General features: G+C 35.8%; 5 protein-coding genes and 2 non-coding genes across 7 annotated transcripts; 3 read left to right on the top strand and 4 right to left on the bottom strand.

Moving 5' to 3' along the window:
* Positions 1–1227: 1227 nt before the first annotated feature.
* LOC133872241 (uncharacterized) lies at positions 1228–4070 on the bottom strand. The gene is made up of 6 exons (XM_062309697.1): positions 3841–4070; positions 3657–3707; positions 3136–3187; positions 3004–3062; positions 2814–2859; positions 1228–1620 (listed from the first exon to the last, which is right to left on the bottom strand). The coding sequence occupies exons 1-6, from the start codon at positions 3964–3966 to the stop codon at positions 1478–1480; spliced, it is 477 nt and encodes a 158-aa protein (XP_062165681.1). The 5' UTR covers positions 3967–4070; the 3' UTR covers positions 1228–1477.
* A 33911-nt stretch (positions 4071–37981) lies between these two features.
* On the bottom strand, positions 37982–38779 carry LOC133873132 (dirigent protein 22-like). The gene has a single exon (XM_062310856.1). It carries the CDS (start codon positions 38705–38707, stop codon positions 38135–38137), a length of 573 nt encoding a protein of 190 aa, XP_062166840.1. The 5' UTR covers positions 38708–38779; the 3' UTR covers positions 37982–38134.
* Positions 38780–48009: 9230 nt separating this feature from the next.
* Positions 48010–48091, top strand: TRNAS-GCU (transfer RNA serine (anticodon GCU)). The gene has a single exon. It is a non-coding gene; the product is annotated as a tRNA-Ser (tRNA).
* A 2437-nt stretch (positions 48092–50528) lies between these two features.
* Positions 50529–51270, bottom strand: LOC133873851 (dirigent protein 22-like). The gene has a single exon (XM_062311633.1). The coding sequence runs from the start codon at positions 51224–51226 to the stop codon at positions 50648–50650; it is 579 nt and encodes a 192-aa protein (XP_062167617.1). The 5' UTR covers positions 51227–51270; the 3' UTR covers positions 50529–50647.
* Positions 51271–77342: 26072 nt separating this feature from the next.
* On the bottom strand, positions 77343–78126 carry LOC133873545 (dirigent protein 22-like). The gene has a single exon (XM_062311263.1). It carries the CDS (start codon positions 78016–78018, stop codon positions 77440–77442), a length of 579 nt encoding a protein of 192 aa, XP_062167247.1. The 5' UTR covers positions 78019–78126; the 3' UTR covers positions 77343–77439.
* Positions 78127–79898: 1772 nt separating this feature from the next.
* LOC133873924 (dirigent protein 22-like) lies at positions 79899–80668 on the top strand. The gene has a single exon (XM_062311728.1). It carries the CDS (start codon positions 80001–80003, stop codon positions 80577–80579), a length of 579 nt encoding a protein of 192 aa, XP_062167712.1. The 5' UTR covers positions 79899–80000; the 3' UTR covers positions 80580–80668.
* Positions 80669–98036: 17368 nt separating this feature from the next.
* LOC133874412 (small nucleolar RNA R71) lies at positions 98037–98142 on the top strand. Its single transcript, XR_009901274.1, has one exon. It is a non-coding gene; the product is annotated as a small nucleolar RNA R71 (small nucleolar RNA).
* The last annotated feature ends 27872 nt before the right edge of the window (positions 98143–126014 follow it).

Raw genomic sequence — 126014 nt, forward strand, 5'->3', positions numbered from 1 at the left:
ATTGTCACCGTTGTCTCTAGCATCACCGCCCACTTGAAAAGAAAGAAAAGTATTAGACTATTCACTGCATTTTCTTTTCTTAAATCAATTCGCACCAATCAAAATGTGATTTATAAACAAGAAAATAAACCAAAAATTACATTCTGATAGTTACAAATTGTTTTTTAACAAAATGCAGTGAATACTCTATACTTTTCTTCTTGTTTTCGAGTACGAAAACAAAGAAGGATTAAAGGGGGTTTGTGAATTAATTGTGAATGTTGCCACTAATCTTTGGTTTTAGTGGCTTTTCGGGTCTGGGCTTTTCAAGTTTAATAAAAAAAAAGTAAGATATCTCACAGAGGTTATGATGAAAGGGAGGGAATTAGTAGATATTTGACGATTTTCTTGTCGGGTTTCTTAAAATGGAAAAGTCAGGATTTTTTACCTTGACTTCCAGATGAGAAGAGGGTTTTGGTCCCCTACGTTCTTATGGATTTTCTTTGTAAACTGCTCCCTTAAACGAGAAGTTTTATTAAATACTAAAAATTGCAACCTTGGAAATATCAAGCTCTAAATTAATCGCCCAATATTTATATCTACTTGGAAGGGGAAACTAATAACACCAAATGTTTACGCATTTACATAAATTTTGCTGAATGTTCAGTATAATATGTTAATATAAACACCAAAACAAAAGGGGCAAAGAATCGAAGCAGTTCCTTATAAATCATTAAAATCTTGACAGCCATAGCTGAATCTCACTGCAATTCCTTTTACTCTTAACAAAAACAATAAGAGTACATAATTGATATAATATTCTTAAGAAACCTCCACAAATATGCACAATGCAATTCATGGGAAATTGAGTTGGCTTCCTCTTACAGTAGCCATATTAGATTTTAGGATCTACTTGGTTAACCCGCCCTGACCCCTGTAGATTTTCTAAGTAACCGCTTTATCATAAGAACAAAAAGTTACCTCTAGTCACTCTTTTGCTTGTGTCTTAATACATTTTCCTTGCACAAACCGTGTTGTCCTAGGTTTTAATATTATACATCAAATAGTAGTGCTGGTGGCATCTATTGTCTCATTATTGTTTATAAGACATCAAGAGACATACTAGAATCAGTTTTTCCATAATTGATGCATAGAGCACGGATTGAACAGTTCAGCATGTTATGTGATGTAATCAGAAGAAGTTATCTTCAACCTACATCACCCACCTCAAGACAACGTATCCAACTATTCAACCAATTGTAAGTTAAAGTTTATAAAATCATCTTGATAAAATTATCATCATTTTTATTCTAACATGGATTCCACCAAAGCCAAGCAATACTTTATGAAAAAAAAAAAAAAGAAGGTAAAAATAAAGAGTCAAACAAGAAAAGAACAACGTTCACCATCTACGAGTTCATGCATGTATAACCACAAACATATTATTGCTTACAAAATTGGATAAAGCAGACTTCTTAATATGTGCACCTGCAAGAAATCATCGAAGCCTTTCTTGCCGAGTCTGGGTAGCATTGGCCTCTTCAATATGACGGGTGAGAAGTGATACCCCATAATGAGAGGCACTTGAGGCGGCATAATAGGATGTCACTGTGAGTTGAGTAAACTTTGGAAGCGCATAACCTACAATAGCAGAAGAGTCAAACATAACACCTTGTATCCTTTATCTTCAAATATATTTTAACTTATTCATATTTTCTCTGATAAGTTATTTTTAGCTGCCTTGCATTGACAGCAGAATTTTCCATAACAAGAGGTCTCATGCCTGCTAAGAGCTCCACCTTCTCACTCCCTGTGCATAACCCTCATTCACCGGCCAGAGCCTCCACTTGGAGATGAGAAATGCTAGAAATGCACCCCTCATCCCCCCTTTGTCTCCCCCTTTTCCTTAAAAAAATTGATTTTAAGGAAAAAGTTGTCTCTGATGTCACATCAGAGACAACTTTTTCCTTAAAACCAATTTTTTTATTATAAAGGGAGGATGAGAGGGGGATGAGGGATGCATGTGTAGCATGGTTCCTTGGAGATATGTTCAAACATACTTCCTTTTGAACTCACATTCTTTTTTCTTTTTTTAAGTTAATGAAATATCATTTAAAGCGCAAAAACCGTAACTCAAGTACACAAAAAGTATACAGGAGAAACATCTAGCTAGAAATAGAGAACAAGTCAAGACCTTTTGAACTCACATTCTAAAACCATATATTACCCAAAGGCTAACCAGGGGGTACTGATCACAAATATCAGCAACCCACCCCGCTAGGATACAGCTAACAACAGCTTGGGCTAGCTTCTTTTAAGTAAAAGTATCCCTAAACCATCACTTTTCACGGTTTGATTGCAGCTTAACCATATGAATGAGTAGTACTCGTGGGAAATCAGCTTTTAAGAGACTATGACAATATTCCTAGAAACAACATTTGCAATACAGAGAGTGAAAGAGATTGTATTATGCATCAAACTCGAGGCAAATTTGAGAACCCATTTAAGAATGGAACTGAAATCATAATTAATCGCCCCCAGCTAACAAGCTCCTTCCAGCTTGGGCTAGCTTCTTTTAAGTAAAAGTATCCCTAAACCATCACTTTTCACAGTTTGATTGCAGCTTAACGATATGAATGAGTAGTACTCGTGGGAAATCAGCCTTTAAGAGACTATGACAATATTCCTAGAAACAACATTTGCAATACAGAGAGTGAAAGAGATTGTATTATGCATCAAACTCGAGGCAAATTTGAGAACCCATTTAAGAATGGAACTGAAATCATAATTAATCGCCCCCATTTGAACCTTAGTAAAGAAGGGAACATCCTTACCTCCAAATGCAGCACTGGCGCCAGAAAAGAGTAGCAGCGGAGGAAGCTGTGAACAAAGAAAGACAATGAAGCAAAGTGAGCTAAAACATATTTACATGCAAGTTAACAGACAGATCTTCTACAAAAAGTGGAAGAATAACTGATAAGTCATCTTTTAAATTAGAAAAACAAACAAGTAAATGAGATCTACCCCAACTAGAAAAGGAAGCCACTTTGGTCCCTTCACACGATTTTGAAGGTATGGGATACCTGAAATCAAAGAAAACTAAGCAATTTGTATACATAAGTCAAACTTCGTAAATAGGAAAGAACACAAATATACCTGTATTGAAACCATGAACTGCACTAAGCATCGCACCAATACCTGTTCCAGCCTAGTTAACAGAAAACAACACAAAGAGTTAAGCAGTAAAATTACTCATACAACTACACACGTTTGCACTATCACATATACCCATCACATTAACCACTAGACTCCACTCGTGATTTTAGTCCATACACTACTAAGCTAGCAGGAACACACCGTTTCCTGCCAAGTTTATCGGTGCTCAAATCATTTAACATGCAAGAACATTAACTCAACCGCAGAATTACTCCAGAAAGTTACATAGGCAATTATATGAAGACAGATTATTCAAAAAATTTAGAAGCAACGATACCACTGGGACAAACAAAAATCTCATAACTTTAAAAACCCGATTCATATTTAGTAATTCATACTTTTTTACTCGGGAACATGAAGTCCATTCCACAAGAATTCATCCAAAAGGCACTTCTCAATCAAACATAAACCAATAAAACTGTTGAAGAAAATCAACCGAGAGGAGAAGAGAATAAACTGACCACAGCAGTGGCGTCGTGTAGGACTGAAGTGATGGTCCATTCACCCTTTACCTGAATCATCAAACCAAAACAAAAAAAAAAAAACAAGAAAATTTACGTAAGAGTAAAATCATCAAACAGGTCATAGGCATTGTACTCGGAAAACAAAGGGGACAAACGTGAGAGAGAGCGTGTGAGGGCGTACGGAATTAGGGATTACGAGGGAGAGACAGCGAGGGCAGCGAGGCGAGCCAAGGCCGGGGTTGATGGTAGGGTCGTGGTAGAGATTGCCGCTCCTTAGCTTCTCTTCGTACACCTCTCTCGTCCCCATAATGTTTATCCCAACTCTTCCCAATTACGCGCACGCATGTACTCTCAGAGAGAAGCCTAGCCGAGACTCAAAAGACTCAAGAGTGGAGGTCAATATACACGTGGCCGGACATCGAACTGCATATTTGTAATATAAACGAAAATTCTTTTAGATCTCAATCCTTAATTTTTAAATTAAATAATTAAAAATTTATCATATTAAAGGTATGGACATGGACAATGAGAATACATTATATAAGGATGGACGGTAAATCTCCCGTTTTACAGAAACCAATTATAAGTGAACAAGTCATCAAAAACCAAAAAATACAATAAATATGAAAACACAAAATATCTTTAAAACAATTAAATAATGACAATTTATAGACATTTCACTGGAATACGGTGGCTTTGGGTGGTGGTCTTCGACAGATTCCGGCGGTGGCTTTTGGCGGATTCCGACGGCTGGGTGGTTGTCTTTTTCCATTGATTTTTTCTTTTCTTAGTTTTCTTGGTAGATCTGGTGAGGTGATGGGGTCTTTGCAAGTAAGAAAAACTCAAAAATTGCTCTTTTGTCCATTGATTTTGTTTTCTTGACAGATCCAGCCAAACGCCAACACCGGAATCCACGGAGTCACTATCGGAATACACTAAAGTCCACAGCCGTAATCCGCTAGCCTTTTGGAGCTTGTTCTTGTCAAGGAGTGTTGATAGGTAGTTGAGAATCTCAAATTTGGAGTTGGAAAAGATTGTGAATGATTAATTCCTATGAGTTTTTGAGTTTGGGAGGGTGAGGGAGAACATGGGTTTGACTGTTTTGGAAAAGAGCTTGTGAAGATCATTGATGGTAGTGGTGCGGAGCTAAGAGGAATGAAGATTGAAGAATGGAAGATAGACGAGCACATAGTCGTGGTGGCAGTAATATTTGACTGGTTTGGATGGCTGGTTTGGCGGAAAGATCCCGTGTTTTCATCTTATTATTTTGTTAAAGTATTTTTTTGATGTGTCAAATTTCTACTAGAGGCTGTAAAAGCAATGTTTTACAACCAATCTTTATAGAAGGGGCTCTCTAGTCAAATTCTATTCTATTAAAGATGCTCTAACATATTGAAATGCACATGCAAATCATCATTATATATATATTGAAGAATTACTGAATTATACCACGACAAAGGTGCTTTGAGGCACCTTCCAATAATATTGGGTTAATTTCTCTCTACAATCGGCTTCCCAACTCGGTTAACGGTGTACATGTTATTACGTGATTAAAATTTTAAATAACAGCAGTGTTATATATATATATATATATGCACTTCAGCTTCATTCCACCTCTATTTTACTGTTGTTGCAGTATTTATCAATCTATGTTTTTTTTTTTAAAAAAAATCTCTAAAGACTAATGGCACGATAAGATGGAAGTGGAATTGGGTGTAATATTTAGCATTTTTCTTTAAATAATGTAGTAATATATATATATATATATATATATATATATATATATATATCAAATAAAGTGAAAAGGTACCGTTGATGATTGAACACAAACGGGCCGCAGTTGAAGAAAGCCTCGAGGCATGGATATTATGGGCTCTCTCTGTGATAAATATTTCTTGGGAAAGACCGATTTCCAAAAATTATCCAAAAGCAAAACGAAAAGAAGAAATAAAGGGTTTTGGTTTGCTTGCTGCTCATCAGAAGTTGGCTGCATGGGGGTGCCCTTTGCACGCTGCCCATTAACATGAGTCAGGAGATCAACTTTTAATATTCAATACTAACTCTGAATTTGATCAGACGATTCAGACCTCCTCCGGCCTCTTCTCTTTAATCTGTGGGCTTGAAGCTGTAACCAATTATGGCTTTATAAATTTTCTGGATCGAGTTAGCCCGAAAATTAAAGCTCCAACATGAAAAAGGTTTATGGTTGTGGGCGAGCGTTGACAACGTTTCCAAACGGGTCGGTTTGTTTCGATGGATGATCCATCCAGTACGTCATACGTGCTACTGCACGTACTACTGTCTTCGATCTCCTTTGGTTTCACAGAAAGTGCATGCTTTTCGATCCCTTTATGCGGTCGGTCCAAATAGAATATTAATATTGCTTTTGTGCTCTATATATAATGATTATCAGCAGTAATATATACTCCACAGAGGAGATACTACTAGCTATTGCAAGTATTTCTTAATTATATGACCCTCTAATTTCGAATTACCATCCCCTACAATGTAATTTGGACATTCTGCCTAGAAAGTTATAGAGCCTATCTGTTCTTCTAAACGCGCACTTTGGGTAGGAATGGAATTTGAATTTTTAATTGAGAGAGGGGGCCGGGGATGGGAGCAAAATATGAATGAATGGTTAAGCTTAGTTTCTAAGCCTATATATATATATATATATATAATATTCAAATTGCAGGTCCAAATTAAGGTGAGCAATGGAGGTCCAATATTCGGATTCAGATCTCCAAGTAGGTCCAAAGGTTGGTTGGATTGATTGCAGGAGATCTTACTTGTTTTATTTTTGGAGAAATGATCCTTACAATCATTTCTCACAACAGCCCTACAACAAGTTGACGTGGCTGGTAATATTTTTTTATTTTTTTTGTTTTGTTTTGTTTTCTTTTTGTAAAAAAAATAAAATATTACCAATCACGTTAGCTTGTTGTGGGGCTGTTGTGAGAAATGAGTCTTATTTTTGGACCTTGGAGATCTCTTTGATTTGCCACAATTACTTACAGGTGTCAACATGTTATTGGAGCAATCACCAGCACAAAAGATTGGTGCTTACAACTTTTGTTTTTGTTTTTTTTTTTTTGAAACTCTTCCAGCACAACCACTCACATCGGTGGTACTTCTTCCAATCCCTTTTTATTTTGGTCATTGAATAGTTCTTCCGAAACTCAGGCTACAATATTTTGGGCTGAAAAAAAGCCCATACAATTTCAAGCCCAATAAGGATCGTGGGACCTCATCAATAATTCTACAGACAAGCACGTACGTACTGCCAAGCCAACCCGACACCGTTTTAAACGGTTAGGTTGCCATCATTGCTTCAGATTTTGGTTGTCTATAATTATTTATTTAAATTTAAGAGAATTTAAACAGGTGATTATGAGAATTCAAGCAGTTTAGCCCTTAAAATTATGCGCTTTTTAAAAAGCACCAATTACTTGCAATTTGAAAAAATAATTTATTTATTATTATTTTTTTCTACATTTCAAATTGTAATTTTTTAAAAATGCAATACTAAACAATCAACTTTCTGTGATTTGGTTTAAAATCGCACTTTTAGTCTGTAAAATTACAATGTCAAACACATTCTTCGTATACTGTTATACGACCGTCATACAACTCAAATAATGTGATAGTGAGAATCACTTTTTGTTTTACAAGTGCTAATCAAATTGCTCGTTTTCACTACCACGTCATTAACTTGTACAACAATCTAATAACATTCTAGTAAATAACATTACTCATTAATAATATACTTTTATTATTATTATCTTTTGGTTTGAAACACATGGTTTTCTATGTCTACTATGTTTACAAATTGATTTTTTATTGAACATTAAGTACATGATACTTTAACAAATAAACATGCTGGGCCAAAATAGTCGAATATTTTACCATTTTGAATCTTGTAATAATAAAGAAATAAGGGTAGCTATAAGCTAATTACTCCTTAAACTATCACCTAATTTGTAATGTTTTTTATAAATTAAAAAAAAATTGTAATTTAACCTACCCATCTCAAACCCTTTCATAATTTCATTTAACCCCTAACGTGCAAAATGTTTGTTATACCCTCATAAAATTTATGAAATATAACAACGCCCTTAGATTAAAAAATAAAACAAGATGCGGTTCATTTTTTTGTTTGTTTGTTTGTTATTTTTTTTTTTTTTTTTTTTTTATGAATGAATATTTTGGACACTTTTACTTTATTCATTATGATTTAATAGAAAATGGAGACACTACAAAAAAAAAAAAAAAAAACATTTTCTTGACGGTTTTTTTCTAGACCGTTTTCAAAACCGTCTAGAATTATAGTTTTACGGACGAATTTACAGAAGGTTTTATAAAACCCTCTGAAAATTAATTTCCAGATATATTTTAATTTCCAAACGATTTTATTGTAGCCTTTTGTAAATTTACTAACAGTTTTAATAAAACCGTTTAGAAATTAATATTCAGATAAATTTAGAGATGGTTTTTTTGAAACCTTCTGTAACATTTTGTTTTTCTTCCTTTTCTGTTTTCTTTTTATGTTTTCCTGTTTCTTTCTTTTTAAAACAAAACCATTGTTCTTCTTCCTCTCTTTGAAAAAAAACCATCTCTCTCTTAGAGCTTTTTATCATTCTTCTTCTTCTCCCGCCGGCGATTGAAGACGGACGTCGACGGGATCTGGATGGTTGGCGGGAACGGGACGCGCGACAGGATCTAGACGGTCGGCGGGAACGGGACGCACGATGGTTTTCAGCTGGATTTGTCAAAAGCTTGGGTTTGACAGATTCGACCAAAATTGTCAAACCTACACTAGTGTACGTGTTTGGGTTTGATAGATCCGGTCGAAACCCACGCTCGGCCGAATCTGTGGCTGGCATACAGAGAGAGATCCGGCTGGAATATGTGGATTTCCGGCCGATTCTCTCTTCCTCTCTCTTTCTCTCCCGTCTTCGGCCTCCTCGTCAGCACTATTTTCCAAACCACCGATCAGATCTTTGTTTTTTTTTTTTTTTGGTTTGGATTGTGTTTGTTTTGGGTTTGGAATTAATATTTGATGGGTAGTGCGAGAGCATGGGTGCGGTGGAGAAGAAGTTGATGGAGATGAAGATCGCATACGTGCGACTGTGACAACCTTCTGGTGGTCCCTTTAGCCGGCGAGATGGCTATGGAAGAAAATGTAACGAAGCTTTGATCACTGGACAAAAATAATAATAATTATTATTATATTAAAACATAATAATGATTATAATTAAAAATATATATATATTAAAAAAAAATGTTTTGGACGGTTTGGGCCAAACCGGTCTGGAATTGCGGACAGTTTGGCCCAAACCGTCCATAATCCGGATTAGTGACATATTTTCCTAGACGGTTTCAAACCGTCTAGAAAAAACTGTCTGAACTTTTTTCTAGACGGTTTTTTGCAATTTCTGGATGGTTTGAAACCGTCCAGAATTCTTGAAAATTTTGTAGTGAGAGGGGGTAACTGAAAGGGCTTGTTAGATTGATAGGATACATTGCAATTTTTTGAAGTTTAAGAAATATCGTAAATTGTGTAGTAATTTGAGGGGATAAGTATAATTTCCCCAAAAATTAATATCTTAACCATTATGAATAATCTCTTGATATAAGAAGGATATCATTCAAATAATAACTATTCTACAAATTAGGCTTCACAATAAAATCGAAGATAAGTTTCTGATTGATTTTTAATGTTGTAGATTGAAAGAAAAATTGTTGGAAAATTTCCTTATATATCATAAGCCAAAACTCATGAAATATTAGACTCTTTTTTTTTTTCAAAAAATAAAAATAAAAAAAATCTACCTTGATAAGATTTTCCTCATTTTTCTTCTTTTTGTTTGATGAAACAATTCAAGAACAACCCTCATTTAAAAATAAAATAAAAAAATAATTGAAAACTAGGCTTGAAATCCAGCGTCTATATAAAGCATTTTCCAATTTTCCCCCCAAATCTTTTCCTCCCTCTCTCCATCTCCTCCCTCAACCCCACTGTGGAATCAACCACGAGCCCGCCACCGGTACGTCCAGCTCCGTCTCTGGATCTCCAGCCAAAAGTCACCGTGCGTTTTCCATCTTCGATTTGGCTCCGACGACCCAACCACTGTAAGGTTTTCTTAGTGTCTTTTTTTTTTTTTTTTTTTTTTTTTTTTTATTTTTTATCTTTCATTTTGATTTTCTCTCCAGATCCCCTTTTTTTTAGTTGTTTTTGGGTGAGATTTGGCTGGGATTTGGGCCCTTCTCGGCTCTCGTCTGCTTTACCCTCGCATGTGCTCTGTTGGACTACTCAACTAGAGATTTGCATTTTTTGAAAGTTTGAATGACAAGTTCTTTTTGATTTGAAATCTTGGTTTGCTTTAAGTGGTGTATCAGAATTTGGTATGGTTTTTTCCAGCTGCCATTAAGAAAAATGTGAAGCTGTGTGGTACAAGTAATCATGGAGTTGGAGATTCATACAAATATAAAGGACTTCTTCTTATGCTATTCTTGGGTATTTTATGGTCATCTCACTTTTGGATTAAGCCTATAGGCTGTTGCCTTGCAGCCAGTTTTAGTGCTTTTATATAAAACATAAGACATTTTCATCTTTCTTGCATTTTTATTGGTTAGGCTATCATAGGCATATACAAATAGATAGTGCGCTTTGTGATTTTGACACAATGAGTTATAAGAAAGAGGAGATGCGCATTGTTTCCTGCTTTTGTAACACCTAGCGCAGATAATATGATAAGATTAAGAAAAATGATTGTGTTCCTGCTTTCTTAAGATTTTTTTTTTTTTTTAATTTGCCATGTCTTACTCTTATGCCTTTCGAGAATCAGAGGGAGGGTTGATTGCTTTTGTAATGCCTTTTTTATTTGGTCGTTTGTTTGTGGATGAAAACTGTGAAAAAGAAATTTATTTGTTTGTTCTTTGTGAAAACCTTGTGGTTGATACGCTTTGATGTTTCTTGTGAAAGATTGATGAGAACCTTGTTTTTTGCAAAGAGACTAAGAGTGAGGCTCACAATGGAGGGATTGAAGGTATCAGATGCCAATTTGATAGTCTACGTGAACCCATCAAAGAGTACCAAGGTTTTCCAAGCAGTCCTCTGCAAGCTTAGCTCCATTATGCTTTTTAAGTACTATTACTTAAACCCCTCTTTTGATTTTATTTTTTAAGTTTTTAAGTTTTTTTTTTTATTTTAATTATCAATGATTTTGAACTTTTTCTATTGTTGTTATTATTGCGATATTGGAGTGGATGAATGAGCTTATTATTTGTGATAGATTGATTACACACTGAGTTTTATAGTCGGATGGGTGTTGATATGTTTTTGTTTGGTAGCAGAGAAAACTTGGAAAAATAACTGGGAAACTTTGAATGTATTGGTGAATATGTCCAGTGTGACATGTAAAGATTCAATGGAGCTTTCTTTCAAATGGGTTTTGCTTTGAGTAACCAATAGCCTTGCACTTCTTCCTATGTTATACATTGAGTAATTATGGTTTTGTTTGGATGCTATCAACCAAATTGATGAATTGGAATTCTTATGCATTGATAGCAAACTCTACCACCCGACATTGCTTTAGTTCTTGTACTTAGAAGCACAAGCTTTTTGCAGTGTTAGAGATTGTGGTATTAAGAAATCCATTATTTGTTTTGGGGATGGTATAAAGTGCAAAACATTTGTATCTAATTTGAAAATTTTGAATTATGTTTCTCCAAAATTATGTCATAGGTCTCCTTCTGCTGATTTGCTTCTGTGGCAATTGTGTTATTGATTATAAGTTCAATGAAACTTTTGAAGTTGTTGTATTAGCTTATGACGTCAAAATTCAAGATAAACTTGCGAAGATTCTTCCTGCAATTCATCCTTATTTTGGTGTGAGCCTAAAAACAAAGTTATTACTTTTTGCTCCAAAGCCAAATATGCTTTTAGGTAGTTATGCTATGTCCCTTCTCATCATCCATGGGATAGTATACTCCACTTTCCTTTTCTTTTCTTTTTATTTCCTTTCTTCCCTTTTGTTCTTTTTAAATATAATAAAAAGGTTTTTAACAGAGGAACCACATGTACACTCCATTAAGATTTCATGAACACGTGCTGCATGTTCTTGGTATGCTTTTATGTTGTCCATGCTGATTGTTTTCTCATATTGTCATTTCCAAAAGGGAAGGTAGTGAAGCTTACACAAACATCTATTCATGTCATTGTTCTTGGTTTCTCATCTGCTGTCATAACAGATGAAGACGTTCTAAAAGAATTCAAATATAAAACTGTAAGTGGCTCTTCACCATCCACATTTCAAAGTTTACATCCGTTTCCTCTGTATTTTGTACCACGTTACCTCTACGAGAGAGATATTAATTTAATTATATGATATGCTTATTTGTGCTAGAAACATGGTGAGGATCTATATGCTAGCAGATCTCACAAGGCACATGTGATAAAGGTTGGAACCATGATACGCTTTTTAGTCAAGAGGTGACATATTTTTATTAAATCTATTATATATGAATTTGAGTTTGTTGGGGCGTATGTGTATTTTCTTCATTTAATTGAAGTATGACATGCTTTCTCCTCTCCTCTGCTAGCAACTTCTGTACATATCCCTCTATCTCTATCTCTCCCCCCCCCCCTCTCTCTCTCTCTCTCTCTCTCTCTCTCTCTCTCCCTTTAAGGCCTCCCTTACCTCTCAATATAGGTAGTGTAGGTTGCATATAGAATATGAGGATTGGAAAAAAAAATTGTGAAATCTTTATAGTTTTCACTCTCTCAATGAGTCAATACCATAAAAACTATTTTGAATTGGAAAAAAATTAAAATAAATAACCTATGCATTATGGTAAATTGTGTCTTACGTGTCGCTACTGGGTAGTGTGTGAATTACATTTAAAAGGAAACCTGACACATAATCAATTTCAGCAGATAAGATTATGAGAATTGTGATGATGGACTGGTGGGATTTACCAGCTTAGTTGCTTATATTATTGGGGTTCTATATACCTACATTGTGACGTCATACAACAATATTTATGCTTCAACGTCTATTTTCTTTTTTGTTTGTTCTTCTTTCTAATTCATCAACTGTGAAAGGATTGAGGGAACGAGTTACTATTTGTGTTTTAATAAATGTTCATTCCCTTTCAGGATCTTCCTCAGTGAATTGTTTGTTGATAAATTGTCATCTACTTACAAGATATTTGTATTATACAAATTAACATATTTTCCTTTAGTTTAGAAATCATCGCATGTATAAGTACTACTACATATTTTCTAAAATCTTCAACATGTTGATTGCTGAGTTCATCAATTTCATAATTGCTCCATTGTTGAATTTATTAAGCATAGTGTAATGTTTATGTGAGTATCTGAGATTTTTTGCTTATGGTTTTGTAAACTTTGAAGAAAATCAAAATTTTTTAACTGCTATGCATATTATGTTGAATTTTGTGTCCTGTTGCATGTGAAAAACATCCTATGAAGAACATGGATCACATTATTCACATCAGTGATTCTTCATCTTTGTAGTTTTGATGAGGAAATACTGCGCATTTCTAGGTCTCTAGTTCCAACTAACATAAGAAGCATTCGTTGGTTGGCTAAACATATGGAAGATGTTCCACTAATCGACAGGTTTTTAACAGAACTTATGACTTCTAGAACTTGAAATAATTTTTCGTTTAAATTTGATTTTTTTTCTTTTTTCTTTTTAAAGATTTTCTCGTGCATGATAGTAATTTTAAAACACTTTGTATAGGAGTACAAAGAAGAGAGTCGAAAGTGAGGGAGAAACAGTAATTCAAGTGCATTATATTGTACGTGGTGAAGCTTATTCCTGGCACAGTGACCATCAAATCAAGAAGTCAAAGAAATGTAAGATTAAACAGGAGTCTTAATTAAAGACTACCTGTACCCTTATTTCTCATGTAATTGTGAAAGGCTCTGTTTTCATGTAATTGTCAAACCTATATATGGCATTGATGTTTTTAATAATGCCTAGAATTTTTGTTGATTTATACGAGTCTGAAGACTTTTTCTTCACCTCATTAAGCTTATAATATCAAGATTTCATTTTCGTCAATTTGCAAGCTTTTGTACCACTGGATTTTTTTTTGTAGAATGTATATAGTAGCCAAACTTATATAAAGTTAGGATATCTCTTGGATATTGCATTTCTGATAGATATAAGATGGATTTGGATCTCCAGTTAGCAATTTGGGTAGAGCACATGTGAGAGAGCCCATATGGGACTTGCATACCCGAATAAGTGGTCGAAAGGTCCGAAATTTATTTGAGCAGTTGACTTATATGGCCAGTTTCACAATGTGTTGCCCAAATTACTAGGCAGAAAATTGCTAGAGATCTCAATAATTCATCCAAATTCTATCTTTTGGAAGCAAGTAGTCTCATATGCATCTACTCTTTCAAAGTGCAAAATGATTAACCCAGAAATCTTTTCTTTTAATCGTTCGGTTTAAGAGGTCAAAGACCAATTTAGCATCTACGGTAATCTGGAGTTATCCTAGGACCAACTGAACTACAGGGCTAGCTGGGCTCATCTTCAAAGCCCAAAGTTCTGCCTGGCCCAACTTCAGAAATATTTGAAAGTTATTTTGTGTGCTTGATATATATATATATATTTGTCAATTTTTTGTTTGGGCTACTGACAAGACAACAAACGTGAATGGTGTTCAAAATGAAACATTTTTTTGAGACTCTTGTTGGAATGCAAGCATTTGTATGTTATAGCTAGAATGGACAGATGTCAAAAACCCAAGACTCGGTTGGAGATTTTGTCAATCGTATGAGCAAATGAAAAGTTGTTGACACCTAGTGTTGTGTTGGTTCATCAATCAATTTAGAGTGGGATTTGGGGATGCAAAGTACCATTCCATTTAAACCATGTACTTATCATAGCCATAGCAATTCTATATCTGGGTGGGTTGGTAGTCTTAATTAAGAAATTTAAAGACGTTTATATGGAATATTTTTCTCCATCATCATCGGGTATGGGGCTCCTGTCAAAAACACCCCATCACACACACACACACACACACACACACACACACACACACACACACACACACACACACACACATATGTAAAACCAACATTGTCAATACAATCCCTCCAGTGAAAACTGGTACAACATTCCAAATCAAGGAACAAACACCTACACCCGAAAGTCTACTAAAACAAAGAATAGCAAACTGGAACAACAAACCAAAACAAGGAACAAAACCCCTACACCCGAAAACATATTGCACCAAAACAGCAGAACATTACAGCAAATAGAGTAAATTCCATCTATAAACAAGATCTAAGTGCTTATCTAGACTCTTGAAATGGCCTTTAGCCAAAATTCTAGATCTAACTCCCCACTTGATATGAGCCACTATAGCCTCCTCCGTTCTAGGAGTATTACCATGCAAAAGATCATTCATTTGTTTCCAAAGGTGATACACTCATACACAACAGCTCCAAAAACAGAGTCTACCCAAGCAACATTTCAGATTCTTTCCATGTAAGACAACAATACCCCAATCCTCAACACTGTCCCAAGCCAGCGGCATATCAACATAATAACAATCAGCCATGACTTCCTTCCAAATCCTTCGACTAAAGCTGCAAATAAAGAAGAGATGCTCCCTACTCTCCAGCCAGCCATGACAGAACATCCATTGACTCTCTCTTGTGTAGCCCCAACTGCACATCTTCTGCTTGGTTACAATAGCATCATGAAACACCAACCATAAAAGAAAGGAATGTCTAGGGATAGCTAATGAAAACCAAACAAGCTTCCACCAAGTTACAACCGGATTCATACCTCTCAAGCTCTCCTAAGTTTCTGCACAAGAATAGGTTTCACTCCTTGAATTCCAAATTGGCATACTAGCACCTCCTATAACAACTTCTGGAAGTTTGCTTTGTATTTCTACTATTACATCAGATCGAGCACTCAGCCAATACGAATCTCCATCTTGAATAATGGAAGATAGTTTAGACTTAGCAGAGAATCCTGAATCATAAACAGCCCTATAACCAAACTTATCAAGCAGATACCCTGCAGGATGCCAATGATCATGTGATAAGTCTTGAATTATTCGATTCAAGACCCCTTAATTTGCATTTGTTAGATCTAGTTTGTGTTGTATATATAACGTTTTGTTGTAGTTTTGTTTTATGTCTTATTTTCAGGTCTTAGTAGAAATCTAATTCAAAACACTAGAATTAGACTTGAAAAAACATCAAGGGCAATTTGGTCATTTCCAAAATTCGAGGCTGATCCTGAAAAGATGAAAAATTGACCAAGGCAAATCGATCGATCGATCACATCATCAGTCGATCGATCGATTATTTATGCAGTCGCGAAGTCGATTGATCGAACCTGGATATTTTTCGAGAAAATCTTAGGATGTCGACATCTTTGTGTGGATGAAATTAATCCAATTTGGGCGGTTCACAGAGGATGTCGACACTATTTTGTGAGGCAAAAAATTGTTCTTTGATGTCCCCTTTGTAAATTAAATCTCTATATATATATGAGATTAGGGTTTTAGGTTAAATTATGCATCTTTTAGGGTTTTCAGATTTTCTCAGGTGTATCAATTCATTTCTTAAGTAATTTCTAGTGCTTTTCATTTCCTTTAATGCATGTTTTTTGGGCTTAGTTCCAGAGAGCAACTTCTTCTTCTTTTTCCTCTTTGTTCTTCAAGTTTTAGTTTAGTTTTTATTTTCTTTTGTAATCCGAATTTTATGATTTTAATCTGGTTGTTTTTAGTTCATTTTCTTCTTGTTTCTTTACTGTTTCCCTTAGATTTCATGCATAATTTAGTTTATTTCATGTCTGGCTAAATTAGTTCTTAGGGTTTAATCAAAATCCTCTCCAAAAAACCATGAAGTGTTCTTGAGGTTCTTAGGATTTTCTTGAGATGTTTGATGATTGTTAAGGGCTAGAGGATATCAAAACTCATGCTAAAAGGTTTTGCTATCAATATTCCAATCTAATTATTCATGAAAAAGGGATTTGCTTGTCTATAAGTTTTCTTGGATTCTTGAGTAAAACCAACGTTCTTGGAAACAAGAACGATGTCTTTTGCAATGGTTCCTAATTGACATGATATATGTTTACCTATTATAGTCACCTTATAGGGTATACTAGGAAATACCGGTCGTTTCACACCTTTGGTAGTTTAAACCGTTTTTCAATCATAGTGTAACTTTTACGTGATGCGATCGGTGTGAACTTAGATATCTTATCATTGTGGCCTAATTAGGGTTTTCACGTATTGTGTATACTTATTAGGATGTGTTATAGAGTAGTAAGCTAGGGAGCATTAATCACCCTACACCTTTGGTAGTGTAAACGTTTTTCAATTATAGATTAATCTTTACGTGGGGTTGTTTAATGTGAAACTAGGTGCTTTATGATTACGTCTTAACTAAAGTATTTTCATGTCGAGATCGTCGTAATGGTTGACGCCCATTACGCGCTCATATCATGCATGTTAGGAAGATTCATATAGACTTTAAGTATTTCATTGGTTGAGGATTGGATAAGATCAATACCCTAAGTTTCCTTTAAGTTTGTTTTCAATTTCCGCTTTTCTTTACTTTACTCGTTGTAGCTTCAATTCTACAACCTTTACTTTGTTTTTATTTTTAAGTTAAGTTAAATACATTTCCTCGAATATCCTGTTACACAAAACAACCATAAATCTCTGTGGTTCAATAACCCTTACTATAGTACAATTGATTTGTACTATTGCGAGTGGTAAAACATATAAATTTAAAATTCACGTAGTCGAGTCGACTACCATCATGCCAAAGAAAAATTATGCTACCATCACCAACTTTAAACCGGATGAAACTCTTAGAAACCTCTCGAAGTTTCAAGAGCTTCTTCCAGCTCCAAGAACAAGACTTCAGGATAGAAATCTGCCACAAACTCTTTCCCTTCAACCAATTAGCTTCAACCTAAGCCACCCGAAGAGAATCGGCTTTTGTGAACAAATTCCAAATATGATTTAGAATTGAAGCTTGATTCCACACATCAATTTTCTTAATACCTAATCCTCATTCCTTCTTGGGAACACAAAGCTTTTCCCAAGCAACTTTCGCCTTAACCTTAGAATCACTTCCACACCATAGAAACTTGTTGAAATTTTGCTCTAACAGGCGAATAACCTTTTTAGGCAAAATGAAAACTTTAGCCCAAAAAATCTGCAAGCTACGGAGAACAGAGGACAAAAGTTGGAGCCTTCCTACAAAGGAGAATTTCTTAATTAGCCAAGAATCAATCCTGGAAGAAATCTTGGCTAAATCAATCCTGGCAGAAATCTTGGCTAACATACTCTCACAATTAGCAACAGACAGCACAACTCCGGCATTTGCATCAAGTGTAAAATATTATGCTTCACATCTTGAGGCAAACCAGCAAGGAAAACAGAACTTTAGAAGGATTTGCCTTCAACCCTGAGAGAGCTTCAAAATTAAGAAGGACATCATGGATAGCGTTAACAGAATTAAGAGAAGCAGCAGAAAAATCAAGAGGTCATCCCCAAAGCAAAGATGGTTTAGCTTAATCAAACTACATTTTGGGTGAAAACCAAAATGAGGATTCAAACTAGCTACATTATCCAGCAAAAGAGAAAGCCCCTCCATTATAGTGCCCCTGATTTTAAGACATAAAATATAACGTCTTAAATAGAAATTTAAGACTGAATAATAAGGCAAAATGATATATATGAATATTTTATGAGAATAAATATTCATTGGTTTTTAACCTCACTATATGAATATTTAATATGAATATTTATAGGATTAAATATTCATTAAAATTTGAGACACATTTATAGCTCTAATTAATTAAATAAGTCAATCGGACATTAAACTATAGAATGTTGGATTTAAGATCAAAACACGAAGACGATCGATCCCCATAAATGGGAGATCGATCGACCCCCACAAACTGACGCTCAATCGACATGCCGCTCGATTGCCATTTCCTGCCGCTCGATCAACATCGTTCTGTAGAATGCATATTCACGCACTAGCTGTCTCGGATATTTTAGAAATTCATGATTACTCTTATGACTCATCTCCTTCAGCGCATCAACCATCAACTTACTGACCATGTATGCATCCCCAGCCGTTGGATCAGAATTTACCCAAATTGATCTCACTCGCTCAATACTTCTATAAATAGAAGGCACTCCCTTCACATTTAGCACAACTCTCCTTCTTTGTTACATAAATTCTCTCGCCTTCTCTCTTCTTCTTCTCTGTATCTCTTTTGGTAGGTTGCAGAAGCTCTGGGTATTTTTCCCAGAAGCTCATGTCCTCCTTAGCAGAGAAGCAAACTCTTAAATCCTCCCTTTCTCTCTTGGGTCTTTATAACAGAAACACTCTCCTCTTTCTCTGTTTCTCCTTCCTCTCAGCCCATACATGAAAAACAGGAAAGAAATCAAACTCATTCTCTTTGTTTTTCTGTCTCGGGCAGTAACTCTTGAGAGAAAAACAAACACTACAAAAATTGAAGTAATTTGTGACCAATGTTTAGTGGCCTTTCAGGGTGCCTGAAAGGCCACTAAACATTAGTGACATATGATTAGTGGCCTTTTTAGAAGGCCACAAATCAGTTAGTCAGTATTTCTGACTTTGTGGCATGTCATTGGCTGACACGCCACTAATTATGGTATTTTTTTTTAAAAAAAAAACATAAAAATCCTGCAATCCAAAACCTGTAATCCGAAATTTTGTATTGGTTTACTACAATTTTATCAATCCATAACCAACACAATTGCAACAATTTGAATTTTTATCAACAATCACAACTACAAAAAAAAATTATTCCAAAAGTTTCACTAAACATATATATATATGACATAGATTCATAATACTAAAACTAAAACTTACAACAAACAAAATATACAATATTATCAATCTTTGTCCTAAATTAATACCAAAACGTCATTCCAAAAGTTTCAATAAAAATATGTCATATATTCATAACAATCAAAACAAAGGTTTCAATAAACAAAATATATGATCAATCTTTGTCATAGATTGATAACAAAACCGGAACAAAAAAAGGCAAGTACATATTTGCCAACTAAAATAAACCTTAATGTTACCCAATATCAATCGTCAGCAAGATTTTCATGATCGGGTAACTGCATAGCATTTTCTGTAGGATCTGCGAATGATAAAACAAATATAGTATGTTAGCAAACAATATGATCAAATTATATAAAGTCCTAAGCATTTAAAAAAGTGTGAATTTAAATAGACGTAATCATACCACAAAAAAATCCATTAATTATTACCTGATCTGCTATCAACAGATGACACATTCATATGATGTGAAGAATTTTTGTCTAGCACTATGTTATCATGAGAGACTCCAGGCACGGATACTGATTTGCGCCACAATGACTCCATTTGGCTAAAACGGGACATAATCTGAGATTGTGCTGCCAACACCTCATCCATTTGTAACTTGTGTCGTGCCCACTCACCCTCAAGTACTCTCTCGATCTCAGAAGCTTGTCTTGCCCGCTCAGCCTCGAGTGCTCTCTCCATCTCAGAAGCGTGTCGTGCCCGCTCAACCTCGAGTGCTCTCTCCATCTCAGAAGCAAACATTTCTTGCGGAAAGATGGCGTGCCTTTGATTTTGTGAATGCAACTGTGATGGTGTATGGTAAGAGCGTATGGACCCTCGCACAGGCCAAATATTTGGCCCAACCTGCCTAACTCTGCCGGCGTATTCCAGTTTGTTGCCAAGCGCCTGGGCATACGCATCGTCATGTCTCCAACGTACCGTTCCTTGTGTTACGCTTGACGAATCGGTAGAGTCGGTTGGCATTAACATCACTATCCTTTCCTGTATGTAGTATTAAATGTTGGTGCGTCAAACTAATGTGCATCGTAAATAAATAATCACACATATAAGTAAAACAATATATGAAAGGTGAATAACATACACATCTCTCTTTTACTATATCATTTGGATAGCTTCCATCCTTCTTCGTGTGAGTTTTTATGTACGCTTGTGCTCGCGTAGGAGGAGTGCCATCCTTGACAGTCTGCCAAAAGAATAAAACATTATAACACATGTTTATATATATAAAATGTTTACATTTATATGTATGGAATAAATTGGTGCACATACTTCTTCGTGTGACAACCTCGCATAGCTTTTGGTCCCCGTGCAATGAGGCGTATTTTGCAATGCTCGTAATTGCTTCATATGGTCAGCATACTCCTACACAATTAACATTCTTATTATGTAAACACTAACACAACTAAATGAAATTAATGAAACTACACAAAATAGTAATATAATTTATGACTAACCTGATACTCTTCGTCACACCATTTATTCAACAACGCATCCACGTCCTCGGGGCGGTAGTTGGAGAGTCTGTCTCAGGAGTATCGCCCCGTTGAATGCCTAATTTAACTTTTGTGTTGTGTCTCCAATTCTTGAGCTTTACACCCATATCCCGAAACGTATCTCGTTTTACTTTTTGTAAATCATAACTTGGTGGGATGTAAAAGTCCACCTACACAAGTTGGAAGTTGATAAATAAAAATTAAAAAAAAAAAAAAAAAAAGTTTGACAGTACGTAAAAGTCCACTTACCATCAGGGTTTCCCATATATCCTCCTTTGTACGAGCCGGTACATGCGCCCAATCGTCCCGTAAATGCACATAGTTTCCGCTCCTTATTAGCTTCCCAGTTTGTCGTCTAAATTTATTGGCGCTAAATCCTACTGGTTGCCAGCCTGAATTATAATTCATCACGACCCTCTTTCCCGCGAGGATCTCTCATGCCTTGTGCGGGTCCGTAATGGTCAAAACTTCAAAATAAGTGCTGCCATCCGGATTAGTACCTATAACATTAATAGATGTTGATGTTAATTATTTTGAAATGAATATAAAATGCAAAACAATAAATACGTATATATCCTTTAAATTTATAAAAATATGTACTTACTTATCGTCCGGATCTGATTCACGGCCAGCACTTGTGTAGCAAGCTCATCCTCAAGATGTGCATCATGTAGGCCCTCCGCGGGCTATGCATTATGCAGGCCCTCTGGAGCTTGTGTCTCACTATAGTCTGAAAGATGTGTCTCGATATCATGAGAACTCGACATGCTGTAGTCGAATAGCCGTGCCACGTGACCAGGGGAACATGCCTCTAACTGGCTCACCGTCTGTTGCATATGAGGTAGATGATCAAATGTATTATCTTGGATGTTGTATTGGTATCCTGAGTGATTATCTGCGAATACTGGTCTATACCCTGCCTCTGTGTGCGTAGGGTCGCTAGATCTCGATCCTTGGCCCTTATTCCGCTTCATAACACTTGGGATTCTATAACTCATTGTACCCTGCAAAATACATCACTTATTTATACATTATATATCAACCATATGCACCACAATATTTAAATGAGTCACATATTTAACAATCACCAATCAATGTAGAAATAAATATTTTAAAATTTAAAATAGATTTTTTTTTTGACACATACACTGGGATCGGATCTAAGTCAGGTCGGATGTGATCGAAGTCATCTAGTAGATCATGGTCATTATTACTGGTCAATAGGAGCGGCTCGCACTCGTGGTAGTTTTGCACATGCATCATCATGCCCTTCATCACCAACATCGTATACGTTCCTAGGATTAGTTCTTACAGCGCAAGCCCAACCTGGGTCCCGTTCATCTTCAACGTAAAAAAGACACGCCAGTAAAATACTGGCGTGCCAGTCAAACACGCCACAATTTTGTGGCGTGTCAGTCAGACACGCCAGTATTTTACTGGCGTGCTGAATCCAACACGCCACTAATAATTTTAGTGAGATGTTATGATTCAACACGCCACTAATTAGTGAAGTGTCAAAAAATAATTTACTGTAGACACGCCATTAAATGTCATGTTTTTTGTAGTGAAAAGATAATAGAAAATGAACTTTCCTCTCTTTCTCTCGGAGCAGCAGAAAAGAAAAAAAAATCGCTATCTTAGAACTCTCTGTTTCTCCTTCTAACGGCAAAAAGTAGACAATAAACCCTCTTCTTCTCTTTTTAGCTTCGGTCAGTAGCTCTAGATAGAAAAGAAAAATAGAAACTCCTTTTCTCCTTAAGCAAACACTCTCTACAATTCTCTCCTCAGTCTCGGTCTGTAACAGTGAGTTCAACCACTTCTTCTTTCCTAACAAAGAAAGAAGAAGGCCCCCAATCCAGCTCCTTTCTTCTCTCTCTCGGCAAAACAAGAAAAGAAAAGGAAAGAAAGAAAAAGTTCTCTCACCCACTCTCCCTCTCTCGGCTGATTACTATGTTAAATATTTTTCTAAGATATTTTGGAAGCTATTGGTAAGTCACTAATTAAGCTTGATTTATATTATTATGACTTATAAGTGATTAGTTATCTAATATTTGATGTTGAGTTTAAACAGAATTTTCAAAATATCTTATTTAATTAACAAAATACGCTATTATAATGCCCAAATAGAAATCCAATATTTTTATAAAGCGCTATTATTCTACCTGCTTTTATGAAAGAATAAAAAAGGAATTATTTTATGATGATGTCATTATGCTGCTCACATGTTTTATAAGATACAATGACTATTAATTATATTAAGGATAAAAATTTCTTACAAATCAGTTTGTAGGAAATTTTCTACAATCCACATACAAGAGTGATATGTGTCCTTTAAGCATGTAAGAAGAACATATTTTTTTTATTAATGTGATTAAAAAAGCATGTGAGAAGCACATGTTATTAAAATAACATGTGCTTCTCACATGACAAGGGACCCATGCCAATCTTATATATGGTTTGTATAAGATTTCATACAAACCAGTTTGTAGAAAATTCCTGTAAATATATTAAATCATTATGTCTATTTTTGTAAAAAATATATTATACTTTTAAACATATTAGTGTTATTATAATGTTTGTTTTGATTTATAGATATTTAAGGCATTAATTTAATGCTGTATAATGCCCACATAAAAATATGTGGTCATGCAACCGGCCTATTTTATATGCCGATATAATACCTAAGCAATATTAGAAAATTATGTTAAGTAATTTAGAAGTCAAAAGCGATAAAAGTGTTAAAAGTAGGTTCTTAGCAATTTTGTACTAATACACTATCGCATGTACCAAACTATATTGCAGTGATCACTTGTGTGTGAATACTGTTTGAAACAGGAAAGAACTGTAAGTATAAATACTTACTGAGAGTGATGCTAATTTCCATAATATTATGATTGCATATTTATTTAATTATATGTGTGTATGAATGGAATTTTGCATATTTTACTGTTATGACTAATGAATTTATTAAAAAAAGAATTGGGAGTGACATCTACCAACGGACCAGGGAGTGACGTCTGCCAGTGCCAAAAACAAATAAGCTTTATAGTTAAAAGAGCACAAGGCTCCAAGGCAACACGTTAAATAGGAGTTACATCTCCTAGAACTCGTTAAACAATAATTACGTCTCCTAGAACCCGTTAACTAGAGTTATGTCTCTAAATGAATGGTATCGGAAAGTTAGAAGATATGTATGACAAGGAGTTACGTCTCTATAGGAAAAGAATGCAATAAGAAAATAAATAAGATTCTACATATAAATATGTCATTATATCATATCATTGCATTGTGTACTTTTAAATAAATTAGGAACCATTTTATTATTGAAACAGTTGACTCACTCAACTATAGTATGAGATTGTGATAATAACCACAATCACATAAAAGATTGTGTAGAAACTGAGGATGAGGAATACCAAAATTACCAGGATCCCTAAGCTAACCCTGATGAGTGTGGATGAGGCTAACTATCGCTTCTTTTGTGTATTGGACTACTTTGTTTAGTCCATCCTTTTTTATGTCTTTAGTAGAACCTATCTTTATGCATTTTCTTTGGTATGTAAAATTGATTACACAATGGTTGGTATTTAGTATATAGTAATAGTGTCATATGTGACATCTATGTTACTAATTTAGTATACATTTATTATGTGAGAAAATCAAGTTAAATTATTTAAAGGTATTTCAGTCAGCTCTGATGTGTCATTGGTTCCTATGTTCTATATATATATATTCCGCTGCCAGATCTCTTCTATGATGATGTCGTAATGTCATGTGGAAATTAGAAAATTTTCACTTACGCATTTTTATAAAAAGTAGGACGTTACATCCATGGCCAGCACAACCAGGTAATGGGAAATGGGATCCCCTTATCTAAGGTCTTTCCTCCCTTAAAAATAACCCACCAATGTACCATTGAGGGCAATTGAATAACTCAGGTTGGTAATGCATTCTCTAATCCATGCAACATGTTTAGAAGGAGCACCAATATATATATATTAGTAAATCAATAAATATAAATTCATACCACAAAATAAATCTAAGTTTAAAATGGAGTGTACCTTGACCCCTTGAAGGGGGCAGGTTGTTCCAAGTCAACCCTAGAGAGAATTTAATTGCACAAGCTAGTGGACCATCTCGTAAAGCAAAGGCCATTTATTTTTCTTAGCAAACCATTTTCCACCGTTGCTCCTTTAATTCTGGAAGCAAAAAGCCTGCCTTTTAAAACTAAATCATGCAGTGGACAAGCCAGCAAAAGCCCAAGCCCAACCGCATCCACTAAAACGATGTCGTTTTGGTAAATTTGTTTATATATATAAGGGTAAATGATATCAGCATATGTAGTTAGTGACTTTTGCTAACTACATTCGCATGCGATTACATACATACATGTTAGCGAATAACGGTGATTTGCGGTTAGCAATTAATTGTTAATAACACCGTTCGCTTGTATAGTCCTAAATATATATAAGCTATAGTTTCGAAATGTTATTTTATTTTATTTTTCTCTAAAGGACTGTATTCCTTCCACGTGCCCACTCAATATTATTGGACCGCATTCACGTCGATATAGCATCCTGAGTTCTAAATTCGACCCTTCAAATACACAACCATAGCCAAAGCAATCACTTCAACTAAAAATGTTCCATCATACTCCTTTGTCAATATACATAGCATCTATATATATTAATCGCCAATATATACATAAAAAATTGGACCTCTAGAAGTAGCTAGGTCCTATCTTTGTCAATATATAGTCATTCGACCCCTGCCCTTGCCAAAGTCTTTGATTCAAAAACGACACCCTTCTTTACAAAATCGGCTGTTTACTTTTAGCAACTCAGTGTTTTGTCTGTTATTTATCTAATTTGTCTATATTTAAGTATAATAAATAATTAAATGATTTGGTTTTTTATCTTTAATTTGATTTTTCGGCTCAAAACATGCAAATTAAAATAAGAATATGTTTGAAACTACATTTTTATTTTATAATTATTTTTATAATATTGATGTGGCAGTCTTAACGACCAACGTAACCATTGAATCAATTTTTATTAAATGAAAAATAAAAATTTAAAGATTGGTTGAAACTGCACGTCAACATTGTAAAATAAATATGAGATAAAAATATGATAATATATGATTACTTTAAAACAAAAACATTAAAAAAAAAAAAAAAAAAAAAGGGTCCTCAAAACACTATAAAATCCAAAAATAATTTTCACATTTACATCACATCATAATATTATTTTCAAATAAAAAACAAAAAAATACTTCTAAAGAGATTTGATTAAATCTACTGGATAGAGTATATATTTAGAAATCTTATAGGATCTTGAACACATTGATTCTCTACAAACAATATTTTCCAAGAAACCGAAGCAATTGGGCAACATGAAATGTTAGATATTTAAAGGAGAGTCGACTTCAGGCCGTCCGGGATTCCCAATATAAATACAAAGGATTGAGGAAGCAGATTCATCATCATTAAGCAGATATACTTTAGGAAAAATGCATGCGGATATATATGCCGATTCTAATGGTGGTTGCAACTCTCACATCACTTCTCTCAGTCGTTGCATATGCTCATCAAGGGACAGCCACCTTCTATAATCCCCCTTATCTTCGTGAGTATATATATATATATATATCCATTTAGTTTACTACAAACCAAACTAGTTTAGAAAAAGGTTGTGTAAATTGAATAAACTACGTTGTTTTCACTCAGCTTTTGTTTTGTTTTTATGTAAACTATAGTACAAACACTTTTGCCAAACCCTAGAAATTATAAAAGTTTATCTTTTTCCTTACACGTGATCATTAACGTACGTACACGATAGAGCACTAGTATTAACTTCCTTATAACATATTTCTTTTCTTAAATATAAGAAAATTTTCCAAAAAAAATTAAAACCACAAAAGTCACATGTAACAACTTCCTTATTACTTTCATACACATTGGGAATGCTAGCACTTTAGCTTCTCTATAGCTACCTTCATTTCTCCTCTCTCATCTTTTTGTCTTTCATTAAAAGTTGTGTTGCGATTTTCGATTTTGTAAAACATGTAAGAATAAGTAGATAACTTGTATTTTATAAAGAAATAATATTTTAATGGTATAGAAAAATATAAGAAGATATTGTGAATTGTAATTTTTATTTCCTAATTTTTAAAAAAAAAAAGAAAAAAGAAAAAAAGAAACGGCTGCAACGTACGTGCATGGGTCATGTTGACAACAAAATCATTTCATTTTCCTCTTTTTCTGTTTTTTATATTTTATTTATTTTTAATTAATGGGTTGAACAGTATGATGATAAGTACAAATTTAAACTGGAATAATTAATTGTGATTGTTTTTTGGCAGCCTCTGCATGTTATGGGTACGAAGAATTACCAGGTGTCCTGGTAGCTGCGGCAAGCAACGCCATGTAGAACAAGAGTGAAGTATGCGGGAAAAAATTCTCGGTAATATGCGTTGGGGCCACGAACCTTGCGCCAAATCCATGTACCTCGTCAGTCGTTGACGTTATAATCGTTGATTATTGCCCACGATGTCGTTCAACCATCAATCTTTCTCGGGACGCTTTCAACAGCATTGCCGATCCAAAAGCTGGGAGAATCAAGATCGAGTATGACGAATGTGTGTTATGAAAATTACATTGTTGATGGGTTTTTCCTTTTTGCGTTCCTTATATATATATATATATATATATATATATATATATATATATATATATATATATATATATATATATATATATATATATATATATATATATATATATATATATATATATATATATGGGGGTTATAGTTACGACAATGTTGAACTAAATATGTAGCATCTTTTGGGGGAGTTTATGTTTCACAGATGATGTAATTAACTACTGCACGTACGTGTGGAATACATATCGGTTTTACTCTTTAGCTCTAAAAAAGAGTAGTATTCTTGCTCTTTGATTTCGAATCACATCTATTAAGGGAAAGTGTTACAAGCAAACATATATATAAAAGGGTTAAACACCTTTTTGCCTAGGGATGTATTCTAGACCGGTTATAACCGGCTCCGAGTAATCGGAAAACTAAGAAACCGGTTTGGTACGGTACTCGATTATTTATAACCAGGTACTCGAAGCTGGAATCGGTTATTAATTTTCTAAACACCCGGTTATAACCGAGTAACCGGCTCCGGGTGCATTAAATGATGAATAACCACAGTTTAATTTTATGATGGCATGTCTCTGATAATGCTAAAGAATCATCGCTTCCAGATATGAAAAATCGTTCTCATCTCAAAGAAAAGAATGCCCTCCAGAGAAGAAGAATAAATGGAGTGGAATCCCTTTTACCTCTTGAATCTATATCTGTGAAACAACAATTTAGCATCAAGCATGTGGTCTTTTTGTTGGCTGCCTACCTAGCTAGGTGGGGGCACCCTTTGTTACTTCCTCATCAGAAATCAGATCAAGGGTCAAAAAACAAATGGGATTCTTGATTCCATTTACTTCTGTGTTGTTACAATGACCACAGTAAGATATGGGGACCTTGTACCAGATAGCATACTGGCAAAACTACTTGCATGCAATATTTATGTATTCACAAGCATATATGGCTCTTGTGGGGCTATTTCTCAGTCAAGCAGCGGATTACATGGTAAACGGCATGAAATCCTTGTAGTTAGAGACATTTCCATGAGTGGAAAATCAGTCCAAATGAGATTCTTAAGGAGGTCGAAACCAACAAAGTTAAATACAATTTATTATGGTGGGGGTTCTTGTTCTGGTGCCTATTGTTGTAGGAACTGTCTTTTTGTTTTTAGTTGAAGAATAGAACTTTATGGACGCATTTTATTGTGTTTGTTCAACCATCACCCTAAAATAAGCTCAAAAAATATAAATTTTTTTTAAAAAAATTCACTACCCAGTCCGGTTAACCAGGATACCCGGTTTGGAACCAGTTATTGAAATTTAATAACCACGAACCCAAGAGCCGGTTCCCGGTTATTGGCCAATAATCGGGAACTGGCTCCGGGTTTACACCCCTATTTTTGCCCCTTATGGTTTGAAATTTCTATTTTTTACTCCATGTGCTTCAATTTTTATCATACATGATACCTGAGTTATGGGAAAAGACGGTGATGGTACATCTGTCCAAAATTTCCGTCCAAAAACTGACAGTAGTCCACGTGTTTACTCATATATATATATATATATATATATAAAGCTTTACAAATTAAAAAAAAAAATTGAAAATAATAGAACTTTTTTTTTTTTTTTTTTAAAAAAAAAAAGGTACTAAAAACTTTTTTTAAAAAAAAAGAAAAGAAAATAGAAAGAGTCAGGCACCCCTTTGGGCAAAATGGGAGTAGCTCAACAACACCTCATCTTTTTTTTTTTTTCTTTTTTTCTTTTTTTTTTTTAAAAAGTTTTTAATACTTTTAACTTTTTTTAAGTTTTATTATTTTCAATTTTTTATTAATTTTTAAAGCTTTTTTTTTTTAATTTTTTTTAATGCATATGACACGTGTTAACATTTGAGGGTAGACATATGGACTACAGTTAATTTTGGATGGAGGTACTACCTCTATCTTTTCCTATAACTCAGTTACCATCTATGATAAAAATTGAAGCACAGAGGACTAAAAATAAAAAAGTCAAACCATAGGTACCAATTCCCTTATGCTTCAATTTTTATCACAGATAGTACTTGGGCTATAGGAAAAGACAAAGATAGTACCTCCATCCAAATTTTCGTCCAAAAACTAACGGTATTCCACGTGTCTACTTTCAGGTGTTGACGCGTGTCATATGCACTAAAAATAATAATATAAAAAAACTGAAAAAAAAAAGAAGCTTTAAAAATTAAAAATTGAAAATAATAAAAATTAAAAAAAAAAAAAAAAAAAAAAGAAGAAGAAAGAAAGAAAGAAAGAAAGAAAGAAAGAAGAGGAGGCACCCCTTTGGGCAAAATGGGGGTGACCAGCCACTCCCTTGCCTGTTTTGGGGTGGCCGAACCACCCCCATGGCCCGTGGGGGTTGTTCGGTCTCTCTCAAGGGCCAAAGAACAAAAAATAAAAATAAAAAATGAAGGGGGTTTGGCCCTTGGGGGTGGCCGAACCCCTCCTATTCTTTATTTCTTTTTTCTTTACTTTTTTTTTTTTTTTTTTAAGTTTTTAGTACTTTTAATCATTTTTTTATAAGTTTTATTATTTTCAATTTTTTTATTAATTTTTAAAGCTTTTTATTTTTCAGTTTTTTTTTTAATGCATATAACACGTGTCAACACCTGAGAGTAGACACGTGGACTACCGTTAGTTTTTGGATGGAAGTACCATCTTCATCTTTTTATATAATCCAAAGGGATTTGATTCTTGTACAATACCAATACAACAACTGTACAACAACCCCTCACATGAGGGTGGGTCCCAGTAACAACTGTACAACAACCCCTCACATGAGGGTGGGTCCCAGTATTACTGGGACCCACCCTCATGTGAGGGATTGTTGTACAGTTGTTGTATTGGTGTTGTAAATCTAACATTTTCCTAATCCAAATGACATCTGTGATAACAATTAAAGCATAGGAGGTAAAAAATAAAGAAGTCAAACTATGGATACCAATACCCTATTTAACCCTATATAAAATGTGGTGTCGTGTAATGTGTTGAATAAGGAGTACTAACATTTAGGCATTTGACCATTGTTTTTTCGCTTCTATAGTTGGCATTTTCATTAAAAAGTATGCTGCATTCTTTTTTTTTTTTCTTTTTTTCCTCAGGACACGAAAATTAGTTTTGTTCAATTTTCAATTTTAGAGTATCTCAGTAATACTCACTATTTTAATTATCCGACACACATTTCTATCTCGATGGATATCGACCTATCCCTTGTCTTCGGATTCGAGGGTGGTGCTCCTTAGTAAATTTTGTTGAGAATATCTTCCAAAAAATGTGTGATGCCTTTGTGGTTTCTGAAAACCTGAAATCCGAAAGCTGCAAAACCGAAGGTTAAATCCGACCCTCCATGCCTTCTTGTTTTTCCTTAGTTTTTTTTTTTTTCCTATCTTCGAGGATGGCTCATACCTCTTGAAAACCTGCTAACCTGCAAACCGGGAGTTACCTGAAAACCAATGGTCGTCTCCCTTCATCCGAGGCTGGCTCTATGCCTACTGAAAACCTTCTAACTGCAAACCAGGAGTGATGTGGTCTTTTGTTTACCAAAATATATCAATAATAAAAATTATCACTCGTAATAGTACGAATCCTTGTAAGATAAGGCTATATTGAGGGTGTCGAACCTCAAGGACTGCGTAGGTGTTTTTATCAAGCTTTTCGAGATTAAATATAACTTAATTTAAAAGATGTTTGATTTGGTTTTTGTTTTCTAAAAATAAATACATAAAAGTAAAAGACATAAAAATAAAGAGAGTTGTGATGAGAGAAATAATAGAGGATTGATTTCACCACTCACCGCATAACAATGGACAATCATAAATTAACAAGGAAAATTATACTATGCATGATATAGGGCTCGTGTCACTCGAGTAATCAAAAAATAACCACTAAAGAATAAGTATAATCCATCTTCGGTTGGCACGGACCGTCCACCTAACCACTAAGATGCGTCACGACCCATCTTCCCTAGGTATGAATTAGCTACGTCTTTAATAGGATACACACAATCAATGGAATAGTATAACTCATCTTCGTTTGGTACGAACTGTCTACCTAAATTACACTAAACTAGGTTGTAGCACAATCCGTCTTCCCTTGGCATGGCCTATCCAACCCTCTTGATCATATATCAATTAAAACCGTTGTATAACAATCATTCACATAATCATAGAAAATATGAAGGATTGAGTTCAATCAATATAAAATACTTTCTAAGATAAGATAAGAAATCCATAATGATTGAATATAAACATTAAGATCAATTCTCACAGTTATACAACTATCATGCATATAGAAAATCCTAAATTAAAATACAATTAAACCATTTTTACTTGGAAATGGCTACATCAACACCCTAGTGCGAATTTAGCCGCTCATCATGGTGCTGGGATTGCCTCCTGCCATGTTCTTCTCCTCTTCAAATTGTGAAGCCTCCAAGAAGAATTTTCTGTCCAAAGCTAAGCACAAGCACACATTCTCTTGAAGCTTAGGGGTTTATTTATACAGACTAGGAGAGGCCTAAAAGCCTTAGAAATTCAAGAAAAATCGGAACTTAGTCTCTTATTCCAAGTTGGAGATTAAAAATTCAATCCAAGTAGGAAAATGATTCCAAATTCGTCCAGATTTGTGGTCTTTTATTGCAGGACAATTTTGACATAGTAAACTTCTAAATTAGATAGTTCTAACATATTTGTTTCATTTTTTCTTAGCTTTTCAACTCCACTAATTTCAGTACAATCCAATATCTGATCCAAAAGTTATGATCAAAACACTGAGACATGTACAGAATCCAAATTTGAATCCAATCCGATTTTGAGTCTTAGTGGAGAAATTTCGATTTAATCATTCCCTTGATTTGATTAAAATTAACCACATCATATAGGTCTTATAGTATGATTGGTTAAGCTTAAACATATCTTCTAGGTCTTCTCAAAGTGTGTTTTAAGCCCAAAATCAATGGAATTAATTACATATTTATTTACAACCTGAAAACAATAAAACAATACAAAATCAAACAAATAACAATACTAAGGAATTAACATATGCAAGTTAAGGAGCTTGAATGTGCAACATTCAACACTTACCAAGGAGTTACTTGACAACTGAGGGTTGTGTCCCTTCCTTGTTTTCTCTACAGGGTTGTGTCCCTGGATTTCTTATGGTTTTTTCCTATCCTTGTTTTCTCTACAGGATTGTCTCACTGGATTTTCAGTAGGGTTTTCTCCCATCCTTATTTTTTTGCAGGGTTGTCTCCTGGAACCAGTCCCGAGCATTCCCAGAGAGAGTAAGAGGAAAGGCCCGACACGCCACTTCATTGGGTGTCCTATGAAGATCTAGATGAGTTCGAAAATTCTTCAAGTGATAAAGAGGATCCCGTTTCCAACATAACTCAGGATCTGAAGGACCTTGAACTTCTCGGGTAGTTGGTAGTCTGCTACCTGTTTGGTGAAGGATAAGCCAGTACCCAATAAGAGCTTATCCACCACTATGGATTTGCTTTTTTCCTTCATTTTCATCTCCATGTTCGTGAATCTTCTCTTCAACTCAGCAACAATTCTGTTCAGATCTCTTGCATCTTCCCGTCGTTCTCCATGGTGGTTGGCCCTTTCGTTCATTTGTTCCCAGTGATTATCCTCTCGGAAATTATCTTCTTGGTGATCGTCCTCCCGAAGATCGTGGCTGTTGGTATGACTGTTGCACTCTTCTTCTTCATGCTCATCCCAGTTCACCTCAGGATGGGATTGTCCAGAATTCTGAGCAGCAACTCTGCATTCTGCTGTGTTAAGGCTTCTATATGGGCTTCCAATGCTACTATGCGATCCTAATCTCCATCACCCAAGGGAGGGAATGATGGAGGCTGTGGATTGTTTTGAACTCATGGATTCGGGTTGGGCTGAATAATCGGCTTCGGTCGAACTCTGCCCTACCGGTTGATCTAGCTTCCATAACGTGTGTTCATCACCATGACATAATTTTTTTTTTTATGAGACACGAATAATCGTTCTCACAGATGGCGTCAAACTGTTAGGACAGTTTCTGGTACGGTGTGAACTGTACGTTCTTCGATGTTCTTTACGCTCCCACGATCATTACAAAACAAGTAAAATTAAGAGACCTTTTCAGGGGTCTTACTCTGGTGCCTAAATTAGCTTCTAAAAAAAAAGTATGTTCAATGCATAATATAATCACTCTATTATTTATACCTGGGATATGGGCCTCTTTATAGGTAAAGAGGTGTAGTAAACCCTAAATTAGGTTTACTACCCTCACTTAAACTAGGAGTACCTGGAGTTTGATTTGGTCTGTGAGTCCTATCCCCATTCAACTGGGAGTTGAATTGTTGATCAGATTATTCAAAGAGTCCTTATTGAATCCGCATTAGAACTACCACCCCAATTAGATTTGGAGTATAATTATTCCCAACAACCAAGAACCAAAAATAGAACCAACCCAGATCAACCCAAACACACCAACAAATCCCTCCATATAGAATTTGTTTGTTTCTATCATCCATTAACAAAAAAAAAAAAAAAAAAAAAAACTCAACATTTTCCTTAATTTCCTCAACCGAGAATCTTCATCTCCATAAAAACCAATCTTTTCATTTTATCGTTGCATGCCCAGTCACTCGGTGCTACCCAGATTCGTCCACAGCCACTTTGTGGTGCTATGGTTTAGTTGCTCAACTCTACAACTGAACTTACAGAAGCTTGCCCTTAGCGGCATCTGTTGAGATCCAAGTCAAGTGCTACCTGTAGCCGTAGAGAGAAAAAGAAGATGAGAGCGACGAGAGAGAAAGGCAAAGAAAAGATTAAAAACAGTCTTCTAGTAGTGTGATACAGTAAACTTTTTTGTTATTATTATTTGATGCAGTAAACTTTTAAATGTGAATATAAGCTTACAAAGTTATCCACTGTCAATATATTCTGAAAATACTAATTTGTTTTAAGCGTGGCTAGGGTTCCATTTCTTGGAGTTTCGTATCGTATATTCATGCATTTTAATAAGCCATTCCATGAATTTTGAGAATGTTTTATCCTTGTTTTATAGAATTTGATATTGGAGGTGTTACAAAAAAGAAAGGCATTTCAATTGCAAAAACTCGATAAATAGTAGGTTTGGTGATGGAGTGATGGAACTTTTGACGTACACTTGGTTCAGCTTTGGATCTATATGATGATTACAAATTAATCCCTTAGCAGATGCTATATTTAGTCTTGCGAAGAAGTATTGTCCTCTTGATTTTCCATAGCAGAAAAAAATTAATTTGAAATTTTAGTTGAAGCATTTTGAACTTGATGTATTTAATCATTCAAAAAAAGAAAAAGAAAAAAATTATCTTCCATTGTGGAACTATATTGAGAATTGATAGATTGATTTACCTTATTTTGATTCTTTCAGTATCTATGGAGTACGGATCGATACTAAATAACAAGTACTATTTTCAAATATGAAAGTTGTGAAAACAAGACTATGCAATAAAATGGAGGATGATTTTCTTTTCACTAACCATTAATGGAAGTTGGGAAAAGAAGTTTTAACATGAGAAGAATACTCAGATTAACACAAGAAACACGTGCGTATGAATGAAGACAATTAGTTAGTGTAGATGGCAATTAGCTTGTAATTAGTTTTAATTCTGTTTTGTAGAACAAATATTTTGTTATTGTTAACTTACACTGCAAGTATTGGAAGTTAGTATATATATACTGCAAGTAATATACAAATCATTATCTTACTCAATACAAATCAGAGAATCATTTTTCTCCCAAACTTATCTCGCTCTGTTCTTACATATTCAATATGGTATCAAAGCATTGTCTTTAAACTTCCGCATTATCTTCTTATTCTTTCATACCTCTTCAAGCTTTTCTTTCTTCAAAACAATCATCAATGGCGAATTGCAGTTCAATTGAGAATCAATCTCCTCTTCCAGAAATGGATTATTCAAATCCATTTTTTCTTCATCACGGAAATAGCCCTGGAGCTATACTTGTGTCACAGCAGTTAACTGGTGACAATTATGGCATATGGAAGAAAGCGATGATATTGGCTTTAACAGCAAAGAATAAGATAGGCTTCATCAATGGCTCTCTGCCTAAGCCGTCCGATGTTTTTAAATCTGATCCTCTCAGTTTTGCATGGTATCGATGCAATAGCATGGTGCTCTCATGGTTGATAAACTCTGTATCAAAGGAGATAGCTGCTAGCATCATCTACAAAGATTCTGCTCCAGAAATGTGGATGGATCTTTATGATCGGTTTTCTCATCTCAATGGCGCGAGAGTTTTTCAACTCCAGCAGAAAAATGTCTTCTCTTTCTCCAAAGAATGATTCTGTAACTACCTATTTCACTTCTCTAAAAGGATTGTGGGATGAACTTGATCATCAAGAACCACTTCCTTGCTGCACATGTGGTGCTGTGAAGGCTTTACAAGCCAAGCAGCAACGTCAATATGTGTATCAGTTTCTCATGGGATTAAATAAGAGCCTTTCACATATTCAAGGGCAGATTCTTTTATTGGATCCATTGCCGCCAATGAATAAAGTCTTTTCTCTTGTACTCCAAGAAGATAGACAGCATGGACTTTCCATTTCCAGTGGTTCTTTTAACCACAACACTACTGTCTTACTCATGAAGACTGTTGTTTCTTCTCAACCTCGCACCAACAATAAGGCAAATTGCAAGGGCAAGGGTCGTCCTACTTATTCCCATTGTGAAATTTCTGGACATACCATGGAGAAGTGCTACAAGTGAAATTTCTGCAAGAATGCTTCTTCTACAGCAAATCAGGTTTCTGCTGAACCTGATTATCTTCAACTGCCAATCACATATGAGTAATGTCAACAGCTCATGAACATGTTCAAGCCTGCTTCTCTGGAACCACCTATCACTCAAATTGCATCAGTCAATCAAGTGTCCTCTGCCTCTCCTCAAGATTAACTCAATTCTCACATGGCTGGTAAAATTTCAGTTACCTTTCATGTTTCTTCTTTAGATACAAAACACTCGGTTTTTGCATCTTCTTCTTCCTTATTTTAGAAAACTTCTCTTACAAATTCTATTCATGCTCCCTAAATCATTGATACTGGAGCCACATATCATATGATATGCACTATTTCTTTGTTTACCTCCATAACTTCTGTTGTTTCAAGAACAATCAAGTTACCTAATGGTCGATTCGCATCATTTATTCATATTGGAACAGTTCGGATTTCAAAATCTTTTATTTTAACTGATGTTTTGTGTATTCCTTATTTTTCATTCAATCTGATTTCTGTTAGCAAGTTCATTAATCAAAATGATGCATTGTTGTTTCATTTTTTTGTCTTACTTTTGTTTCATTCATTACCTTACAAGATGGATGGCGATTGGAGTGAGTAAAGAAGGAGGCTTGTACTATTTGCTGCAAGATCCGGTTTCAATTTTTCCCTTTCATTCAACTTCCAATAAGGCTTTGATAAACTCTGTTGTATTGCTTTCAAATTCTGTTTTGTTCAATACTGTTGTACCTTCTGTTTTGTCGAATAATGTTGTATCTTCTGAATATCCTACCCAATCTGTAGCTAACAGTATATGGCACTACAGATTAGGTCAATTGTCCAATATTCCTCTTAAGATACTTTCTCATGTAATACCTCATTTTACTCATGAATCAAATAAGTCTTGCAGCATCTGTCCATTGGCAAAACAACATAAATTGTCTTTTCCTTATAGTGAACATATATCTCAGCATCCTTTTTGATTTGATTTACTGTGATCTTTGAGGCCTCTTTTCCACTAAATCTATTAGTGGCTCATCTTATTTCCTAACCATTGTTGATGATCATTCCCGTTTCACATGGATACATTTGCTGCAACATAAATCTCAAACCAGAACCCATATTCATAATTTTTTCACTATGGTTGAAACACAATTCAATAGCAAAATCAAATGTCTTAGGTCAAACAATGGTGTTGAGTTTAACATGGCTGACTTTTACTCATCCAAAGGTATTCTTCGTCAGCTTAGCTGTGTTGAGACACCTCAGTAAAACTCAGTAGTTGAGCATACAAGAAAAAGATATTTTGTTTTAACATGAGAAGAATACTTAGATTAGCATAAGAAACACGTGCGTATAGATGAAGACTGTTAGCGTAGCTGGCAATTAGCTTGTAATTAGTTTTAATTCTATTTTATAGAACATATATTTTGTTATTGTAAACTTACACTACAAGTATTGCAAGTCAATATATATATACTGCAAGAAATGTACATATCATTATCTTACTCAATACAAATTAGAGAATTATTTTTCTCCCAAACTTCTCTCGCTTTGTTCTTACATATTCAATAAGAAGAACTAAATTTATTAACCATGAACAGCCAAGTATAAAGCATGTGAATTGCTCAATAATGGAATGCATAGACATTATACTCCACTACGGCATCCCCAGTTTTGAGATCAAAGGTGTGAGTCCTTGCCTGAGCATATCCACGAGCAAACCGGAAAATTCCACTCCCACCAACGATTGGCATCTCCCTCACGGCCGAGAAGACACTGTTTCTCCCTAACACACTAAGAGTGCTACCACTATACTTTCCTTCTATAAAAGCAAAGTTCAATACCATCAACAACCCCGCTTCATGCTGTGACGCCAACGCATAAATACCTTGTGCTCTTCCCACAAGCTTGGAGCTACTTTCTGGCTCGAGAGTCAACGGATCATCCATCATGACGACGGCTCCAAACCCTGTTGCCGACGTGTTTGTCGTGGCAGCCTCCGCCACTCGCACAGCAGTGGGGTTAGGGCCACTCACAATGTCATGGAAGTAGAAGTGGAGGTGGCTTAGCTTCTCTTGTTTAAGTCCAAGCGATGAAGGAGATAAATTCCGAGAGAAATTGTGTGTTTCTGCAGTGACATAGGTTGAGAAGAAGAAAATGAATAAGATGGGCGTTAGTTTTGAGAGGCTTTTGGCCATGACGTCGAGTTTTGGAGGAGAAAGAAGGGCTCAACGTGTTTAAGATTGTGTATGTATCTTTATATATATGTCATAGCTAGATTGTAGGCCATGCAGAATATATAGAAAAAGAAGAAGCGTGACAAAATTAATTGGTGCGGCAGTTCCAACAACTGAGAGTGATAAAGAAATCCGTGTCCAGCACGTTTATTCCTTTGTGCCAATAAATTTGTGATGCAGAACTGCGGATAGGGAAAGAACTTTGTTGGAATCACCAACCAAACCACATAATAAGGGCAAATTATTGACTTTGTAAAGGATTAGATAACCAGAAGCAAAAGGGTACGAAATTCCCAAGTGGAAGGTGACCTACACCACAATTTAAAGAAAATATAAATAAATGGCCTATGCCACGTGGAAAGTAGAAGTGAAAAGGAAAATCTATTGGCATTAAAAATCTTGAACCTAAAAAGAAGGTAAAATGCCCGCCTTGGATTGCGGTCTGAGGGCCTCGTAGGGATTTGAGATTGCAGGAACAGCAACTTCAAGGATCAAATAAAGTAGTTCGACTGCATTAGGATTTCCATTCATTTTTTGGTTAAATATTTTATTAGTATGTAAGTTTTAAAGGTTTTTAAATATAGTATTTGAGTTTTTATTTATATCATAACTGTTATGTGAGTTAAAAATAAAAACTTATTTGATACCTCTGTTAGATTTTTCGTTCAAATTTTAACGGCTCGTCACGTGTTAACCGCTGAAGTTGACATGTAACACTATCTAAAAAAATAAAAAATAAAATCTTTTAAAAAGTAATTAAAAATTATAAAGAAAATGAAAAAAAGCTAGAAAGAAAAATAAAAAGAAGATGGGTGGCTCTTGGCTCCATTTTGACCAAGAGGGTGGCTCATAAGGTGGCCGAACCACCCCATAGCAGAAAATAAATAAATAAATAAATAAATAAAAATAAAAAATAAAATAAATTATGAATTTTAGTCCCTTGGGGTTGGTCGAACCACTCTTTAGGGCCGAACGCACCCTCGTGGCCCTAGGGAGTAGTTAGGTCACCACCAAAGACCACAACTCATAAAAAAAAAAATTGAAGGTTTGCCCATGGGGTGGCCGAACTACCCTTATAACCGAGTCACATTCAAAGACCAAAACCTATCAAATTTATTATTATTTTTATTATTTTATTATTTATTTTTCCTGCAATGGGGGCAGGAAAAAAGAAAAAAAGGAATGAAAAAATCGAGTTCGACACCAGCTGTATGGCATCATAGCTGCATTTTATAAAGAAAAGGAATGAAAAAAGCGTGTGTCATGATGAAAGGTAATGACGAAATTTGGGCGGCAAGAAATGCATTTTATAAGAAAACTGCAGCCGAAAAATAGTAATGTCATCTTATTAATAACTATATGTCACACTTCTTATGGACAAAAGTAATGATTAAATAATTATATTTATTATTATTATTTTAACAAAGTAATTAATTAGAGCTATCTTACATTAATTTGAGGAGGTTCGAAAGCAAATATAATAAATAGAGGTACAACGACACCTTATACACTAAGCCGGCCAAGAAATCTAATTTTGGTGCTGCCTACAAATAAACAAATATTACAGGGACAGTTATTTGAGCCACTCTTTAACAGTAAAACATTCCTAACAAAGAAAAGAGGGCTGATATAGTTAACAAGCCATAAAAAGACCAGTAATATTTGCAAATTTAACAGACAGACTTTTAAAAACTACTCTAAAAAAATAGAGAAAAAAAAAAAATACAGGAAGCACCCAACACAGAGCCGACATCGGGGGAAAACAACCATCGCCAGAGACGGCGCATGTAGAATACGCGCCATCCCCGAGAAAACCCCCTGCAGCAAGGCGGCCACCAAAAACCCCCGGACACCACCGATCACAACTTCGAAGACGGAGCGTGGCCGGCCCTCATGCATGGCCCAAGGAAAGAAGCTCCCTGACGCGTGTTGGCCATGCGTTGAGCACTGAAGTTCGACGCGGTCGTGGCTTGAGGCGGCAGGATCGGAGGAGGACGGGGAACTCTATTGTGGGGCGCGAGGTTTGCAAGAACTGGCGGAAAAACATAGTTCTGGCTTCAAAAGTAGATGTTGAAGAAGATAGCTCACCTAAGCTTTTGTCGACGATACAGACAGAGATGACGTCTCGTGTTAGTCTTCATGCCTGAAAAAACAAAACAAGATAAAAATAAATAAATAAATAAAAACGTAAAGCTCCATAATCTTAGAAGGATTAGAAGAACAAAAGTTCCACTAAATCTACACCAAGGAGAAGGCAAAATACCTTCATAACCCTAAAGGGACCAGGAGAAAAGCACTACCGGGAGCCTCCGTCCTACTTAACAACAAGCCCTTTCTGCACTCTCTCACTCTCTCATCCTTTCTCGCCTGTGGCGTGAGTTGGAGTACTCTGTTGGTCCACAGTTACCATTATTGCAATGAAATATCATCATTCCACTATAAAACATAAATATTTAAGGAAGCAAATATATTATATATATCGAAGCCGATCGACACGTTCAAATTAACAATATTTTCCTTAATTATAACAAGTTTAGCTTGAATTAGTACTGTCAGCTTGCAAGACGGAACTGAATATATATGAATCAAAGAAAGTCATGACAATTTCTGTTAGTATTCGTAATAATGGATGTAAAAATTAATCTGATAATTAATTAACATTAATTCAGGGATTAAAAATTGTTGGTCGGAAAAAAACAACAGAAGATAAGTTCGGGATTTCATAGCAGCACCACAATCAATGAACCAAATTTATGATCATTCTCAGACATCTGATCCAAAATCCTCTACTTTAATTTCCTTTTGTACGAGTGCTTACTGAACGGCTAAAAAGAAAGTTAAAAATTATGCAAATAATTGATTTATTAACTATAAAAAGCAAAGTGTTTTTTTTTTTTTTTTGAAAACACTACAAAATAAAAAATAAAAAAAAAGCATTTTTGAGCCCTTTTTTTTTGAGTCGTTTTAAGGCCTTAAACGGCTCAAAATGTTTTGTGCCCTTTTTTTTTAGCCGTTTTCAAAATGGCTCAACATATAGCATATTAAAATCTTAGTTTGAGCCGTTTTAGACTAAAACGGCTCTAATTTGAGCCATTTTAATAAAAACGGTTCAAACCTGTTTATACCGCTTTATAAAACAGCTCAAATCAGTTGGAGCCGTTTTTTACCAAAACAATTCTAAATAATTGGAGCCGTTTTAAGAACTTAAAACGGTTCTAAATTTTTTTTAAAAAAAACCATTAATTTCTTTAGAGCCGTTTTACGGACCCTAAAACGACTCTAAATAAAAAATTATAAAAAAAATTAGAGCCGTAAATAAAGAATTTTTCAAAAAATAATAAATTTTTTAGAGTTGTTTTAGGGACTCTAAAACGACTCTAAATAAAAAATTTTACTAAAAATTTTTAGAACCGTTTTAGGCTCTAAATAAAAAATATATATAAAAAATATATTTATATATATCAAAATCCCTTTCATGTAATCAAAATAGCCGATCAAAATAGCCCCAAATCAGTACAGCATCTAAGACCATTAGGTTACTAACATTACCACAACCCACACCTCGCCAGAACACCACATCACCAGAAAATCGTCAAGCATAATCACATTCACGGCTCAGTCCATCAAGAACACCAAAACAGAGAAACATCCAGTTAATATCAAGAATAGTGCGAGCAAATCTGCATTGGTAGCATTATTTATCGCAACTGGGACACCCCTTGTCATCTGCATAATCATAAAAGAGGAAAAAAGAAAAAAAAAAAAAAAAAAAAAAAAAAAAAAGGAAATAGAGATCAAATATGAACTGAGAAATCACAAATAAAGAAACATATTTTACAAAAATCAACCGGAAATCAGGTCACTAGAAATTTCACCGGAAGCCTCCCCTGGTTCTATCATCGTCAACCCCTTGTCCAGTCGCCAGAAATAGCTCCTAATCACCGAAAATCGACTTCTGGCTGGGTGGGTTTCTGGAAACCAAGACGTGGGTCTCTGGAGACCCACGGTTGGGTCTCAAGAGACCCAGAGATGGTGGTCGGGGAGAGAGAGAGAGAGAGAGAGGAAGGAAAAAGGAAGAACAAGAACAAGAAAGAAGAAAGAAAGGGAGAAAGGAAAATATGGGGAGATGAGAATGACGGATCATAGAGAGTGAGGAGATATTTTATGTGTGTGTGAATGGAAAAAGTAAAGTAAAATTCAAAACTTGAATTTTCTTTTTGGCTGCTGTGCGCGAGCGGGACACGAAATTTTCGTGTCCCGCCTAAAAGTTTGAGTCGTTTTAGCAAGAAAACGACTCCAAATAAAAAAAAATTAAAGAAAAAAGAAAAACAAATAAAAAAATAAATTTTTGTTTAAAAAAAATTGAAAATTATAAAAATTAAAATAAACAAATAAACAAATGAAAAAAAAAATTAAAACCAGTATTTTTTTTTTCTATAATTTTTTCTTATTTTATAATTTTTTTATAATTTTAATAATTTTATGAAAATGTATTTTTGTCACTAGGGGGAACATTGCCATTTTTTGGTAGTTTGAAGGGGAGGACATTGACATAATTGGTAGTTTGGGGGGACATTGACAATTAAATGGTAGTTTGAGAGGGATATATAGATCGTGCCATGATCGATCACATAGATCGTACCACGATCCATCACATAGATCGTACCCACGACCGATTACTTAGATCATACCACGATCGATTACACATGATCATACAATCTATGTGATGGATCGTGGTACGATCATGTGTGATCAATCAAGGTACAATCATGTGATCAATCGGGATATGGCTAATGTGATCGATCGTGGTATGATCAATGTGATAGTTTGTGGTACGATCTATGTGATCGATCGTGGTACGATCTATATGCTCGGTCGTGGTATGATTCATATAATGAATCATGATACGATCAATGTGATGGTTCGTGGTACGATCTATATGATCAATCGTGGTACGATCTAGGTGATCAGTCGTGGTACAATCAATGTGATCAGTTGTTGTACGATCGATGTGATCGATCGTGTACAATCTATGTGATTGATTGTGGTACGATCAATGTGATGAATCGTGGTATGATAAATGTGATCGGTCGTGGTACAATCTATGTGATCGATCTTGATACGGCCAATGTGATCGATTGCGGTACGATCTATGTGATCGATCATGGTATGATCAATGTGATGGATCGTGGTACGACCATGTGATTGATCGTTGTTCGGCCAATGTGATTGATCGTAGTACAATTTATGTGATCGGTTATGGTACGATCTATGTGATCGATCGTGGTACGATCTATCTGATCAGTCGTGGTACGATCAATGTGATGAATCGTAGTACGATCTATGTGATCAATCGTGGTATGATCATGTGATCAGTCGATGTACAATTTATGTGAGACTTTTTTTTGTTTAAACTACACTAATTTGAGACATTTTTTTGTTTAAACGGCTGCAATTAGAGCCATTTTGATCAAAATGGCTCTACTTTGAACCGTTTTTCGTTAAGACGGCTTTAATTTAAGCGGCTTTTGTTAAAACGACTCTAACAAAAATGGTTCAAAAAGCCGTTTTTTTTTGTAGTGAAATGGAGATTCTCATTCAAGATAAAGAAACTTGATCATCAAAAATAACATCCGAAATTGGAGGGCATTCCCCCAACCAAACACAATCACACATTTGTTTCGCAGCTAGTTTGGCCAAATAATGGGCTGAGTAATTCTATCCGTCTAACCTAAGTTCAACTTATGTCCAACTCTGCTGACATGACACCACGCCACGTCAGCCCTCATTTAAAGAATAAAAAATAAAAATTTGAAAACCAGCTTTAACAATACGCAGTGGTTTATTTGTTCCCAAAATTTTTTTCCCCCCAAGCTTTCCCTCCATCTCTCCATCTCTTCCCTCAACCCCATCGATCACCGTCGACAACCAGCAACCACCGCCAACGGTACGCCCAACACCATCTCTGGCCGTCTCCATATCCGGTTCGGCTCCAACGAGTCAACCACCGTACTGCCACGAGCAGACCCAGCCGAACCACCACCACCCCCGACGAGCCCATCAATCGTAAGGTTTTCTTAGTCTTTTTTTCGATATTTCCTTTTGATCTTCTCTCCAGATCCCCCTTTTTTAGTTGTTTTTGGGTGAGATTTGGTTGAGATTTGGGCCCTTCCCTCCAGATCCCGGTTTTTTAGTCGTTTCTTTTTTTTTTTTTTCTTTGAAGGTTATTTGACTTCCTGGCCTCCAAGCTAGCAGAAACACCCTAGTACCACAATTTAATTAGCACAAATCAATTTTTTTTTCTTTTTTAACAAAAACTATCAATAATAGAAGTTTTTTGTCTGGAAAAGAAAAGAAAAAATTAAAAACCAGACGACAAAAAACATGGCAATAGTAGGGGCTGCACAACAGCAACACAAATTGTGAAGTTGTGAGAACAAGTAAGAATTATTTTATGAACAACTAAACTTGTGTATATATAAGCCAGCTCCCATTTTTCAACCCACTTCTCTTGTGAATCCCTCAAGGATTCCTAAACATATACGAAATGGGTGTCCTACGACTTACAGGGACACCTATAATTTATTGCATACCTCGGGTAGAAATAGTAGTACTTGTTTTCTGGAGCAGATTTGTGCTTGTCTGTGTATGGCCAGTGGAACACCAGATTTACTCGCAAGTCGCAACACAGAGGCTGTTGTTTCTATGAACTTGCGGCTTCGTCGGGTTTGTCGGAGCAGAACCGGAGATTCAGAGATGGAGCTGGGCATACCGTTGGCGGTGGTAGCTGGTTGTCGACGGTGGTTGGTGGGGTTGACGGAGGAGATCAAGAGACGGAGGGAAAGCTTGGGGGGAAAAAAAATTTTGGGAACAAATAAACCACTGTGTATTGTTAACGCTGGTTTTCAATTTTATTTTATTTTTTTAAATGAGGGCTGACAAGTAAAAATGAACTTCTGAACTAGACATCGACAAGCATATCTTCCAAAAACAGGGAAAACAAAACAGAAAATATAAACTAAGTCAAAGTTGATTTTTTTTTTCCTTTTAACTTTTCCTGCATTTTCTCCGCAGCCAAATGGAAAACCTTCAAAGAAAAAAAAAAAGAAACGACTAAAAAACCGGGATTTGGAGGGAAGAGCCCACATCTCAACCAAATCTCACCCAAAAACAACTAAAAAAAAGGGGATCTGGAGAGAAGATCAAAAGGAAATATCGAAAAAAAACTAAGAAAACCTTACGATTGATGGGCTCGTCGGGGGTGGTGGTGGTTCGGCTGGGTCTGCTCGTGGCGGTACCGTGGTTGACTCGTCGAAGCCGAACCAGATATGGAGACGGCCGGAGATGGAGCTGGGCGTACCGTTGGCGGTGGTTGCTGGTTGTCGACGGTGGTCGGTGGGGTTGAGGGAAGAGATGGAGAGATGGAGGGAAAGCTTGGGGGGAAAAAAAAATTTGGAAACAAATAAACCACTACGTATTGTTAACGCTGGTTTTCAAATTTATTTATTTATTTTTTGAAATGAGGGTTGACGTGGCGTGGTGCCACGTCAGCAGAGTTGGACATAAGTTGGACTTAGGTTAGACGGATAGAATTACTCGTTGCCGTCGGTGGGAGCGGGCTTTTCCGGTTCACACCTGGGTACGCTCATGCCAGGACTCAAACATTTGACACTAGGGAAGCTGTCATTTGAATACAATGTCTATGTCTTCCATTATTAATGTTTGTTACTTTGCTTTTTATGGTTGCCTTTCTTCAGTTCCAGCTACAACATGTGCGAAGGGAAGCAAACCACGCAGTCCAAAAAAGCTTGAACTCGGCTCGACTCGATTCATTTACAGCCCTACCCGTATGCCGTCAATAGACTCGTAGCTGCATCTCGGCTGATGCGCTGACAAAAAGCTCGTCGCAGTCTTGAAAATTCAGGCCAAATAAAATAGTAATTTAATCAAATAAACAATTATATGTGACAGATTACATGGATTCTCCCATCTTCATTTTTCGGGGCCCATCCTCAATCGTGAGCTAAAAGGATTATTTCATTATTATTATTATTATTATTCTAAATCTAGAATGATTATTTAGAGCAAAATGAATTTTTATTCGCTTTCATTTTTTCCTCTCTTTCTTTACGCTTTTCTTCCTTCTTTTTCTCATTTTTGTCGCTCTCCAGTGACAAACATGGTTGGGTTTGTTTTCTCACCTCTTTTATGGGGAAAGCATAAGAAAATTAAAGGAAATGAATTCTTTGTTTTTCTGAATAAATTTCAAATAGATCGACCGGGTATTTTTGGGTAAGTTTGTTAGAAGTTAGCTAGGGTGTACTTATTGAAGTTAGGGTTAAAGACACATTTGATATATGTGGTTTAACAATTTTATTTTTTAGTATTTCAGTTTCATTTCGTTTCACAGATAGTACTTGAATTTTAGGAAAAGACTGACTTGGTACTTCCGTCTATTTTTTTGTCCAAATTTTAAGGGACTGCCACGTGACACAATATAATAAAAAATAAAAATCTTTAAAAATTAATTAAAAATTAAAATTAATAAAACTTTTAAAAAAAAAGTTAAAAATTAAAAAAAGAGGTAATTGAGCCACCCTTTTTGCCGGCCACCCCTATGGCCTTTAGACAATAATAATAATAATAATAATAATAACAAAGGATTTTGGCCCCTTGGCCACCCCTAAGGGCCAAAACCCTCTATTTTTTTTTATATTTTTTTTTCTCCCTAGTTTTGACCTATGGAATGGTTCGGCTACTCCTAAGAACCAAAACCATCCACTTTTTTTTTTTTTTTGGCCTTTTCAGGAGGGGGTGGTTGAGCCTCCCTCTTGGCCAAAATTGGGGTAGCTAACTACTCACCATTTTGCCCAAAGGGATGGTTCAGCATCGTTTTTTTTTTTTTTTAAAAAAAAAAGCTTTTAATTTTATTAATATTAATTTTTAAATATTTTTTTATTTTTATTTTTATTTTTATATTGTGCTACATGTCAACCCTCATTGGTTGACACATCGCAATCCGTTAAAATTTGAACGAAAAAAATAGATGGATGTATAAGTCAATCTTTTTTTCAAAACTCAAGTACCATGTAAAAAGCGAAATGAAATTGAAATACCAAAAAATAAAATTTTTAAATCACATATATCAAATATTTCTTTAACCATCATTTCAATGCATAGTTGCATACCGAATAAAAAAATAAAAAGTAGAAAAATAAAACAAAGGCCATGATGAAAATAATTTGCTCAGACGTGTAAGAAGCGTCGCTTTGGCCGAGTGGTTAAGGCGTGTGCCTGCTAAGTACATGGGGTTTCCCCGCGAGAGTTCGAATCTCTCAGGCGACGGATGCAAAATTTTTATTAATAAAAATAAAATTAAAAAAAGAAAGAAAAGAAAAGAGTTCCACACCAGCCGTATGGCGTCAATAGACTCGTAGCTGCATCTCGGCTGATGCGTTGTCGAAAAACACGTCACAGTCTTGAAACTTCAAGCCAAATAAAATGGTAATTTAATCAAAGAGTTAAATAGCTTATTAGTATTTGAATTTTAGACTTTTTTTTTTAATTTAATATTTGAGTTTTTATTTGATTATAAGTAGTACTTGAATTATGGATAAAAATTCGTTTGGTAATTCTGTTGCATTTCATTTACAAATATTAACGGAACGCCACGTGTTGATACGTGACATTATATAAAAAAAATTAAAATTAAAATTTTTAATTTTTAATTAGAAAAAAAAAAAAAACAAGATGAGCTACCCCATTGGCCGGTCGGGGACGGTTCAATTCGTCTAACCCATGGCAAAAAAAAAAAAAAAGATGGTTTTTGGCCCTTGCATAGACAAACCCTCTAATTTTATTTTATTTTTATAGGTTTTGGCTCTTGGGAGTGGCTGAACCACCCCGGGACCCACTTTGATTAAAATATCCTATGGTACTTGAATTTTAGACTTTTCTAAATTTAATATTTGAGTTTTTATTTATTTCATAAGTGGTACTTGAATTAGGAGTAAAAACTCGTTTAGTACTTCTGTTGCATTTTTCGTCCAAATATTAATGGTACACCAAGTGTTGACATGTGACATTATATATATAAAAAAAAAAAAGTACAAAAGAAAAGAAAAAAAAAAGTGAAAGAGGAGCCACCCCTTGCCCGGTTTGGGGTGGTTCAATTCGGCCACCCCATGGCAAAAAGAAAATAAAAAATGATGGGTTTTGGCCCTTGCATAGGTAAACCCTCTAATTTTTTTTTTTATTTTTTTTTTGATAAGTTTTGGCTCTTGGGGTGCATGGCTGAACCACCCCGTGGCCGTATGAGCAAACATTCTAATTTTTTTTTTTTTTTTTTGTCATGGGTGGCTGAACCACCCCCTATTCCCCAGACCGGCCAAGGGGGTGGCTCAACTATCCCCCCTTTTTTTTTTTTTGTTCGTTTACTTTTTTAAATTTTTTAAATTTTAATTTTTTATATATAGTGTTACGTGTCAACTTCAGCAATTGATACGTGATAAGTCGTTAATATTTGGACGGAAAATATAACAGATGTACCAAATGAAATTTTACCCTTAATTCAAATATCACCTATGAAATAAATACAAATTTAAATATTAAATTTAAAAAGGCTTAAAACTCGTGTATAGTATTTAACCCTTAATCAAATAAATAATTACATGCGATAGATCACATGGATTCTCCGATCTTCACTTTTGGGGCCCCATCCTCGAGAGCTAAAAGGATTATTTTATTATTATTAAGTGAAATGAATTCTTTGATTTTTCTGAATAACCATCTGCTGGGTATTTTTGGGTAAGTTAGTTTGAAGGCTTGAAGCTCTTAATGCCATTTGAAAGCCAATACCTGGATGGGTTTTCAACTTGTCGTCTGTTATGTCTGTTTTCTTGTCATGATTCTTGGTGATAATGTGTTGGTGATTGCAGAGAATGGTGGGTGTGATTACGCGGCTAGAGATGGGTTTAGATAAGATAATGGATAAAAATTGTTAGCTAAACTAACAAAAATGAGTTTTAATTAATTATTTTACATAAATCATTAAAAATACTCTTAATTATCATTATTGCAATGAAACGTCATCATTCTACTGTACAACATCAATATTTAAATAAGCAATATTACCAAAGTTCATCAAACTGGCCGATTGGCACGTGCAACACAGTCTCGTCGGCGGTGAGGGATATAATTAATTGCCATCAAGCACATAAACATTAAACACACCCTCATTTTTAGTCCCATAAAAAAGAAAATCTCACACAATATCAACATTACCAACGTCTTTTAAACACCCTAAAAAAAGTTAAAAATGATGCAAATAATTGAAGTATTAACCGAGGGCCTCGATTCCTACACAACAAGGCCACAACAACTGCACAACACCTCCTCACATGGGGTGAACCCTAAACACTGGGTCTCACCCATGTAAGAGGGTGTTGTACAGTTGTTATAAATTTATCATTTTCCTTAACCATAAATAGTAAGAGGGAGATCATCAATAATTATTGAGTAATGTTTCTTACACAACTCTCAGCTTTTGCACAACTCTAATTACTTTTTGTTATGATTAACCATTGGATTTGTTTTTCAACATGTAGGTCCTAAATATTCAATGGCTGATTTTAAAAGAAAGTTGTTAGAGTTGTGTAAAAGTTGTACAAAAATTGTGTAAGAAACATTACTCATAATTATTTATTTGAATTTTAAAAAATTCGAACAGATAATTATGAGAGATTACTTATAAGATGCACTTGATTAAATAAATAGTTAGACAATCAATTTTTATTGGATCAGATAAATCTCGTGATCTCTCGTAATTATCTATTTAATTTTCTCAAATTCAAATAAATAATTATAATGATTCTAATAAAAAAGCAAAGAAACAAATTAACATCAATAATGGAAGGCATAAACATTGTAGTCCACAACAGCATCCTTAGTTCTCATATCGAAAGTATGAGTCCTAGCTTGAGCATACCCACGTGCGAACCGGAAAAGCCCACTCCCACCGACGATCGGTAACTCCCTCACCGCCGACAAGATAACGTTACGCCCCAATACACTGAGACTGCTACCATTATACTTACCCTCCATGAAAGCAAAGTTCAACACCATTAAGAAACCCACCTCAGTTTGAGAAGCAGATGCATATATTCCTTGCGCTCTTCCCACGAGTTTGGAGCTCAGCTCAGGCCGCACGGTCAACGGGTCATCCATCATAAACACCGCACCAAAACCCGTCAAGGACATGTTCGTCATCGCGGCTTCCGCAACTCTCACGGCCGTTGGGTTTCGCCCGCTGACGATGTCGTGGAAGTAGAAGTGGAGGTGGCTCAGTTTCTCTCGCTTGAGCCCAAGTTTGGCCGGAGATAAGGCTCTTGAGAAGCTGCCGGCGGTGGCGAAGGCTGAGAAGGAGAAGATGGTGAACAGAATGAGAACCGTGGGAGTGACTTTTGGGAGGGTTTTGGCCATGGTTGTAGAGCTCGATCAGGTGAAAGGTTTCTATTTTCTAATGATTTCAGAGGAATAGGTTATTATAAGTGACTCCATTTCACCGGTTAAATTTTGTTTTATTATATTTAATAGTAAATATAATAACACGTTATACATACATAGCTTGCATGTCATATATATATATATATGCTATTAGGTCTTAGTCACGAATCTGTCAAGTTGCATCAAACAATCGTAAATATAAAAATGCCGTCTTGACTTTCATTAATTTATTAAATTTTATAATTAAAATGGGCAGCAAGGAATAAAAGAATTTGCATAAACTTAAGCAAATAAAAAGTTTCGTTAATTTGTCCTCTCCTCTTTTTGTATACCTATTTGCACATCAAAGAGGATTGGATTCTTTCATCTTTCAACTTTTCATAATCATTATTGAATTTGTAGGCCTATTTGTATCCCAATTCTCAAGTATAGCCCTGTACATTCAATAGGAATAAAATTGAAAAAAAGACTATAGGAGAAAATGAATCGTTTCTTTTTGTACATTGATTCCAATTCTAATTTCATAGTCTTGACTTAGTCATCTACATCCACATTATCAAACACCTCTTCTTGGGTCTGAGAATCAAATTAAGATCCAGTCTTATAAACTTTGAATGAAATATAAATCTTTTCCTTGATAATTTACACAATGATGTACACTCCATTATATACGGTTGGAGTTATGGATCCGGCTTCTATGCGGTACTAAAAATTACCGCATAGATGCTGTAGTATAAAACAACACCGTTTTGTTATAGACACACTTTCACAGATAATCAAATGACAGTTATGCCCTTCCTTCCACTAAGAACCACTGAACTTCTGCATTCAAATACTTCTACAACAAAAGGGTTCAAAATGAAGCTGAAGCTTAGACTGCTTTCGTTATCTTCAGAAATAAATTTTGGAACTAGGAATTAAAGAAACACAAACAAACAAATAACGAATACAACTAACCAAATAAGCACGGAAAGCGGATTGTATCTTAACGGCGGCCAACTCCTCCATCCACCGACGCTGGGCTCAAAGGGGACACACGTCTCACCGGCTGGTATTGGTCAGCCTGACCACCTCGGCCACCGCATGAACAGCTTCAAGTGCCACCTCCGTCGCGGTGACCGCCGCGACGGCTATGTCGTGCTTGTAGGGTCCAGGTCGTCGACGAGCCGGGACAACATCGTTTGGGCGTTGGCAGGGTTTGGTGGTCTTCATGGGAAGCCCCTGATCCCTGATAGTACCGGGTCCCGGTTGCGCCCGGGACTGGGAGTAGTTTGCCATGATCTCTCTGGAAAGAGGTTTCCAGGTCAGTCTATGAGCTTCAGCTTCACTTGCTCGTGTTTGTCTCGAGAAATATTATTCTGTTACTTTCGTTTCCTGTTTGTTTCCCTGGAAATTTTGAAACCTTTTTGTTGTGCAAGTATTTGAATGCAGAAGTTCAGTGGTTCTTTGTTCGTTTGTATATTTGGTTATTACTTCTATTATCAAAACTTGCCCAGACAAAACATTTGAAGCCTTTTATTGTGTTATTTTCGTCTGTTTTTGAATCCCATTTGCACTGAAGTGAACCATGGCGTCCAGGTCCAAGGTGTTAGCTTTGATTCCCTTTTATGGAAGAAATGGCATATCTGTCATTTGATTCTCTTTGAAAGTGTGTCTATAACAAAACGGTGTTGTTTTATACTACAGCATCTATGCGGTACTTTTTAGTACTGCACAGAAGCCGGATCCTGGAGTTATTGACTTACAATAAGGTAAATATGATAAAGGGAAATGCACGATGTCTGCAGTGATGCAATGATACAAATTTGGCTATGAATACATGATATTCTGTACAGCTGAAAGCAAATCTTTCCTTGTGTGGTTGAGCATCCTTTCCTGTCACGTGTTTTCCTTTGATGTATTTTGTGCCGTTGTGTTACTTTCCTTTGTTAGATAATTGGCAGCTGTAGGAGAAATACTTGCTATATTGATTGCTGCTTCATGATTAATCGTTGCAAGGCTAACTGATCCTTCATTATGGGAAGTAGAATGTTCTCTAGTGGATGCTTGGTCTTCATCATGAGTAACGAGTAAATGTGGATCACATATCTTAACAGCCCCCCGCAAGCTAATGGGGGGAACCACCATGAGCTTGGACTGTAAGAGCAAAAACTGGGCAGAGGAGAGACCTTTGGTGAAGTGATCAGCCACTTGGTCAAGGGACTTTATGAATTTAATCAGAATATCACGATTCACCACTTTTTCCAAAATTAAATGATAATCAACTTCGATGTGCTTGGTACGAGCATGAAAGACAGGGTTTGAAGCTAATGCAAGAGCACTAACGTTATCACACCATAAAACTGTTGGGAAAGTGACTTGTATTTCACAAGTCTTGTGTGTGGCCCCACATGTCTTTCTTTTACAACCCATAATCATTTATGGTTGTTAGTGGTCCACTCACGTGTGTGTGAGTTGGATAAGCTTCTTTGAGAAGCTTGATGAAAGAAAAAGAAGGAACAAAAGCCACTAAAGAAGGAAAAGCCACAAAAGAAGGAAGAAAAGCCTTGAAAGATGGAGTGGCTTGTCCCACGTGTTGAGTGAGAGTGGGGGGGCCTTTTGTGATAAAGAGGCAGATGCCTCTTTCGGTGGGGTGAGGGGGGCAGTTTTCCCCTCCTGCGAGAGAGAAGAAAAAGAAGGAAGAAAGGCTGCTGTGAAGTTTCTGGAACTTCCGTCCAGATTTCGTCAAGTGCTCCGATCAACGAGCATTTGTGGTCCGATTGAGCTGAAATTTTGTGTGGGTGTTCATGACACGTGAATCTTCATTGTGAACGGTGGAGATCAGATTCTGAGCATCCGGTGGTCGTTTTTCAGCCCGTGAACAGTAGCCTATTCTTTGGTGAGATCCTTCTTTTACTCTTGTAGAAGCACCTCCTTGAAAGAGATAAGTCTCGTTTGTTGTCTCACTTGTATTTTCTCACAATTTTCAGTGCCATTTAGGGCTTAGAGAATTAGAGAAAGCTTTTCTCTTTTGTGTATTAATTCTCTTTTGTGTGAGAGTGAGATTTGGGTGTATTGGGGCTTTTGGGTTTGAGCGGTTGCTCTTTGTATTGCACTTTGTACTCCATCCTTTGTTAGTGGATTTCTCCTGGATCGTCTCCGCCAGTGGATGTAGGCTAGTTAGGCCGAACCACTTAAATCTTGGTGTCTCTTGAGTTTGTGCAGTGGATATTTGCTATTATGTTATTTTTCTGCTTCATTGGTGATCCTGGAATAATTTGTTTTTGTCCCAACAACTGGTATCAAAGCCTGGATCTTTATTTTGCGGGATGGTTACTGCAAAATTTGAAGTAGAAAAATTTGATGGTCAGAATAGTTTCAGTTTATGGAGACTCAAGTTTGTTTCGACAACAAGGTTTGGCGAAGATTTTGGATGGCGATGTATCATCAACATCAACGGAGGATATGAAGGATAGTGCAATTTTGTTATCTCTTTCAGTTATGGCTTATGTGGTTGGGTTTTGGCAAGCAGGTGGAGCTTCAGGTAGAAGATTCACAGAGGGTGCAAGATGGCACGCAAGCTCAGCCCATTCCAGATAGCCATGGTTTTGTTTTTGGTGATGAGTTTGAAATTAAGGATTTGGGTGGTGCGATGAAAATCCTTTTGTTTGTGAGTATTGCAGATGATGCACATTTCAGACTCTTAGCAGTGTTAGCACCACAGTGTGTTTTGATTATCAAGTTCAAGAGGTGCTTGGACTTGATTTGTATTTGAAATTTGTGATTGCCCTTCGGGGTGTTGGAGGAGAATTCATGAGGAGAATTGTGTTGAGGACTTGATGAAATTCAAGTCAAGGTGGAGATTGTTGGGAAAGTGACTTGTATTTCACAAGTCTTGTGTGTGGCCCCACATGTCTTTCTTTTACAACCCATAATCATTTATGGTTGTTAGTGGTCCACTCACGTGTGTGTGAGTTGGATAAGCTTCTTTGAGAAGCTTGATGAAAGAAAAAGAAGGAACAAAAGCCACTAAAGAAGGAAAAGCCACAAAAGAAGGAAGAAAAGCCTTGAAAGATGGAGTGGCTTGTCCCACGTGTTGAGTGAGAGTGGGGGGGCCTTTTGTGATAAAGAGGCAGATGCCTCTTTCGGTGGGGTGAGGGGGGCAGTTTTCCCCTCCTGCGAGAGAGAAGAAAAAGAAGGAAGAAAGGCTGCTGTGAAGTTTCTGGAACTTCCGTCCAGATTTCGTCAAGTGCTCCGATCAACGAGCATTTGTGGTCCGATTGAGCTGAAATTTTGTGTGGGTGTTCATGACACGTGAATCTTCATTGTGAACGGTGGAGATCAGATTCTGAGCATCCGGTGGTCGTTTTTCAGCCCGTGAACAGTAGCCTCTTCTTTGGTGAGATCCTTCTTTTACTCTTGTAGAAGCACCTCCTTGAAAGAGATAAGTCCCGTTTGTTGTCTCACTTGTATTTTCTCACAATTTTCAGTGCCATTTAGGGCTTAGAGAATTAGAGAAAGCTTTTCTCTTTTGTGTATTAATTCTCTTTTGTGTGAGAGTGAGATTTGGGTGTATTGGGGCTTTTGGGTTTGAGCGGTTGCTCTTTGTATTGCACTTTGTACTCCATCCTTTGTTAGTGGATTTCTCCTGGATCGTCTCCGCCAGTGGATGTAGGCTAGTTAGGCCGAACCACTTAAATCTTGGTGTCTCTTGAGTTTGTGCAGTGGATATTTGCTATTATGTTATTTTTCTGCTTCATTGGTGATCCTGGAATAATTTGTTTTTGTCCCAACAACTGGTATCAAAGCCTGGATCTTTATTTTGCGGGATGGTTACTGCAAAATTTGAAGTAGAAAAATTTGATGGTCAGAATAGTTTCAGTTTATGGAGACTCAAGTTTGTTTCGACAACAAGGTTTGGCGAAGATTTTGGATGGCGATGTATCATCAACATCAACGGAGGATATGAAGGATAGTGCAATTTTGTTATCTCTTTCAGTTATGGCTTATGTGGTTGGGTTTTGGCAAGCAGGTGGAGCTTCAGGTAGAAGATTCACAGAGGGTGCAAGATGGCACGCAAGCTCAGCCCATTCCAGATAGCCATGGTTTTGTTTTTGGTGATGAGTTTGAAATTAAGGATTTGGGTGGTGCGATGAAAATCCTTTTGTTTGTGAGTATTGCAGATGATGCACATTTCAGACTCTTAGCAGTGTTAGCACCACAGTGTGTTTTGATTATCAAGTTCAAGAGGTGCTTGGACTTGATTTGTATTTGAAATTTGTGATTGCCCTTCGGGGTGTTGGAGGAGAATTCATGAGGAGAATTGTGTTGAGGACTTGATGAAATTCAAGTCAAGGTGGAGATTGTTGGGAAAGTGACTTGTATTTCACAAGTCTTGTGTGTGGCCCCACATGTCTTTCTTTTACAACCCATAATCATTTATGGTTGTTAGTGGTCCACTCACGTGTGTGTGAGTTGGATAAGCTTCTTTGAGAAGCTTGATGAAAGAAAAAGAAGGAACAAAAGCCACTAAAGAAGGAAAAGCCACAAAAGAAGGAAGAAAAGCCTTGAAAGATGGAGTGGCTTGTCCCACGTGTTGAGTGAGAGTGGGGGGGCCTTTTGTGATAAAGAGGCAGATGCCTCTTTCGGTGGGGTGAGGGGGGCAGTTTTCCCCTCCTGCGAGAGAGAAGAAAAAGAAGGAAGAAAGGCTGCTGTGAAGTTTCTGGAACTTCCGTCCAGATTTCGTCAAGTGCTCCGATCAACGAGCATTTGTGGTCCGATTGAGCTAAAATTTTGTGTGGGTGTTCATGACACGTGAATCTTCATTGTGAACGGTGGAGATCAGATTCTGAGCATCCGGTGGTCGTTTTTCAGCCCGTGAACAGTAGCCTCTTCTTTGGTGAGATCCTTCTTTTACTCTTGTAGAAGCACCTCCTTGAAAGAGATAAGTCCCGTTTGTTGTCTCACTTGTATTTTCTCACAATTTTCAGTGCCATTTAGGGCTTAGAGAATTAGAGAAAGCTTTTCTCTTTTGTGTATTAATTCTCTTTTGTGTGAGAGTGAGATTTGGGTGTATTGGGGCTTTTGGGTTTGAGCGGTTGCTCTTTGTATTGCACTTTGTACTCCATCCTTTGTTAGTGGATTTCTCCTGGATCGTCTCCGCCAGTGGATGTAGGCTAGTTAGGCCGAACCACTTAAATCTTGGTGTCTCTTGAGTTTGTGCAGTGGATATTTGCTATTATGTTATTTTTCTGCTTCATTGGTGATCCTGGAATAATTTGTTTTTGTCCCAACAACTGGTATCAAAGCCTGGATCTTTATTTTGCGGGATGGTTACTGCAAAATTTGAAGTAGAAAAATTTGATGGTCAGAATAGTTTCAGTTTATGGAGACTCAAGTTTGTTTCGACAACAAGGTTTGGCGAAGATTTTGGATGGCGATGTATCATCAACATCAACGGAGGATATGAAGGATAGTGCAATTTTGTTATCTCTTTCAGTTATGGCTTATGTGGTTGGGTTTTGGCAAGCAGGTGGAGCTTCAGGTAGAAGATTCACAGAGGGTGCAAGATGGCACGCAAGCTCAGCCCATTCCAGATAGCCATGGTTTTGTTTTTGGTGATGAGTTTGAAATTAAGGATTTGGGTGGTGCGATGAAAATCCTTTTGTTTGTGAGTATTGCAGATGATGCACATTTCAGACTCTTAGCAGTGTTAGCACCACAGTGTGTTTTGATTATCAAGTTCAAGAGGTGCTTGGACTTGATTTGTATTTGAAATTTGTGATTGCCCTTCGGGGTGTTGGAGGAGAATTCATGAGGAGAATTGTGTTGAGGACTTGATGAAATTCAAGTCAAGGTGGAGATTGTTGGGAAAGTGACTTGTATTTCACAAGTCTTGTGTGTGGCCCCACATGTCTTTCTTTTACAACCCATAATCATTTATGGTTGTTAGTGGTCCACTCACGTGTGTGTGAGTTGGATAAGCTTCTTTGAGAAGCTTGATGAAAGAAAAAGAAGGAACAAAAGCCACTAAAGAAGGAAAAGCCACAAAAGAAGGAAGAAAAGCCTTGAAAGATGGAGTGGCTTGTCCCACGTGTTGAGTGAGAGTGGGGGGGCCTTTTGTGATAAAGAGGCAGATGCCTCTTTCGGTGGGGTGAGGGGGGCAGTTTTCCCCTCCTGCGAGAGAGAAGAAAAAGAAGGAAGAAAGGCTGCTGTGAAGTTTCTGGAACTTCCGTCCAGATTTCGTCAAGTGCTCCGATCAACGAGCATTTGTGGTCCGATTGAGCTGAAATTTTGTGTGGGTGTTCATGACACGTGAATCTTCATTGTGAACGGTGGAGATCAGATTCTGAGCATCCGGTGGTCGTTTTTCAGCCCGTGAACAGTAGCCTCTTCTTTGGTGAGATCCTTCTTTTACTCTTGTAGAAGCACCTCCTTGAAAGAGATAAGTCCCGTTTGTTGTCTCACTTGTATTTTCTCACAATTTTCAGTGCCATTTAGGGCTTAGAGAATTAGAGAAAGCTTTTCTCTTTTGTGTATTAATTCTCTTTTGTGTGAGAGTGAGATTTGGGTGTATTGGGGCTTTTGGGTTTGAGCGGTTGCTCTTTGTATTGCACTTTGTACTCCATCCTTTGTTAGTGGATTTCTCCTGGATCGTCTCCGCCAGTGGATGTAGGCTAGTTAGGCCGAACCACTTAAATCTTGGTGTCTCTTGAGTTTGTGCAGTGGATATTTGCTATTATGTTATTTTTCTGCTTCATTGGTGATCCTGGAATAATTTGTTTTTGTCCCAACAACTGGTATCAAAGCCTGGATCTTTATTTTGCGGGATGGTTACTGCAAAATTTGAAGTAGAAAAATTTGATGGTCAGAATAGTTTCAGTTTATGGAGACTCAAGTTTGTTTCGACAACAAGGTTTGGCGAAGATTTTGGATGGCGATGTATCATCAACATCAACGGAGGATATGAAGGATAGTGCAATTTTGTTATCTCTTTCAGTTATGGCTTATGTGGTTGGGTTTTGGCAAGCAGGTGGAGCTTCAGGTAGAAGATTCACAGAGGGTGCAAGATGGCACGCAAGCTCAGCCCATTCCAGATAGCCATGGTTTTGTTTTTGGTGATGAGTTTGAAATTAAGGATTTGGGTGGTGCGATGAAAATCCTTTTGTTTGTGAGTATTGCAGATGATGCACATTTCAGACTCTTAGCAGTGTTAGCACCACAGTGTGTTTTGATTATCAAGTTCAAGAGGTGCTTGGACTTGATTTGTATTTGAAATTTGTGATTGCCCTTCGGGGTGTTGGAGGAGAATTCATGAGGAGAATTGTGTTGAGGACTTGATGAAATTCAAGTCAAGGTGGAGATTGTTGGGAAAGTGACTTGTATTTCACAAGTCTTGTGTGTGGCCCCACATGTCTTTCTTTTACAACCCATAATCATTTATGGTTGTTAGTGGTCCACTCACGTGTGTGTGAGTTGGATAAGCTTCTTTGAGAAGCTTGATGAAAGAAAAAGAAGGAACAAAAGCCACTAAAGAAGGAAAAGCCACAAAAGAAGGAAGAAAAGCCTTGAAAGATGGAGTGGCTTGTCCCACGTGTTGAGTGAGAGTGGGGGGGCCTTTTGTGATAAAGAGGCAGATGCCTCTTTCGGTGGGGTGAGGGGGGCAGTTTTCCCCTCCTGCGAGAGAGAAGAAAAAGAAGGAAGAAAGGCTGCTGTGAAGTTTCTGGAACTTCCGTCCAGATTTCGTCAAGTGCTCCGATCAACGAGCATTTGTGGTCCGATTGAGCTGAAATTTTGTGTGGGTGTTCATGACACGTGAATCTTCATTGTGAACGGTGGAGATCAGATTCTGAGCATCCGGTGGTCGTTTTTCAGCCCGTGAACAGTAGCCTCTTCTTTGGTGAGATCCTTCTTTTACTCTTGTAGAAGCACCTCCTTGAAAGAGATAAGTCCCGTTTGTTGTCTCACTTGTATTTTCTCACAATTTTCAGTGCCATTTAGGGCTTAGAGAATTAGAGAAAGCTTTTCTCTTTTGTGTATTAATTCTCTTTTGTGTGAGAGTGAGATTTGGGTGTATTGGGGCTTTTGGGTTTGAGCGGTTGCTCTTTGTATTGCACTTTGTACTCCATCCTTTGTTAGTGGATTTCTCCTGGATCGTCTCCGCCAGTGGATGTAGGCTAGTTAGGCCGAACCACTTAAATCTTGGTGTCTCTTGAGTTTGTGCAGTGGATATTTGCTATTATGTTATTTTTCTGCTTCATTGGTGATCCTGGAATAATTTGTTTTTGTCCCAACAACTGGTATCAAAGCCTGGATCTTTATTTTGCGGGATGGTTACTGCAAAATTTGAAGTAGAAAAATTTGATGGTCAGAATAGTTTCAGTTTATGGAGACTCAAGTTTGTTTCGACAACAAGGTTTGGCGAAGATTTTGGATGGCGATGTATCATCAACATCAACGGAGGATATGAAGGATAGTGCAATTTTGTTATCTCTTTCAGTTATGGCTTATGTGGTTGGGTTTTGGCAAGCAGGTGGAGCTTCAGGTAGAAGATTCACAGAGGGTGCAAGATGGCACGCAAGCTCAGCCCATTCCAGATAGCCATGGTTTTGTTTTTGGTGATGAGTTTGAAATTAAGGATTTGGGTGGTGCGATGAAAATCCTTTTGTTTGTGAGTATTGCAGATGATGCACATTTCAGACTCTTAGCAGTGTTAGCACCACAGTGTGTTTTGATTATCAAGTTCAAGAGGTGCTTGGACTTGATTTGTATTTGAAATTTGTGATTGCCCTTCGGGGTGTTGGAGGAGAATTCATGAGGAGAATTGTGTTGAGGACTTGATGAAATTCAAGTCAAGGTGGAGATTGTTGGGAAAGTGACTTGTATTTCACAAGTCTTGTGTGTGGCCCCACATGTCTTTCTTTTACAACCCATAATCATTTATGGTTGTTAGTGGTCCACTCACGTGTGTGTGAGTTGGATAAGCTTCTTTGAGAAGCTTGATGAAAGAAAAAGAAGGAACAAAAGCCACTAAAGAAGGAAAAGCCACAAAAGAAGGAAGAAAAGCCTTGAAAGATGGAGTGGCTTGTCCCACGTGTTGAGTGAGAGTGGGGGGGCCTTTTGTGATAAAGAGGCAGATGCCTCTTTCGGTGGGGTGAGGGGGGCAGTTTTCCCCTCCTGCGAGAGAGAAGAAAAAGAAGGAAGAAAGGCTGCTGTGAAGTTTCTGGAACTTCCGTCCAGATTTCGTCAAGTGCTCCGATCAACGAGCATTTGTGGTCCGATTGAGCTAAAATTTTGTGTGGGTGTTCATGACACGTGAATCTTCATTGTGAACGGTGGAGATCAGATTCTGAGCATCCGGTGGTCGTTTTTCAGCCCGTGAACAGTAGCCTCTTCTTTGGTGAGATCCTTCTTTTACTCTTGTAGAAGCACCTCCTTGAAAGAGATAAGTCCCGTTTGTTGTCTCACTTGTATTTTCTCACAATTTTCAGTGCCATTTAGGGCTTAGAGAATTAGAGAAAGCTTTTCTCTTTTGTGTATTAATTCTCTTTTGTGTGAGAGTGAGATTTGGGTGTATTGGGGCTTTTGGGTTTGAGCGGTTGCTCTTTGTATTGCACTTTGTACTCCATCCTTTGTTAGTGGATTTCTCCTGGATCGTCTCCGCCAGTGGATGTAGGCTAGTTAGGCCGAACCACTTAAATCTTGGTGTCTCTTGAGTTTGTGCAGTGGATATTTGCTATTATGTTATTTTTCTGCTTCATTGGTGATCCTGGAATAATTTGTTTTTGTCCCAACAACTGGTATCAAAGCCTGGATCTTTATTTTGCGGGATGGTTACTGCAAAATTTGAAGTAGAAAAATTTGATGGTCAGAATAGTTTCAGTTTATGGAGACTCAAGTTTGTTTCGACAACAAGGTTTGGCGAAGATTTTGGATGGCGATGTATCATCAACATCAACGGAGGATATGAAGGATAGTGCAATTTTGTTATCTCTTTCAGTTATGGCTTATGTGGTTGGGTTTTGGCAAGCAGGTGGAGCTTCAGGTAGAAGATTCACAGAGGGTGCAAGATGGCACGCAAGCTCAGCCCATTCCAGATAGCCATGGTTTTGTTTTTGGTGATGAGTTTGAAATTAAGGATTTGGGTGGTGCGATGAAAATCCTTTTGTTTGTGAGTATTGCAGATGATGCACATTTCAGACTCTTAGCAGTGTTAGCACCACAGTGTGTTTTGATTATCAAGTTCAAGAGGTGCTTGGACTTGATTTGTATTTGAAATTTGTGATTGCCCTTCGGGGTGTTGGAGGAGAATTCATGAGGAGAATTGTGTTGAGGACTTGATGAAATTCAAGTCAAGGTGGAGATTGTTGGGAAAGTGACTTGTATTTCACAAGTCTTGTGTGTGGCCCCACATGTCTTTCTTTTACAACCCATAATCATTTATGGTTGTTAGTGGTCCACTCACGTGTGTGTGAGTTGGATAAGCTTCTTTGAGAAGCTTGATGAAAGAAAAAGAAGGAACAAAAGCCACTAAAGAAGGAAAAGCCACAAAAGAAGGAAGAAAAGCCTTGAAAGATGGAGTGGCTTGTCCCACGTGTTGAGTGAGAGTGGGGGGGCCTTTTGTGATAAAGAGGCAGATGCCTCTTTCGGTGGGGTGAGGGGGGCAGTTTTCCCCTCCTGCGAGAGAGAAGAAAAAGAAGGAAGAAAGGCTGCTGTGAAGTTTCTGGAACTTCCGTCCAGATTTCGTCAAGTGCTCCGATCAACGAGCATTTGTGGTCCGATTGAGCTGAAATTTTGTGTGGGTGTTCATGACACGTGAATCTTCATTGTGAACGGTGGAGATCAGATTCTGAGCATCCGGTGGTCGTTTTTCAGCCCGTGAACAGTAGCCTCTTCTTTGGTGAGATCCTTCTTTTACTCTTGTAGAAGCACCTCCTTGAAAGAGATAAGTCCCGTTTGTTGTCTCACTTGTATTTTCTCACAATTTTCAGTGCCATTTAGGGCTTAGAGAATTAGAGAAAGCTTTTCTCTTTTGTGTATTAATTCTCTTTTGTGTGAGAGTGAGATTTGGGTGTATTGGGGCTTTTGGGTTTGAGCGGTTGCTCTTTGTATTGCACTTTGTACTCCATCCTTTGTTAGTGGATTTCTCCTGGATCGTCTCCGCCAGTGGATGTAGGCTAGTTAGGCCGAACCACTTAAATCTTGGTGTCTCTTGAGTTTGTGCAGTGGATATTTGCTATTATGTTATTTTTCTGCTTCATTGGTGATCCTGGAATAATTTGTTTTTGTCCCAACAACTGGTATCAAAGCCTGGATCTTTATTTTGCGGGATGGTTACTGCAAAATTTGAAGTAGAAAAATTTGATGGTCAGAATAGTTTCAGTTTATGGAGACTCAAGTTTGTTTCGACAACAAGGTTTGGCGAAGATTTTGGATGGCGATGTATCATCAACATCAACGGAGGATATGAAGGATAGTGCAATTTTGTTATCTCTTTCAGTTATGGCTTATGTGGTTGGGTTTTGGCAAGCAGGTGGAGCTTCAGGTAGAAGATTCACAGAGGGTGCAAGATGGCACGCAAGCTCAGCCCATTCCAGATAGCCATGGTTTTGTTTTTGGTGATGAGTTTGAAATTAAGGATTTGGGTGGTGCGATGAAAATCCTTTTGTTTGTGAGTATTGCAGATGATGCACATTTCAGACTCTTAGCAGTGTTAGCACCACAGTGTGTTTTGATTATCAAGTTCAAGAGGTGCTTGGACTTGATTTGTATTTGAAATTTGTGATTGCCCTTCGGGGTGTTGGAGGAGAATTCATGAGGAGAATTGTGTTGAGGACTTGATGAAATTCAAGTCAAGGTGGAGATTGTTGGGAAAGTGACTTGTATTTCACAAGTCTTGTGTGTGGCCCCACATGTCTTTCTTTTACAACCCATAATCATTTATGGTTGTTAGTGGTCCACTCACGTGTGTGTGAGTTGGATAAGCTTCTTTGAGAAGCTTGATGAAAGAAAAAGAAGGAACAAAAGCCACTAAAGAAGGAAAAGCCACAAAAGAAGGAAGAAAAGCCTTGAAAGATGGAGTGGCTTGTCCCACGTGTTGAGTGAGAGTGGGGGGGCCTTTTGTGATAAAGAGGCAGATGCCTCTTTCGGTGGGGTGAGGGGGGCAGTTTTCCCCTCCTGCGAGAGAGAAGAAAAAGAAGGAAGAAAGGCTGCTGTGAAGTTTCTGGAACTTCCGTCCAGATTTCGTCAAGTGCTCCGATCAACGAGTATTTGTGGTCCGATTGAGCTGAAATTTTGTGTGGGTGTTCATGACACGTGAATCTTCATTGTGAACGGTGGAGATCAGATTCTGAGCATCCGGTGGTCGTTTTTCAGCCCGTGAACAGTAGCCTCTTCTTTGGTGAGATCCTTCTTTTACTCTTGTAGAAGCACCTCCTTGAAAGAGATAAGTCCCGTTTGTTGTCTCACTTGTATTTTCTCACAATTTTCAGTGCCATTTAGGGCTTAGAGAATTAGAGAAAGCTTTTCTCTTTTGTGTATTAATTCTCTTTTGTGTGAGAGTGAGATTTGGGTGTATTGGGGCTTTTGGGTTTGAGCGGTTGCTCTTTGTATTGCACTTTGTACTCCATCCTTTGTTAGTGGATTTCTCCTGGATCGTCTCCGCCAGTGGATGTAGGCTAGTTAGGCCGAACCACTTAAATCTTGGTGTCTCTTGAGTTTGTGCAGTGGATATTTGCTATTCTGTTATTTTTCTGCTTCATTGGTGATCCTGGAATAATTTGTTTTTGTCCCAACAAAAACAAGGGCAGTGGGAAGAGAGACACCAAGGTCGCTGAATAACATGCATAACCAAAATAATTCAGCGGTAGTGAGGGCGAGGGAACAACATTTAGCCTCAGTACTCGAACGGGAGACAATAGCTTGCTTCTTAGCACTCCAAGACATGAGACAATTGCCAAGGAAAATAGCAAAGCCGGATGTAAACCAACGGTCATTAGGGCTGCCAGCCCATTCGAAATCATTGTAAGCCGTTAAATGAAGAGAACCCTTGGTGTAAAGTAGGCCATGATCCACTGAGTTCTTCAGGTATCGCAACACACGTTTGGCAGCACTCCAATGTGCAGTGGGGGAGCATGCATATGCTAGCATAGTTGATTCACAGGGAAAGTAAGTTCCGGACGAGTCAATGTGCAGTATTGTAGAGCTCCTACGACATGTCGATATTCTGTAGGGTCTGAAAGAGAAGTGCCATCATATTTAGAGAGTTTGGAGCCAGTAGGACACGGTGACTTAGAAGGTTTAGCTTCCATCATTTGAGTTCGGTGGAGAAGGTCTGAAATATACTTAGCTTGGCATAAGTGGAGGCCAGAGGTAGTATGGGTAGCCTGAATACCAAGGAAGAAACCCAGCTATTCCAAATCTTTGAGAGAAAATTCAGTCTCCAAGTGAGTAATGAGAGTGCTAATTACAGTAGAGTCAGTACCAGTGAGAAGTATATTATCTACATAAGTTAACATAAAGAGTTTAATATTGCCATGGTGAAAAATAAACAGAGAAGGATCAACTAAGGATGCTTTGAAGCCCAAATCCAAGAGAAATTGAGATAAGTGGTTGAACCAGGCTCGTGGAACCTGTTTTAACCCATATAAGGACTTATGTAACCTGCAAACATGCATGGTGAGGATAATCCTTGTCCACAAAGCCTTGAGGTTGTTCCATGAACACCCCTTCCCCTAAGAAACCATGCAAGAAAGCATTAGAGATATCAAGCTGCCGGATGGACCAATTAAATTGAACTACCAAACTCAGTATAATCCGAATGGTTGAGGGTTTGATCACGGGGCTAAAGGTTTCATTGTAGTCGATGCCACACTGCTGATCAAACCCCTTAGCAACTAAACGGGCTTTGAAGTGATCCACAGACCCATTTGATTTTTGTTTGATCTTATACACCCACTTGTTCCGGATAACATTGTGATCAATGGGATTGAACAGACGGACCAGGCGTTATTGCTAACAGAGCTTCAAATTCTTGTGCCATAGCAACTTTCCAGCGTGAATCAATGATGGCTTTGGAAAAACAGCTTGGTTCTTTCTCGGTTAGGATAGTGTGGAAGGCTTGAAGAGGGTGACGAGTGGAAAAATAAGTGTGAAAGCCAGGAAAAGACTTAGGCCTAAAAGAGCCAGTTCAAGATCTTGTGGTCATAGGATGAGGCAAAGGGGGAGCAGGGGATATTTCTCTGGTAGGAGGAGTAGGTGAGTTAGGAGGGGGATGTGGTACAAGGGAAGTGGGCTGTTGAGGAAGGGGGTTGATTGGCAAGGTGAGAGGATAAGGGGCGGGTGTAGGCAGGGAATCAGAAATGGGGACATAAATTATTAAGTGCAGAATCAAACAAGGCATGAGACAAAGGAAATGGAATACTTACTGGAACTTGAAGGGGTGGTTCATCCCTTGCAGCAATCTTGGAAGGCAAGGATACAACACTTTGATCCTTAGCTGGAAAGAAATTTTCATCAAAGATCACATGTCTCGACATATACACTTTATTTGAAAGGGGGTCAAAGCATTTGTAGCCTGCATGGTGGTAACCAAGGAAAATACAAGATTTGGATCGAAAATTCAGTTTGTGCAAGCCATAAGGATGAAGAAGCGGGTAGCATTTGCAATCAAAGACTCTCAAAGCTGTGTAATTGGGTTCCTTGTAGAGTTTGAAATAAGGAGATGTGTGAGCAAGGATGGGAGTGGGCAATCTGTTAATGTTGTAGGTAGCACAAAGAAATGCATCAACCCAATACTTATTGGAGAGAGAGGAGTGGGCAAGTAAGGTTAAGCCGGTTTCAAGAATGTGTTGTAGTTTTTGTTCGACAACACCATTTTGTTGGGAGGTGTGTAGGCAAGTTTTACGATGAACTATCCCATGTTTTTGGAGAAAGGTTTGAAAATGTAGAGAATTAAATTCCCCTCCACCATCAGATTGGAGTTGTTTGATGGTGGTGGAGAGTTGATTTTCTGCCAGTAATTTGAACTTGACAAAGTGGTCAAAAACTTCTAATTTGGTGTGGAGGGGATATATCCATATGAAACGTGAGAAATCATCAATGAAAATGACATGGTATTTGTAACCAGTAACTGATTGCACAGGTGAAGTCCATACATCAGTATGGACTAATTGAAGAGGTTGGATTGAAATGCGATTGGAAGGAGAAAATGGTTGTTGTTTGCTTTTACCTAATTGACAAGAGTCACAAACAACATCTTTATTAAAATCATTTGAAGACAAAGGCAAGCTGCAATGCTTAAGACATGAGACACAACAGAAGGAGAAGAATGTCCTAATCTATAATGCCATCCCAAAGAGGATGTTTTTATTTCAATGAAAGCAGTGAAAGATAAATGTTGAGTATGTTGATCCTTGAGAGAGTTTCTTTGAAGCTGGATTGGGTAAAGACCGTTTTTACTTCTGCCTTCCAGGAGAATTGCATGGGTTCAAAGATCCTTCACATAAAAATAATGAGTAGTTAGTATGAAGTAGCAGGAATTGTCATGACAGAAACGTTGAATGGACAATAATTTTGTAGTAGCATTTGGACAATGGAGGACATTTTTAAGATGAAATGTATTTAAAGAGAAAGGAGAGTGTAAGGTTGAAGAACCAGTATGCTTTATGGTCAGTCCAGAACCATTCCCAACAGCCACCATATCATCACCCTGAAAACGTTGCTGAATGGATAAGTTTTCAAGCTCGTTAGTGATGTGTGCATTGGCACCACTGTTGGCGTACCACTGATCTTCAAGAGTTGCATTTGTTTGGGCCACCATGGCAGCCAACTGAGGTGGAGGGTGACACCCCTAATAAGAGTAGTCCATTCAATGAAAACAATCAAGGGCTGAATGATTGGATTTGCCGTATATTTAACATGGAGGCCGAGAGAGGTTGTTGAAAGGAGGAGGCAAAGGGTGCTGTTGTTGACCTTGTGGATGTTGTCGAGAATTGGGACAACCAGAACCAATTGGTCTGGAAAAATGAGAACCAGGTGCCCTCTAATTCAAGTTTCTTGAAGAGTGGTGTGGCTGGTGAAACCTCTGTTGCTGATGAGAATGATTGGATGGCTGCTGAAATCTCTGTTGCTGTGGAGAAGAGCTGAATGGCTGCTGTGTTTTGCTCTTTGGAAGGAAATTTCGAGGACCTGCTTTGTTGGTAAAGAGTGCAAATGTTGATGGATCCTGAGTAGTAGTATGCTACTAATTAATCAGCCTTTCATGATTGAGTAGTGCATGCTGAAATTCATCAAAGCTGAAAGAGTTATCTTGAGTAATAAGAGAAAAGAGTTATAACAAAAGGATGAAAAGTGGGATTAAGCCCACTAGTAAGAAAGTGGATGAGATCATCATACTCAATAGGCTTGCCAAAGAACACAAGTTGATCAGCCAATTCTTTGGCATCTTGTAGATATTCAGAGCATGTCTTAGATCCTTGACGAATGCTCTAGAGTTCTCATTTAATGTGAGAAACTCGTGATTTTGATTAAGAAGCAAGTCTATTTGCTAGAGATTCCTAAACGAGTTTGGATGTTTTCAAACCAAAAATTGTAGGTAACACCTTTATGGATGGAGTGGAGTACGTTGATCTAGCCGAGTAGGAACTGGTCTTTCTTGATCCAGCAAGTAAATTCTGGATTGATGATTCTTTGTTCACCTTCATTGGATAGGAATTGGGAATGCAGACTTCAGACCCATCAAGAAACCCCATAAGTTCATGACTATGAATAATAGGCTCAATTCGAGATAGCCAAGCAAGGTAGTTACTGCCTTCCAATTTCTCAATAGACATTTGAGTGAAATTGGGAAGGAGAAAAGTAGGTGTGTTGGACCCTTTTGTAGAGACAGATGAGGCAGAGGCAAAGGAAGCCATTGAAAAGGGTTGATAAGGATTGAGAATAGATAAAAATTAAAAAAAAAAAAAAAATTAAAAAAAAAAAAAAAAAAAAAAAAACCTTAGGGTAGGCGTTGGCCTTTAAGGCTCTGATACCATGTAAACTTTGAATGAAATATAAATCTTTTCCTTGATAATTTACATAGTGATGCACACTCCATTATATACAGTTGGAGTTATTAACTTACGATAAGGTAAATATGATAAAGAAGGGAAATGCACGATGTCTGCAGTGGTGCAATGATACAAATTTGGCTATGAATACATGATATTCTGTATAGCTAAGAGCAAATCTTTCCTTGTGTGGTTGAGCATCCTTTCTTGTTATGTGTTTTCCTTTGTTGTATTTTGTGCCGTTGTGTTACTTTCCTTTGTTAGATAATTGGTAGCTGTAGGAGAGATACTTGCTACATTGATTACTACTTCATGATTAATCGTTGCAAGGCTGACTGATCCTTCGTTATGGTAAGTAGAATGTTCTCGAGTGGGTGCTTGGTCTTCATCATGAGTTGAGAAACGAGTACATGTGGATCACATATCTTAACATTTCCTAACTAACTTCTTAAGTTTCTCCAGAAATTACGAATCTATTTCGTACCCTTGATAATTCATATTCTATATATATATATAATCTGAACCATGAAATAGATATTCTCAATTTCATTTAAAATAGAAAAGATCTTGATCCCTCTTAAACTAATTAGTAGATCCGATATATAGAACTAATTCTGAATGGAATGAACTTAATTTCTTGAAGATCCAATTTGATTTTATGTATGTATATATATATATATATATGTGTGCATGCGCGCGCGTAAAATTTACATATTCATTTAAATAAGGACTTTAGTGTTAGGAATCTATTTTATTGAATATTGGACAATGATGCGGGACGAGACAAAAGTCAATTGAGTCATATGTAGTTTTATTAGTTAACTGAATTATTAGTATTTAATTTTTTGTTTGTTTAAATTCAAAAGTCAAGGTTGTTGTTTTTGTAATTTAATAAATGGGTTTGACAAAGTCAAATAGATTATGGTTAGGGTTTGATCATTAGTCTCTATTTAATAGGCATGACTAACGTCAATCAAATTAAGGATAAAACTTAGTCTGTGAGTGTAATTAAGCGTAATTTGTACCCCAATAAAAAAAAAGAGAGAGAGTTCGATGAATAAATACACGTTGTTTTGAGGCGTGACTATGTACTCGATCTCACTATTTTAGGTGGTGAAACTCCACCACACTCCATTATTGGGCAGTAGACTCTGGTTCAACTTGGAATCTCATAGTTATCCAGCCTACATCAATATGGTATAAGAGCATCATGCGATTGTTTCCTATCGAAAACCGCAAGGTGACATAGTCTTCGGCACATAGAACAAACATCCGATCGACCATGGAACAACCAATTTTTCTTCTTCATCTACAAAGAGCATCACACAAACCCACCTTGCTGCCAATCGGATGTCAACAGCAAATGCAAACATCCAACTGTGGCCGATAAACACCCACAAGTCCCATCTACCATCCAACTAAATCCAAAAAAATAAAAAATAAATACAATCCCCACACAAACCGCCGCACCACCATCACCCAACATCCCACGGCGCCACAAAACATGCACCAACCCACCACAGCTTACTTATCGGCCTTTTTTTTACGTCATCACACGGACTAGAAAACAATGTTTCAGCCGCATCCACTCCTTGTGTCATAACAGTGCAATGGATCAACAAACCACCTTTGATAGGGCAGTCACGGTTCTCTCTCACCGCAACCTGTAACATCCCGCCTAAACACGTAGCAATTATTATTGTACAAATCCGGAGATCCTTAATTATTTTAGTAAATTATTTATGAATGAAATCCTCAATAAAATATTCGAAATAGAAAAACAAAACACTATAAAGTGTATTCCAAAGTATTTTCACAATAAATAGTAATAATATTCAAAATGAATTTTAGGGACAAATAGATGTCATAAATCACTTGAGCCAACTTCGAACATTCAACCCTAATTAACTGAAAATCGAACGATCGACTCCCGAGAATGAATGTTCGACAACAATTTAGAAGCGTCTTTTTTTGACACATCAGCCCTTTCTAGCATGCATGAGGCCTTTATTTAAAGACCCTTACATCTATTCTTACCCATTTTGTCACCCATTGCCTTAGAAAAAAAGAAAAAAAAAAGTGTGAGTTTTAGAGAGAGAATGTGATATTTTAAAACCTTCTCTTTAAGAAGAGGTAACTCCTTGCCTTTAAATCATTTCCGTTGTTTTTACTAGCATATTATATCCATGTGTTTAGTTGCTGCCTAATTACATTTTCATTGTTTAGCATTCTAGCTTGTAAATTTGGATGTATAGGTTTAATACTATGGGCACGTAGGTTATAGTTATAATTAAGCTCGCATGTGATTCCTTGTTATTCTCGCATGATTAACCTACAAATTGGAAGCATTAGATAGACCCATGGTTTATTTTTAGTGATTAAATACGTTTAATGCCCATGTGGTTTAAAAAATTTATTTTTTGCCCCCTGTGGTTCATTTCGTACTATAGATAGAACCTCGTTTATGGCTAAAGACGAAAATAGTACCTCCATCCAACTTTTGTTCAAAAATTGATAGAAATCCACACCAACACCTCTAAGAAGTTGACACGTATCCTATGTCTAATTAAAAAAATTAAAAAAGAAAAAGAAAAAAAAGACTTTTTTTTATTATTATTTTTCAAAAAAGAGGAGCCACCCCTTTGGGCAATATCAGGGTGGCCGGCCACCCCATGGCCAGTGAGGGTGGTGTGGCCACCCTCACAAGACAAGACAACACAAAAAAAAAAAAAAAAAAAAACACGTTTTGGGTTTGGCCCTTGGGGGTGGTCGAACCATCCCCAAACCTCTTTTTTTAATGATTTTTTTTTTTTTTTAATTAGATGTAGGACACATGCTCGCTTCTTAAAAGTGTTGACCTAGACTTCTGTCAAATTTTTTATGGAAGTTGGATGAAGGTATAATCTCTGTCTTTAACCATAATTGATGTACTATTTACGATACAAAATGAACCGTATGAGGCAAAAAATAAAGCCTTTAAACCTTATGGGGCAAAAATGTATTTAACCCTATTTGTTGAGACTATGTTTGAGCTAATAATAGGTTAGGTATTATATGCAATTGATGATATTTGCTTGTGTTTTACATGTTACTCATGCTGAATGATAATTGTTAGGCTTTATAGGACTATTAGGAGCTGTGGCTAAACTTGAGAATAGATTTGGATGGGAGTTTTTAACATTTTATGGGTTCTAGGCACAATCGAACGTTCTGACCCTGAGGGTTGAACGATCGATGCAAGTCAAATTGGGTTATTAAGGTTTTAACTTTTAATGCATGATTTGAGTTTACGTCAATCACCTATTATGATTCCATAAGTAAGTTTAGGGCTTATAGTGTAGCATATACCTAATATTAGAATATGATTTGTAATGTGGTGAAGGTAGGATGTTTAGATTTTGAGTTTTGACCATGAATATGAGTTCAGATTTTGAATCTTTAGTCAAAATCAAAATCAAATACAATTTCACTGAAAAAAAAAAAGCTAAATATTTTATAGTTTGTCGGCACATTTTAGTATTTGATTAATGGATGTTAATTTTTTTTTTTTTTTTAGTGAGTAACATGACTTTAATCACATGTCAATAAGTTATTAAATATAGGGTTAAATACGTTTTTGGTTCCTGAATTTTGAAAACTTTATTTTTTAGTACTTGAATTCCAATTCGCATCCCAGATGGTATCTCTCTGTTTTGGAAAAAGACCAAATTAGTACCTCAGTTAAGTTTCCGTCCAAAAACTAATGACTCGTCAGGTGTCAACCCCTAAAGGTTGTTAGTATAAAAAAAAATAAAAATTTAAAAAATTAAAAAAAATATATAAAAAATTAAAAAAAAAATTTGAAAAAAAAAAGAGGGGCGGCTAGCCACCCCCATTTTGGCCAAGGGAGCCACCCTCTTGACCGGTTTGAAGTGGCCAAACCACCTCAAGGTAGAAAGAAATAATAAAAAAAATGATCGAGAGTTTTGGTCAAAACCCTCAATTTTTTTTTTTTATTTTTTTTATTTTTTTTTTATTTATTTTTTTATGGGTTTTGAACCACCTCCATGGGCCCCGGGGTGGTTCGCCCACCCCCAAGAACCAAAACTTTTGACCAATATATATATATTGGGGTGGTTCGGCCGTGAGGTGGTTCGACCACCCCAGACCGATCAAGAAAGTGGCTCCCTTGACCAAAATGGGCTCATTTTTTTTTCTTTTAATTTTTTTTTTTAAGTTTTTAATATTTTTTCAATTAATTTTTAAATATATATTTTTTATTATTATTATTTTTAGTGTAACATTATTCATATAAAATCCGACGGACAACATTCTAATCAAACTCAAATAAACCGGCCGATAGTTAAGTTTGAGTGTTTGACCCGATGCCAAGTCAATAGCATGGAGTTTGACCCACAGCCCCGGTGAAGAAAATTGACCATTTAATATGATTTAACAATTTTTTATTTTCTGCTGGAATATGTCCGCAATAATTATTGAATTACATGTCTGATTTGTTGCCACAAAAGTGGAGAATAATCCAAAAAAAAAAGAAAAAAAAGGAGAAAGCTAAGTCAAGTTCAAGCTGTATGAGATACTCCAAAGAGAATTTCTGTACGTTATGAAAAGTAGATGATTCCGCCAATTTTTCATTCCTAGAACTTTCTTTCGTCAAATTTTATTAGTCTAGATAGTTAATTTTTTTTTTTTTCTATTTTAGTAATTTATATTTTTAAAGTACTTTCAGCAACTTTATTATTTTAGTTATTCACATCCCTATCTCATTTAAATTTTTTTTTTTTAAAAAAAAAGAAATTGTGTGTAATGCATGAGAGAGAGAAACAAAAAAGTTAATAATTTTTTATTGTTTTGGTGCATGAAAATTCACTCACCAATTTTTTTTTTTTTTCCACTAAATTGTTGAGGGTGATGGGACTTCTTTTGGACCATTTCAACAAATTGGTTCACTAAAATTGGAAAAAAATTATTTTTATGAAAATTGGACTTCTTTTGGACACATGACAATTATTTGTCTATATAAAATGTTTCAAAACACAGATTTGGACTATTTTAGCTAGAGCAAAATTGTTAAAAAGTATTTTTCTTTTAAGGGTTTGTTTATTTCGGCATAAAATGTTTTTAGTCGGATTTTTTTTTTTATATATATATATATTTTCATTCAATCATATTAATCTATAAAAATCAATTTTTATTCACAACATAAAAATATTAATATAAAATAATGAAGAAGAAAAAATTAACCTAATAATTTGAGTGCCGGTAGTGGTCTGGCGGAGGCCCATCTATAGTTCGGTGATGGTCCTGGGGTGACTTGGTGGTGGTTCGAAGGTGGTCTGGGGGTGGCTTAGTTGTTGTCTGGTGCCCGGTGCATGGTGTTCCGACGATAGCTCGGTGCTAGCTTGGTGGTGGTCCAGTGCTAGTCGAACAGTTTGAGCAGGAGAAATTCAAACTCGAAAAATGATTTACGAAATTTGAAAATTGAAATCATTTTTCGATACTAAAAAAGTTATTTTGATCAAACCAAAAATATTTTTAATTTAACTATTATTTTTCAGTTGAACCAATACCAAAAAATACATAAAATATTTTAGGGAGTTCTTTTACCAAACGACTTTACTAATAATACATTTGAATTTCTTTTAATGCAATCAAATCACAAAGAAGACATGATTTGCGCGAGTCAGAATAATAGAAAGAAAGTCTCAAAGTCTAGATGCCGTGGGAGTTGGGGACCGTCCCACTTACGATAACGGGCAGGAGGAGTTAATAGGAAAGCAGAAAGTGAAAGGCAATGCTTCAAATCTTCAATGAAACAATTGGGTCGACCCAAATTAATGAAAGCTTGGAGTCATGTGTGAAAGAATGAAAAAGAGGGAACAGGAAGGTTCCCTACGCTTACGAATTGCTGACTAGCTTTGTGCCTTTAATTTCCTATCGGGAAGGTATTATTACATTGAAAAATGTTAGAACTTCTTTTAGTGTCTTTTCGGAGTCATTTTACACTGATATAACATCCTGTTTTTTAAATAAAAATAGAAAAAAGAAATCAATCTATAATTTTTTATTGTTAATAAAAAATTGAATGTCATGTGAACAAAAGAAGAATTTGAGAAAGACTTGGAAGGACCATTCAATTGATGGTGGCCTAATGAACGTTGCTCTTAAGATTCTTTGCCACCTAGGTGGAGAAAGTCAAGTTCAAGCGGTGTGAGATACGCCAAAAACAAATTTATGTACTTTATCAAAAGTAGATGATTATGAAATAGTCCATAATGCCCCATTTGTTTCGGCGTAAAATGATTTTCTGAAAAATGGTTTTGGTATTTTTCGGTGTTTGGTAGGGGCGAAAATAATGGTCAACCGAAAAATGATTTCCGTTTGACCAAAAATGCTTAATAAATTTCGGAAAATGATTTACGCTTTTTAAAAGCATAAATCATTTTTCATAGATGGTAGATGCAGTTGACTCTCTTTTAAACAACGTAGTTGACTTTTACGTTCAAGCAGTTGACTATTGCCGAATTTCGACAAGTCAGATTCCGACTCCGGTCGGTGCCGGAATTCGACAAATTAAGCCGGGATCCGGCGACGTCCAGCAGATGTCGCCGGATTTTGGGGATACCATGCCAGATTTTGGTCAGACTGGCCGGAATCTGGCCGGAGCGGCCGGATCTCCGGCTATATCGCAGGATCCCGGCCAGGATCCGGCCGGATCTCCAGCCGTTTGGCCAGGATACTGGCTGGAGAGGTCGGATCCGGCCAGAACGCCGGATCACCGACCATCTGGCCGGGATCCTGGACGGATCCGGCCGTTTTAGCCGGATCCAACCTGGATCTGGCCAGAACGGCAGGACTCCCGGCATCTGGCCGGATACGGCTGTTTTGGCCGAATCTCCGGCCAGCTGGCCGGAAACTGGCCAGAACGGCCGACTTCTGGTCAACTGGCCGGGATCCGACCGTTTTGTGCCGGAATTTGTATATGCCAAATATAAAAAAATATTTTTATATTATTTTATATTAATATTTTTTATTTTGTGAATAAAATTTAATTTTTTTAAATTAATATGATTAAATTAAAATATAAAAAATATTTGTAATTTTCCGTACGCGTCAAACACCGAAAAATGATTTCGACGGAAAATATTTTTCTGAAAAATGACTTCCCTGAAACTATTTTACAACGAAAACTATTTTACACCGAAACAAACGGAGCATAAATTAATGAGTGAAGTCCGGACGATTGATGGATGAGCAAATGAGTTCTAAGACTCTCAATGATTGGAGTAAAAAATGGTATTAAATCCGGATTCACGAGGGGAAGTAAAAAAATATTGGTATAAAGATGTTAAAATTTCTAAGTAATGAGCACTTTATACTAGGATTCACACTAATTATATTATTTGTTCAAATTGCAATTAATCTGAACAAATAATGTGAAAGATTTATTGTCAAACTCACTTAGCTGAATAAATTTTGGAATGCTGGATCACCTATCCAAATTGGTAATTAAATCCAATCAATATAATCTCATATTATTTGTCTAAATTTTTAATAATTGTTTTTAGCAAGAAAAAAATGTGTTTGATGTCATTTTTTTTTTACATATCTTTTTAAAATTCATTATTGAATTTGTGAAATTCACATTTCGCAATAAATTTAATAATGAATTTACACCCCTCTTATACATAGATCTACAAAAAGAAAATGTGAAAAATGAAACTAACATAAGTAATTGCCGTATATTTTTTTCTTTTTCTTTTTCTTTTATAGATAATTGCCATAAATTCTTATTCATTAGAAATGGTAGAGTTGTTTTTAGTATTCTTATAATGTTCATCTGCATAAGAACACTAGAATAAATTGAGACCATCCCATTGAAGATAAAGATGTATTATTTGCATACTCAACCCAAAAATATGAACCTCACACCCGGTATATCTTTCTTTCTACTTGGTTCAAGATAACAGGCAGAAGGAGTCACGAGGAAAGCAATGATTCAATAAACCAATTCGCTCCACTCAATATCAACATCATCCTAAAATGACAAACCCAACGTCTAAAAAAAAAAAAAGACAAACCCAACGTCTTTTATATCTCTCAAAGGCTCAAAGTACCGGAAAACGAAGTTAAAAATGATGCAAATAATTGAAGTATTAACAAACATCAATAATGGAAGACATAGACATTGTACTCCACAACAGCATCCCCAGATCCGATGTCAAAAGTGTGAGTCCTGGCATGAGCATACCCACGTGCGAAACGGAAAAGCCCGCTCCCACCGACGATCGGCAACTCCCTCACCGCCGACAAGACGGTGTTACGCCCCAATACACTGAGAGTGCTACCATTATACTTACCCTCCATGAAAGCAAAGTTTAACACCATTAAGAAACCCACCTCAGTTTGAGAAGCAGATGCATATATTCCTTGCGCTCTTCCCACGTGCTTGGAGGTCAGCTCAGGCCGCGCGGTCAATGGGTCATCGATCATCACCACGGCACCAAAACCCGTCAAGGATGTGTTCGTCATGGGGGCCTCGGCAACTCTCACGGCCGTTTGGTTTGGCCCGCTGACGATGTCGTGGAAGTAGAAGTGGAGGTGGCTCAGTTTCTCTCGCTTGAGCCCAAGTTTCGCCGGAGATAAGGTTCTTGAGAAGCCGCCGGCGGTGGCGAAGGATGCGAAGGAGAGGATGGTGAACAGAATAAGGAAGGTGGGAGTGACTTTTGGGAGGGTTTTGGCCATGCTGGTAGAGCTCAAGTACTACTCTCTGGTTTCTAATGATCGATTTTAGAACGCTGAAACAACTTTGTACTTAGAACTTCTTTCTTTCTTTCTTTTTTCTTTTTTTCTTTTTTTCTTTTGTTTCTTTTGTTTCTTCTGAGCCAATGACTTTGTAGTTAATGATGGGCAGCTGTCAAGTCTGGGTCAAAGTTTGAACCCAATTTCATTAAATTAACTTCCAGTCGGAGTAAGTGAACGATAAATGCTGGCCAGGGTACCAAAGATTTTCCAAGAAAATATTTTCCACTCTTATGAAATGGCCGGGGGGAATTAAATCTAAATTAATTTGCAAAAGTCTGGACAATTTTGATGGATGAGCAAATGAATTCAAAGCCTTTCCATGCTTGGAGTTAATGAGGGAGTATTAAATCCAGATTCATGAGTGCTTTATCGAAGTTAAAAATCTTTTTATCTTTTCAAATTGATATAGTTTTTAAAATTATTATTGAATTTGAGATGAATAACTATTAGATCTTGATCCAATGATAATTTTAAAAGTTACATTAACTTTAAGAAAATAAAATAATGGTTTCTAGTATTACTCGTAAAAATTATTATAAAGATTAAATAAAATTTCATGTTTGTATAATTTTTTGTTGTTTTAGTTTTTTATTTTTTGTAATTTCAGAGTTACCTACTCTGGATATTTAAGAGTTTTATGCTCTCGTTGTTTACCCGTTTAGGAATGAAAGATGAATGTTTATCGGAAAATTAAAAAAAACCACAACTTTTTTTCAATCCAACTCAAATTTTTTTTTTTCATTTCTAAATTTACTTTTTTTAATTTAATTCATCTTCCAAAACATCTTTTTTATAATTTTATTTTATATTTTCTATACTATCTAAATATAATTCCAAAACTTTTTTTTTTCTGGATATTCAAATTTTGAAAGCAATATAAAAAAAAAATTGCACACTAAAACAAAATTTTCAAGTTTTTTCCAAAACAAAAATTTGAATTATTTTAGAACAAAAGGGTAAAAAGAATTAATCATTTCTAAATATCTTAACACAATTTCAAACAAGATCGGATTCTCACGCGTGAATCAGAAGAATAGAAAGAAAGAAAGTCGCCGTGGGAGACTGGAGTTGGGACCGCCCCATTGAAGATAACGGGCAGAACAAGTCACGAGGAAAGCAGAAAGTGAAAACCACCAAATCGAAAGAAAACTTGGAATTATGCACGAATTGTCCACATTTTTCCAAGTCTTTCGGGAAGGTATTATTCCATTCAATTGGTGGTGGGCTGACTATTCATCCAAAAATTTAATGACATTCAGATTCAAAAATATCACATAATATCCCCAAAATTTCACATTTTTTTTTCACCAAGGACAAAGGAAAAGAGCAACCAAATTAAGTTATGCTATCTAAAAAAAATATCAAGCAAATTGTTTAATTTTGATTACACCAAAAATAATGAACTTGAAATGTCCTCCTTGAATTCTCCTAAAATTAATGTGACTTTTAAAATTATTATTGAATTAAAATTTAAAAGTGATCTATCACTTAATTATCTAATTGTGTTTTTCTTATATATATATCAATCGATCTACCTCAGTTTTAGAGTTAGATTATGGTCTATGTGCTAGGACGATTACTAAACTAAAGAGAATTGTATACAGATATTTTCAAGTGTTGTTTTTTAACGTGATAAAGAAAATTACTATTAAATGCTATATATATTTTTATTTGTTATTTTATTCCATGTTAATTTTTACCACCCAAAAAAAAAAAAAAAAACATTTAAAAGAGAACACTGAGAATTTGGGCATCAATATCAGTTTGTTTGCATTTACGAGCTGAGTTGTCAGCCAGACGTTTACTACAAAGTCGTTGGCTCAGAAGAAAAATAAAATAAAAATTAACTACAAAGTTCTCTCTTCGTTCTTAAAATCATTAGGAAAAAGAAACTGTTCACTGCTTGATCGAGCTCCATCAGCATGGCCAAAACCCTCCCGAAAGTCATTCCCACCTTCCTCATTCTGTTCAGCATCTTCTCCTTCTCAGCCTTTGCCACCGCCGGCGGCTTCTCAAGAACCTTATCTCCAGTCAAACTTGGGCTCAAGCGAGAGAAACTAAGCCACCTCCACTTCTACTTCCACGACATCGTCAGCGGGCGAAACCCAACCGCCGTGAGAGTTGCGGAGGCCCCCATGACGAACACGTCCTTGACAGGTTTTGGTGCCGTGGTGATGATGGATGACCCCTTGACCGCGCGGCCTGAGCTGACCTCCAAGCACGTGGGAAGAGCGCAAGGAATATATGCATCTGCTTCGCAAACCGAGTTGGGTTTGTTAATGGTGTTGAACTTTGCTTTCATGGAGGGTAAGTATAATGGTAGCAGTCTCAGTGTATTGGGGCGTAACACTGTCTTGTCGGCAGTGAGGGAGATGCCGATCGTCGGTGGGAGCGGGCTTTTCCGGTTCGCACGTGGGTATGCTCATGCCAGGACTCACACTCTCGACATCGAAACTGGCGATGCTGTTGTGGAGTACAATGTCTATGTCTTCCATTATTGATATTTGTTGCTGCTATTTTTTGTGTCAACATGGATACGGATCATCATCGATCAATTTAGTATCGAAATTACTAGCAATTTATCTTTAAATTATTAGCAATTTAGAGCATATGTCAAAGAATTTACATGCATGAGATTTACCTGTTTAGACAAGTAATGGTCAGATAGTTCAAAATTTATAACACAAAAATTATCTGTTGGACTTTGCAGTAGGCAGGTAGCCTACCACCAGAGCAATTGGTAAGCGGGGGGACCTTCCTGCTCCCTCCTTTTCATTCTTCACATGTATGTACATAATAATTCCAAGCTTTCAATTGGTTTCATTGAAGCATTGCTTTTCACTTTCTGCTTCCCTCGTGACTCTCCTTTTGCTCCTTATCTTCAATGGAACGGTCCCAACTCTCACGGCCACTACACTTTCTTCTAATGCACTCATTCACGCTTGAATCAGTACTCTCAAATCTCAATGAATTAATAAGAATATAAGGCAATTACTTGCTCTAAGCAATTGCTAGAAATTTGGGTAAATAATGTGAAAGATTCTATATATATATATATATATGGGTTGAATTTATTGTTTAATTGGATAGGTGATCTGACAGTTTAGAATTAATTTGCTCGTCCGTATATCATCATGCACTTTTGATAAAGTACAGAAATTTGTGTTTGGCGTACCTCACACTGTGAACTTGACTTTCTCCACTTTGGAGGCAAAGAATCTCGCCCCTACTCAACAATTATTTCAGACATATTCCAAAAGAAAGTTGTTAAATCGTGTTAAAGGAATAAAGGGTTAAATTTTCTTCCCTGGAGCTGCGGGTCAAATTTTGTGCTCCTGACTTGCCTACGAGCAGGACGGGGACAAATGGCTTGTTTGAGTTTGCAATTTCTTGAAAAATTGAGAATATTGAAATAATGTTTTTTGAAATTTTGTTGGGATGATGTAGAAAATTAATATTGAGACAAAATTTTTTTTTTAAAAAAAATTGAATAAAATCTGAGTAGAATTTGATATTTAAAAAATATTTGAAAAACAAAAATACCCAAACATGCCATAAAATTTAAAACACAACTTTTTGGGATTAAAAATTAATTTTGAAAGATATATCTCAAAAAAAAAAAAAAAAAAAAAAAAAAAACCATTTTGAGAGAATTTTAAAATTTTAGGGGTTACTGTCCCCTCACTAGCTCTTAATTGTCAGTTTTGTGTTAAATTATCATTTGTTCTAAAAGCTTAATTGGAATAGGAAAATTTAATCACTTAATTTATTGGTCAATTTCCGATTTGGTGGCGTGTCGCTTTTTGATACGTTCTCTTCGATACCTACAAAACATGTGGAATATTTAATTGAAATCGGGGTTAGTGACAGAGTTAAGGTTCGAATTTAAGACCTTTGGCTTTGATACCATGTTAAATTATCATTTGTCCTAAAATCTTAAGTTAATAGAAAGAGGTAAATTTAATCACTTAATCAATCTTTTAAAAGAGATGACTGGAATGATTGTAGAAGGAATATGGGGAAGAAAAGAAATAAGCCATAGAGATTTAATTAGTTCATAATTCTAAGGGTGCGTTTGGTATTGCGATTTGGTAGCTAGATAAAAAGTACGATTCTAAACCAAATCACAGAAAATGAATCTTTTGGGAATTCGTTTTTTTAAAAATTACAATTTGCAAACTTAGAAAACTGTTTTTTCAAATCACAATCAATGGGATGTTTTTTTGAAAACGCAAAATTTTAAAGTCTAACTTGCGATTTTTAAAGCTAAATTGCAATTTTAAAGGCCAAAACTGCGATTTTAAAAATCAATTTTTCAAATTTCACATTTTAAAATCGCTACTTTAAAGTTATACTTTTTTAAATCGCAAATCCAAACAGACCCTAAGTTCAATATGAGAGGAAACCGTACCAAACGCAGTGTCAATTTGACTTTTCTCACAGTATTTCAAAATGACGTTCTTCTTACTACTAATTAGATTACTCATTGTTTAATAAATAAATAAACAAACCTTAAATTTATCTCATGCTAAACATATAGTATATGATTGCTGTAAAGCAGAGCTTTATGATAGGTCAAGCGATGAGACACTTACACAATAATTAGTGAAAAAACTATGGGAGTAATGACGGTTGGAGAGAGTTTGCACAATGTGTGTACAAAAATATGTATGTATAAAATATAAATATCATTTTTCTTAAGGAAAAGACTGGTTTAATAACCGTATTGATCATATTATATATTTATACTTTATCACAATATGCTTAATTAAGTATGCATATGTCCTTAACATTGCGAAAGAATTAATCTAAGAAATTTGACTTTGGAATTTAGACCTGTTATTTATCGGACTCTTGTCAAATTTTTATATATTATTATTATTATTTTTTTTTTTTAAAAAAATGTATTTGGTGCAATTCTCTTATTCATCTTTTACACATTTTTTTACTAATCCACTATTAAATCTGTGAAACCCCACATGTAATCTCAAAGATAGATTAACACATTTTTTGTACAGATATAAATAAGAAATGTACAAGAGAATGAAACTAAACATTTTTCTTTTAAAATCAACACTTGAATATGATTTCCTGCTATTTCTCCAACTATGTTTAAGTCTTATATATCCAACATTTTTTCAAACTAACGGTTAAGATCTGTTTTCTTACATTTAAGTTCTATATATTTAATGATTAATTTTTTAAAAAAGAAAAAAGAAAAAAGAATTATTAAAGTCGACATGAGCTCAAAAAATAACATTTTACTTTAAAAAAAAAAAAAAAATTGTTGGAATAGCATTTATGGCATAAAAAATTATATGAAATTTTGAGCTTGTTTGACAAATAACTCCCACTCTGCCTTTATTTTTTTCACTTCTCCCAAAAAAATCAAATAAAAAACATTCTTTTTTTTTTCACTTTTTATATCACATCAATAATTTTTTATTATTATTCAAATAAAAAAATTCACTACAAAACAATTTTTTTTTACTTTTCTATAAAATAATTTCAAATTTTTTTATATTTTATATCACATCAATCATGTTTTACTACTATTCAAATAAATATTCTACAATTACAACAGTTTGCCTAACAAGCTCTTTCTTTTTCGTTGGACTTTGCAGCGGGCAGTACACTACAAAAAAACATGCAGTTGGCCACGCACATTTCGCCACGTGTACGGACACTGTACACGTGGCTAACAGTTAGCCACGTGTTCCGCGCGTGTTAGATCTGGGTGTAGCTAATTGTACAATTGACCGCATGTACAGTAAAACATATTTATGACAGTTGGCCACGTGTATATAAATACACGTGGCTAACTGTCAGCCACGTGTCACTACAAAAATTCTTGTAATTTGCCACGTGTCTATAGTCGCTATTACTGTAATCACGCGGCCAAATAGCCACGTGTCTTCATGACAAGTGGCTATTTTTACATGAAAAACGATTGGTCACGTGTATTTATTACACGTGTCCAAGTAAATGGACGCGTGTATAAAATACAAGTGGCCATTTGGCCACGTGTAATAAATACACGTGGCCACTTGGACACGTATATCTGTACACGTGTCCATTTGGCCACGTGTATTAATACACGCGTCCAAGTGGCCACGTGTATTTTATACACGTGGCTAATTGTTTTTGAAAATTTGTACACTATAAATTAAATATATATATATATAATAAAAAATATATTTAAACTATACCATCAGGAATTTGGCCACGTTGCCTTAAGCAACGTGCCAATTTGTGCAGGTAGGCGTGCGGGACAATTCCCGCGCACCCACCTGCCCATTGCTTTGAAATATATAATATATATACGTATATAAATTATACTTGGTTTAGAAAGGCATGCATCCTCCGTCAGTGTTCTCTCTCTCTCTCTCTCTCCCTCGCTCTTTCTCTCGCTCTCTCTCTCTCTCTCTCTCTCTCTCTCTCTCTCTCTCTTCGTCACTGCACCACCGGCCTTCTCTCTCTCTCTCTCTCCCTCGCTCTCTCTCTCCATGTCCGTACGTCCAACTAAAAAAAGAATTTAACAAAAATAAGAAACAAGAAAAAAAAAATTAAAAAGGAATTTAACAAAAAAAATTAATTAAATGAAAAAGAAATTAACAAAAATAATAAATAAATTAATTAACAAATAAATTAATTAATTTAAAAAAAAAATTAAATTTCTAAAATTAGCCACGTGTATATTAGTACACACTACAAAAAAAATTGCATTTTGCCACTTGCATTTCGCCATGTGTATGGACACAGTACACATAGCGAACAGTTTGCCACGTATAAATGGCCATGTGTGCGACTCATGTCAGATCTGGTTGTTACTAAATGCACATTTTGCCGCGTTTACCACAATACACGTGGCTAAGTGGCCACGTGTATCATAGTACGCGCGGCTGGCAGTTAGCCACGTGTATTTAGTACACGCGGCTAACAGTTGGCCGCGTGCACTTTAATACTCGTGGTCACTTGGCCACGTGTACTAGAGTAAACGCGGCCAACTGTTAGCCACGTGTATTATTAAATACACGTGGCTAATTGCTGCAATTTTTTTTTTTTAAAAAAAAAAAGAGAAGAAGTCTTCTCTTTTTTTTTTTCACTGGTATTTTCTTTCGCCGGAACTACTTTTTTTTTCCCCTTGCCGGAAACTTCTTCGAGGCCGGCAACAAAATCCAAGAAACTGGATCTAGTTTCATTCTGGCCAAAAAATTACCAACAAAATCCAAGAAATTTATCTAGTTTCATTCTGGCCAAAAAAATTACCAACAAAATCCAAGAAATTTATCTAGTTTCATTCTGGCCAAAAAATTACCAACAAAACACCAAAAAATCACCAACAAAATCGAAGAAATTTATCTAGTTTCATTCTGGCCAAAAAATTACCAACAAAACACCAACAAAATCCAAGAATCACCAAAATTGCCCAGTCGCTGGAAATCACCCAGTCGCCGAAAATTAGATTCAAAAAACCAAAACAACAAAATCAGATTCAAAATGCGGCCGATCCTCCGATCCCTACATCACCGAAACATCAAGGGATAAGAAAGAGAGATCCACACAAGATAGAGGGAGAGAGAGAAAGAGAGAGAGAGAGAGAGAGAGAGAGAGAGAGAGAGAGAGAGAACTCCCTGGATCTCCGGCGAGGGCTAGTGTATCTGGCGAGTTTCTCCGTCACCGACGACGAAAACGAGTTTCTCCGTCCAGTTGAGGCCGGAACGCACGGTGGTCGGGGAGCTGGTCGGTGGTGCTGTGAGAGAGAGAGAGAGAGAGAGAGAGAGAGAGAGAAACTAGATCGGAAATGAGAGAGAGAAACGAGTTTCTCCGTCCATTTATTATTTAATTTTTAATTATTTTTTTTTTCGAAATATTGGCCAAGTGGCGCGGGGGAATTGTCCCGCGCGGAGCACCTGGCCCAGTTTTGGCGACGTGGCTCAAAGCCACGTCGCCATTTGTAATTTTTTACAATTTTTTCAAATATATATATATATATATATAGCAATATATAGTATATCTATATATCTAAATTAAGGTTTAGTTTTGTACAATATAATATACATATAGCATTAAACTAGAATTAGGGGTATATTAGTAAAGTATACAATATTTAACACTTGTAGATATATATGTATAAAATAAAGCAAATAAAGCAAAATTTTATTGTATAAAATAAAGTAGATAATATACATATAGCATTAAACTAGGATTAGGGTCACTTGTAGATATATACATATAAGTATATAAATTAATGTATAAAATAAAGCAAAATTTTATTTCTTGGAAAAAAAATTTTTAGCCACGTGTAATTAATACACGTGGCTAACCGCCATCTAGCCACGTGGCTACAGTAACGGCTACTGTAGCCACGTGTCTAGTTGCATGTTTTTTTGTAGTGAATGGATGATATCTATTTTTTGATTGATTAATATTAATTTCATTCAATTATATGATTGATTTCTCGTATATTTGATATGTGTTATTGGTTTTAATTCTTGACCCATTTCACGTACTTGGTGGCTTCCCATACGTTTTATAAGTTTGTTCATGGATTTCAAAAAATTTCTTTCAAGATTTTCATCTCACCTATTTTTGTGGTTTGTTAGGATTAGATTGCATCTTGGGGGATTAGATTGCATCTTGGGGGAATCATGTAATCATATTTCTGTTGTAATTAGTTTTGTCATCGAATAGCCAAAGGTGGAGTTTGTTAGGTTTTTTTTTTCTAATACCCCAATTATTAATTAGGGTTAAGTGAGCTTTGGATGGGCCTATAGGTTTAATAAGGATTGTTAAACTTCGTTTGAAGAAGAAATCTTGACTTTAGTTTCAGCTGAACGTTCAAAGTAGGATATATAGCCGAACATTTGAGTCAGACCCTAGTGCAGAATGTTTGATTTTGGATGCTCGAATGTTTGAACATTTTTTTTTGTATGGTATAGTTGATCGTATATCAGAAAGTAGAGCTCACGTGTTTGGTATGTATGTCAGATCGTACACCAAACATCCGATTCATACATTGAACGTTCCTGGAAACCCTAATAGTACACGAACGTTCGACAATTAGCCCAAACTTTCGACAGATATCAAAACTGTGTCAAAGAAGTTCATCCTTATCCTTAGATTTTTGGGCCTATAAATACCCCCTCCCTCGCTCTTTCACCTCATTTTCGCCCCTTTCTTTAGTGTGGTCCTAGAGTGAGAATAATTGGTAAAGAGAGAGAATGAGTTTTATTGGTTCTTGTTCTTCAAATGAGGTAACATTCCTAGCCTAACTCGTTTTTGTTATTGTTATTGGGTTGTTATCTTGTTGCTTATCTATTGTTTAGTTAGTTTTCATGTCCCAAATTATGGTTTTGTATCTCTAGTTGGTTTTTGGTTTTATACAAGATTAGCATTTGATTAGTGTATTATGATCTTGGACATATCTTTTTCTGCATGGGTTTATTGCAGGACTATGTTAGAGATCATGTTAATACCTTAGGATTTGCCTAGAAGGGGTTTTGTGGTTTTTTTGTTCAGAAATGGGTTTCTTCCCAGCACCGAACGTTTGACCCTTCACTAGGCGAACGTTTGATGTCGAGACTGAACGTTTGACTCTTCCGTCCGAACGTTTGATAGTCGGGCAATGAACCTATTTTGAACTTATTTAAGGTTTAAGGCTTGTTTAACTCGAGTTTAGAACTAATGATAGGTCTTTTCTCAGATTTCAAAGTGAGGAGTCTCTAAAAGATTTTTATGGAGGAGCTCTACGATTAAGTAAAAAGTCACATAATAAGACAATGAAAATATTGATTTTATAAAAGCATGCATATAAAAGACGATGAATATTTAATTGCATTGTATGATATGGTACATCGGTAAATGCAGGATAACATTCATGGGCTTACTATTATATAAGTTAACCTTATGGTCAAAAAGATTTACTTTTATGTTTGTCCTTGGATCCAATGGTTGTTTTATGACCAGCGCAACCATGTTTGATTGGTTGTCACTATAGACAAACGTCATTAGTGGGGTGGGCCACCCAATTAGTGGTGGACGGTAGGTTTTAACATCTGGGGAACCGGTGTTGTGCTACAAGTCCCTCAGGACAGCGCCAACTCTTCCTAAAGGGGCTAATATCCTGAGTAGACCATATGATGTTGAACTATGACACGTTTCTTTTAATTATCATATATTATATCTATATTGCTGTTGATGCTAAATTTCCGGTATGTGACGTGTCAGCTTCTGATTGGTCTTCGGAATTCGAATTGCTTGGAACAGTAAACCTTGAAGGGATTCCTTCTATGCCCTGCAAGACAAAGGGCCGGCAGGGTTTCCGGCCACGCCCTCTCCGACGGTCAAGTTAGTATGAGCTTAACGAGAAGGAATTGATAGAATTTTTTAGGATCAAGGAATCAGAAGGTTTGCTTATCTTTTTTCTTTCAATTGACCACCTTTTATCTGTTTTTCTTCTTTTTCCTTCCTTTATCCGTACTGCCATTTATTATCCTGAGATGCTCATCTTTTCTCAATTAATTCACTTCCGCGGACCCAGATGGTCATCTCATGCTACAACTCGTGCTTTCCCAAATGGCGGAGGTTGACATCAAGTAGCAGGACCAGTGCTTTTAATGAGGTGATCCCCTCATTAAAGCCCTCATTTAATGTTCTAATCCTCCTCTTCCTCCGTCTGGATTTACCCTATTTGTAGCCGTTGAACTCTGCGCTCTTCCAGGGTTCCCAAAAGTGTCGTTGGGAATTTCCATAACAATTGCATCGTCATGTCATATGATCTTTAAGCTGATAATCTTACCTCATTACTGCTTGTGATTTGTAAACCTTTTGCCAAACCAAAGTTCAATGCATGATAACCTAAACACCATGCGTATTATTACTTACTAAGTTGTGTACTTACGCTTGTATATTTTTCACATATAAAAAATGTGTTGTTGTATAGTTGGAACACCTTTAAAGGTCAGAATTGAGTTGGAGCTCAAGGCTAATGCAGCCGTTTTGTGAAGCGATATCATTTGGCTAACGCTCAAGGACTGATTCTAGGGTTTTAAAGACCACTTATGGTAATTAGTACTTTTTGGTGATAATGTACGCTTAACATATTGAAAAATAAATATAACTCCTAATGTGTGTGTGTGTGTGTGTGTGTGTGTGTGTGTGTGTATAATCAACCAAACATGCAACCAAAATATTGATGCGGAAAATAAAGAATACAGATATTTTGGTGACGAAGTGAAAACTCTTTAAACAAAGAGAAAAATTACTCAGGGGCAACCAAACCCGAAAAATCTACTATTCAGAAGAAACAGTTAGTTACAAGACAGTCATACTCACAAATCCATTACAGTAGTCATACCTTGAACTCTAACATGTACCTATACGTGAGCGCCTCCCAACCAAACCGCTTGTCTGAAGGGTTCTTCAATAGACTCCTTTAACTTAGAGCTCCTCCATAAGCTAGACTTCAATGGTTGACAAATCACACACAAAACTCTAAGAGAGTTAGCGAATATTACAATATCTGCCTAAACACCCTCTCTTAGCACACTCAAAATTGTAAACTGAATTCCTTACAAAATAGCAACCTAGGAGCCATTTTAAATAGGCTTTAGAAAACCTAATTTTACATGAACTCGGATTTCTCTAGGCGGCGTTTGGACTTGATCTCTGGCATCCGGAGCTGCAACTAAAACTTCAGGCAAAAACAGAAGTGTGTCCAAACCTGTAACACTAGTGTCCGAACAGTTGCACAAAGTACTTCCAATGTCCGCAGCCATCGCATTTTGCGTTCGGACATTCATGCAGACAGGTGCTCTCTGTGGTTTGCATCGGTTGGGCCGTCTGGACCTCTTTCGAACTTTTGCTCTAGGATTTCACCGTCTGCTGTGCCATTCAGACCTTCATAGGACTTTGACTTTCTAAGCTGTAAAGTCTCCAGAATATTTCCTTCAACAAGAACTTGCCTTTTGAAGAGATATTACGTGCAAATACTTGTCATGATCAGTCATTTCCATAAAGGATTATATATGTTGCGATATTCTTCTGGAAGACTCTGGAAATATGGTGTCCCTGTTTAAGCAGTGCCTTGATAAGGAATCTTTTTATCAACAGAATAAGAACCAATGAGGAACAATTAATTATACAAAATATTTTTCACATCACAGATCTTTCCTTTCTTGATTAATATTCTGCAATATTTTCACCAATAAGCTCTTTCTTTTTCTTAAAGAATATTCTGAAATATTCTTTCTTTTATTGGATCATTCCTTTTCTTGAGGAATACTTTGCAATATTCTTCCTTACTTGGCTATTTCCTTTCTTGAATAAACCAATTAGGTTTTGACACCGAATTTGCCAATAATTAAAAACCCAACACATATGATGCGTAACTGTTAATTAAGGTTTAATTTGGATCTTTTATATAAATGGTTTGTATAATGTGATTTTATTTAATGTAACGACTCTTAGTAGATGCTCTGGTTATAATTGTTAATGTTGATATAATATTTTAATGTTTCCGCTACGTAGTATTCTCCTTTTGAGGAGTATATATCCCTTAGTCTTATTCCTTATGGAATGAGAATGAGAGGCGAACCATGAAGTTAATTACAAGTTAATTAATTTCTCGGGTCATTACATGATTGGCCTATTTAGTTCCCAAAACAAGTGCCTTTTTTATTATATATGGTTGGGTAGATTTGTACTTAGGATTTGGATTGAAGAATTATTAAGAAAATCGAGTAGAAGAAGCTTTATTATTAGACTCGTCTGCTGGTGTACGAACGAGATACTCAGAAAATGAGTTTCATCTGCAAGTGTAACACCCCGCCTATCCACGAGGAATATATAGTAAAAATAATATTAATAATTTACAAAATTCGAGACCCTTAAAACTATTTACATATAAGGACTTAACAAAAAAATATTTACAATACTTAAAATTGTATTCAAATTACACTTGGTCAGAGTATTTTACAATAAGTTGTAAGTTTACTTTGCATGTTGTTTGGTCTTCTAATTACAATGATCTCCTGGTTTTGATAGCACCAAATTTCTTTTACCTTTGACGTGTTCAAAGGATTTTCACTTCGCCAACAAAATCTTGTATTGTTAATGTCTGATTGGTTTTTGGTTGTGATGTTTATGTGCTTTTATCTTTCAATAATTGTATCTTGTGATATTTATTGTTATTGTGTGGTTGATTTGGGGTTTGAACCCAATTCGTAGCACTTTAAAATTGCTATTAGTTTACAAATGTACGATTTTTAGCAAAGTAACTTTTATAGGTGATTTCTATAAAGTCATTTAATGTATGTTACGAATAAGATATGAAATATTCAGGTTATCACACACTAGCTAGTTCCAATTGTCTTGCTTATTGGGCTTGGGCTCATCATTCCACTGGTAAACATTGTTTACAGATATAGGTCAAATCAGTGTCAGGCGATAGGGCAGTGAAGGTAAGATCAGGAGCTCCAGCTAGCAATAGTCATTATAAGGTATAGAACAATGAATGATTACAAGTGAGCAATATGATGTATAGTTGATAAGTATGAGAATTATCGTAAGGGACTCTCTCTCTCTCTCTCTCTCTCTCTCTCTCTCTCTCTCTCCTCTAGAGCCCCTCCCCTGTGAGCATGGTTTTCACTGGGAGGGGGTGGCCTCACTCCTCCCCCTCCCGGTGGTGATTTCCCTTTGGCTCTTCGTGAGCCAGGGTTTTTTTGTTCCCCCTGGCTTGTTCCAGTGGGGTTAGTTTTCTCCCAACCATTAGGGTTGTGGAGCTTTTGTTCCCCCAGCTAGATCCGGTGGTGACTGTGTTTCTCTTAGCTTTTAAAGCTATGGAGTTTGTTTTATTTTGCTTTGTTTTTTCTTCTAGTCGTTCTCTAACAGGAAGGTTCATCTTGAGACGTCCAGTAGGGAGCTTGTTATCATTCATGTCGCTGGTGGAGCGCTTGGGCGGTTTTCATCTTTCTTCTATTTTTTGATGCCAGATCTTCTCTTTTCTATCGACTTCTGAGAGACACGCGCCACTCAGATGGATACACCGTGGTTTTTTGGTCCTACTATTGTTTGCAGCGGTCGTGTGGGTTACCGGTGACCGGCGCGTGAGGGAGATTTTCTTCTTAAGCTACACGTGATGGTCACGCTCTGTCTTTTTTCGCCGTGCAAAGGTGGCGCCGAGAGACGGGGAGGCCGATCTGATGTTTGGGAAGCTCCAGGGGTGGGGTGTGTCGTACACGCACCGGCCTCTAGCGATAACAGTGACCCTACTGCTGGCTTGGGTTGATTTTCTATTAAATGTGTGTTTGTGTATTCCTTTGTTTCTATGTATAGTCTGCCTATGTATGGCTCAGATTTTATTGGAATTTTTATTGTAAGGGGGCTTAAATGTAATTCTAGTGAGATTTGTGATTTAGCTTAGACAGCTATTTTTTTAAGTCAGATCCATCTGGCTTAAAGTGTAGGGGAGTCTGTCCCTCTATTCTCAAGTTGTATGCCTCCAGGCTTTCCAGAATCAATGATAGCACATGCTATTTGTTCAAGAAAAAAAAAAAAAAAAGAATTATCGTGTAAAAATAATGCTCATAGTAATATACTGTTTTTATAGCTCTCTTGAATCATTTTGCAAAGTAGTAGTTAAAGTTTCAAATTTAAAATATATATATACACACACTCGATTTTATAATAGCTCCCGGAATTTTCAAGTGCACTAATGTGACCCATCAAACTACCCAGGTGTGCCAAAAAAGCTACTTTTTTTAAAAAAAAAATTAAAAAAATTTTAATTTTTAATTTTTGAAGTTTTTAATTTCTTTTACTTTTTAGTTTTATATTATATATATTATTAAGAGTGACATGTGTGTCGTCATTTTATTGATTCTAACGTGGCAAACTAATTGAATTTGTCAAGTGTTTTGACGAAATTTGACTGCAGGTAATGGCATTTTTGGCACACTTCTAGTTTTTAAGAGAATATGGGTATTATCGAAATATTTAGACAAAAGTGGCACTTTTGGCTCAATTTGGTAGTTTGATGGATCACATTAGTACACTTGTAAATTCAGGTGGCTATTCTAAAATAGGATGTTAGTTCAGAGAGTTTTTTAATATTTTTCCCTAAAAAAAATATAGCAATTTCCACTCCAATATTATAAGGTAATAAGCATCTAATGCTAAATGTAATTAATAATGCATTTATTAATTTGATAAGGACGTTACAGTTGTGGTAGTGAGAAGCATATTTAGCTGTTTTACATATAAAAATTGAAAAATAAAGACTCCTAATTAACGTGTGTGTGTGTGTGTGTGTATGATCAATTGTGCAACAAAATAGTAAATGCGGAATTTTTACAAAGACAAATATTTTGTTGATGAAGTGAAAACTCTTATCAAGAGAAAAATCACTCCAGGGCAGCCAAACCCAGGAAATCCATTATTCAGAAAACAAAGCTAGTTACAAGGCAGTAGCACTCACATATCCCGATGCAATAGTTGTACCTCTAACTCTAACACGTACTTATACGTAAACTCTTCCCAAGCAGACCTTTTATCTGAAGGGATTTTCAATGGACTCCTTTAGCTTAAGGCTTCTCCCTAAGCTAGACTTCAATTGATCAAATTACACAACATAAAACTTTAAGAAAGCTAACAAATCTAATAATCTCTGCCTAAACACCCTCTCTTAGCACAAAGGAATTCAATGTCGAATTCTTACAAATAAGCAGCCTATGAGCCTCTTTAAATAGGCTTTCGAAATCCTAGCTTCTAGAGTCCGGACCTGCAACAAAAACTTTGAATAACCACTGAAGCGCGTCCGGACTTGCAACCCTAGCATTCGGACGATTGCATAAAGTACTTTCAGCGTCCGCAGTCATCGCATTTGCGTCCGAACCTTCATGCAAACTTTCGCACTATGTGGCTTACGTCTGCTAGACCGTTCGGGACTTCATAGAACTTTTGCTCTCTGTGGCTCGCATCCGCTGAGCCGTTCAGACTTTCATAGGACTTTTGCTCTCGGTGTTGAGCGATTGGACATTGGTATCCGAGCGTTTGGACGGGTTGTAGGGAAAACCGACTTTTTGAGCTGTAAAGTCACCATAATATTTCCTTCCTAGGGATATTCTGTGCAGATATCATGTCTTGATCAGTCCATTCCATATTTGGAATTAATATTATGTAATATTCTTCTGGAAGACTCTGAATTACGGTGTCCCTGATGTAGTAGTCCTTAAAATGGAAGTCCCTGTTATGAAAATGTTTTTGTCAACAAGAATGTAGCTAATAAAAATAAACTAACAGTAGATCCACATATTGAAACTGATAATTAGTGGACTAACTTAATTTCTCAAACATTCAACTCGACAACTGACTTTACTGTGTATGTAGATAGATAGATAGATAGATTGATTCACTAGGTTTTGTGACATGTATTGATAAAGTTTTAAAAACATGTTTTAGACTTTAGATTTTAATTATATTTTCAGGAAAACTTCAATTTACTCCCATGAAGTTGTCATCGATTTGCAATTCTACCATCAATATTTCAATTTTGTTAATTGCACACCATTAAGTTTCAGAAATTTTCAATTTAGGGATTCCCTCCAATTGATCCATATGAAATAACAAAAGTCGCCCCACGTGCCACACACGTGCGTTTTTTAGTTCTAATTTACCAAAAATGCCCCTATTTCTTTCCAAAACGCTGTGTTTGAAGCACTGGAAGGCCTCGTGGAGCCCATTCTTCATGAACGTTCACGTACTACCTCGTCTCCGGCCCATTCAACATGCGTATCTTCGGTGATATTCCTCTAAGCTTCGAATGCCAAGCGAAATTACGAGCTTTCGGGATGATCACGATCTCGCCAACCCACATCGAAACCCATCCGAAAACACTATTGACGCCTTTTGATCAAAATGTTCTGGAGGATCATATCATTCCGAAGGGATGGGCCACCTTATCCACATCATGGAGCTCGGCAAACGCCTCGTGACTAATCACAACTTAACCCTCACAATCTTCGTTGTCACTTCTCCCATGTCGCCGGCAGAGTGTGATGTTATCCAGTCCTCCATGAGCCCGAAACTCTTCAACATCGTCCAACTCCCACCGGTTGACATCTCCGGCCTAGTTGACGCAAACACTCCAATTGTTACACAACTCTCAGTGATGATGCGTGAAGCCCGGCTAGCCATTCGTTCCGCAATCTCTGCCTTGAAGCCCCGACCAACCGTGCTTATCGTTAACCTATTTGGAACCGAATCTTTTCCCATAGCTGATGAACTTGATATGCTTTAGTACATTTACTTCCCTACGAACGCATGGTTCCTTGCTTTGACCATATATGTGCCGTTACTCGACAAAGAGGTGGAAGAAGAGTATGTTGACCAAGTAGAGTCATTGAGACTCCCCGGTTGCAAGTCGGTGCGACCTGAAGACGTGGTTGACCCAATGCTTGACTGAACTAACCAGCAGTATGTTGAGTACGTAAGAATAAGGTCTGAGATCCCAATGAGTGACGGGATTTTGTTGAATACGTGGGTGGATCTAAATCCCACAACACTTGTTACGCTAAGAGGTGACGGTCTCTTGGTGTTATGTGGTAGCAGTTGGAGGGCTTTTAGCTGAATGTGGGATACAGCTGGAGACCAGTCTGTAGTAGTGGAACGACAACGTTTTTGGCTAGGTTTGTGATTGGTGCACAACTAAATTTACCATTAATGGCCTGATTAGACCTACTCTCCATTACAAAAGCAAACATATATATGCAGCAAAGTTGATTCCTCAAAGGAAGCATAAAATAATATCAAATGAAGAAAAAGGTGCATGCATGGAAAACGCTCTAGTGTTTATCGTAGGAGCTGGGCCTTCTGGGCTGGCAATGGCAGGATGCCTAACTCAACGATGAATGCTCCGACGCTGTAAGAGAAAGTGGTCCATAGTAATGTGTAACTCTCAATCAAGGAGAGACCAATTATTAGTGGCGGCTTGACGAGGATGGAAAGGTCACAGTACTTTTGCTTCTTAATAATTCTCACTTTTTTGTCTCTTTGATGCCCAACTTATGGTGAGTTTGCTCCATTTCTTTTGTTTTTGGAACCTAGACATATCATATGAGGAGGAGGATGATCATCATGAGGTAATTCCTTTGATATTCATACGTAACACTAACACATTTTTGTATTCTTTTTTAGTCTATTACTACTGTTCCTGCAATCTTCAATGACAGGCCTTAATCCTAAGTACTGCATATCACAATAGTACTACCCCAGTACATACTGGTTTCATATCCATTGAGTTCCCAACCACTAATTTTTCTCTACAAATTATGCCACGTACGTTAGGATCCTTGTCTTTTGTGGTCAATCTCTGTACGTGTTCGTTTGTTGCTGCATGTTGACAAAGCCATGGTATTGGGCCACTAGCTTCTTGTTACTTACGAATGCCACCAAATGTTCCAAAACCAGATATTTACAAAGCTCAAGTCAATTGCTATATATCCAAATGTTGACAAAACTTTGTGTAATTCTCAATCTAAGTGTAAGTAATGTGTAACTCTCTCTTTCTCTCTCTCTTTCGAAATGGGTTTCCTTGTTCTATGTAGGGTCTTTGTTCAGTACAGAGAGGTAAAGACCATGCTCTGTTTTAGACCCCCAAAACAGAGCACAAAGACTAAAGACCATAAATGCTCTGCCGGGGACAACCATAGGTGAAGTTTCCAAGTTGTTTATATGGTATTTCTTAAGTCCTTATACAATTTTTCTGAGCAAGCGAGACAAAAACAATAGACACAGGAAAGAATTTTGACACCATGAGAACTCTTTTTAAACTCTGTGGCTTCATTAGCATGGCGAAGCGCCAATGGAAGTACTCCCACTGATGTTTGCCACTACATTCCCTCTCAAGAAAACATGGTCGACGTTGGGAATCACCAGGATTATACACGTACAACTTGTGTTTTACTTGGGTGTTATTCCAACATTATATTCTAACCATGCAAATAGAACCGGACCTTCTTTGTGCCTCAAGGAATTTTGTGGTGGAGTGTGGTGCTTCAGTAAACACTCCCTTACCCTTGGCAAGTTTTGTCTTTTCTAATTGCCCTATTGGTTCGGTCTTTGTCTCTCCCACCTTTGGATCAATGATTACCTCTCCACTCCTAGGATTAATAACAGGTGGACTAGAACACTTCCCTATCTCTCTTTCATTAAAGGACTTAGCTAGTTGTCCAAGTTGGACTTCTAGCTTTGCTATAGACTGAGAGTGAGAATTCAGAATTTGAGTCTGTGACTCAAATTTACTGAGACTAGACAACACCTTTTCCTCAAATGTAGAATTTCTAGAAGGTGGAAAGGCTGATTGCTATTGTGGGATGGGAGGACTACTATTAGGTGGCGGCTGATAAAATTGATGGTTGGACTGCTGATATGCTTGGTTTTGTAGTCCATTATATTGTGGAACATTAGGCCGCCACATATTACTATTGTTTCTCAAGGCCGTGTTATTAGAATTATTAAAATGATCACTAACCGGTTTAGAGTAAACTGCGTTCATATGCTCAAAAGGAGGCTCAGAAGACTATCCAACAATAGGACAATTTCTGGCCTGATGTGATGGATCAGAACAAAATGAACATGCATCATGTGGTGTGTGTACATAAGATGCGGTTGCAGGAACAAATCCATATGCAAGTAACTGATCTAACTTTCTAGATAAGGCATCCACTTTGGCATTCAAGTCCAAAGGTTGGGATACCTCATAAAGAGTTTGGCTCTGAGCGTTTGTCCTACGACCGGATGATGAATGGTGTAAAGAATTTTCAGAAAGATTTTCAAAAAGTGTCCATGCATCATCCTCACTGTTCAACATAAAAGTACCCCCACATGAGGCATCTACCATCTGTCTATGAGGCTCAGTCAAGCCATCATAGAAGCACTATACAAGCTGCCACTTGGGAACAGCATGATGTGGACACTTTCGTAAAAGGTCATTCATCCTCTCCCAAGTCTCGTGAAAAGGTTCTCCCTCTATCTGTGAAAAACCAGTTATGGCTTTTTGTATATGATTGGTCTTCCCTATGGTAAAGTATTTCTTAAGGAACCCGTGTTGCCTCTGAGCCCAAGAAGTAATGGAGTTAGTATCTAAGAAAGTCAACCAATACTTAGCTTTTTCTTTTAAGGAGAACGGAAAGAGGCGCATCCTTAAAGCATTCTCTGTAAAATTTTGCAACCTTATGATGGAGCAGATTTCAATAAATTCATCTAAATGCTTATAAGGATCCTCAGTATTAAGTTCGTAAAATAATGGAAGCATTTGAATGAATCCGGACTTAATTTCAAAATGAGCTACCGTAATGTCTGTCAACTGAAGGCTTGAAGTAGGTGTGCATGTCGAGGGAACATAGTGGTCCCTCAACAACACAAGCTTTGGTTCTTTAGCCATTGGTGATTTAGAATTGGCTCTTAGACGTGAGTTCTGTTTGGATCTACTTCGTCCAGAAATCCGCTCTAAATTTGGGTCGTATGGAAAAATAGGCAATGATAATGAACAACGACCAAACATACACCAACAAAATTTAATCTATATATACAAGGTACAAAAAAGAAATGAAATGAAAAAGGAAGAAAACTAACCGCCTCTGCAGTGAGACAGTGCAGCAACAGCTGGGGTGCTACTGTAGAAAAATTCGCTCGATCGAATGTTTGGTCGATCGATCGAAATTTTGATCGATCACTTTTAAAGTCGATCGATCGATTCTCTGCAGAAAAGAAAAATGCAGAAAATAAATCTAAAACAAAACTAAAGTCTAAATATGCACAGGACAGTAAGACATTAAATGTAGGTTCGGTTTAGAGTCAACAAAAAAACAGTGCTGCTCAAAACAAAAATCGATCGATCTAATCTTATGTCGATCGATCGAAAATTTAGGTCACAAAAATCGATCGATCGAATTTTCTGCAGAAACAGAATTCTGCAGAAAACAGACAGAACCAAATTAAAACACCAAAAACACTAAAAATAGTTTTTATACAGAACCAAAAACAGCTTATAAACAGAAATTACAATATGTACTAAATCAAACTAAATACAATCCTAAATATCCTATAAACAACCGTTAATCCCCGGTAACGGCACCAAAAATTGGTAGCGGGCTAACCGGCTACGTGAATTTTACATTTATAAGTTTACCACTCGCAATAGTACGAATCAATTGTACTATAGTAAGGGTGATCGAACCACAGAGATTATTGGTTGTTTTGCGTAATAGGATATCTAAAGGAACGTATCTAATTTAACTTAAGAGTAAAGGTTGTAGAATTGAAGCTACAACAATAAGGTGAAGAAATGAAAGCGGAAAATGAAAACAAACTTAGGGTATTGATCTTATCCAATCCTCAACCAATGAAATGCTTAAAGTCTATATGGATCTTCCTAACATGCATGATATGAGCGCGTAATGGGCGTCAACCATTACGACGACCTCAACACGGAAACACTTTCGTTAAGACGTAATCATAGAGCACCTAGTTTCACATTAATCTACTCAACGTAAAGATTAAACTATAATTGAAAAACATTTACTCTACCAAAGGTGTGGAATGACTAATGCTTCCTAGCTTACTACTCTATAACACATCCTAATAAGCATACACAACACATGAATACCATTTTTAGGCCACAATGATAAGATATCTAGTTTCATACCAAACCATTTCACATAAAGTTTAAACTACAATTGAAAAACATTTTAGACTACCAAAGATGTGAAATGATTGGTGTTCCCTAGCATACCCTATAAGGAACTCTAATAAGTAAACACATATCATGTCAAATAGCATCATTGCACAATACATCATTCTCTTTCAAAAATGTTGATTTTATTCATGAAATCAAGAAAACTCATAGACAAGTACAACTCTTTTCCATGAATAAATGGATTGGAATATTGAAGACAAAACTTTTTAGCATAAGTTTTGAAATCCTCTAGCCTTACACAATCATCAAACATATCAAGAAAAACTCAAGAACATCAAGAACACTCCATGACTTTTGGAAAAGATTTGATCAAACCCTAAGATAGAATTTAGCTAGACATGAAGTAAACTAATCTAAGCATGAAATTAAAGGAAAACAGTAAAAGAACATTCTAAAATTGAACTAAAACAGTAGATTAAAACTTAAGAAATTCGGATTACAAGCAAAGAAAATAAACCTAAGCTAGAACATGAAGAACAAAGGAAAAACAACAAAGGAAACAAGCTCTCTGGATTTCGGTCCAGAGAGTAGCATCAAAGTAAACTAGAAATACAAGAAATTAAGTTGATACACCTGAGCAAACCCAAAATCCCCAAAAGATGAATGTCTAAACCTAAATCCCTAATCTCATATATATAGAGAATTGGATTTACAAAAGACCATCAAGAATTAATTCTAGCCACACAAACAGAGCTGGTCGGCATCCATTTCTGTCCACAAAATTCAACTTATGATTTGAATTGCATAAAGAATTCAAAAGATCTTGAAATATCTGATTTTCTGGAAGACAGAGAAATCGATCGATCGATTATATAGTCGATCGATCGCATTTCGCTTGATCGACTTTTCTTCGACTGATGAACTTCGATCGATCGATTATAAAGTCGATCGATCGAATTGCCTTGGTCAATTCTTCAACTAACAGGAACAATCTCGAACTCTAGAAATGACTAAAATAGCCTTGATGTATTTTCAGGTCTAATTCAAGTATTTTGAATTAGATTTCAATTAAGACCTGAAAATAAGACAAAACACAAAAACTACAACAACACGTTATATATACAACAAGAACTAGGTTTAACAAATGCAAATTAAGGGGTCTTGAATCGAATAATTCAAGACTTATCATGGGTTGCAATTAACAAAATTGAAACATTGGTGGTAAAATTGCAAATTGGTGACAACTTCATGGGGGTGAATTGAAGTTTTCCCTATATTTTCATTTCTTTAATTCTCTCTTTGTCTTTAGTTTATATAAAAATATAGAATTACATGGGAAATTGACATATTCTTTTGAAGAAGGACTTAGTGTTAGGGATCTATTTTATTGTATATTGGACAATGATACGTTATGTACGTATGAAAGATGTTAAGGGTAAAATTTGAAAGCAAAAAAAAAAAAATAATAATTAATTAAATTACAAAAAAAAAAAAATAATAATTGCACCATTGGTCCATATGGTATGCCATAATTATTTTTTAATCCATATGGTTCAAAAAGTTCATGGGAGATCCTTGTGGTAAGCAATAATTACGTTTTACTCTATAGGTCGATTTTCTATCCACCAATTTGACGGAATCTGTTAACCATGCACGTCAGACCCAGTAAAAAACTGACACGTGTCCATTTGAATAAAAAAAAATTATTAAAAAATAAATAAATAAACTTATTTAAAACAAAAACAAAAATGGGGAGGGGTGGCCAAGAGCCACCCCCAGAGGTTGCCAGGGGTGGCGCGCGGCCACCCCCAGCCTTTGGGGAGGCTGTGGCCACCCAAAGAGGCGGCCGCACGCCACCCCCGCCACCTCTGGGGGTGGCCACGACCTCCCCAAAGGCTGGGGGTGGCCATCGGGCGACCGCGCGCCACCCCCGGCGACCTCTGGGGGTGGCGCGCCCCACCATTGGCTGGGGGTGGCCCAGCCACCCCTCCCCATTTTTCTTTTCTTTTTTTTTTTTTTTTAAAAAAAAATTATTTATTTATTTTTTAATAAATTTATATTTTTTTATTCAGATGAACAAGTGTCAGTTTTTTACTGGGTCTGACGTGTATGGTTAACAAATTCTGTCAAACTGGTGGATGAAAAATCGACTCAGGGAGTAAAACGTAATTATTGCTTACCACAAGGACTTCTGATGAACTTTTTGAACTATAGAGAGTAAAAAATAATTATGGCACACCACAGGGACTAATAGTGCAATTATCCAAAAAAAAATTAATTCTAAGCTTGTATGATCGAATTCTGAGTTAAAAATATCAACAAGTAATTTTCTTATTGACTTCTGACCATGAATATGATCGAGTTCATATTCAATCAAATTCGAACTCAAATAGAATATTAAATCCAATGGTTAATATTCTAACTCAAACTCAAATAGACCCGGTAGTTGAGTTTGACCCGTTGGCAGGTTAGGAGCATGAAGTTTGACCCACAATCCCGATTGACAATTTTATTATTATTATTATTATTATTTACGTAAATTGGAAAAAAGTTACATGGGTCAAAATACGAAAAATTGGTGGGCACTCATACAACAAATTCAAAACAAAAATACTATACAAAAAATACAACCAAATAGGCAAATAGTTAGAAAATGTGCCAAAAAATGACTCGGTTATCTCTATAAGGACCGCAAAAAGCGATAACTAAAATGATTCAGCTTAACAAGCTTATATCTATTAGCGGAAACAATCCGGAAGAAATTCACTATCAAAAGATAGAGTACAGACTGTAGCAGAGAGATAACTACTTAAAACCCAAAATTCTAATACACCCAAATCTCACTCTCACACAAAAGAGATCTATTTCACTCAAAACATATTTAGCTCTTTTGAATATTCAAAATGATGATCCCAATCAAATTTTATTAATCTTTATTGACGTTTGCAAAACAAGTAGTTAACACTTGACAAACATTGTAAATTCAAGAACAGTTGTAGAAGCAATTGCAACTGTAATGGCCAAAATTGGTCGGTGTGCATACTCCATTGCCATTGTGTAGTTTCAAGCAATCCCTCCGACAAATTGAAAGGTTACAATTGGCACGATTCAGCACAGCATTACATCTATGTTGGCCATCCGCTTGGGGCACTATGAATACAGCTGCATAAATCAATAAAGAGATTTAAGTACGTCCATACCTCAACCTTAATTTGAAATGATATGACAAATACGTGCATGATACATGAAACTGTGAGAGTATATATGCTTTTTTATATTTGGATTTAACAAAGCATAGAAGATATATATATTATAGAATTTTGATATATATATCAGCTTTATAAGTACTAATAATTAAAAACAATGCAAGTAGATACCTCCAAAAACAAGGAAAATTAGAAAGAAATGGGAGAAAGAAAAAGTAGCCATCGTTGCAAGTTGTGAGGTATGATGGAATTATATCTGTTTTTTGAATAAGAAACGCAGTGTATAAATAGAGGATTCACTTAGGAATAATGACATGCATCAATAACTAAAATTTAATGCAAAAATACAAAACAATTAAGTTGTACATATTTTCTTCCTTTAATAATTAATTAATCAGATATGTACATTTAATTGTTGGAGACACAAATTCAAGTTTATTCCTTCTATAACCCATTAACCTAATCTGTCATATTGCAAGCTTGTTCAAGATTAATTCCTTTTATAACCCATCATTGCATGCGTCAATAAACAAATTTTAATACAAAAATGCATAATATATAAGTAGCATATACTTTATTTCTTTTAGGTTTAAAGAAAAGGCAAAAAAAATATCATATCCATAAAAGGTACTTTATTGAATTTGGTTTCTGTTTATTTTGTAATGAGTAATGCTATTTAGTAGACTGCTATACGACTTTCATACAACTAAATAACATGGCAGTGAAAATCAACCATTAGATTAGGCCTAGCTTGTAAAAGAAATGAAAAAAATCAAGGGCTAATTTTCACAGCCACATCGTTCATTCCAGTTGTATGATGGTCTATTAAATAACATTACTCTTTTATAATTCGATGGTGGATTTGTCGCAGAAAATGTACAATATTTGCACAAATGTGATTAAGTGGTTTTTCTACGAATAAATGAAATTTAAGAAACATGCTAAAAAAACCATATTCATTTTTTAAGATTCAATAAAGTGGACCCCGGGTTGGGTCAAACTGAACTGGGATGCAGCGGTTTCCTCCTCTTCAAATAAAATGGGGGTGGGTGTAGTAGCGCATAATGAAGGGGGCAATTTTGTGGCCGGTCTGACAGCATCTTTGCCGCATGTTTGGGATCCACTGATTGCAGAGATACTAGCAGCATGGGGAGCGGTGGATTTGGGGAGAGAGTTGGGTTATCAAATGATTGTTTTGGAGGGTGATTCCATGATTATTGTCAAGGCTCTTAATCAAGATTAGTCTTGTTCAAGGAGCTATGGACAGATGATCGATGACATTCGGATTCGTTTACTCACTTTCCCCTCTTTTATTGTAAGTCATGTAGGCAGAAAAGCAAATTATGTTGCCCATTGTTTTGCTCAACATGCTTTGTATTTGAGCTTTGATTTGGTATGGAAGGAGGAGGGCCCTTCTCCTATCCTAAATATTGTAATGGCTGAAAAGCTCTTCTCTGATTAATGCAAAGCTATCTGATTCCCTTAAAAAACAAAAAGTGCAATCATTTGCAAATGAGATATGATACGTTTACAACTTCTATACAACTATTGTAAAACTCTAATAATTTTTTTTTTTAACTAACTATTGAATCTCTTTTCCTACGTGTGGGTCCTACATATTCAATGGTGGATTTTTTTTATAAAAAAAAAATTGTTAGAATTGTATAAAAATTGTAAAAGTATCCTATCTCTTTGCAAATATATATAACTAGTACTTGAAAATTATAAGCCATAAAAAGATAAAGATGAACAGAATACCACATCTTCTATGAATAGTTAAATGATCATGAATTTAAGTGTAGATTAGAGTGTCATCTTGATAAGAGGTGTAGATAACATTATTTGAATTATTTTGAAGTCTTAAACTTTGATTGTATTTTTTTTTTTTTTTGTAGAGTCCTTGCAATATAAAACTTGTATAGTTTGACATTTATAAATGAGTAATGTTATACTTCACATAATAATTACACGAGACATGTTAAATGCACATCTCTTATACATCTTTTATGCATCACTTTTCTAAATCAACCATTGGATATGTAGGACCCACATGTGGATCCTTATAGGTCTTACAAATCCAATAGTTAATTTAGAAAGAGAAATGATCCATACACTCATTTCTCACAACAGCCTCACAACAAGCTGATGTGGCTGGTAATATTTTATTACTTTTTTTGTTTTGTTTTCTTTTCTTTTTGTAAAAAAATAATAAAATACTACTAGCCACGTCAGCTTGTTGTGGGGCTGTTGTGAAAAATGAGTGTAGGGATCATTTCTCATTTAGAAAAGGGATTTGATTGTTGCACTACACCATCACAACAATTGTACAACAACCCCTCACATGAGGGTGGGTCCAGTATGTAGGACCCACCCTCATGTGAGGGGTTGTTATGCAGTTGTTGTATTGGATTTTCCTTTAGAAAAATTATGTACAAAAGATGTACAAGAGATGAACAAAAATCATTTCTCTAAATACATTAGGCTAACGTGGCATGAGTTAGTAGCTTGTTATTTTTTTTTTTTTATTTTTTTTTTTAATTTTACAATGAGAAATGATTCTTGTATATCTATTGTACGAGAAATGCTACAGAACCCGAATATTTTCCTGAATTTTTGTTCCAAACTGATGTGGAACCAACTGTGCCAATTAAAGAAAAAAACCAAAAGAAATGGCTTTTTTCTTTTCTTTTTTTGCTACAGTAAATTTCAGGAAAGACAGCCTGACGTGATAGAAATGTAAAAGTAATTTTCGTCTCTCACTCCAAGCGACTGGATGCCATTTTCGTCTCTCTCTCCAAGCTGCTCCATTTTCACTGATTTTCGCCTCTCTCCAAGTCTTTCTGCCATTTTCGTCTACCTCTCAAGCTGCCATTTTCGTCTTATTGGTGTGAACGTCTATATTCAACAACGTGGAATGTCTGCTAGTGTATTTTGCGTTACTCTATTTTGAGTTAAGTTGTTGCATGTTCTGATGTAATAGGCATTCTAGTAAATTGTTGGAGAGTTATAAGCTTCATTAAGAAACACACCCAAACTCACGCATACCAGGAAAGCACCTGGAATTGGCTGCTAAATAAACAGCCTCCCCCCAGTACAGCCAAAAAACAAACACTTTGCATACAAGAAAATAGAGCCACAAATAAAACCCCCCAAAAAATGACAACAAACCCATTCTACAGAAAATACAGAACAACCAACTATAAAAGAAATTACAGGATAGTTGTATTAGACTCAACTTAACAATATTGAAGGCCCAGACGAAAGTCTTTTAGATCTTACCGTGGCGAACAGCCGGCCGTTCAGGGTGATCATGGTGGTTCTGGGGCTTAGAGTGGGGTCAGTGATGGTGGTTTTAAGGGGTTGGAAGCTAGATAGCTTTGAGAAGAAACGTTACCCACTGTTCTTTTTACGGCATCAAATAGCAAACCTATCAAATGTATGCTTTAGACAACTTTGAGTATAAAGACGTTGATGTTTGAATTAAAAGAAACCCAAAAAAATCAGGGCCATTCATTAAATTTACTGTATATCTCAGCCGTCCCTCTTCGAGTGGCAGTTGGTGCGAGGTGGGCTGCGGCTTTTTTTTTTTTGGCCATCTTTTAGTTTCATTGAAAATGAAGCAACTTTGAGAGGGGGACGAAAATGGCAGAAAATGAAGCTGCTTACACTTGGAGAGAAACGAAAATCAGTGAAAATGGAGCAGTTGTAGCTTGGAGAGAGAGAAACGAAAATGGCATCCATTCGTTTTTTTTTTTGTAAAAAAAAAAAAAAAATCAAATCAAATCAACATTACACTTCTCACTTCTACATTTCTATCACGTCAGGCTGTCTTTCCTGACATTTACTATAGCACCAAACCAAAAGCTATTTCTTTTGGTTTTTTTCTTTAACTAACGTAGCTGGTTCCAAGTTAGTTTGGAACAAAAATTCGGAAAAATATTCGGGTTCTGTAGCATTCCTTGTACATCTCTTTTTTAAATTACCCATTGGATCTGTAGGACCTACAAGAACCCATATGTGGGTCTTACAGATCTAATAGTTGATTTAGAAAAGAGATGTACAATAAATGTTGATAGGTCTTGAATGTTGCACATTCAAGCCCCTTAATTTACTATTGTTAAACCCTTAGCCTCATTTTAATATAACATTTTGCATGGTTTTAGTGTTTTTAATAGTTTCAGGAGGTTAAAGCAAAAAGACCAAAAAGCCCTCGGAATTGAGCTTAAAATGAATGAAGGTTTCTGCCACAATCGAAGTCGATCAATCAACCAATTAAGTCGCTTGAGCGACTTTTAGATCAATCGACCCATCATGTCGATCAAGCGACAAAGTGGGGCCGAAATGCAGACCTGTACGTTGCAATTCTGAAAATGCATTAAATGCATGGAAGCATGTCAGAGGCGTAGGCTCTAGACTTGGGCGGCACTATTTTAATCATGAGGATGCTTTCTTCTCAAGGAAGGAAAGGTCCTCTATAAAAAGAGGATCCAACACCCACTTTAAAAAAGTTCTTCTTCTCTTAGATATTTTTAGTCTTTAGGTTAGTTTTTTTTAGCGATAAGGAACAAGAGCAAACAGACGTGAGGGAGAGTTATTTTTGACAGTGTTCGTGGACAGTGCATCATGGGAGATTGCTCAACAACATCAAGTGATCCAAGAACCTCCATGCGTGGCTAAGCTCTCCCTAGGGTTTTGATAAACCCTATCCAAGTATCAATGGCTTAACTTTGTTTTGTTCTTTGGGATATTTTATTTTGGGCATTAATGAATGTATAACTATGAGGATTACATTTTTGTAATTGATTTTAATGATTAATGCAATCTTGATGAAATGTTATCTTGTCTATGAGAAAGCTTTTTATGTTGATTGTACTCAAATTATATTTATTGTTCAAAAGATGATAAGTATAATGGTTATGCAATGGTATTATTTGAACATGCAACAAGAGATTTTGATAGTTCATGCCTAGGATAGACAAGTCATGCTACACCTTAGATTAGTTTAATTTAGGTAGATGATTTGTACTAATCCGAAGATGAGCTACACTTAATCTTTGTTTGTTTGTAACTAAGTTAATGAATTTGATAGTCCATGCTTAACAAAGATGAATTACACTTATTTATTAATGGTGGTACTTTCTTGACACTTTGTTTTGTGATTGACAACCACACACAAATAATATCATGCCTAGAATGAATATCCCATGTTAATATGATAGACATTGTTACGAGGATAGCGGTGAAATCAATTCCCTAGTTTCCATCTCATTAAGTTCAACTTTAATTTATTTTCCAGCATTTAATTTATGTTGTTAGTTTATAAATTAAAAATCACAAAAACATCATTTTTCTAAAGGGATAAATTAGGATTAATTTTATTAAAGCTTGATAAACGCAACCAATACAATCCCTATGGATCGACACCCTCAATATAGACACTATCCTACAATGATTCGTGCTCAGATAGGGGTGTAATTCCAGACTTATTATAACCGGTCGGAAAACCAGCTCCGAGCACTAATCGACTCCGGATAACCGGTTTGATAATAACCAGGTAACCGGGTACCCAGAGCCGGAACCGGGTATTAGTTTTCAAAACACCCGGTTATAACCGGGTAATCGGCTCCCTGTGTATTAATATATTAAAATTATATATATAGTAAAATATGTAGACCGTAAACATTTTTGTACTTCAATTTTTTATGTTGCTTGAGATTTGGAGCTTGGCGAAAAAAAAATAAGCATGTTGTTGTAAATTGTAATTAATGCAATTTTATATTCTTACGGAAGGTTTTCCTTATTGCTTATTTGAAGAGGACGAGGAGTTCAATTTGATTATGATTTAAGTGATGGATTGTGTGTAATGTGCTTTGATGGAACTGGAAGTGTTGGGCTTTTGAAGGGTGGTTTGGGGAGTGATTTGAGAGCGGGGGTGTATATATAATGCTTGATTTACTGTTTCTTGATCATTTTAACCATGTAAAACTTTAAACAGGGAACAAACAAATTAAAAACCATTCTCTGGAAACGATTGACTTTAAATGTCAGAAAATGATACTTCTGCGAAGCCTTGGCATTGGGTTTGGAAACTTTAGTGCAACTGTTGAAAATATACCTCCAGGACGCGAAGAACCAAAATTGCCTGAAGCTGCTGAAATTTTCGTCAACGCAGCTTCCAACTGCTGCAACAGTATGTGTAATCACTGCTGTTGCATGTGGTGCATCCAGATTTGTTCAAAGATGAATAGTCGGTTTAATAATGTGATTACTTATAGGCATACATGTCATTCGGTTAACCGGGGACCCCGGACCCGGTTCCCAGTTATTACCCAATAACCTGGAACCAACTCCGGATTTACACCCTTAATATCATAGCCAAGGTGAGAGTTGAGAGTTTTTAGCATGGCTTCTGCTCAAGTGTGAAATGCTCTTAAAAAGGCTTATGCACAAGCTTCACAGGAGCGACATTTTCGACTTACTGAGACAAGGAGAATATGATTCTAGGGTGTAAAGGGAATTAATGGAAGAATTCTGTTTGTAATATTAATGAGCTGGAGAATCAGGAGAATTAAAATGATAACAGTAATGGCAAGTTCGAGGAGCCACCCTACAAAAGACAAAAACAGTAAATGCCATATGATAACCCTAATAACTTAGAGGCTTTATATTTATAGCCTCTTACAATTAAACCCACTAAGCCATAGATAATAATAGACCCACGTAAGGCCCATCAATTTGGCCCTTATTTACTAAGTTCGGTGGCCTAGATACAGTCTTTAGACGCACCGTTTGGATCGCACTAGTGACTCTAGCTAGCACGCATCTTTCTATCTAACTATCTATCTCTGCCACATGTCTCTTGCAACTCCACTTCTTCTTCGAACTTCTTCTTCTGAACTCTTTATTTCTTCAAGACTCCAACTTTACCCTTCCTCCTCTCTCAGCACTGTGACACTTACACAACAGCTTACTTAATTACATGAGGAAGGATCCTTCAATTAAATCCAATAGATCAAGCCATTGCATGTAAGATGGGAAATAAAATGTCTTGGTGTTGATATCTAATTATGGACCAACGAGCTTATATTTATATAATGGCAGGCATAAATAAAATAATTGTAAGAAAATTTTACTTGTTGATTCAATAATTCATGTCAACTTATTCTAATTATTGCTTCTTCATCTTTTACGACTTGTGTCATTTAATATTTTTTGTTAAAAAAAATTATATTTAATTTTACCCCTTCAAACTATCATCCAACTTACAATGACTCTCCCAAACTATAAAAACTTGATATTGACCTTTCAAAAGCAGTCTTAGAAACATCTTCAAGTTTTACTCTAGTTTGATAGTATTTCGATCTGAAATCTAACTTAGAGTAAGTTTTAGTCCCACGTAGTTCATTCAACAACTCATCTATGATCGGAATACGATACTTGTCCTTAAGTCTCATTATTCAAAGCTCGATAATCCACACACATTCTCTATGATCCATCTGCTTTTCGGACCAACAACACGAGAAATGAAAATGGACTTTGACTAGGTATAATGACCTGGCCTGCCTCATTCAACTCTTGGACAGATTTTGAAAATGGTTGTTGTCATGATTTTAAAAAGAATGAACAAAAAAATTATAAACTTATAGGTGATGACATACATACATTAAGCTTCTTTTTATCTCAAATAAAATACGGGATTTTTCATTATTTTATTTATTTAGTTTTAATTGTTCTCTTCTTTTATCAAAGATCTTAAAACCGTTATTTTTTAAATTATAATGAAAGAAAACATGAAAGTAACTTGTGGCACAAACAAGTTTATGTTGACATAAGTTCATAATATTAAATTCTAGGTTTTGTTTCACTAATGTGTCACCAAAATCATGGGCTCAGTATAGGTGTAATATATTTTCAGCATGAAAACTGTTAAAAATCAATTACGCAACCGAATGTAAAATCAATGGATTAGAAATATGTGGCCAGAGGGACCAAAAAGGCCCTTATATAATTATCAAATTTCAGCCACCAAGAAGATGAGTTGAATGAATGCTTTTCTTTTCTTTTCTTTTCTTTTTTCTCTTTTTTCTCTTTTTCTTTTTCTTTTTCTTTTTGAAGTATATGTTGCGCATTTTTGTGATGGCAATATATAAATTTATTCTATAAAAATTCATTCACTCATGCATCCTCTTGCTATAATTTATTAAAGGAAAAAAGAAAAAGAAAAGAGAACTGGCCAAAGTGACAATTAAAAAATAAGAACAAGTACTATTATTTATAGAAGTGTGCAGATCAAATATTGGCAGTGAGAAATATATTTAGCTCTTTTAGATATTCAGAATGATGATGCATTCAAATCTTCTTGATCTTTATTGACATTTGCAGAACAAGCTGTAGTCGATACTTGACAAATATTCAAAACTCAAGAACAATTGTAGAAGCAACTGCAATTATAATGGCCAAAACTGGTCGGCGTACAAACTCCATAGCCATTGTGCAGTTTCAAGCAGTCGCTCCGACAAGTTAAAATGTTGCAAACATCGTGATTCAGCATAGCATGACATCTATGTTGAGCATTCGCTTGGGGCCCTATGAATACAGCTTCAAAAATCAATAATGAGATTAAAGAAATCCATAACTCAACTTTTGAAATAATATGATCAATACATGCATGATTTATGAAACTGTGAGAGTATATATACTTTGTTATATTTGGATTTAACAAAGCATAGAAGATCTATTATTATAGAATTTTGCTATATATTAGCTTTATAAGTACCAAAAATTAAAAACAATGCAAGTAGATACCAATTACGCAAATCGAATGTACAATCAATGGATTAGAAAGATGTGGTCAGAAGGACCAAAAAGACCCCCATATGATTATCAAATTTCAACCATCAAGAAGATGAGTTGAAGTAATGCACTTCTTTTTCTTTTTTTCTTTTTTTCCTTTTCTTTTTGAAGTATATGTTTAGCATTTTTGTAATGGCAATATATAAATTTATTCTCTAAAAATTCATCCACTCATGCATCCTCTTGCTCCAATTTATTAACGGAAACAAGAAAAAGAAAAGAGAACGGCCCAAAATGACAATTAAAAAATAGAACAAGTTATTGTTTATTAAAGTTTGCAGAACAAATGTTGGTAATGAGAAACATATTTAGCTCTTTTAGATATTCAAAATGATGATCCATTCAAATCTTATTGATCATTATTGACGTTTGCAGAACAAGTAGTCGACACTTGACAAATATTCAAAACTCAAGAACAATTGTAGAAGCAATTGCAACTGTAATGGCCAAAACTGGTCGGCGTGCATACTCCATCGCCATTGTGTAGTTTCAAGCAGTCGCTCCGACAAGTTGAAAGGTTACAATCGTCGCGATTCAGCACAGCATTACATCTCTGTTGAGCATCCGCTTGGGGCACTGTGAATATAGCTGCATAAATCCCTAACGAGATTAACTACGTACGTCCATAACTCAACCTTCGAAATAATATGATAAATACATGCATGATTTATGAAATTGTGAGATTATATATGCTTTCTTATATTTGGATTTAACAAAACATAGAAAATATATTATTATAGAATTTTGATATATATTAGCTTTATAAGTACCAATAATTTAAAAAACAATGCAAGTAGATACCTCCAAGAACAAGGAAAATTAGAAAGAAATGGGAGAAAGAAAGAGTAGCCATCAATTGCAAGTTGGGGGGTATGATTGAATTATATTTGTTTTTTGACTAAGAAACACAGTGTATAAATAGAGGATTCACTATGCAATCATGACATGCGTCAATAACTAAACTTTAATGCAAAAATTCAAAACAATTAAGTTGTACATATTTTCTTCCTTTAATAACTGATTAATCAGATCTGTACAGTTAATTAATTGTTGGAGAGAACACATATTCAAGCTTATTCCCTCTATTACCGATTAACTGAATCTGTCATATTGTAAGCTAATTCAAGCTTAATTCCTTTTATAACCCATCACTGCATGCGTCAATAAACAAACTTTAATACAAAAATGCAAAATATATAAGTAGCATGTACTTTATTCCTTCTTTTCTTTTCTTTTTTTTTTTGAAGTAAAGATAGTTTATTGCATTTCGGTTCCGCTTATTTTGTAATGAATAATGATATTTAGTTGATTGCTATATGACTTTTATTCAGCTTGATAATGTGGCCGTGAAAATCAATCATTAGATCAGGGCTTGTAAAAGAAAAGAAAAAAAATTCAAGGGCTAATTTTCAAAGCCACATTATTTTAATTGTATGGCGGTCTACTATATATATAGCAATACTCTTTTGTAAATTCGATGAAGGATTTGTCGTAGAAAATGTACAATAGTCGCGCAAATGTGATTAAGTAGTTTTTCCACGAATAAATGAAATTTGAGAACCTTGCTCCAAAAAAAAAAAAAAACCAGATTCATTTTTTAAGACTCAATGCGGATCGAGTGCAATCATTTGCAAATAAGATAAGATACATTTACAACTTCTATATAATATTGAACTACACAAACAACTTTTTTTCAAACTAATCATTGGACCTATTTTTCTAGGTGTGGGTTCTACATATCTAATTGTTTTTTTTAAAAAAAAAAAAAGAAAAAGAAAAAGAAAAAAAAAAGTTGTAAAGTTGTACCAGGTACTTAAGATTAAAAGCTATATAAGGATAAAGATGACAAGAATACCAAAGCTTCTATGAAGCTGCCACGTGAATAGTTAAATGATAATTAGTTTCAGTGTAGATTTGAGCGTAATCTTGATAAGAGGTGTAGATAACATTATTTGAAACTTTTTGAAGTCTTAAGTTTTGATTGTATTTTTTTTTTTTTTTTGGTAGAGTCCTTGCAATGTAAAACTTGTATAGTTTGACATTTATAAATACGAATGTTATGCTTCAAACAATAATTAAACTATTCCAACTTGGCATGAGTTTGTAGCCTAATTTTTTTTTTTTTTTAATTTTTCCAATAACTGATTTAAGAGCTACTAACCCATACCACGTCAGCATAGTGTAAATGTGATGTGATCAAATTATTTATTATCTGTGTTAGTGTCCAGTAAAAAATAATCTCCGATAATGAGTTTGATTCCAATTATTCTTATTAAAGTTAGAGTCTTAGTCTAGAGTTAATAGAGTATGTCATAATCATAGTCGGTCAGTTAGATAGTTTAAAAGTCTTATTTTTATTACTAGTTATCTTTATAACCGCTCAATTTATCTTTTCCATTTTTTGTACTAGTTGGTTCGCATCAATTGGTATCAGAACAAGATTGATTGTTTTCTACAGTAATCACCGATCCATTCCCATCACAATGTCTTTCCAATTCTTTTTTACTGCTGAGGAACAAGAATGATAAAAAAGAGTCGATCTGATTTCCTAGCATGAGATGCTAAATTCACCAAGTAGACGGAGGAGCATAAAAGAAAAATTGACTTGGCCTGTCTCACGCAACTCTTGGATAGATTTTGAAAATGGTTGTTGTCATGATTTTGAAAAGAATGAACAGAAAGTTATAAATTTATAATTCATGACATACATTAAGCTTCTTTTTATCTCAATTAAAATTACGGGATTTTTCATTATTTTATTTATTTAGTTTTAATTATTGTCTTTTTTTATCCAAGATCTGAAAATCGTTATTGTTTAAATTATAATAAAATAGAAGATGAAATAACTTGTGGCACAAACTTGTTTACGTGGAAAATGATAGGTGGGGGACAAACAACCGTCCCTCATCACCCTCTTTTGGTTTTTTCAATAAATAAAAAAAAAAAATCATTATTTGTTCTTTGATGTGAAAAAAAATATAAATTTGTCCTTTTTTTTTTTTTTGAACAGATAACATGAGTCACCATATATTACTAAAGAATACTCGAAGACAATTACAAAGAATAGGGGTACAAGACCCCATACACCCTAAGCCAGAAAAATCTGACTTAAAACAGTTATCTAAACAACACACAAACATTACATGAACAACATTTGAGCCGCTCTTTACGTTTAAGTACAATCTAAACAAAGAAAAAGATAGCTAATCTAATTACTATGCCAACAAATAGTCCAGTAACAATTGAGCATTACAAAGGCAGACTGTGAACAGAAAAAAAAATGTTTAAAAAAAAAAAACCCAAACAGAAACCAAACGAAACTGGCATCGAGAAAAAGCTGTCACTGGCACCAGCGCGTGTAAATTGTAAACACGCACCTTCATCGGGGACCTCCCTCTGCAGTAGACAACAGCCAAAACCACCGATTTCCAGCGATCTCTGCCATAGAGAGGCGCGTGTCATGAAGGACCTAGCCAAAAAACACAGATTTGGCTCTAAAGAAGACATCAAAAAAGCACAGCCAGAAAAAACTCACCAGAGACACACCAGAAAAGCCCCTCCCCAACACAGACGTCCCGTGTAGCCTTCTGCCAGGAAAACCAACAGAAAAAAGCACAAGGAAAAACTAAAAAGCAACCTCCATAGCCCCAGAAGGACTAGGAGAACATCAACCACCACCGGATCTAGCCCGGGGGAACAAAACTCCCTAGAAGGGATATGAGATAAACCAAAGCAAAGAAAACAGGAAAACGCATAATGGAAAGGAGAGAAGAGACCCTTCCCTCCTCCCTCACCGACTGCACGAAGAAGAAGAATACCAGGAGAGTGAATAGAGGTTTTGAGAGGGGCGGCGGCTAGGTTTTTCTCTATAAATTTGTCCTTTGATGTGACATCAAAAAACAAATTTTAATTTTTAATTTTTTTAAAAATGAAAAAGAGGGTGATGGGGGATGGAAAACCGTCCCCCATGTATCACTGCTCTGTTTATGTTGACATAAGTACACAGTATTACATTCTAGGTTTTGTTTCACTAATGTGTCACCAAAATCATGTTGTTAAAAATCAATTATGCAAACCGAATGTACAATCAATGGATTAGAAAGATGTGGTCAGAGGGACCAAAAAGACCCCCATATGATTATCAAATTTCAACCATCAAGAAGATGAGTTGAAGTAATGCACTTCTTTTTCTTTTTTTCTTTTTTTCCTTTTCTTTTTGAAGTATATGTTTAGCATTTTTGTAATGGCAATATACAAATTTATTCTCTAAAAATTCATCCACTCATGCATCCTCTTGCTCCAATTTATTAACGGAAACAAGAAAAAGAAAAGAGAACGGCCCAAAATGACAATTAAAAAATAGAACAAGTTATTGTTTATTAAAGTTTGCAGAACAAATGTTGGTAATGAGAAACATATTTAGCTCTTTTAGATATTGAAAATGATGATCCATTCAAATCTTATTGATCATTATTGACGTTTGCAGAACAAGTAGTCGACACTTGACAAATATTCAAAACTCAAGAACAATTGTAGAAGCAATTGCAACTGTAATGGCCAAAACTGGTCGGCGTGCATACTCCATCGCCATTGTGTAGTTTCAAGCAGTCGCTCCGACAAGTTGAAAGGTTACAATCGTCGCGATTCAGCACAGCATTACATCTCTGTTGAGCATCCGCTTGGGGCACTGTGAATATAGCTGCATAAATCCCTAACGAGATTAACTACGTACGTCCATAACTCAACCTTCGAAATAATATGATAAATACATGCATGATTTATGAAACTGTGAGATTATATATGCTTTCTTATATTTGGATTTAACAAAACATAGAAAATATATTATTATAGAATTTTGATATATATTAGCTTTATAAGTACCAATAATTAAAAACAATGCAAGTAGATACCTCCAAGAACAAGGAAAATTAGAAAGAAATGGGAGAAAGAAAGAGTAGCCATCAATTGCAAGTTGGGGGGTATGATTGAATTATATTTGTTTTTTGACTAAGAAACACAGTGTATAAATAGAGGATTCACTATGCAATCATGACATGCGTCAATAACTAAACTTTAATGCAAAAATTCAAAACAATTAAGTTGTACATATTTTCTTCCTTTAATAACTGATTAATCAGATCTGTACAGTTAATTAATTGTTGGAGAGAACACATATTCAAGCTTATTCCCTCTATTACCGATTAACTGAATCTGTCATATTGTAAGCTAATTCAAGCTTAATTCCTTTTATAACCCATCACTGCATGCGTCAATAAACAAACTTTAATACAAAAATGCAAAATATATAAGTAGCATGTACTTTATTCCTTCTTTTCTTTTCTTTTCTTTTTGAAGTAAAGATAGTTTATTGCATTTGGGTTCCGCTTATTTTGTAATGAATAATGATATTTAGTTGATTGCTATATGACTTTTATTCAGCTTGATAATGTGGCCGTGAAAATCAATCATTAGATCAGGGCTTGTAAAAGAAAAGAAAAAAAATTCAAGGGCTAATTTTCAAAGCCACATTATTTTAATTGTATGGCGGTCTACAATATATATAGCAATACTCTTTTGTAAATTCGATGTAGGATTTGTCATAGAAAATGTACAATAGTCGCGCAAATGTGATTAAGTAGTTTTTCCACGAATAAATGAAATTTGAGAACCTTGCTCCAAAAAAAAAAAAAAACCAGATTCATTTTTTAAGACTCAATGCGGATCGAGTGCAATCATTTGCAAATGAGATAAGATACATTTACAACTTCTATATAATATTGAACTACACAAACAACTTTTTTTCAAACTAATCATTGGACCTATTTTTCTAGGTGTGGGTTCTACATATCTAATTGTTTTTTAAAAAAACAAAAAAAGAAAAAAAAAAGTTGTAAAGTTGTACCAGGTACTTAAGATTAAAAGCTATATAAGGATAAAGATGACAAGAATACCAAAGCTTCTATGAAGCTGCCACGTGAATAGTTAAATGATAATTAGTTTCAGTGTAGATTTGAGCGTAATCTTGATAAGAGGTATAGATAACATTATTTGAAACTTTTTGAAGTCTTAAGTTTTGATTGTATTTTTTTTTTTGGTAGAGTCCTTGCAATGTAAAACTTGTATAGTTTGACATTTATAAATACGAATGTTATGATTCAAACAATAATTAAACTATGCCAACTTGGCATGAGTTTGTAGCCTAATTTTTTTTTTTTTTTTAATTTTTCCAATAACTGATTTAAGAGCTACTAACCCATACCACGTCAGCATAGTGTAAATGTGATGTGATCATATTATTTATTATCTGTGTTAGTGTCCAGTAAAAAATAATCTCCGATAATGAGTTTGATTCCAATTATTCTTATTAAAGTTAGAGTCTTAGTCTAGAGTTAATAGAGTATGTCATAATCATAGTCGGTCAGTTAGATAGTTTAAAAGTCTTATTTTTATTACTAGTTATCTTTATAACCGCTCAATTTATCTTTTCCAGTTTTTTGTACTAGTTGGTTCGCATCAATTGGTATCAGAACAAGATTGATTGTTTTCTACAGTAATCACCGATCCATTCCCATCACAATGTCTTTCCAATTCTTTTTTACTGCTGAGGAACAAGAATGATAGAAAAGAGTCGATCTGATTTCCTAGCATGAGATGCTAAATTCACCAAGTAGACGGAGGAGCATAAAAGAAAAATTGACTTGGCCTGTCTCACGCAACTCTTGGATAGATTTTGAAAATGGTTGTTGTCATGATTTTGAAAAGAATGAACATAAAGTTATAAATTTATAATTCATGACATACATTAAGCTTCTTTTTATCTCAATTAAAATTACGGGATTTTTCATTATTTTATTTATTTTGTTTTAATTATTGTCTTTTTTTATCCAAGATCTGAAAATCGTTATTGTTTAAATTATAATAAAATAGAAGATGAAATAACTTGTGGCACAAACTTGTTTACGTGGAAAATGATAGGTGGGGGACAAACAACCGTCCCTCATCACCCTCTTTTGGTTTTTTCAATAAATAAATAAAAAATCATTATTTGTTCTTTGATGTGAAAAAAAATATAAATTTGTCCTTTTTTTTTTTTGAACAGATAACATGAGTCACCATATATTACTGAAGAATACTCGAAGACAATTACAAAGAATAGAGGTACAAGACCCCATACACCCTAAGCTAGAAAAATCTGACTTCAAACAGTTATCTAAACAACACACAAACATTACATGAACAACATTTGAGCCGCTCTTTACGTTTAAGTACAATCTAAACAAAGAAAAAGATAGCTAATCTAATTACTATGCCAACAAATAGTCCAGTAACAATTGAGCATTACAAAGGCAGACTGTGAACAGAAAAAAAAATATTTTAAAAAAAAAACCCAAACAGAAACCAAACGAAACTGGCATCGAGAAAATGCTGTCACTGGCACCAGCGCGTGTAAATTGTAAACACGCACCTTCATCGGGGACCTCCCTCTGTAGTAGACAACAGCCAAAACCACCGATTTCCAGCGATCTCTGCCATAGAGAGGCGCGTGTCATGAAGGACCTAGCCAAAAAACACAGATTTGGCTCTAAAGAAGACATCAAAAAAGCACAGCCAGAAAAAACTCACCAGAGACACACCAGAAAAGTCGCTCCCCAACACAAACGTCCCATGTAGCCTTCTGCCAGGAAAACCAACAGAAAAAGCACAAGGAAAAACTAAAAAGCAACCTCCATAGCCCCAGAAGGACTAGGAGAACATCAACCACCACCGGATCTAGCCCGGGGGAACAAAACTCCCTAGAAGGGATATGAGATAAACCAAAGCAAAGAAAACAGGAAAAAGCATAAACGAAAGGAGAGAAGAGACCCTTCCCTCCTCCCTCACCGACTGCACGAAGAAGAAGAATACCAGGAGAGTGAATAGAGGTTTTGAGAGGGGCGGCGGCTAGGTTTTTCTCTATAAATTTGTCCTTTGATGTGACATCAAAGAACAAATTTTAATTTTTTATTTTTTTAAAAATGAAAAAGAGGGTGATGGGGGATGGAAAACCGTCCCCCATGTATCACTGCTCTGTTTATGTTGACATAAGTACACAGTATTACATTCTAGGTTTTGTTTCACTAATGTGTCACCAAAATCATGTTGTTAAAAATCAATTACGCAAACCGAATGTACAATCAATGGATTAGAAAGATGTGGTCAGAGGGACCAAAAAGACCCCCATATGATTATCAAATTTCAACCATCAAGAAGATGAGTTGAAGTAATGCTCTTCTTTTTCTTTTTTTCCTTTTCTTTTTGAAGTATATGTTTAGCATTTTTGTAATGGCAATATATAAATTTATTCTCTAAAAATTCATCCACTCATGCATCCTCTTGCTCCAATTTATTAACGGAAACAAGAAAAAGAAAAGAGAACGGCCCAAAATGACAATTAAAAAATAGAACAAGTTATTGTTTATTAAAGTTTGCAGAACAAATGTTGGTAATGAGAAACATATTTAGCTCTTTTAGATATTCAAAATGATGATCCATTCAAATCTTATTGATCATTATTGACGTTTGCAGAACAAGTAGTCGACACTTGACAAATATTCAAAACTCAAGAACAATTGTAGAAGCAATTGCAACTATAATGGCCAAAACTGGTCGGCGTGCATACTCCATCGCCATTGTGTAGTTTCAAGCAGTCGCTCCGACAAGTTGAAAGGTTACAATCGTCGCGATTCAGCACAGCATTACATCTCTGTTGAGCATCCGCTTGGGGCACTGTGAATACAGCTGCACAAATCCATAACGAGATTAACTACGTACGTACATAACTCAACCTTCAAAATAATATGATAAATACATGCATGATTTATGAAACTGTGAGAGTATATATGCTTTGTTATATTTGGATTTAACAAAACATAGAAAATATATTATTATAGAATTTTGATGTATATTAGCTTTATAAGTACCAATAATTAAAAACAATGCAAGTAGATACCTCCAAAAACAAGGAAAATTAGAAAGAAATGGGAGAAAGAAAGAGTAGCCATCGCTTGCAAGTTGGGAGGTATGATTGAATTATATTTGTTTTTTGACTAAGAAACGCAGTGTATAAATAGAGGATTCACCATGCAATCGTGACATGCGTCAATAACTAAAATTTAATGCAAAAATTCAAAACAATTTAGTTGTACGTATTTTCTTCCTTTAATAACTGATTAATCATATCTGTACAGTTAATTAATTGTTGGACATTACACATATTCAAGCTTATTCCTTCTATTACCAATTAATTGAACCTGTAATATTGTAAGCTAATTCAAGCTTAATTCCTTTTATAACCCATCATTGCATGCGTCAATAAACAAACTTTAATACAAAAATGCAGAATATGTAAGCAGCATGTACTCTATTCCTTCTAATTTTATTTTTTTTGGAAGTAAATATACTTTATTCCTTTAAGGTTTAAACAAATGGCAAAAAATGTCAAATACGTAAAAGATAGTTTATTGCATTTGGGTTCCACTTATTTTGTAATGAATAATGTTATTTAATTGACTAGTATACGACTTTCATTTAACTTGATAATGTGGCAGTGAAAATCAACCATTAAATTAGGGCTCGTAAAAGAAAAGAAAAAAATACAAGGGTTAATTTTTAGAGCCACATTATTCCAATTCTATGGCGGTCTACTATAGTCTATATATATAGCATTACTCTTTTGTAATTCGATGTAGGATTTGTTGTAGAAAATGTACAATATTCGCGCAAATATGATTAAGTAGTTTTTCCACGAATAAATGAAATTTGAGAACCTCGCTCCAAAAAAATAAAAACTAGATTCATTTTTAAGATTCAATCAAGTGGATCGAGTGCAATCATTTGAAAATGAGATAAGATAAATTTACAACTTTTATACAATATTGAACTACACAAACAACTTTTTTTTAAACTAATTATTTGACCTATTTTCCTACGTGTAGGTTCTACATATCTAATTTTTTTTTTATTAAAAAAAACAAAAGACAAAAGTTGTGAAGTTGTACCAGAGTTAAATAGAAGTCGTAAAAATACCATATCTTTTTGCAAATATATAACATGTACTTAAGATTATAAGCCATATAAGGATACATATGACAAGAATACCGAAGCTTCTATGAAGCTGCCACCAGAATAGTTAAATGATACTTAATTTCAATGTAGATTTGAGCATAATCTTGATAAGAGGTGTAGATAACATTATTTGAAACTTTTTGAAGTCTTAAGTTTTGATTTTTTATTTATTTTTTTTTTTTTGTAGAGTCCTTGCAATGTAAAACTTGTATAGTTTGACATTTATAACTGAGTAATGTTATACTTTAAACACTAATTAAACGATCCCAACGTGGCATGAGTTTGTAGCCTAATTTTTTTTTTCTTCCAATAACTGATTTAAGAGCTACTAACCCATACCACATCAGCATATATAGTGTGAATGTGATGTGAACATATTATTTATTATTTGTGTTAGTGTCCAATAAAAAATAATCTACAATAAGGAATTTTATTCCAATTATTCTTAGTAGAGTTAGAATCTTAGTCTAGTGTTAATAGAGTATGTCTTAATCCTAGTCGGTTAGTTAGATTGTTTAAGAGTCCTATTTTTATTACTAGTTATCTTTATAACCGATCAATTTATCTTTTCCAGTTTTTTGTACTAGTTGGTTCGCATCAATTGATATCAGAGCAAGGATGATTGTTTTCTACAGCAATCACCAATCCATTCCCATCACTTGTCTTTCCAATTCTTTTTTACTGCTGAGCAACAAGAATGATAGAAAATGGTCGATCTGATTTCCTAGCATGAGATGCTAAATTCACTCGGTAGATGGTGGAGAATAAAAGAAAAATTGACCTGGCCTGTCTCATGCAACTCTTGGACAGATTTTGAAAATGGTTGTTGTCATGATTTTGAAAAGAATGAACAGAGAGTTATAAGTTTATAATTCATGACATACGTTAAGCTTCTTTTTATCTCAATTAAAATTTTGGAATTTTTCATTATTTTATTTATTTAGTTTTAATTGTTGTCTTTTTTTATCTAAGATCTGAAAATCGTTACTGTTTAAATTATAATAAAATAGAAGATGAAATAACATGTGGCACAAACTTGTTTATGTTGATATAAGTACACAATATTACATTCTAGGTTTTGTTTCACTAATGTGTCACCAAAATCATGTTGTTAAAAATCAATTACGCAAACCGAATGTAAAATTAGTGGATTAGAAAGATGTGGCCATAGGGACCAAAAAGGCCCCCATATGATTATCAAATTTCAACCACCAAGAAGATGAGTTGAAGGAATGCTGTTTTTCAACCACCAAAAATGTTTAGCATTTTTGTGATGGCACTATATAAATTTATTCTCTAAAAATTCATCCACTCATACATCCTCTTGCTCCAATTTATTAACGGGAAAAAGAAAAAGAAAAGAGAAATGCCCAAAATGACAATTAAAAAATAGAATAAGTTATTCTTTATTAAAGTTTGCAGAACAAATGTTGGTAATGAGGAACATGTTTAGCTCTTTTAGATATTCAAAATGATGATCCATTCAAATCTTATTGATCATTATTGACGTTTGCAGAACAAGTAGTTGACACTTGACAAATATTCAAAACTCAAGAACAATTGTAGAAGCAATTGCAACTGTAATGGCCAAAACTGGTCGGCGTGCATACTCCATCGCCATTGTGTAGTTTCAAGCAGTCGCTCCGACAAGTTGAAAGGTTACAATCGTCGCGATTCAGCACAGCATTACATCTCTGTTGAGCATCCGCTTGGGGCACTGTGAATATAGCTGCATAAATCCCTAACGAGATTAACTACGTACGTCCATAACTCAACCTTCGAAATAATATGATAAATACATGAATGATTTATGAAACTGTGAGAGTATATATGCTTTGTTATATTTGGATTTAACAAAACATAGAAAATATATTATTATAGAATTTTGATATATATTAGCTTTATAAGTACCAATAATTAAAAACAATGCAAGTAGATACCTCCAAAAACAAGGAAAATTAGAAAGAAATGGGAGAAAGAAATAGTAGCCATCAATTGCAAGTTGGGGGGTATGATTGAATTATATTTGTTTTTTGACTAAGAAACACAGTGTATAAATAGAGGATTCACTATGCAATCATGACATGCGTCAATAACTAAACTTTAATGCAAAAATTCAAAACAATTAAGTTGTACATATTTTCTTCCTTTAATAACTGATTAATCAGGTCTGTACAGTTAATTAATTGTTGGAGAGCACACATATTCAAGCTTATTCCTTCTATTACCGATTAACTGAATCTGTCATATTGTAAGCTAATTCAAGCTTAATTCCTTTTATAACCCATCATTGCATGCGTCAATAAACAAACTTTAATACAAAAATGCAAAATATATAAGTAGCATGTACTTTATTCCTTCTTTTCTTTTCTTTTCTTTTGAAGTAAAGATAGTTTATTGCATTTGGGTTCCGCTTATTTTGTAATGAATAATGCTATTTAGTTGATTGCTATATGACTTTTATTCAGCTTGATAATGTGGCCGTGAAAATCAATCATTAGATCAGGGCTTGTAAAAGAAAAGAAAAAAAATTCAAGGGCTAATTTTCAAAGCCACATTATTTTAATTGTTGGCGGTCTACTATATATATAGCAATACTCTTTTGTAAATTCGATGTAGGATTTGTCGTAGAAAATGTACAATATTCGCGCAAATGTGATTAAGTAGTTTTTCCATGAATAAATGAAATTTGAGAACCTTGCTCCAAAAAAAAAAAAAAACAGATTCATTTTTTAAGACTCAATGCGGATCGAGTGCAATCATTTGCAAATGAGATAAGATACATTTACAACTTCTATATAATATTGAACTACACAAACAACTTTTTTTCAAACTAATCATTGGACCTATTTTTCTACGTGTGGGTTCTACATATCTAATTGTTTTTTTTTAAAAAAAAAAAAAAAAAAAAGAAAAAGAAAAAAAAAAGTTGTAAAGTTGTACCAGGTACTTAAGATTAAAAGCTATATAAGGATAAAGATGACAAGAATACCAAAGCTTCTATGAAGCTGCCACGTGAATTTTCATTCTGGCCAAAAAACCACCAACAAAACAATAGATTATTTTTTCCCCTTCCGAAAACACCTTCGAGGCCGGTAATAACAAAACAACAGATTAATCCAACAAAATTAACAGCACCGAAACAGCAAAAAATACCAACATAACAGCAAAATATCAACAAAACAGCAAAATCTCCGGACATTTTCATTCTGGCCCAAAATACCAACAAAACAGCAAAAAATCACCAACAAAGTCGCCCAGTCGCCAGAAATTAGATTCAAAACTACAAAAATCAAGTTTCTTCTTACGGCCAGTCCTCCGATCCCTACATCACCGAAACATCAAGGGATAAGAAAGAGTGATCCACACGAGAGAGAGAGAGAGAGAGAGAGAGAGAGAGAACTCACTGGATCCGGCGAGTTCCAGTTGAGGCCAGAAAGTGCGGTGGTCGGATTCACTGCCCGGTGGTACTGAGAGAGAGAGAGAGAGAGAGAGAAACTGAATCGAAGGACTGGAGAGAAAGAGAGAAACTGAGGAGTATATTACAAAACGGACTGGAGAGAGAGAGAGAGAGAACTGTACCGTCCATTTTAGTATTAATAATTTTATTTTATTTTTTTGTTCAAAATGTGTGGCCAGGTGCCGCGCGGGAATTGTCCCGCGCGGAGCACCTGGACCAGTGGCGACGTGGCTCAAAGCCACGTCGCCATTTATAAAATAAATTACTGAATATTCAGTATGTGCCGTCCATCCATTACTGTCGAAGGGAGAAAAAAAAAAGAAAAAATAAAGGATAAGAAAAGTCAAAGAAGACGACGGTTGCAGAAGAAAAAAATAAAAGTGAGAAAATTGGAATTGGCCACGTTTATTGTATACACGCGGCCAATTGGCCGCGTGGATTTATTACACGTGGCTACTTGTTTTTCGTAAACAGTTTGCCACGTTGTCATTAAGACACGTGGCTAGTTGGCCGCATGTCTACAGTAACAGTTACTGTAGACACGCGGCTAATTACAGCTTTTTTTGTAGTGTAATCATAGTCGGTCAGTTAGATAGTTTAAAACTCTTATTTTTAT

Source organism: Alnus glutinosa, chromosome 7 (assembly GCF_958979055.1).
Source record: "Alnus glutinosa chromosome 7, dhAlnGlut1.1, whole genome shotgun sequence".
NCBI classification, from domain to species: Eukaryota; Viridiplantae; Streptophyta; class Magnoliopsida; order Fagales; family Betulaceae; genus Alnus; species Alnus glutinosa.

What these genes read in the sequence shown, in the direction of transcription:
- LOC133872241 (XM_062309697.1), bottom strand. Translation starts at nt 3,966, where the DNA reads ATGGGGACGAGAGAGGTGTACGAAGAGAAGCTAAGGAGCGGCAATCTC. An exon ending in AGTTCATGGTTTCAATACAG is followed by an intron (nt 3,063 to 3,135) that starts GTATATTTGTGT and finishes CTTTGATTTCAG; the next exon opens with GTATCCCATACCTTCAAAAT. An exon ending in GGCTTCCTTTTCTAGTTGGG is followed by an intron (nt 2,860 to 3,003) that starts GTAGATCTCATT and finishes CTTTGTTCACAG; the next exon opens with CTTCCTCCGCTGCTACTCTT.
- LOC133873132 (XM_062310856.1), bottom strand. Translation starts at nt 38,707, where the DNA reads ATGGCCAAAAGCCTCTCAAAACTAACGCCCATCTTATTCATTTTCTTC.
- LOC133873851 (XM_062311633.1), bottom strand. Translation starts at nt 51,226, where the DNA reads ATGGCCAAAACCCTCCCAAAAGTCACTCCCACGGTTCTCATTCTGTTC.
- LOC133873545 (XM_062311263.1), bottom strand. Translation starts at nt 78,018, where the DNA reads ATGGCCAAAACCCTCCCAAAAGTCACTCCCACCTTCCTTATTCTGTTC.
- LOC133873924 (XM_062311728.1), top strand. Translation starts at nt 80,001, where the DNA reads ATGGCCAAAACCCTCCCGAAAGTCATTCCCACCTTCCTCATTCTGTTC.